The sequence below is a fragment of the Aquila chrysaetos genome, chromosome 15 (genome assembly GCF_900496995.4).
Source record: "Aquila chrysaetos chrysaetos chromosome 15, bAquChr1.4, whole genome shotgun sequence".
In the NCBI taxonomy this organism is placed as follows: Eukaryota; Metazoa; Chordata; class Aves; order Accipitriformes; family Accipitridae; genus Aquila; species Aquila chrysaetos.
Window position 1 is genome coordinate 12,922,400 of NC_044018.1, and position 144,179 is coordinate 13,066,578.

General features: G+C 39.3%; 1 protein-coding gene and 1 long non-coding RNA gene across 12 annotated transcripts; one reads left to right on the forward strand and one right to left on the reverse strand.

Annotated features, from left to right (window-relative positions):
* The first annotated feature begins 22,014 nt into the window (after nt 1–22,014).
* Nucleotides 22,015–81,013, forward strand: CYRIA (CYFIP related Rac1 interactor A). 11 transcript variants are annotated; one of them, XM_030037478.1, is made up of 13 exons: nt 22,015–22,187; nt 39,697–39,746; nt 41,559–41,627; nt 59,822–59,901; nt 69,214–69,335; nt 70,287–70,392; nt 71,437–71,573; nt 71,658–71,735; nt 72,008–72,124; nt 72,220–72,299; nt 74,726–74,852; nt 77,428–77,549; nt 78,815–81,013. In XM_030037478.1, the coding sequence occupies exons 4-13, from the start codon at nt 59,832–59,834 to the stop codon at nt 78,876–78,878; spliced, it is 1,023 nt and encodes a 340-aa protein (XP_029893338.1). In that variant the 5' UTR covers nt 22,015–22,187; nt 39,697–39,746; nt 41,559–41,627; nt 59,822–59,831; the 3' UTR covers nt 78,879–81,013. The 11 variants fall into 11 exon arrangements, 10 of the variants coding, with proteins under 10 accessions (XP_029893338.1, XP_029893335.1, XP_029893343.1 ...); XM_030037475.2 differs by lacking the exon at nt 59,822–59,901 and adding an exon at nt 60,089–60,168; XM_030037482.2 differs by lacking the exon at nt 59,822–59,901 and adding an exon at nt 60,089–60,168 and having other exon boundaries at nt 22,018–22,187; nt 77,479–77,549.
* A 9,839-nt stretch (nt 81,014–90,852) lies between these two features.
* Nucleotides 90,853–97,050, reverse strand: LOC115351401. Its single transcript, XR_003926783.1, has 3 exons — nt 96,973–97,050; nt 96,045–96,229; nt 90,853–91,903 (listed from the first exon to the last, which is right to left on the reverse strand). It is a non-coding gene; the product is annotated as an uncharacterized LOC115351401 (long non-coding RNA).
* Between the last annotated feature and the right edge of the window lie 47,129 nt (nt 97,051–144,179).

Here is a 144,179-nt window from a genome sequence, read left to right on the forward strand (position 1 = left end):
GTTATGCAGAGGGGAGGAACTGAAGCATAAATAAGCAACAGAACTAATTTTAAAGTCCGCAATGATGGCCTAAATGACCTCTTACTGAGTGGGAGTTTTAGGAATGATTTAATTAGAGGAGAACCAGGTCAAGCACAGAACAGAAGTCAAGAGGCGGCCTTCCTTCTAATACTTTAATTTATGTTGAGTGCGTATCATACTCATAAACAGTGAATCAGATTCCCCCTCCCCAGGTGCTAACATTCCCATTAGAAGCAACACAGAGTTAAAAAGGGGAAAATTGGTTAGTTCCACAGTTCTGGGGGAAAAAATAGCCAGCTAGATAGATGGCTGTAATAGTAGATAGATTCTTGAAACCATTTCAGTAATTCAGATATTCAGTGCTTTGTCTACATCTATCAGTGTCCAGGACACCCTTCACCCATTTCAAAAATACTATTTTCCATGAACACAATTTTTATCAAGGCAACCTGTCAAGCTACCCTTTTAACAACAACATATTTTCACAGCATGATTAGACAGTTTGCTTACTGTCAAATCCTGAAATGTCTTTTAGAGAGGTAGGGGGGTTTTGTTTTTATTTAACAGGATGAAATTTTTTGTTAGAAACAAAATAAAAGATCTCAAAAATGTTCCTGGGTGAACAGGGAAATTTTGCTTAATTGTTTTCTTGGACAACATTTCAAGAATAATCTTGAAGACCTTAAAATTAGTGGTGCCTATTATATCACAACAAAAATTAACACTCTTGAAAATGTAACTGAAAAATCAGGAAATGGCTATACAACTAATGAGTGCCACAAGATGGCACTGTTTTATCCCACCTGATATAGTCTAAGCGTCCTAAAACAATAACTAGGTTAACAGAGATTATAAAAACAGCAAAGGATGCATATACAGGCTTATACAAATAAAATGAATAGTAATAAATGAACACAAAATATAAAAAAAAAATTAGCTAAATAGCAGATTCAGTAGAAATAGGGTAGAACTCATCAGCAATGACACATCTGCCCCAATGTTATCAGGAGGCGGACAGGGGCTGGAAGTAAAGACAGCTGGTCTGGTTCAGATTAAGCAAGAATTCATCAGTACAATTACCTAGTATTTAAACTTTCATTCTAAGTCTTCAGGTTCAGGAAATAATACTTAATTGTCCTCACAGCATTTTTCAACCTTTTTCTTTTCTTAGAAAGATAAAATGCATCTACACTGATTTCTATGGTGGGAAAAAGTATTTTGCAAGAGAAAGGAGTTCTATAGCATGGACACTTACACATTTGTGCAGAATGTGTGTATTAACATTATTCACAGCCCTAAGAATAATTTTACCCAAGCTTCCCAGAACAACAGCATAACACAAAGTACTGTGTTTTGATCCTGGGGAACAGGAATTTGTTTCATGTTGGGAGAAAGGAGGATCAAAAGAGCTTCTCAGGCACACCCAATACAATCAGTTTGGTATTGCTGGTTGAAACTTAAGACAGTTGATGCTTGTTCAGACCTAAAATGTGGCTCTTCTATTAGTGGGTTGCTCCATAAAGCTCAGGTAGCTTTCTTCACATTCCTGCATGAATGTCAAGATCAATTTTACCTGGGAGAGCATGTCCTACACCTTCTCTGCATTCCTTGGGGAACAGGTTGTTCCCAAAGGCATATAAAGGAAGGCATTCATTCCCACTGACTTCACTGGGAAAATGTAGGCTATTAAATCTTTGTATGATTGGCAGTCTTAAGTTCAATGTACAAGTCCTGCTGGGGAGCATGTCACACAATTAATATACAGTCTGTCTTTATATCAATACAGGTGAGGGGAAACTGTCTTACTTGTGGGAAAATGTCTAACTACAATATTTTTTTAGGCATATCTTTGAAAGCCAAGCCCAGGACATTTGTCTCTGAGTTTTGAGTTGCCACTCATCACAATTAGTTCTGTGTCTTCACATAAAGCCAAAGATAATAGGAAAGTACCTGATGAATTTCAAGGAATCTCTGAAATTTGTCCCTTTTTGGATTATTTAAATATTACCATTTTTTTTTCTATTTCTGTATTTGGAATATGCAAGAAAAGAAAATGTTTAGATACAAAATGCACATATGCATGAACAGCAATATTATCTCAACAAAGAAACATCAAACTTGATAAGAATTCTAAGAAGCCTTTCTAAAAAGTATTAATTTGTTCATCTAAAACATTTCCCATCCTCATCTTAATAGAATCACAGAATCATAGAATCATTAAGGTTGAAAAAGACCTTTAAGATCATCGACTTCAACCGTTGACCTACCACTGCCAAGTCCACCACTAAACCATGTCCCTAAGCACCACACCTACACGTCTTTCAAATACCTCCAGGGATGGTGACTCAACCACTTCCCTGGGCAGCCTGTTCCAGTGCTTGACAACCCTTTTGGTGAAGAACTTTTTCCTAATATCCAATCTAAACCTCCCCTGGTGCAATTTGAGGCTGTTTCCTCTCATCCTATCACTTGTTACTTGGGAAAAGAGATTGACACCCACACCACCTCCCACCATGGTGAAGTGCACTGGGATAGTCAGTCTTAAAAAACTATGACTCCATTGATCAAAGGTCCGTTCACCCCTACTATAGGAAAAAAGCTTTGCAGTCATTATTTTAGCAGCCTTCATGGAAAAGGAAAGCAGAAAAAAGGGGGAGTAGGATGAGGGATTTGGGGTATTTTAATCTATTCAAGTCAGGAAATGAATAATAAAGGTAAATTTTGGCAAAGGGTTTGGGAGGAGAGACAGGAGGGAGGAAAAAACAGATATAGTGTTTGGAAGATTGGCTCAGGACCCTGAAATATGTGTTTGTAGTGAGTTCCTATTCTGCAGATAGTCCAGTCTTGTCATGTCTCTAAGCGACAAGATCTGTAATATGCACTTGCACTCACACAGAATAAATTGCTTCAAATGTGCATACATTTTAAGCCAGATCCGAATATTTATTTAGTGATTGCTTTATTGTCACAGTAAGTAGGGGAATAAATATTGTCATGGGTTTAAGAACCTCATAAAGCTTATTATTTTTCAGTATTCATATGAGAATAATATCTAGGAATTATTTATATTCAGAGTTCTGACTAATGCTCAAAATTACTGTATGGGCAAGGTCTTCACCTGTAATATTCACCTCTTGATATTTTTTGGAGGTCAGTGATGACAGAATGTAGAAATCTCTGGATTATAGCTTACTCAGTTTTGTTATACTTTTATATAAAATATGCATTCTTTCCAATTCTTGTAATCTGTATGACACTAAAATTTCTAAATAAAATAGTAATAAATGCATGTCTTTCAAACATAAACTAAATCTAGATATAACTTGGGTTGAATTATGCAAAAAAATCTTTTGTCATTCCATTAGAAGCAGACTTCTAAATTGCCACATGCAAACATGAAGTATGTTACCTGTATTCCAAGTGTTATAAAACATGTCACAAATTAGATTTAAATCTTTCTGGTAATTCATGACATTCATCAAAAAATGTACAGGCAACATGAGATATTTTAAAATGGGAAATTAATGTTCTGGAGATTAGAAACAGAAGAGTATTTATGGGACTTGAAAATTGGACTTTTTTGCATTTTTATACTCTGCTCTACAGTCAGTAGAAGCATTTCAAAATGACTGAATAAGTCTACTATAAATGAGCAAATTTTACAGCACAGAAACAACATTCTATAACGCAAACAATAAAGAGAGAATAGTAACAGGCCAAATGCCACATTAAAAAGGTGTGAATTTGGCCATCGTAATAAAGTTGATGCTATTGAAGGTATGGGAGGTTCATTTATTCATTAAACATGCCAAAGTAGATATATAGCAACAATATTCTGACCTGGTAACATTTGAGGTCAATATATAATTGATACAAATTGATATATAAACTTATACACAGAACAATACAGATTAGTTATGTTGGACAGGAACCTGGAGAAAGTACAGTGCATTTACCTTACTAGATAAAGTATCTTTCATTGACAATCTTCTCTGAACCGGATAGTCTTGTTCAATAATTCTAAAAATAAATTTTACTTTAGATGATTGCTTAGACTTTATAAAATATTATTCCTCCTTTACAGTGACTGACTGGCACAATATAGGAATGGGATTCAAATCCAGATTTGGACATCCTCAGCTCAATTCAGGCATTGCAAAAATTGCCATCTGCTGCTATTTAAGAAATTACATAGGACTTGCGGAAGACTTGTGTTTCTGTAGTGGATGTTGGGGGCAAGGTATGATGCTCTGGGGCATCTCATACACCGTTATCTACCTATATGCAGGGAAAAATCAAGTTCTAAGTTTTGTTGACTGTAACAAGATCTTTAGACACCAAGCACACATACAGACTCCTACAGGTAGAAACCTAAGCATAGGTGTCTATCTGGAGCTGAATCCCACCCTAGATATCTTTTTACAAGGACAGTAGAGAGCTGATGTAGTTGACCACACATTGGCATCTAGGATTGTTTGATATGTCTTAGTGTTTGACCGGGTGCCTACCTGCCCCTCCAAAATATCCTGGATCACCTCTGTTGTATTTGGACAAACCTCTTCAATTCTTTCAAATACCTAAGGCATCTCAAAAAGCAGTGGATGCTTATGTGTGAGCAAGTGAATGGAGGATATTTTGTGTTTATGAATCCCTTTACAACACAAAAATGGCTCAGCAAACACCCGACACCTATAATTTTTCCTGGCACTGAGTAGCTTTAAGTTCCAATCCTTTTTTTTTTTTTTTTTTTTCCCCCTTCCTTTGTGGAATGTCTTACATAGTTTGGTCTCTGTTTTCAGATAGTTTAAATGGTATTCATGTGACCTATTTCAGACATCTTCATCTGATCAGGTCTCGTAGACTGATTTCATAGTCAAGGAGACTACGACATATTTCTAGACTGCAATTAAACTTGTCCTAAAGGATGTGGCTAAAATAGGTCAGATGAATCACATGCCCATTTCTCTTCATTGTCTATAAGGTATGGCTAGCTCAGGTGTAAACATCTAAAGTTAGATCAGATGAATCATGTAATGTGGTATCCCTCAAGGACAGAGTTGGAGGGAGGAGTTACATTCTTTCTGAAGTGACTTGTTACCACAATGTCTGTGGTTGTCAGAAGGTGGAAAGATTAATTCTAGTTATATATTTGTATAAAGTATGATTGCCATTTCACATGTTATTATTTATAAGTCTCAACATATCACGAGTGTCACATTGAGAAAATAAATATGTGATTATCAATACTTGACTGAGCATTTTTTGATAACCCAAGAATTTTGAACTGGTTTGGATTAAAACCAGGCAGATAATCATGCTTTCACAAAGTTAATCTTGAACATATGACACAAAATTTATGTTGGCTTTATGTCTTTCTGCCATCTTTATGCTGAACATGGGAGAATGGCAAGCATTTGATGAAGCATAAAGTGGTTCAGATAGACAATGACTTGCTATGCATAAAACCTACCACTAAAAGGTCTGTGCCTCACGTAAAGAAATCACTAAAAGAGACTTGAAATTACACAGCTGGTTTATACTGGAATAATTATTATTATCATGTGTTCATTATATTTTGATCTGGTGCTAGCAGTCCTAAACCTAGATTTACTATATCCTCTAAACAAAGACTGAGAGTTGAATAAGGCCTTGTTAGGATGAATATTTTACTAAATGCTTGGTTCAGCATAGAAAAATCCCCTTCACTTTTGCCCAAATTCATCAAATCTTCAGTTGTGCAAATATAATTCCTTGTGAAACAGGATTGTAAGCAGATCAGTGAAATTGTGGGAGTTAAAAATAACTGGCATAATCTGAAAGTCCAGCAAACAGGAGAAGAAGGAGTAGAAAGCAGGAATAAGGAGGATGAGTAGGCTTCACTGTCAAACTGGCTTCAGTGTCAAGAAAATGCCACATGTTTACTACTAGGCAGCTAATAACTGTATATGGCCATGACAAAAGCACATGATGTTTTTAAAACTGAAGGGGCTGAACAACCATGTAATGACAGAGAAGTCGAAACACCTTCCTGATGGAATTGAGGACCAAGAAATCCACAAAGAAGGAAAAGACATGGAGGACTGAATCTGAATATCCTTCAAAGGCAGTTCTGAAGAGCTGTATCAGAGTTCAGATAAGTAGCAGCTCTTGTGCAGCCTGAAGACTTAATATTTAAGGAGGTACATATCCCTAGCCAGAGGACTGTGAAGCACCTATAAGTTAGAAGTAAGAAGGATGAGAGAAACCTTAAGAATCTAAATATTACATAAATACATGTGTTCCTATATTTACATTAAACAGGTGTTTTATAAGCCTTTATGGCAGTATTGTTTATCTTTGCTCTTATGCCTTCAATACAAGACTGCTCTCTTTGGCAGCTCCCAGTTGGGTGACCTGGTTCTGTTCCCCATTCCCTAAGCCTGGAACTTGCAACAGTTGAACATCATAGTAATGGATCAAAGTTTAGTTATGTTTAACACCTTGCTAGTTCACATGAATTGAAAACAGAGAGACCCAGAAAATGAAGTTTCATAGAAAGGAAAGAAAGTGAGATAGAGAAAATAACCTGCGTTTTGCAGTAGTCAGAGAGGTGTGAATTTTTATTAAAAGTGATTTTATGTGGCTTAGGAGGGTTTTTTTGGCTCTACTTTTAAAGCACATTAGTGATTATTGTAACACGGCTTTTTTGTTGTACCTCCATGCATTCTGTATCATCTATAATATTGTATCTCTGGGAAAGTTATGCATATTGCGATTTTTTTTACCATCTTGAATTTTGCACCCTGGATTTTCCATGAAAAAACAAAGGAACAAAGAAAAAAAACCCAACATTAAACAAGTATTCAAATGAAAGATGGTCTCTATAAAAAAGTTCATCTTGAAATAAGCCAGTAGACCTCCCAGGAATGTTCTTTTACAAATATTGTCACAGTTGGAATGAATACCTCCTGCAGCCTAAGCCTGCTGCCATAACTGGTCTGACTTTGTTACAAGGTGTCGCAATAGGAAGGAAAAAAAAAAAAAAAAAGAAAAAAAAAAGTAGCAACATTTTAAAGACATGCAATGACTCTTAAGAGCTATACTTATTGACTATGACACAAACATCTAATGTTCCTAGTGTCACTTCCTGCAATCAGCACTTTAGTATGTGCAGAAATTATTTTTTTAAAAGAAGATCCTATTTCACTAGAACTTTTGTAAGGGCTTTTTAGAACTGGTTACATAGAAGCTGCCAAGGCCCACGTTTGCCAGTTCTTTGAACAGTTAAGCCTTCTCTCAGGTGACTTCTCTGGTTGCAGTTGGGACACCAGCCCTAAACTTTGTTACTTTTCTTTTAGCATGCTTATAAACAAAAGCTAGCTGAAAGTGTACACCTATAAAGAAGAAAAGCCATACAAGGGTTGATCAAGAACTGACCTGTATGTTTACAAATGCCTACAAACATTGCACTTGTGATAGATCCCATGTTGTATCTGATTGTCTGTAGTGCCACATATGGATCTCTGAGGCAAAAAGCAATTAAATGCCCCGACAGACATTGCAGGGCTGCCAGAAACACCAGCCTCTGATGAAGATTCAGAGCAGACCTGTACTAAAAAGGGTCATTGGATTTTAAAAGAGCTATTAAGAAAAATGATTACTATTTTCTCGCATAACCAGTGAGAAGACGGAATTTAGCAGCTTTGCTTTGCTTAGAAAACTTTTTGCTCCTAGTTTCCATTAAAATTCATATTTCTTACAGACGTAGAGTTGTAAAATAATTATACCAGGACTGAATTTTGCAGGCCTTGGCCCTGCTGCATCATGGCAGGGGCCGTGACTGGCCGTGACTGGTCCCCTCGGGCTCTGGGGAGCTGTGCCGGGGGAGCGAGGGCACCCTCGGCCCTCCACGCTCCCGCCCAGCACCCCGCTGCTCCCTGACGCATCATCTGAAACGAGGAATTTCCCAGCCCTTCCCAGGGCTGCAGGAAATGAGCGGGAGAAGCTCAGTACTCCCTGTCCTCTGCACAGGGCCTGGGTGGGCAGCTTCGGTCACGGGGAGCTCCGCGCTCATGCCTGGCCCGCGGCGCGCGTCACGAGCGTGTTGGCCGTTTGTGCCCCTCGCGTGGCCGGGGCGGAGTACCTGTTTCTGCTTCCTGGGGCGGCCTTAATGTGTGAAATAAGGGTGTAGGTGCTTGCTCTGAAACGGCAGCAATTTTAAGCGACGGCTCAAATCAAGGCCGTAGGAGACAATACTGATGAAATGTTGAGGTACCCGTGAAATAAAGTGGGGATTTTGAGAAGTGCTTTCCAGATTAAGCCAGCAAATTTCAGCCTCAGCCCCAACTACCACAACTTGCATTCACCACTACAGGCATCACCTATATGTTTTGAGATGACAGCTTGTTTGGGGTTTGTGTGGTGGGGTTTTGGTAGCGGGGGAGGGGCTGCAGGGCCGGCTCCTGTGAGAAGCTGCCAGAAGCTTCCCCGGCTCCACGTCGGACCCGCCGCTGGCCCAGGCCGAGCCCGTCAGCGATGGCGGTAGCGCCTCTGGGAGAACAGAGTTAAGAGGGGAACCTGCGGTGAGTAGGGATTGGAGTGTGAGAGGAACCCCTGTGCAGACCCCGAGGGCAGTGAGGGAGGAGGGCAGGAGGTTGATGCCCCCGCAGCCCACGGTGATGGCAGGCTGTCCCCCCCCAGCGCACGGAGGGGAGCGGGGGAGCAGATGCCCACCTGCAGCCCGGGGAGAGAGGAGCCCACGCCGGAGCAGGGGGGTGGATGCCCCCCAAGATGGCCGGGACTCCATGGGGAAGCCCGCGCTGGAGCAGTCTGTGACTGAAGGACTGCAGCCCGCGGGAGGGATCCACACTGGAGAAGTTCATGAAGGACTGTCTCCTGTGGGAGGGACCCCACGGTGGAGCAGGGGAGGAGTGAGGAGTCCTCCCCCTGAGGAGGAAGGAGCGGCAGAGACAGCGTGTGAGGAACTGACCCCGACCCCCATTCCCCGTCCCCCTGCGCCGCCGGGGGGAGGAGGGAGAGAAAACTGGGAGTAAAGTTAAGCCTGGGAAGAAGAGAGGGGTGGGGGGAAGGTGTTTTAAGATTTGGTTTTACTTCTCATCATACTTGTTTTGATATGATTTGTAGTAAATGAAATTGATTTTGTTTTTTCTCCAAGTTGAGTCTGGTTTTTGCTCATGACCGTAAGTGGTGAGTGATCCCTCCCTGTCCATGTCTCGACCCACAAGCATTTCTTTATATTTTCTCCTCCTCATCCCACCAGCGGGGAGATGAGTGATCAAGCAGCCTCATGGTGCTTTGTTGCCAGCTGGACTTAAATGATGACACAGCTGCTATAGAAAGGTAAATTTCTATAATCATGTTGCATTTTTGTCAAATATATTTTAAGATTTCTTCTTTCACTTTCCTTCATAACCCATATCATTGCTATAGCTATGTCAGTATTCCCAGCCCATTACTGCTGTTCTTAGCAACTTATCCAGGTCACCACAGCCATTATGCCTTACTGAAGTGCACACCGTGCAGCACAGTCCTAATGCATCCAGCTGTGAATGGGCAAACAGGGATGAAGAGTCACATTTTTCCTTACTGCGTGCAGGTAGTTTCTCTGTAATTAAAGCCATAAGAGAGTTTCTTCATCAGATTCTCCCTTGGCTCCCTGAAGTTCCACTCCCCAATTCCATTAAAACTCAGTCTGTACAATGTTTTTCTGTGCAAGGTATATAAAGTGTCCCTTGTGAACAACTGTTTGTGAAGTGATGGGTTTTTGTTGCACTGTAAAATAGTCCTGATATTTCTGTATATACACAAACACAGGTTACTTTACACATGCAAGTACTTCACAAGCAGTTTGAGCTGTATCAGCTTGTGCTAACATAAACAGGCCCTTGACAGCTACAAGACTATGTAGAATACAGTATTATAAACTTTGCAAGACTTCAAAGATGAATTCTCATTATTAGAGGTTTTTTAGGTTCTATTATATGCACAAGAAAAGGCTTCAGCCTGAAGGGAAGGAAATCAGAATGCTCAGGTCTATTTAAGAAAATCTAATAAATATCACTGTTCATTTTCAGCTCTTACTTTACAACTTCATGCCTCATGTTTTCTATCTAAAACTCCTCTTGGTATGTTTGTGATTTTTCACAAACATTGCAGTCTAGAAGTTCAGTGCCAGCTAACTTTGCCTTCTATCATTTTTTTCAATGACAAGAACGTGCGCACATGTGTTTCCTGCTCGAGGTGAGGTTCATATTTACAGGATATGGAAAGTTAGCATGACAAAAGTAATGACTGTGTAGAAGGAAATTCACTTTCGTTAACAGGCATCCTATTTACTCTACTGTCACCTCACATAATATGCTGCATACCATTTCAGACACCAAAGTTCTTTTGGTGAAAACTTCCTGCACAGAAAATGGAAACTTTGACAAAAAACAACAATAACCAAAAAAAAAAAAAAAAAAAAAAAGGCTGAATTTACCCTGGAAAAATACATCAGTTAGATCCTTTCCTCAGATACACCCATCCAGCTCCCATTGAGTCCACTGGTCACATATGAAATTGGTCCCAGAAGGCGATATTGAATTATTTGGTTTAATAAAAAATTGTTGGAAAAAATACTTTTTTTTTTACCCACTGCATTCCACTCACTGAGAGGCCTGACTGTCTTCAAAACAGTTTTCCAAAACCTTTTAATTATGTGTGAAGCTTAATTCTTCTGGCAGTGGCTGAGGAAGGATTCCCAGTCAGCAGAAAAATATCCAGGGAGCTTGGACAATGATCCTCAGCAGCTATCTATAGGATTACTGTGGGATGAAGAAGGAAAGGAGTAAGGTTGCATTCATAAATCCTCAAAAAATGGAAGCAGAGACCAAGTCACTGAGTTAGAAATACCACGTTCAAGCCAGTGGCTGGATTTGCAATGATGGGGGAACTGCAGGGCTGACTGATATTCTATCTACAGGCAGGCACCACAAGAACGAGTCATTTAAAGGAAATAATTTTCCATGCACTTAACACTACTAGTAGCCCTCTGCACTTAAAAACTGGGCTCCATGGGATTGCAACTCAAAGCACTGAAGTTGGTATAAAACCAGGAGAAATTCCCATGACTTGGTGCAAAGGTTTTTTTGTTTAAGTTTTTTTAAGGTTTCCTATAACAATAATGGGGAAAAAACTGTTTACTTGAGTGCTGCTAGAAATGGCATGCTTTGCATTATTGTTTTAAAAATGAAATATTTTGGATGCTGATTTCACTCAAGATTATAATCACCTGCAACAGTTCTTTTGCAAAGGCTGTAACACTAAAATTTAAAAGGACGGAATTCACCCTTATGAGAAATTATATTCCGTGCAGCAAGATTTGACCATAAGTCAGCTCATATGAATGACTGAATTGAGAGTCATGGCATAATATTCTTCTCTGCTCTGTGATGCATGGATTTAATTTTGCACAGTGATATGGATCACTGAAAATGACCATTTCCAGGGTTATGGAAGAGCTTGCCGCTGATTAGAAATCATACAATGCAACTGAATTTAGGTACAAAAAGGCTGAGAATCAGTTTAAAGATCTGAATTTTAGCTTTCGAGAAAAAATGTGTGAATGGTTCACTAGTTACTAAAATAGACCGAGTGTTACAACAGCAAGAGCATGCAGACGTTACTTGTGCAATAAAAATATGGGTGGTAACAAATTATATTGCTGTGAAGAGCAGATGAGGAGAGACGCCTACTGAAACCTGATGCTGCCTTTGAACTTTAAAATTTTGACTTAATAAGCTCTGCACTGGTGCTGCTTAGCAAAGAGCTGTCACGAAGGGCAGATTTGTTTCACAGCAGAGTTGCTTTATTAAAAATCCTCAACATTTCCATAAAGTCCTGATTCAGAAACAGAAGGAGGAGTTACACTGAACTTGACTGCTGACCTGACAGTGAGAATGGAGCTATTGTACCCAGAACAGAATATGCATATCTGTGCTGCTTCTCGCTGAGCTTCACACGGCAGCTACCCTCAGAGAGAGAGGAACCCTTTAGACATCTGAAAGTTGCTGACTGCCAGACACTGAAACCCTGAACCAGACCCTAAAGTCAGTAGGTTTCATAGCCGTTAAGAGGTGAAAAGACAACTTTTAACCTTCTCCCTTTTTTCTCCATTTGCTGTAGGGTAATCAGTGGACTGCAAGCCATGTGCAGCAGCATGGCTCATGCCGTCATCTTTGTGCTATTCAGCAAACTGCAAGCTAGATGTGCTCAATTAATAGTAAAGATTGTCAGGGAAGCAGAGCTGGAAATGCTTATTTGGTACTGCATGAATTGAACCTGCTTGTTTGACTAAAACACTAATTGCCTCACCGACTCTTTTGCATTAAGCCTCCTCTTTATACTGTGCTTTACTTGGTGGGAAGGAGTCAGTACAATTCAGTACAAAATGTGATACAAACTAATGCTTGGGAAGGAAAAACTCTAATGGCACATTATGTATTGTTCATTGCATGGCTTTCCCTATTACTGCTGAACTTTCAGGATAAAGAAAATATCATCTGTAATCATTGGTCAAACAAATAAAACACACAGAGAGGAAATTCATTCCCTCATCTTGAACCTCAGCAAAAGGCAGAGCTCCTTTCTGCTCTGCATGCAGTACTAGGAAGACCAGCATCCACCTAAGTCACACATTTTTGTCAGATTTTAACTGAATTTCAAACTGTGATGAAGATAGATCTGCTTATGATTTGATCTAGTAATGATGGCAAGAAAAGGTATTTTAGTTGTTTTCTCCTCTGCTATCTTGGAGACATCTAGGAGACATAGAGGCTGCCTTATCCAGGAAATCCTTTAATTCTTTTTCAGTCTTCATCTATGGTTTTCTTCTGTCTTCATCCTGACGGAAGCTCTGGCACAGTTAAGACATTTTCTTGTTAAGGCTGCTTTGAGACACAGCTCTCAGTTCAGTCCTACAGCTCCTTTTAAAAGTGATAGCAGCAGCAGTAAGCCATATCTTGTAAGCAAAGACATGTAGAAAATGCACTGAAAGACTTAAAGCAGAGAATATGCTTCACTCCTGTTACAAAATCTATAAGGAGCCAATGAAAAGCTTTTTATGAGTTTCATTTGCTTTATGTGAAATTAATTGTGCTACAATTCAATGCTCAGTTCTTCCTTCTAACAACTGAATGAACATAGTTTTTGTCATAGGGGAAATAGCTTTCTGTTGCCACCTGTTAAGGAGCTAGGAAAGACCTTTTGCATATCACATTGTCGGAGAAATACTTTGATTTGCACCACAGTGACAAAGCTGAAATAACTGTACAAGGCAGAACTGCAGGATGTCTAACTAGGACTGTTGCAAGAAGCAATGCCAATGCAATGAGACACTCTTTCTGACTCCTAGAAACTTCTCGTCACTACTGGTAAGTGAGGAGCTCTTCTCCCTAGAATAAAAGCTCAAGGCAACATCATGATGGAAGATGGCTTTGGGGGCTTTGGGGTGAATGAATCCCAAAAGACACAACAGGGAGCGGGACAGGGGATTAGAAGTGACATTATTGGGTACACAGAAAAAAGTGAGATGGAATCAGATATTTACTTCCTATTCATGGCAACTGATGGGAAAAATGAGGCAAAGATCTGCTGTCTATTGTATGTCACTATTAGGGGGGAACTAACAGCAGCTTTTCAATGCCTGTGAGAAGGTTATCAAGAAGACAGGGCCGGGCTCTTCAGAGTGATGTATGGCAGGAGGAGGAGATACAATGCGTGTAAGCTGAAACAAAGGGAGGTTCAGGCTGGATGTAAGGAAAAGCCTTTTCAACATGAGGACAGTCAGCAGTAGAACAGCTTGCCCAGAGAGATGGTGTAGTTTCCATTCTTGGGGGTTTTCAAGACCCGACTGGATAAACACCAGAGTAACATGTACTGATCTCACAGCTGACCCTGCTTTGAGCAGGAGGTTGGACTAGAAACTGCCTGAGGTCCCTTCCAGCATGAATTATTTTATGATCCTTTGATCCTATGATTGTTCAATTTATTGGGGAAACAGGTCTTTTTCCACTCATATAAATGAACTTTCCATTTATGCGTATAATTGACTCGGCATTAATCACTGTTCATTATAAACATCTGCTTGACATGCTGACTATTGACTTTTCATAATTACTGCTGTATTTATCTTTCAGATTAGTAATATTTTATTTCATTTACATAAAGACTCAATGCTTGCAAGAAGAGATGTAAGGTTATTTAGAGAACTCAGGAGGATGTGTTTAGTTTTCCTAGTTTAGATGCCAGAAAAGGCCCAGATAGTTTACTAATAATAAGGACATTTACCTTTTTTTAAGCAGTTTTAACACCATCTGGAAGCAGGAAGATGGTATGTGGGCTACAATTATTCTAACTCTAATAAGAGAGAAAAAGAATAATGCACTTTTGGGAAGTGAAGAAAGCATTATCTCAATGTTCCTAACACTTCTATTGCGATGCTGTTTGTATTACAAACTAGACAAATGATAGTCTATGCTTGGAATGCCTAGACTGTAGAGGACTTAAATTGTTTTCATGTTGGCACCATCTAAGTGGAGTCTTTAACAGTGCTGTTTGTTACACTTAAATTTTCTTTGAATTTTTGACTAAAAGAGAGAAGCACTCCTTTTTAAAGAGGTACCGTTCTTGATTTTTCAGATTTTAGGTGAAAAAAACCAATTAATGGAATGTGGGAATTTTTGTCAGCTGACTAAAACATGTAAGACAATTTTAAACTTCTTTATCTTCCTTGTTCTCAAACAAAAACAGAAAAGAAAATGGAGAGGAGCCAGTCTTCTACTGCCTTGCATGTAGTATAGGTCCTCTACAATTTGTGAAACATGGGTAAAGAGAAAAAAGAACCCTGCAGGAAGAAATCATTAGATTTACACCTAGTGATTTTTATATATCCTGAGATTTGTTTTGACACAGCAAACAACAGATAAATCCGAGTGACTTTAACAAAACTTACAGCATGTGCTTTAAGTTTTTTGCTATATCAGAAGAGCCAAATAACAGTAGAAGGGAGAACAAATTCCAGTTTTGAATTCCTTAAGTTTGCTGGGTGCTAAGCAGATGCGCACTCCAGGAACAACCTGCCCATCTCTCTCCATGTTATGCTGGAAGTTGTCACATTTACTCATGTCTTCTTGAAGAGTTGACAGGGTGAGCATACCATAATATGGTTCAGTCAGAACGAGGTGACCCAGGAAAGACCTACTACTCAGACTGTTTAATCTAGCCTGTGTCATTTTGACTATATTAGCAAATCATCCCAGCAAATCTTTGGAGATGATAAACGCAGGCAAGAAGTTGTCAAACAGCTGGGAGTGGTAATGTCCTTTACGGATACAGTGGAACTGAGAAGATAACATCCATTCACAACTTAATGCTCCTACAAAGGAGAGCCTGGAACCTGCAAATCCTTTCCAAATAGTCTATGCAAGACAGGGTATTAGTTCTCATTTAGTTTGGTGTATTCCTTAAACAATTGTGCTGCATACATAAAGCATGTGTTAAATACAGTATTTAAAGCTGCAAAGTTAAGATTTCAAGAATTAGGAAACATCAGAATCAAGATTTTAATATATCTTTCCTGTAGTCCAGTTGGGCACCTACCCTGCTTTCTGGCTGAGTCAGAGGCTATGTGTGTTGGTTTATAAACATCAGGCATTCGTGTATATGGAGTTTGCAAAAATATCATAATGTATAGGTATTGAGATCCACACTGAGGTTGTATGGGAAATTCAAAGCCTGGCTTTTCCTATTACAAAAGCTAAGAATCTAATTTAGCAACCCAACCATTACTTTAACACGCTTGTGTAATTTCCTGTAACAACTGCTCATCACTTCATACATCATCAAATTGGAGTCCTGACCTTTTAACTCTCTAACAAAGATTTCAGTCAAACCTACATTCGCTGACTGCCATGTAGCAATGGGGCAAAATCAGATGGCTGAAATTTCCATTTTCATCAGCTCTATCCTCCTCACATTTGAGAGAGCCTGTTGTACTCAAGGAAGGCTCTACTGGTTATCTCATGAAGCACGTTCTGAATATTGTGTTGGTCAGTACCATGTACGAAGGTGAATTGGAAAAGGGGTCTTAGGCCACCTGAAAACTTTAGTGGCTCAGGAGTTGCTTCAGAAACTGTTCAACCACTCTTGCTATATGTACACTTAACTCTGATACACAGACAGGAAATGCAACTGAGGACCATTTCAGTTGTCCAGTTTGAATTTCTTCTGGGTATAACTGAGTCCTACTGGTCAGCAGTGGAAAATTATTGTCTTAGAGTGGATCAACGATAGCTATCATGTTGACTGAGGACTAGCTGGTAGGGTTCTGGTTCAGTCTACCAGCTATGCTGCTACAGAAAGTTTCATTTATTGTTGCTGCTTTAGAAGGAACTATATAGGCCTGACTGCTAGAGAATTCAGGTTCAGTGATTTTGATCCAGGCTGAAAGCTCTTGAAGAACACAAGTAAAAAAATGAATTCATTATTTTTATAAATGTTCTGCACTTATGAGGGTATTATATGCAGTGTGTTTCTATAAACAGAGCCTTGTCCCAGCTGAACTCCTTAGACCTTCTCAAAACAAACAAAAAAGGTTTTGATAATAATAGAATGTACTGAAGATACACAGGTTTCTGTAAACCTTCTTCTATAGCAAATGCAAACAAGTCATTCACACGTACCCACCAAAACCAGAAGACAGCTTTCTGAAAAATGTCCTTTTGATGACATTGGCACACAATATGATAGAAACCCCATATATATCACTTAAACTTAGTGTTTGCTGTAGATACTGTGTTAGCTTATCAAATTAGCAAGTCAGCATGCATAGATGTGGTCAATGTTTGGAGCCTCTGCTCTTCTTCTTCCCTCCATAAATTCTATGTGAGTTTGCGCAAAAATGCATCATTTTCAATTCAGAAAATAACAAAGCAGAAGCAGGGCTGTGGTGTGGCATAATCATTACTTCACAGGACACAGCTTGGGTTGCTAGTGCTTTCCATTTTTGAGTAAAAGTATGTGAATCATGTCAGATAAACATTTTAGCCGGGTAGATACACTGAAGGAAATGTTTAATAGATTATTTTTAAAAAAATATGACTCACATAGATTCCTAGTCATCTATCTATAGCTCTGAACGATGGAAGTTATCCATCTTGAATTCTCATGATTCTTGCAGTATTGGTTACCTCATTTGCATAAAATGAATAGAATAAATTGTTACGAATCCAAAAATATACGGTTGCCAGGATACATCTTGCTAGATGCAAATGAAAATGGGTTTGTGCCGACCCGCTTAAAATAGTTTGGCACTTCGACATTTTCTTATTAACATTAATAGTGATAAATGAAACATTACTTATCCAGTGAGCTATTGAAATTATTACTATTTGTGTTGCAATAGGAATATTATTTCAAGCAAATCTGAACTAATTTTTGTACAATGTAATTCCACTAAAATACCCTGCAGTTTCATTGTAGAAGCTGCATACAGAATGAATAAATATTCCATGTTTGCTTCTTGATAAACTTTTGAATTCAAAAGGTAAGTTTCCTGTTAATTGCTTTTATGATTTTCAGTGCTACAGCATTAACAACAAGAATCTATCAGTGTACAGGAACACTATTATTATGCTTTTTCCGTGTATATGTGGATAAGGTAGTTACAGTTGAGAACCATACCCCCAAAAATTCCTAGGATCTAACCACATTCCTATACAATTACATAGCCAGAGTCCCATTATTTAATGTATATTATTCTGACTTGCAAAAAATGACTAAAACATAATTTATTTTTATTTTAAGCAATAAATTTTATACATATTGACTATTTTTAAGCTGTATGCATGCATATCGATATCTTTAAAAACCTATACCAGAAGCTTAATCATGCCACTTTCCTAAGTAGGGTTGTTTAATTTGTGTAAGATTGACAATGAAAATGAGTCAGCATTGAATGCCTAATGAAGACAATTAATGTATGAAATAAATAAATTTTTATTGTGTGCCCTTCAAGGTGTGTACATGTATTTTAAAGAGGATTATATTTCCTGTATATTGACTTCCAAACAGGTAGATAAACACAGGTCAGATTTCCAGCTGTATTCAGTTGAGACTCCTGTATTTTTGGTGAACGATGTAGCTGCTCTAATCTGCCATGGCTGGTCCCTTATCAGCCAAGGGCTGGCTGCCCGTGCTTATTCCAGTGTCATGCATCAGTTGATACAAGAAATAAACTCGGGGTTTACTGCAATAAAGGCTCAATGTATCCTGAGAAAGAAAGCTCTTCAGGCTGAAGATATCTACAACAACCGAGATGCAGAAGTTTTCTCTGCGCCCCCAAAGTTGGTTCTTTGAGAGGACAGAAAAATACTGACAAAACCACAGCAGCACAATTCTCTCATAGGAAACAATTTTAGACACGGTTCAGAGTTGTAAAATGATAGATTAACTCCCTCCTCTCCTCTCATGGTTTGTTATGTCTCAAAAGTTACTGGCTTTACTCCTAATTTTCAGTGGTATAACTGAGAAGAAAATTATGTCCCTAAATTTCAAAATAGCACTGAGGTTCATCTTCACGAGTGATGAACAGCTACAATTCCAAACAATATCAGTGGTACCGTGAATTATGCAAGTGATGACAGGATCACACTGAATATTCATCTAATTTACTCCATGGAATATATTAGCATTATCCTTTTTTTCTGTGTTAACCACAAAAATAAAGTACTTCCAGACTGAAGAGATGATTAAGGGGCTGATTCAACGGCCACTGAAATTGAAGATGCTTTCCTTTGAATTTAGTAATCTCTGAACTGGGCTCTAAACCTCTCTTTTCCTGAGAATGCTCTTTGTACTAACCTTCTTCATTTCAGTCTGCACAGAGCTAAAATGAGCATTAAGAAAGATGCCCTTTTATTCCACAAATCAACTCCTACATGTAAAACTTGAGAAAACTGCTGGATAAATACATTAGTTCTGCTTAGCAAGTTAAACATCAAAAGCTGAAAACTCACGTTCCCATCTGTTCTGAGACTGCTGGTTGCATCCAGATGATTGTTAGTGCAATTCCGCATAAAGCCATGAGTTTCAAGACTTGCAAGGCACCATACTCTATAAAAGACTAGACAACACTGTCCCAGGTAGATAAAAATTCAAGTATTTGCCAACATTGTAGATGACTTTATGAATCATTCCTGCTAAAAAAAAAAGAAAAAAAAAAAAAAGATCTCCATGTCACTATTCAAATTACAACAGATGTTATAAGGCCAGCATCCAAAAAAATTGGGAGATTGCTGCTATGCTGCAATGTCCCTGTTGAGCCCTGGCAACTGGTTGTGTATATATTGTCACAAATGTGAAATACAATGTGTTAAATTCTGCTGAGATTTGAGATTGCAAATCAGTTTGGGCAGGATTCAGTGTGAGCTTCAGACTCCTAAATTTTAGATGATTATATGCCGGTGTCTAAGTTTCCACTGTCATGAAGACAGATTCATTTGTGTAGCAATGGGCATTCTGAGCTACCTCTATGGGTCACAGGACCTACAGGAGATCTGATGCTTCTGAAAGAGCAGTAGAAAACAAGGCAAGATACCCAGGGGCATCTTAAAAAGCCCTGAGTGTTTCTGCTTATCCCACCCATGGATCAGGACCCGGGTCAACAGAGCCTGGGTAGATTGGAGCTGTGATAACACAGACTCTTAGTGGCTGGTCCATTGCATTGCTCACCAGAGAGCTGACTGTGGGCACCTACCTGCTTCTTGTGATATGAGAGACAACCATATGAAAGCACCAGACCTGGTCCCAGCTGCTGACTCTAATGGGAGATTAGACACCTAATTAATGTCTAAGAACTTTCAGGTGTTTGTATACCTAAATTGAGAGGCACAATTCACCTGTGTAAATGCAAGCACATCCTTTCATCTGAGAAGTTTAGGGTGTTTGATGTACTGGGATGGGGCTGGTAGAAATGAGGCAGAACTTTACAGGATGAGAGATGACTTTATTGAGGAATCTGAACCCTACCGACGTGCCTCAAACTGAATTTGTCTCGCATCAGCACTGGGATGACAGTTCTGCACAGAGAGTCACTGCGGCTTGGCTAATACGCAAGTAACCCATTAAACAATTATTTCCTGGTCTCTCACGTCATTGTCCAGAGCTGAGAATCTGAAATCTATCACTCGCCTGCCATTCCCCCTACAGGCTGTTCAACTTCAGTCTTACGGCAGTATGTGACACTAGAGCTATGTAGATGTTCTACAGTTCATTTCATCAATATATAACAGTCCCTTTGTTTTTGGCAGGATTTAAAAGTTGGACTTTTCTAACTCCTAAATACTATCCATATCCAGAATCAAAATATTCTTCTGGCTAAGTCCCTGATGCATTTAGTGCAGACAATCTGCCAGCATAGATGACATGCACTAATAGAGTCAGAATATTTCCAAATTATGGGTAACAGCTGCCTCTTCTTTTGTAAAAGCATCCAGATGAAGACATGTCCATTATTCAGCAGTCAGAAGGCATGCCCCAGAAAAAAAAGTAAAAGGGGACATTAAGCTGCTAGCTGGGACTCTGAGGTTCAGTTCTCCCTCCTGGTTCAAGTTTTCCATGTGACTGTTCTTCCTGCTTGAAAGCGGAGCAATGCTATTTACTTCTTTTATAAGGTACTTTGAGACTTGTGGATAAAAAATGCAAGCCAGCAGCTTAGTGCTCTACTAAGCTGGGTGCTGTAAGGGTAGCTATATTAAATATGTGCTACAGTAACAGACACCAAGCCTTTTAATAGACTAAGTATGTCACTCAAATTATTTTCTAACTAGAAAATTCGGAATTTTCAGGCCAAAGAACAGTTCAAGGACATCTGGATACAGCCTCGGTAAAGGCAAGAAGTTCAAGCGTGTAAGTGATGCCGCTCTGGGATGCCTGCTCAGTGGGAGTGACAGGCCAGAGTGTCAAGTCAGCAGCAGACCCCGCGTGCTCACAGCTCTACCAAAGCACTTGGCTTCACAGCGCTTCAAAACCTGCCTGATTCATGAGAATCACACCTCTCGGTGCGCGCAGGCCCTTTCTTCGAAGCGTCTGCCCCAGGCAGAACGCAGCTGTGAACTCTCAGGTTCATTGGCACAATGCTGTAATGGCTTTGTGGTCAGCATCATGGCTTCTCACATTTAAAGAGCTCGGCAAGCAAAACCCTCGTATGAACAAATAACCAGATATTTCTATGCTGTACTTCCAATATTGTTACTTGTAGGCTTTTTTCTTGGGTTTGTTTTTTTTTTTTTTTTCTTTCTTCCTGTAAATGACTCATAGACTGGCTTTTGGGGAAGGGGGAAACCGAGCGCTGCGTAGCCACTCTTGCAACTTTAGCCTTATTTAACCCTCAAAACAGCAAGAGGAAGTACAAAGTATTTTCACGAGCTGTGAATGGGCTCAGATCTGCTTTTGACGTCTTGAGGAAGTGCTGCCTTCTGCAAAGCCAGAACTGCAAAAACTGTATTTGCAGTCCCGCTGAACTCAAACATTTACACACACACAGTGTCCCGGAAAAAAAAAGAAAAAAAAAAAAAGAGCCCACCCGCTGGGAGGAGAGGGGATGGGATCTCTGCGAAACGGGGCGGATTTGGGTCAGCGCCGATGTCCCCGGGCGCGGCACAGGTAACAGCCGCACGTCTCCCTGCCCTTATTCCTAAGCAGACCCCCCAGGCCCCCCCCGCCACCCGCCGGGCTGAGGAGCCTGAGGGTTCTGTGCGGAGAGGAGGGGAGGGGAGGTGAGGGACCCCGCTCCCCCGCCGCCTCCTCTCCTCGCTCAGAGCCCCGCCGCCGCGCCTCCCCCTCGCCATCCGCCACCGTCCCGGGGACCCCTCCGTCCGCTCCTGCACCCCCCCTCCGTCCCCGTCCCCGTTCCCCCCTCAGCCCGCGGCGGCGGGAGGCGGGTCCGAGGGAGCCGCGCCCGCCCGGGGCCGGCTGCCGGCGGGAGCCGCACGCAGCCACCGCGGGGCGGGTCTGCGAGCGTCGCGCTGGGCCGGGCCGGGCCGCGCCGCGCAGTGCCGCCGGCTGTCTCTGAGGCGCGGGGGATGGACGAGGGTCCCTGCGGCGGCGAGCGGCGACGGGCGGCTGAGGTGAGCGGGGAGAGGAGGAGGGGGGGGGGGGGGGGGGCCGGCGGCTGCGCGGGGGCGGGCGGGCCGAGCCGAGCCGAGCCGCGCCGAGCCGCCTCCGCCGCTCGTTCCCGCAGCGCCCCTCGCAGCAGCCCCCCGGCGGCGGCGGGGCGGGGACGGGGCTCTGCGGCCCCCGCGGCTTTCTCCGCCCGCAGGGCTCCCCTCGCCCCCCTGCCCTCGCGGCCGCCTTTGTGCCCGCTCCTTGGTGCGGGGTCACCCCGCCCGGGCCGGCCCGGGCCGCAGGCGGCGCGGCTTGCCCCTGCCCCTCGCACCGCCGCCGCGGGGGCGGCCTGGCGGCGGGGGCCGGGGGACGCGGCCAACTGTTGCCCGGGAGAGCGCCGGCCCCAGAGCGTTGGCGGCTCCTGTAGCGGCGGGCGCGGGGAGGGCTCGCTTCGCCTCGGCTCGGCTACCGGCTGCGTTTGGAAAGGCGTCGGCTGCGGTGCGAGCCCCCGCTGGGGGAGACGCTTCCCCCGGGCGCGGGCCCTCCGGGGTGGAAATCTGTGGGCTTTCGTTGCCGGCCGGTGGATGCCGGAGCCGCCGCAGCTGCGGGGGAGAGCAGCGGCGGTGCGGGGACCTGCCTCCGCCTGCACCCGGGCCCAGGGGAGCCGGGCTTAGCTCTACGGCTGGCCGAGGACACCGACCGGACAACCCGGCGTAGCGCCTTGCAGGAGTAAGTACGCCTGTGCTGTGGCGGGGGGGGACAGGGGGATTAAGCTCCCAACTTCGGTTATCCCGAAAACTTTGTGTTCCGGCTGCTGGTTGGATGCAGGGTGCTGTGAACGCGGTGCTTCCAGAGGGATGCGCCTAGGCGTGAGATGAAAAACACGAGCTGTAATGCTGCGTTCACCTCGTCGTTTGAATCTCTGTCCACGCTGAGATGCGTTACAGTGAACAGATACCACGCTTGCATCTGTTCTTCCTATTATTATTATTTCCCTAATTTAATTTCAAGACCGGTTAGCTTTAATTTTATTTATCTGGGTTTTGTTATGCTAAGGTCTTAGTAATACGTGACGCCACTGTGTAAAATTGAATGCTCCATAATTCACTGGCAACACAGCAAGACTCTTAACTTCACATGCTTTCAGTGGTGTTGCTAATAACTTGCCGAGGGTGGTGATGCGGCTTGGTTTCCAGCCTGTTCCTGGTAGTCTTTGACTGCCATACAGCTCATCTTTGCACCCTCTGCTTTTTTTTACCAGCTCCTAAAGGCAGTTTATATGTGTGTATGGGGAAAGGGTAAGTTAAGGGGGACAGGGATGTTTTTGCTTTGCTTCTCCTGTTCTCACCATCTGCAAGGTCAGAAAAAAAGAAAAACGACTTTGGCTGTGAACTCTTAGGTGGGGAGATCTGGAATGAAATGCTGTCGTGACATGAGGTTGCCTTGTGGGCAAAGAATTTCACATGCTCAGCACTGCTCTACAAAAATACCCCAACTCATATTACACAGGGAAGAACCAAGCTGATACTTCCCTTTTCTCTGTTATGCTAACTTGTATATTTCTATAACATGTAAGGAAGACTTAGACATCAGCAATGTACTTCATTATTTTTTTTTAAGGAATAAACTTTGTAATTTCTCGTGTTTGATTCTTCTTTCTCCTATAATACCCCTACCCCCCACCTCACCGGGCCCGAGTTAAAAACTAACGATAAAGCCCTACTACTCATGAATTTAGCTTTCCTAGGGTAGACTTAAAAAAAATGTTTTAATGAAATGAAATTACAGATTATGGGAATAGCATGAAGGGTTTGACTTAAATTCATAAAAAGCATGAAGTAGCAACTAAGAATAAAATTATTCAGTTTGAACCACTATAGTATAGTCTATCTGGTCTTTAAGGTTTCACTTAAATGTAAACTATGGCAAGTATAAGCGAGGCTCTCAGGGTTATTTAGATGGTTTCTAATCTTTTATTGGATCCTGCTCTACTTCTTCACTACCCTCCTGTGCTGTTTTTGCAGTGACACTTAGGTTTTTTTCCGTGAACTTCTGTTCTTTATTAAAAACAGAAAGTAAACAAACCACAAGTGATTAAAAAGACAATGTATGCCAGTAATTAGAATAAAAAATACTTGGTTAATTCACAAAGGAAAAATGATGATCGTCTCGCATACTACTGCATAGTTACTGTCAGCAGATGTCATTTCTCCATAATAGTGAGTCTATTAGTGAATTTTACAGTGCTGGGAAGATAATTCTTTGTTAGTGTGCTTAGCTTGTCTTCATGACATCATTTTTTGACACTGTTTTGTCAGGCTGAAATATCTTGTCCTCAGCAGTATGGTAGTCTCACAAAGACATTGAGGATTTGCATGTGCAGTAAGTTGCAGATTTCCACATGTCGTGTGTTATACAAAATGAGAGCTTAAAATGTGTGTCAAAAATACTAGATGTTATTTAGATGACTAACAATTCCCATACTTTAACAGAAATCATATTTAATAGGTGTACAGATACTATAAATAAGACCTCTTTAATTGATCACATTTATATGTATTTCCAAATGCCCTTTTAATTAAAGTTTTCAGAGAAACTGTAAAAGAGTTTTGTAGAATCACTGGCATTCTTTAGCACTAGGTGCCTAATGCATGCAGTAGCACATGAACTTGATCGTTCAGTTCATGTTTCATACAAAACAGAAAAATATTATCCTAGATCCAAAACCCGTATGCAATCCAGACATCATTAGGTCTCCTATTAAATCCCTGGAGACAAACTGAGTATGTCAATGTGACCTATAACATCAGTGGACAGAAGAATATGCATGCTAATAATATACGTTGATTTGAAGGAGCCAAAACCTCTTAGTGTTTCCTCCGTGCTGAATTCAGTATGTATTTGGATCTGTTTCAGTATTATCAATCATTCTTTTAGCAGTGCTTTCTACTCACGTTATCTAGGAATGCAAAACAGTAACGTTAAATCAGAGAAGACAGTTTGAGAGGCATGAATTAAAATATTTAATATATGGGGCAGCTTGAGAGTTGCAAAAAACACAGTCATAAATTTGAATTTTGTTGTTTAAATTAAAATTGTAATAGAAGCTGCTATGCACTCGTGTGAATGATGATGAGAGTGATGTGAATGATGTGAGATGTACAGGTCCTAATTCTTGTGAAGTACTGAATTTACCATTCTTCTACTTTCACAGAATTCCAATTCACTCTTGCAATTAAAATGAAAAACGTGTCTTATTTTCTGTCTTTATATACTGCTTGATACAAGTTCTTGATTTAAACTGGTAGCAGTAGTTGCTTCTGTAGGAAAAATAACAGTAATAGATGTAGGACAAATACTTTTTAAGACAGGTATGACCCAGTGCAGCACTGACATACAGGTGCTTGAAAGGTTTTTATTTAGTATTGTGGATTTTAAGTGTTTAGAAATAATCTCACAGTTGGTATCTTCATGTTGACATTAAGTTAAATATCAGTCAGTCTTACCTTAATTCAGGAATGGTTACTTTTGCATGCCAATGGCTGAAATATTCTTGTCTAATTTATGAACTTGTCAATAGACTACAAAACTAGTGCTCTGTGGGACTTCTTTGTGCATTTTATCCTTTTTTACCTGTCCGTGATAATACTTCTACAGGGCTGTTCGTAGTGGCAATGGACAGGTTGACTTTTAACATCATGGTTTGGATGACTGGCAGTGCAAAAGGTGAAACTAATGTGTAAGTCCGAGGCTTATTTTTGAGTAAATCTGTGTAAGGAATTTGTGAAGTTTGTAAAATGTGAAAAGTTCATTTTGAAGGGTCCAGTAGCAGTGCAACTTGTGGTGTTATGTGTGCCTGTCACAAGTGCTAGTCCAGTTTGGATAAAGTCTTAGGTTAATAAATGTGATCTATAAGCGTGTGTCCCTCAGACCTGTTGAAGAGCATCGATATGGCATGGGAGTTGTCATGTCTAGAATATGGCATGGAGCATACTGGGATCTTGAGTTTGGTCCCCTGTTTGTCTGTGATGAGCAGTGGATGACCGAGTCATATCTGGGCATTGGAGTTCGCACAATTTAATAACACTGTGGAGGTGGTTCGATGTTTTTAAGGGGATGTGTAGATGAACATTTTAGATAAAAGCCATTCTGTACTCTCCTATAGCTCTCTGATGCACATAGGTTTAACTTAAAATTTAAATAGTTGTTAGAAGCTTTTTTTATATATAATTTATGGGATTTAGGGGGGCAATCCTTCTCCCTGTTGTATTACAGCCTGAATTCATAAATTATTTTAGTGGCCTATTTTACAATTAGATGCCTCAAAGCTAAGGTTGATGTTCCTAAAACTCATGTCTGAAAGCACGTTTTTTACTGTGAGGAAAATCAGATGCACAGAGCTTCATTTCTGCGTCCATCCAGAGCTGTTACAGCGTGACTGTTCTGGAGAGTGGCATCTCTCTCCTGCCTAACTGCCTTTGGCATCCTGAGATGGGAATGTTCCCTCAGGATTTGGAAAGCTTGTTTTGCTAAGAAATAAGTAAGTGTAAGCTATTTACTCAAAGTTGAGGAAGAAGCATTTGCAATGATGTTTATCTCTCCCTCTTCTCCTTATATTTGATGGTGCGTTAGTTACATCCCTTACTTATGAAGTATGAAGCTTGATTCTCTGTCCCCTTTTCAGCTTGAAGTAACTTGAGCTCACATCTCCCTCTTCCCAGGAGAGGGCAACAAGCAGCATGTCATAAGCTGTCCTTTATTTCACCTGCAACTGTGTCACTTTGAAAAAAAGAATTAATTAGGCCAGAGGGAGAGTGCCTCCTGCCCTGTCATTAAGGCATTCAGGTGAGGGAAATCTGGTTTCTATGGGTGTTTCATTCTTTCATTCGATAAATATTTTTCCATTTCATAGCTTGAGCGGGAATAGTCTAGGACAGACTGTAGTCTGTGGGTTAGGGCACTACCCTGGCATGCAGAGATGTGGTTGTGAGCCAGCCTCTCAACCTGGAAAGAGCCTACCACCCACTTTTACTTCCTCTGTGGTTGCTTTCCTGATGCTTTTATATTGCTCAATGGTGCTTGGGGGCATGCTCTTACCTTCTCATCTGAAACTTCAAAATTGCATGACTCCTTTCCTCATCAGCTTGTGAAAGGGGTGACTTTGCATCTTGCTCCTGGGGAGGCCTGAAGGTTTTACAACCCTTTTTAATAACATAGGTACCTCTTGAGCTTCCAGGACAGGTGACGTTTAAGGTACAGACTTCACAACTTTGCTTCCTGTTAGGTTAGATGGCTTCCTGCTTACTATCCCAGTTATCGTCATTTCCATTGTATACCCAAATTTATTGTAGCCATGCTCAAAATTCTCCCGTGAGTCCATTTTGTGCTTCTAGTCTCATATGGACTAGTAAATCTAAGAAAAGTATAGATTTTGGGGGGATGAAGGCCAGAATTTGGTAAGACTGAGGTTCCCTTCAGGAGAAAGCCCTAATTTGGGGGTTAGAACACAATTTGAGGCTGGTTGATTCAGTTGTCCAGCATAGGCATCTATCTCATCCTTGCTGAAATGGTTTACAACATCCACTGTGTCTGCGCTTGGCTAGCAGATGCAAGATGGCTGGAAGACCCATGTCCTGATGGACTAGCGCCTACTGGAAAGGTAGGGTATTTTAAGGCAGCTCGGTACTATTTGCCTCTGCAACTGAACTGAGCCCGGTAGAGTCCTAAGACTGTTGCTATCTAGGCTGAATGTGGTTAGACTGGGAAGCAGGAGGAAGGGGTTGTTTTGTTGTTTTTCAAAGACATTTCAAAGAAAACCTGCTTTCTGTTTTATTTTCTTTATTGCAAGTGTATTTGGTATCTAGCCTGATCATTATAATTTTTGTTTTGCAGCTGCCCCGGATTAAGTCTGGAAGGTTAGCTTGAGTTAATGGCTTTCTGGGAAGAGGGGGAGAAAGTTCATCTTCTGGTTTCTCTCATGCATATTAATAGAGATGCGGAGCTGTGGGGCAAAACTTCATTACTGTTGGTTGTTAGCTGGTATGGAAAAGCTGAGTGATGGTGCCACTTACAGAGCTGAATTGGTTTTGGAGAAGGAAAATTCTCTCTGGTAACTGGTCCATATGATCCTATCTCCAGTAAATTGATTCCAGAATTGTGTTTAAATAGCCTCCGTGAGAGATGTGCAGTGGTATTTATTTGGCACAGATGATTTGCTGGTCGCAATTTTTTGGAAGGGGCTCATTTAATGCTGTGGAAATTGAGGGAGGGAGGCAATGGTGAGGGGAAAATTTTGTAATATGCCTCAGAGTTGTTAAAAACTTTAGATATTTTTAGATCTTAGAAATAGATGTTTAGATTTTGGAAGGCTAGATTGTTAAATTTGTTATATTTTATTTCCAGGAACAGTCTAATTTTGTCTCAGTTATACTTTCTGCCACCCACATATACACAGTCTGACTCCTTGTACTCTATTGCTTTGTAATTGCGCAGTGTTTTGCTTCAAGGATCATCTGTAGACTGTTGGTGACTCCTTCAGATAAAGATTTCGTGACAGACATTGGCATCTTTAGAAGCTTCTGGAAATAAGTTTGTAATCATCTCCCTAATAATTGATGGTGGCAGAGGAAATGGGAACTGATATTGTGTAACTGTTTTTCCTATGTTTTTATTATTAAAGCATAAATGCCCTGTAGGACTGGAACACTTCCCTCACCCTCTCAACAAGGCTGTGCTGCAGCAGAGCTCTGTAATACCAATTACTGCGGGGATGGTTTGCTGTTCCAAATGAGATCATGATGGGGATGCTGGAAAACGAGTCTCTCTCAAAATGTGTTTCATGCTCTGAATACTCAAGAGGTTTTGTTAGAGTGAGATACTTAGGTCTACGGGGTTTATGTTTTTAATTAGAGAAGGTGTTAAAAAATCCACTTGCTATTTTGTATCAACATCTCTTGTATTTAAGAGGAAAACAGAAAATATTTCCTGATCTCGAAGTATTCTGGGAATGTGTTGCCTGTAGAACTGATTCGTATTTCTGCAACTAGATAATCTTACTACTTTTATTTATGTTATTTTTTTTCCTGAAAGACAGGGAGAGAGCACACATATTGGAGGCCTTAGAAGTATACATAATCTGCTTGTCCATTTTTATACTGTGAGACAAAAAAATGATTGGGGTCTGACTACTTACGCCTTTGTTTTACTGAGGTTTTGATTCATTATGGCACAGACAGTATCATGTTGTCCTTTACTGAACTAAAAGTAAATCCGCCAAAAAAAATCCCCTTTTGTTCTGCTGCTGAGGAACACTGTGGGCTGCCAAATCCTGGCAGTCTGAGTCACCACAATCGTAATAAAGTGTTTGTACTTTTGCGGTTGCTGTTATTCAGTGTCTTCTAATTTATTCATAAGGCAAAGGGACACCTACAAGTTAAGATACTACTTTTTAAAGAAATATTCCATGTTTATACTGAAGTAACATTTGTCAAAAGAGAATTAAATATGCACTGGTAACACTTCAAAGCTTCCAAGGAGCAAATGGTAGTCTTTAACAGTAAGAAATATATATATACACACATACATTTAACAAATTCCATTTTCTGTGTAAGAGCAATGTTAGACTTCAAAAAATTATGAGATTATTTTAAACTCCTTAGTGAACTCTGCTGTTTTTAGCCATGTGATCTGACGTGATAATGATCTGATAACCAGGGAAACTGTTTCCTTCCTTAAAAAAAAAAAAAAAAAGTTTTAAGGACAGAGACTCTGACCCTGGAAATGCTTATCTGTATTTTAACTTTGATGCGTGGGCTGTGACCCAGCAAGCATAACTCATGTAATTGAATTCAGTTGTTTTCAGGATCAGTCCCAAAGCAAGCTGTCGAATATTAAGTTGCAATACTCAAATAAAACTCAGAATGACTGCACATAAACAGCTGAGGGAAAGCAAGGTGGTTCTGAATCAATGATGGGTACCTGTAAGGCTGACAAATACGTTCCCTGACTGCATGGAAGATGTCTGCTGGTGTCCTGTGGGTGGCTGTGTGTACACTGTGGTGGTCTGGTTGATGCGCCCTGTTGCCTGTGCAGGAGATGGGAGTTCTTAGAAACTGCTGATCCCATCACCCGTGCATGGAGAGGAGATGTGTTTCCTTATAATTTCTCGTTTCTTTAGCTATTTATGGGTGGGAGTCCTCATGATTTAGGCTTTTAACTCTAATATCAGTTATTGAGGCAGAAACAATGATTTCTTTCTTTCTCTTGATAAAAGAACAACAAGGCTTTTATTCCTTTTTTGCCTGATACATAACGAATTCTGTATGTCATTTACCTTTCCCTAGTGTTGAGCTAATGAAATTTCCATAGTTCTCAAAAAAAGCCAAATTTGGTAAGTCAGATCATTAGTAACTTTCCCTGACTCCATCTTGTAGAGCTGCTGAAGAAAAGGAAGGTGAACTGAGCTGGGCATGGGTGGTGGGCTCTGGGGTGGTGTGGGACACGTGCGGAAATTCATGCGGCAAAGTACTATAATTTTAATTGCTGCTTTGCGTCATACTATCACTACAGCTGCTTCCCAAAGAAGAAGTTCGCATGCTATTGACAGGACATTCACACAAAGAAAGGAGATGGTAGATAAGCAAATGCAAATATATTACATGCCCTCTATCCTTTCGTTTTTAATACATTCTCTAGTGACAAGTTCAGCGTGAAACACTTGGTGACATGTAGTTATATATGCACTAAGTAAATGGCAGTTGATTCATGGTATCCCTCTCTCAGGGTATATATTCTTAATGCACTGAGGTAGGGACGAGTGAGTAGTAGTACAGCTCTGAGCTTCTTGATTCATGTGGCAATGCAGTCCCGCTCGGGGTGCTGACTTCCTTTCTCCTTTTTTTTTGCCCATAAAAGGAGAAAAGTGCTGCCATATGACTCGCTTTAGAGAGAATCACAAGATGAGGATCGGGGGGAGGTTATTCAGGTAGGTTTGTTTCTTGTACGTGGTACAAGACATTCTGCTTTCTGTGTTTAATGTGGTATTAAGAGCAGAGTATGTGGTAGTATTCCCTTCAACTGACATTGAAGTAAAACATTTCATTCTTCTAATAACTTTTTTTTTTTTCTATATGGATGAGAGATTCTGAAGGGAAGTTGGATGTAAATGAGCTTGGAAAGAAGATAAAAATCCCAGTTCTCAGGGATTAGGCTGTCCTCCAAACCTGCAGACAGTTTCCTGCTGGTGGTCAAAGAATAACTGTGGGTGGTATTTTCCCATCTTGTGCCAGTGGCTGTAGGTAGGCATGCCTAAGTATATTGCTTAATTTTTCACCGTTAAAAAGTTTCATGTACAGTTTTCCAGAAAACAGACTATTCAGGTGATTCTCTGAAGACTTGCCCAGAAATCAAATCTGGACATCTCAGTGCCTTTCCGTGACTGGAGAAGTCCTTGAGGCCACTTGCTCTGCAGTCTTACAGTGACTTTCAGTGTACAGTAAAGCAAGAATTGCCTGACTTCCTTTGACATATTCTGACAAAAAGCATAGCCCTCCCACTGATGAGGATCACATTTTCTCCATAGAGTGAAGGCAATTAACAGCTCTAAATAAGATCCAACCAGGTTCTGCGGTGGGTTACTAGGTGGTGTTTGATGGGCTCCTGGTTTGGCATCAGAGTGTGCAGCCAGCACCAGGATGGTCTCGAACTGTCAGCTTCAACTGTGCTGCCTGCTGATGTCCTGTATATGCATTCAAAGCTGTCTCCGCGTCAATGATTCACGGGATTGATCGGCTTGGGTTTCGTCAGCCTTGTACATTCCCTTTACTTACTGATGCTGTGAAACGATTTGACATGGGGGCATGTAAATCAGCTGTCTCTCTTCTTGCTCAGTCTAACACAAGACTTTTTAGAAATTACAGCAGAATGGATCTACCTGTGGAAACCAGACTTTTTTCTTTGGCAACTGTGAAAAGTGGAGAACTTAGACCCAAGCATTTACTTTCTTATGAAATTAAGCATTTTGTCAAGGAGTCCAAAGGGAGCTGGAGAAAATGAAGATCTCAGTAATGAGCAGTCATTTCCTAGCATCATCCTTTTCTGGTGTCACCATAGGTATCCCGGGAACAGAGCAAAAGGACCATACTAATTCTGGATCTAAAGTCACTTTTTCTTTCAAGCTGGTTTATTAATTATTTTTTTTCCACATCAGAACTAGGATGTAGGCCAAGATCTGTGAGAAACAGATGTCTGTCGCATGCCAGCAGTGTTACCATCGCTGGGATTTAATAAATTTGTTACTTCACTTATGTGGGAGGGGTTTTGGTGTGTTGTAGGTTTTTGGTTGTTTTTCTTGGAAGATCTGATAGTGAGTTTTCTTGTTAATTGGAGTGATGGTCTTTAGTCGAGTGTTGATGTCACTGTTGGGTGGATTTGTCATCTTTTCATCTTTTTGAAAGACAGAAATTGTACCTGTAGTTCAAGGCACTATGATTAAAGTATTCCCACATAAACTGGGGTGTGGGAGTTCATCATCTGGGACTATTAGGCTGGAACAGATGGTTATTAGGTGGACTCACTGGACTGGATTGGCAGCCAGTACTCCAACAGTTATAAATGGTTTGTCGACGTTTTACAGAAGAATATGCAATTTTGTCAATACTGTGGTGTGTTGACCCTGGCTGGACACCAGGTGCCCACCAAAGCTGCTCTATCACTCCCCTCCTCAACTGGACACGGGAGAGAAAATATAATGAAAGACTTGTGGGTCGAGATAAGGACAGGGAGAGATCACTCGACAATTACTGTCACGGGCAAAACAGGCTTGACTTGGGGAAATTAATTTAATTTATTGCCAATGAAATCAGATTAGGATAATGAGAAATAAAACCGAAATCTTAAAAGACCTTCCCCTCTCTCTTCATGGGCTTAACTCCACCCCTGATTTCTCCACGTCCTCCCCTTGAGCAGCGCAGAGGGACGGGGAATGGGGGTTGTGGTCAGTTCATCACACGTTGTCTCTGCCGCTCCTTCCTCCTCACACCTCTTCCCCTGCTCCAGGGTGGGGTCCCTCACACACCACACAGTTCTTCACGAACTGCTCCAGCGTGGGTCCCTTCCACAGGCTGCAGTCCATCAGGCACAGACTGCTCCAGCGTGGGTCCCCCGCGGGGTCACAAGTCCTGCCAGCAAACCTGCTCCAGCGTGGGCTCCTCTCTCCACGGGGCCACAGGTCCTGCCAGGAGCCTGCTCCAGCGCGGGCTTCCCACGGGGTCACAGCCTCCTTCGGGCATCCCCCTCCTCCGGCGTGGGGTCCTCCCCGGGCTGCAGGTGGAGATCTGCTCCCCCGTGGACCTCCCTGGGCTGCAGGGGGACAGCCTGCCTCACCATGGTCTTCATCACGGGCTGCAGGGGAATCTCTGCTCCGGCGCCTGGAGCACCTCCTCCCCTCCTTCTGCACTGACCTGGGGTCTGCAGGGCTGGTTCTCTCTCATGTTCTCACTTCTCTCTCCGGCTGCAATTGCAGTTGCTGTTGAGAAGTTTTTTCCCCCTTCTTAAACCTGTTCTCCCAGCGGCACTGCCACCGCTGCTGATGGGCTCGGCCTTGGCCAGCGGCGGGTCCGTTTTGGAGCCGGCTGGCATTGGCTCCGTAGGACAAGGAGGGAACTTCTAGCAGCTTCTCACAGAAGCCACCCCTGTAGTCTCCCTGCTACCAGAACCTGGCCACGCAAGCCCAACTCACAATACCATTCATTACATTTTTAAGAATACTCCAAGGTAAGCAGAGCTGGGAATGAAGCAGCACGTAGTGAGATGATCTGTAGGTAAGCGGTTGTGAAAGTGGTGTATGTTTTTGTACTGTCAGTGTAATTTTTCAGCATCCTGTGGTACTGCATAATCACTTAGATCTATACAAAGTTTTAAACACAGTGATTCTTGCTAAGTATAATATTTACATCCACATTTGCACCATGGTAGTTGTGTTTTCCTTTGGAAAATTTTTATATGCCTCTGTTGCATTTACAAAGACTTCTTGCTTGTGTTTCTTTTTGTGCAAAATAAGAGTAAATGTTTTTGATTCAGGTTTGCATGAATTTTTTAAAAGTAAATAAGTTGGGATTTCCGACTTAGAAGAAAGAAACAAATTTGTGAAGACATATATAAGTATGTGAATTATTGAAAAAAACCACAGATTTGTTCCTGAAATGCTAATCTTGTAAAGTGAATTTCTTCCTTGCCCGCTACCCCGATGTGGGTAGAGTTTGGAGAAGCAGTCTCAGCTGCTGTGCACTGGGATGCCATCAGTAGAGCTATGCCTGCTTTATATCAGCTGACAGTCAGGACCAATGTTCTACTGGCAGCAGTCCAGGCTTGCTGAAATGAAGAAGTCAGATGCTCATCTTCAGTCTGTCTGAACACATTAAAAAACTCCAAAACCTAGAGAGTGCAAATTTTCATGTGTGCTGCATATAATACATGTGGAAATAAAAAGGCTCAACTGTTATAAGTTTATTTGGTTCTGTTCTCGTGGTTTGAAGGCAACTATCACCTAGGTGAAGATGTGATATTAAAGGCAGAAGCTATAATGCCTGGAAAAGGTGACCTGTTAATTCTGAAACGCATTGGCTACGTATGGAATTTACTTCTAAAAATGATGTTCTCCAGAAGCAACTGGGTACTATAATTGTGATGCATTTTCATAGTAGGAACTAAATAAGGAATGGATATGGCATGCGACTGTACTGTTACATTTTTAGTACTGTTCGTGACACAGTTTTGTCCTGTGCCACCTAACGATTTCCCAGATAATGCCCAAGCATAGTTCTGGGGTTAGGAGAGACGATGGATTGTTTCCAAAAGGCTCTTTGGATCTGGCCACGCTGTTTTGGAGGGATAGGATTTTAGTTGTACAGCCACGAGCTGTACCATGCTCACTGGTTCCAAGCCCAGAGTGTGGGTATGTGCCCTGATCTGGTTTATTTTCTGACATATATGTGGCCACAGATTCTGCTTTCCAGGAAGCTGGGATTCAGCAGCTTCTTTGGTAAGGCAATGGCAGGATTATCTTTCTCTGTGTGCTTAGAAGGGTAAGAGAAAAAATTCTGTCAAACCTGAAAGTGAGAAGCTGTGTCTGGAAAGCTGGAAAAATAATCCAGAGCAACTTAAAATCATAGAATAATTGAGTTTCGTATTGTTATAAGAAAAGCCCTAGGGAATACACAGGTGTAATTAGCCATTTGGAAAGTGCTCGTTTAAAAAAAAAAATTATGAAGAATTACGGGCTGGCATTTTAAATCAAAATGAATAAATGGAATGTGAGCAGATGGCATCTACAGTGTCCTCAACCAGAGGATGTATATCCTGGCAGTAGTGTAAAATTTATCCCTGTCCTAAGCTTTGCCTTCTGTTAACTAAAGGAGCAGTAGCAACCTGCTTGCGCAAACCTGAGTTGTCATGATCTTTAGGTTTTGTCTGGGGAATCCCTGTCGCAAGCAGATGTTTCAGTCCTCTTCTAATTGTCTGATTGCCTCCTCTCAAGGAGGTGCAAATCTAACTTTATATTTAGCAAAACCTGTAGGGCGTGGGGGGGTTTTTTGTCTGTTTTTTTGTTGGTTGGTTTGTTTTTTTTTTTTTTGTTTTTTTTTTTTGAATCAGTGTTAAAGCTGTTGGCATCCTAATGACTTAGCAGAGTCTGATCCAACAGACAACTTACGGGTTGACTCTAGTCCATGGAGCGCTTCCATCTGTCTCACCACCTCTCTTCTATAGGAGATGAAGAATAGCTGTTGGGATGACGTAGGCTGCCTGGTGAACTGGCCACATATCCCTCCACCTGGAAGTGGTCCAGCGATGAGAAACTGAGCTCCTGGTCCCCACGTGGACAGTGACGGGCCAAGTGGCATTCCTGGTCTGGGAATTCCTGGTGCGGTTTGTGGTTTGAGGGTTGCGTGGGGACAGAATCGAAGCTCGGGTCAGGATGCTTTAAGGATGAACTATCCTGAAGTACCTGTATTGCCATCAACATCTCTTGCATCTTTCTGCATAATATTTAAATTGTATGAGCTTGGTAGTAAAGGCTTTAATGAGCCTGTGCTTTTTCAGTACATACATTGATAAGTGTGCTCTGCTGCTGCTCCTTTTTTATTTTTTATATCTTAAATCAAAATATAGACTTGTTACTTCATTCTGGAACATACACTTTCTACTTGAGAAAGGACTTCTAAAACATGAAGTAATATTGTGGTTGCATAGTTAGGATTTGGAGTCTGGCCTCTGACGCACACGTCATCTTATTTAACTCTTCTGTTTCACCTTTGAACTACAAAATTATGTAGTCCATTCTGTAATGCAACTTCACTTAACTCTTTATTTGCAAGTAGAATTAATTTAGCATCTTTGCTATGTACGCTTTGTTGAATACTGATCATACAGCCTTAATTATTTCTTACACAGCAGGAAACTTTCAAAGTAGCAGCTGTGTTTTGCCTTAAGTCAAATTGGTTGTGGACTACAACTGCTCAAATCCCTGGGTGGATAATAAGCTTTACTCCCAGCAGGTCACCCAGACTACTGTGCTGAGGGTACTGAACTGACTTCTGTGTTTCATTGTATAAATGCATTTTAACTAGGGATAAATTGACTTACTGGATGTTACCAAAACAGTAGAAGAGAATTTTCTCTTCTGCATTAACATGTGATGCTTTGCCTCCTTGTTGACATCCTTCCCTTAAAGCAGCATTAAGGTTTTTGCTAAGGTTTCCAGAGTGTCTATTTATTTCTGTCAATTTTTATCATGCTGGTGTTTTAAGAAATGATCACTTTCCTTTCTTCCAGACTTACAAATTCTCCTGAGGAGAAGAGCAGTTGCTCATAAACATGTTCCTTCACCCCACGTTTAGGTCGGATTGTTGTAAGGAATATCTTGGTACTTAGTTATTTTATAAACAGTATTGTCCCTCTTCATTCCCCCCACTTTCCTATGGAAGACTGTGATATCAATCTTGGACTGTTTATCTCCACTTTTAAAGGAATATTCCTTTTTAAAGACCCAAACCTGGAAATTTGAAGCTCTTTCAGTCAGAGTAGTTTATCCTCTTTCTCTCCCATGGCACTTGCTTTCCCACTCAATGGCATCTCTCTCAGTCCAAATGTCTTACCTCGATGAAATTGCCTTGCAGCCCGTTCCACGGAGTTATTGCTTGTGGAACAAGAAGTGCTTCCTGGCATCTGTTCACAGCCTTTTTTTAATGCACGTTTCATACCTGTTCATTGTATTAACTATGAATTGGACTGACATTGTTTTTACATCTCATTTCAGATTGTTTTAGTTTGATTTTGTTTCAGACTGAAAGAAATTTGGATATCTGGGATAAATTTTTAAAAAGGTTAAAGAACAGACTTCCAGAATGTAATGCGTATTTTGTTAAAAATCTAATTCAGTGCTAGCTACTACTTAAGTTGTGCTTAGAGTAGCTATTCTGTATAAGATGTAAAATTTTTGTAATTTCATGATTCAGCTGAACAGGAGATACTCCTTGATAGTTGCTGGGTTTTTGTTTCCAAAATTTAGGTTTTCTGTATAAAAATGCAGTTCGACTTCCAAAGTAATTGTGCTATTGTCTACTTCCCAGCCACAGTCTGTAAGCTTTTTGTGGGTATATTTTGCACCTGTTACATGAGAGCTTATTGTTGCCAGCACTCTTAATTTTCTCCAAATAAGCCAAGTTACGTAACAGAACAAACTGGTCTAACATAAAAATACGGAAATTATGAATATAACTGAAGAAAATTCTCATTTACCTTTCTTTTGGTCTGTGTTAGATCTCAAGATTTTTAATTAACTCACTAGGCTTATGTGCTCTGATGAACATACAGGGTTTTTTAAACAATCCAATTGTCTTGTTTTGCAATACACAATTCTACAGTATCTATCAAGTATATTTTATCTTCTGCTCTTGCATCTACTTCACAACTTTTATGCTATTTAATTTCTTATAGCAATCTTCTATTTTTATTCCATAGAGTTTTAGGCTGGATTTTTTTCTGTCCCACTTGCAAACAGTTTAAAGGTTTCTGGCAATTTTTTACCATAATTAAACTTGTAAGTCTTGGTCTATAATTAATTAATTTTCCTGAAAAACATTTCTGTTCAAATACTTCTGTAGAATTTGGTGAGATATATCCTGTGCATTTGAAGGGAATTAAGTGGTTGTTCACTCTCAAATTATGATCTTTGAAATTGTATATCCATTTAATACTTCCAGAAAGAAGTAGAAATTTAGTACCTTTTTCCGCTTTTCCCTTTCTTACTTCTGTTTCCTTTCTTGTGATAATGGGTTGTGAATTCAATTAAACTGTATTGCCTGTGGCTTCAGTGACTAAAAACTGATCTTTTCACATTGATGATCTCCTTCTGGAGTGGATGAAATAAATGGATCAGGTCATGGCTCAAATAAGTACAGTTCTGCAGGTATCTGCTTTGGTAGGAGATATTTAATTGATTAATTAATTAATGTATTTAAGGTATTTAGCTAACAAATACTTTCCTCCCCTTTCTCAAACTGACGCAGGGTCTTTTTTTGTGTTGTGATATTCCTCCAAAGCCAGTTTATGTTATGTCAGCATAGTCTGTGCTAGACTTGCCCTTTCAAAGCTTAATTCCACCTTTTTTATTTCTGACAATCATCTAAATTTCACAGTCCTTCTTTACCTGCAGAGTTTCCATTTCTGTTCTTTCCAGTCTCTTCCTCCCACTGGTAATCCTTTCTCCTCATTTTCATCCATTCTGTTCTATCACCTTCACTTTCTCTCATTTCTGGTAGTAAATCTGCTTTGGTTTCTGTTTAACATGAATCTTGCTGCGTTGTTGCTTAACCACTCTTTCCAGTTAACCTTAATTACATGAAGCTTGCAAAATACCTAAACACTTAGTAGCTTGGGAGTTAACATGGGCTGGTAAGTGGAATACCCTCTTTGAAACTTTCTCACAGATGCTCATTTAATTAGTGCTGGTGTTCCTGAGTCCTTCAGACTTGTCATTTTTGTTTTTGTTGGGTCAAGAGGGAAGGGGTCATGTTTTCATATATCTTCAACCAGTAAAATGCTGTAGAAAATGATGGTATCTAGAGCTGGGTTTTGCAACCCGTAGGGCTGGAGGCTCAGAAGTTGTCTCTTACTACATCGCCGCTCCATAGGGAATGGTGGTTTTCTGGGTTCTGTGAGGTGCTTCCAGTTCTTTCCCTGTCCTGAGGTGTTTCTGCTTTGCCCGTTCACTGATGTCTCCTTCTTGGCTTTTTTCCCATGTAAGCTGCATAACTCTCCGTGATGTGCTGTACTATGAGATTAATTGACCTTTTGCTCTGGGCATAAGGCACAGTAGAAGATACCTTGCAGCAATACTCATTGCTTTTTTTTTAAAAAAAAAAAAGGGAAATTACTATGTTTTGAAGGCATTTAAGTAACTTTTCTGATTTTTACTTGTTATTAATGAAACTGTTTTAATTACTAATTCTTTTAAAAAAATTTTTAAATCCACAGATTGCAGCCCCTATCTAATTATCGGAAGGCTCTGGATCATCTTCAACAAGGTAAGAGTCAACTTCGGTACTTTTTGTCTTGCATAGAACAGCTGTCTAGCAGATTTGAATGTCATAAATGATAAATGAATACTCAGCCTCCCTTGAATGGCATCCTGTTATGTAGTTTTACTGTTGCACCTAACTGATGTTTTCAAAATGCTATCTGGGCATAATATTCTCACCTTGAGGTTTTTATTTGTTTGCTTTCCTTATTATAGAACAACAACTGAGAATTCTTCTTCCCATGTACTTTTTCATTTACTCCACTGTTTGTTTTGAATCATTTCACTGTTAAGTGTTCTGGTCTGTGAAAACCCTTGGGACAGAATTGGCTTAGGCAGAGAACGGGATTTGTTCTCATCCCTTTTGAAGTCCTAATTCTGTGATTTTTTTTTTTTTTTTTTTTTTTTTTTACGCCTTCTACTGCCATTTTTTTTTTCTTTCAAATCTTGAACAGGTTCCCATTAAACTTTCTGAAATATAAGTTCTAAAACCCCTCCATCGCTACAGAACTGGAGAGAATGTGCAGCCAGCAGCAAACTAAAGCAATGCTGAAAATAGACTTTTTTCCCCTAGAGAAAGGGAGTTTCCTGACTTGACCAGCTACTAATTGGTACAAAGGTTTGTTTACACAGAGGAGTTATTCCTAATTAGTTCCCTATGTGGGTGCTCTACTTGGGAAATTAGTGTTACATTCTGATTTAATTTAATCTGCTTTTATAATGAATTGTTATAATTGGCAGTAAGGAACGTATTTTTAGAAGGAAAAAAAATCTGCACCATGCCACCTGCGAGTTTTAAAAGATAATTCCTCTTTAGACAGTGATCAAGCACTCATACTATTTTGAAATTAAATGAATAAAAATCCATCATTAGATTAGAACTAGTTTTTAGTCATATCTTTATAAATATAGCTGCAGAAACACAACCACGTGTTTTTCAAAGCCAAAACTTAATTCATCTGATTTATGGACCTCTGTTTTTCCATAGTTGTGAGGACAGTGAACCAGAATATTTGGGAAGAATGTTTATGGAGTTATATTAGCGTTGTTGAGGTTATGGTTGAAATGGAAGTTCACTTCCAAGCTTTTCTGTAGCGGATTTCTTTTTCTTAAGTTGACTTCACCTTTGTTCTGGGAGCAAACTTGTGTCTCTGTAACTTATTTTATTTAAAGAGTTGAAAAAGTAACATAAGAACAGCTGTCCTTATAGATCCTTATGAAGGACCTGGTGCCCTTGGTTTTTCTCTCAGCCTCCCCCCTCAACACTTGCAGAATGAAATGATCACTATTAGGCATCTAAATTACATTCTTTATTTCAGTAGTTTCAAAAGATTGGAAAATTCATTTCTGAACTTAAAACTGCTTTAACCAGACTTCTTTCAATGTAAATATTGTTTCAAATAAATATAGCCTTTATAATAAATTGCTAAATGTTTTGGAAATGTATTCGCATTTTCATTATTTCATTATTATTTCTTTTAATTCTTAATATAATGCATACCAGTACCAATGAACATTATTTTCCTTTGGCTGTACCAGTCTTGGCAACAGCTTATTATAAAATCCAAATTAAATTGAGTCTGTTCTGCAGAATTACATGGGATAAAGTTTAGTTTAAGTACCTGATCATTTCAACCCAACAGCATTTTTGAATGGTATTGCTTCAAAAAAAATTTTGGATGCTACAAATTTCACTTTGCAAAGAAAATTTCCATTTTCCATGGGTGTTTCCTTTTTGAGATAGAAAGTTTCATCTGAAAATTGAGAGAGGTAAAAGCACAGTGATCCTAAGTGTAATCTTGAATGTTTTTTATCACAGACGGCCGTTGAATGTTTAGCATCACCTCTCTGGATTTTTGAATGTGAATTGGAACCATTGTATTTCTAGGTAAGACATAACCAAGTGTTTGTGTTTAGTACCCCCTTTCTTTTATACGTTGTGAGAAAGCTAAGGAGTGCAATATGCTGGACTTCACTTTGTACAGGGTGTTTATGTCTTTGTTGAATGAGTCCAATGTTATTTGAGATTTTAAATAGTAACAGTTCAGTTGTCCTAAATTTTTATATTCCCTGAGAGAAACCACACCGGCAACTCTGCATGGTCTGTCTAAGTACGGGATTTAATTTTATGATTGGGTGCATCGTTGTTTCATTAGCTTGTTGCCATTCAAAGAGGTAGTTCAGTTCTGTCTGCCCCTTCTCTTGCATCAACACCTATATTCATCTGGGATGTGCTGGTTTAGGGAATTTGCTGCTGAAAATCTACAGGATTGAGAAGACTTCTTGGAGGACTACTTTTCTGTCAGTTTAGACCTCTGCATCAGCTCACTGTGGACTCAAACAAGTACTGGTGTCGACACAAGGAAATCGGTGCCAGTACTTGCGTCAACACATTGTTTTACTGCCTTTAAACTTCTCGCTTCTCTCTGCTCCAAGAAAAGGTTTGAAACATGAGGAAGACCACGAAGGGGTTGTGAACAGCTGCAGGCTTCAATATCTGAGGAGGAAGCAGAGGGTGATAGGGAAGAGCGAAAAGGTTTTAATCTGTAGATGTAATTACCGGGAATTTGTCACTGAAGATTACCTTCTTTTTAGTGAAATACTAGAGGTCATGACAATTTGGCTACTCGTGTTCAGCACATAGATTGTAGGGAACAGAAGGCAGATCTCAGTGTCACACTTCACGTGCGGCCTAGTTGCAGTCAGCACTGTGCCAGGACTCTAGGGCTACAAGTTGCGCACACCGGTTCTGGTGGTTCTGACCCAAACGTGCCGCTGTTTGCCAGCCCTTTCTGGACTGCTGGGAAACGTGAAGCAGACGTGACGTTTGAGCTGGGTGGTTGCAGCAAGTAACACTTAAAATCTGAAAGGGAATAATATCTTACCTTATTGTGGGAAATAAGGCCATGCGAGATGGTAACTTTAATCTGGTGGTTTCTTGGAGAGATGGAAACCATGGAGTATGGAGAGGACTTCCTGAGCTAACCCTACTTTAGTAACAGTGAATGCTGTGATTAATTCCACTGCTGTGAGATGCATCCAACAAGCGATGCAGTGGACAAATGACCACAGAAACTTCAATTTGTTGCAGGTAAAAACAAGCCCAACATGGCAGCAGCCTGACTGGCTTTCTATCAAAGCAGGTTTGCAGTACCCAAGTGAACCCAGGGATCTCAGTGGCAGTCTATCAAAGTAAAGGTGTTTGCTAATCATGTGGATGTTTGTTCAAAAGAAATAAAGCTGCCCGCAGAGGAGTTTGGAATGTGTAGAGATTCGTTAATTTAGAGGCCACAAAGGATTCTGGTGAGTGTGGAACTGGCGTAGTTGAAAGACAGCAGTATTCCCGTTTCATTTCACTGGATGGGCAAATAAACCCAGGTCCAAGGGAGGAGGTGGGTGTGAGGGGTGGAAGAAAAGACTTATTAAGATTAAAGGCTATAATCATAGCTTGACAATTTCTGCAGTGTAAGAAATTACTTTTCTCTACCTTGTAAACTAATGATGTGATACTTGTAAGGACTGTATACTTAACCAGTGAAGCTTCTTTGTGTGTTTTGTTTTTACACTTTCTTTTCTCCTTTAAAAGGCCTTCCAGCCTTCTATTACGTTACATCGTATGGAATTTAAAATAGGAGTTATGTATATGACATACCTATTAAATTTTATAAAGATAGCATTTCAACTAAAATTTAAGGCCATTCTACTTTTTAAATGAAGGACGATCTTTCTGAGCTTGAGAGGAAAGGATCTCAAAAATGAGTGCTCCTCATGGGCTTATCCATGCTAGTGGAGGGGACTGAGATGAGCTGAAGGGAGATCTTGGAGACAGGACAAGTAGAGTGAAAAGGAAGAATAAAAGGAAAAATGGTAGGAATGGAGACGGAACACTCTAACATGTTAGAAGAAACAGGAAATTATGAGAAAAGAGTGTGAAATGAAGAAATAGAGATTTGCTAAATTATTGATTCTTTTAAATTTACTCCATAGAAAGTTAATATTACTACAGTGTAGTTCACTGCTTTTATTAATTCCATTGGTAGGAAATAATAAACTGGGAGGAACTACAACTGGTAGGAAAATTTTGTAGTATTTTTTTTACCTGATAAATTTTTGACGTCCTAACTGTTTGCTATTAGAGACCTTTTACAGATATTAAGACAAACTATTTTTGAAAAATGAAGCCCTTTAAACATGCCTTTAACGACCTTAAAGATTGACTCTTTCAGAAGGCTATGACAAAATATGGGCTGTAGAACCATCTAAACAATTTTTTTCTACAAGAAAAGGTTCTGAAAATCAAATCTTAATATGAGAGTGACAAGCCAATAATAATTTCTAAATACTAATGCAGCAGAAGCAATTTTTTGTGCCTTATAGCTGTGAGCTGTCTGAGCTGTGCTGAAAGTCTTACATGATAAGGTTTTTCCTTTCTCTTAGTGCAAAGACAAAGATTGAATCTTGTAGGCTGTTTTTAAAATGACCAGTATCCCTTACAACTGTTTTGAAAAGTATGGCATGAAATATTGTTTTAATTCTCCAGAATTTGAATTTTCGTATCAGATTAAATATTTGTATAACTGTTTGCAGAAATGGTTTTGGGTGTACATATGCACATATACGGTGATCTATTAATGTTGGTTTTTAAATGACCTTAGGGGGCAGGAGAATGTGGAGTGAGAATAAAGTAAACTAGTTTTCATTTTCAATTTCCTGTTTTCCAAGAATACATAGGAAAGTTTCTTAATTAAATAATATGATAGTAAACGTAAGTTGAAAGATGAACTGTGAGGATGATATTCAGGTCTTTGGATGTATATCTGTAAAACAGTAACTGCTTGACAAGAATTAGGCATCATTTTCTACGAAAACTAGTGTGAGCTGTTAAGATTAAGTTAGCAATGCAGTGAGAGAAACATAAAAAATTTAACCTAATTCAGACAATTAAGTTGGATGCCTGGAGTACATTTGGGAAGCTTCACTAACTGCATAAGGAGTCTGGATTGATGCCCAGGTGCTAGAATTAATATCTAATAGCTGAATCTCTGGAGTGAATTTGTGCTTCACACGCAAATGTGTCCTTAGGTATCACCTCAGGCCTTGATAACTTTGACTGTCTTCTCAGCTACCTTGATAAAATGAGGAGCAGTGTGGTCATAGAACTTCAGAATGCATTTTAGACATTTTTTAGAAAGTAATACAAAGTTCAGAAACAAGATGATAATGTTTCACGTCTGTTACTGTGCAGTTTTTGAAAGATTGTTCTTTTTTATGCTAGCAGAATGTCTTGTACATTCATGTTCTGTACTGTCGCAAGGAGTACCATGTAATGAAGTTTTCAACACCAGATTACTAGTTAATTCATTGTCAGGTGTTTTACAGATACAATGCATAAATGTGTTTCAGGGAGAAATGTGAAGAAAGGTACTGTGGAAGCCGTAGCTGGTTGCCTTGTGGTGTTTGCCAGATGTGTTTTCCAAAGAAGTGAGCACATTCTCAATCTGGAATTCAGCTTTAGGCTTGATTTTGGTCTGTAGTGGTAGACTGTGACTCAGTCAGAGCCTAAAATTAGAATGCTTTTCTTGAATTTTTGCATCCTCAAAGGAGGATGGTTTCCCGGCAGGTGTTGATGATGAGGTGTTTGCTAATTCACAGCAGTGAAACTTCATGAAGTTCTTGACACAAGGGTTGAATTTTTCAAAAGTAGCAGAGACAGACTCTGTTGACTTCTGAAACAAAGGCTCTGATTTTTTACCAATAGCGAAAAGTAAAGCTTTATATTATCTTTTTTTAATAAAAAAATTCCAAGTAAATTTTTCTTTCATGAAAAAAATTGCAAACTTTTTTTTTTTTTTTTTTTTTTGCAATGTTCACCTTCATTAACACAACTCGCTGACTTCCTTCCTCAGCTGCAGTTCTTCCTACACTCAAGAGGTCAGAAAAGAGCAAGATCAACAAGCCGCACATCTGGCTGTCTCTCTTTCCAACTGGAACAAAGAAACAATTTTTTTAATGGCTTTTTGAGTTAATTGTAAACAATTTGGTTTTGGAGTCGCTGACTTGCAGCAAATGTTTGTCGTAGGCGGATGTAGGGAAAAAGGACTATGTCCTAATGCAATTCCTCTGTGGCTAGCGAGGGAAAAAAAATCACTTAAAAAAAGGAATGTCTTGATCCTTGTAGCATTGAAGTATGCTCAGAATTTTCAGTTCTATACAATTTTTGTCCTATACATGGACATTTCACAAGCTTAAAATAGGTGCTTTGATGAGGCAGAGAGACAGAAGTAGTTGGTCATTTAATTTTCCTGTACTCTTATATACAGTAATACTGATTTTTTTCCCCTTTATTTTCAGTAGATCTTTATGTATGAACAAATTGACAGTGATAAAAGACCAGAGACAAACAATAGGAATGGGGGGGGGGGGAACCTATTTTAAAATGAGAGTTCTGTTCTGATACTTTTTTCTTGTATTTCTACTATTCCTAAATGCTTTTTTCCAGTAAACATTTCTCAAAAAACTATATTTACAATCATTAATCCTTAAGTAACATTTTGAAAACTAATCCTTAAATAATTAGTGAAACGTAGTACTTTTCTTACCTTCCCAATTACTGTAATTTTTTAATACCTTGTAGCATCAGTCTATCTAATAATTTACTTTTTTTTAAAGTGTTTTCTCTAAAGTAAAGTAAATATCTGGTGTGACTTTTGGTACTTTCACACTTCACAACAGGAAATACTAGAATTGTTGATGTATAGTACTTCTGAAAACCCAGCTACTTTTAAAATACCTTATTATACCTTTATGTGTCTAATTTGAGCTCATATTACTCCAGTATTTTGGTTGCTTTGTTTAATGTGGCTGTCACAATAGTTTTATTTCTAACCTGACCATCCTGCTAAATATTTGCAAATGTCTTGATATGAAAAGTAAATTGGTAATGCTGGTTTACTAATACATTTGACTGTTTGGAACAATGCCTAAATTTATGACAAACTTGAATAAAATGAATCATCCAAAGAAAATGTTTTCCATCAATTTGCTTGTAGGAGGTTAAAATGCACTGTACTATGATTATTTTTTGTCAAATTTAGGTGTTTGAGTTGATAATGCCACTTAGTGGATAACAGCCTTAACTGCAGCCTTTTTTCAAAACCAAATCAGGTGGCAGACCGCTATGTTGATTTATATCCGAGTTTTCCGCCTGGCTAAAATATGCTGATCATAGCATGTGTTCAAGGAACCTTTTATTATCAACCCCATTTTAGGAAGTTTATGATAGCCAGTTTCTGGATGAAATGTATTAAAATGTAGGAATCATTTATTACATAATTTTAACTGTCTTCTAGGAAAATAAGGATCTTATTTGCATATTTGATTTGATTGAAAAGATTAATCTACAGTCTTGGTCTTCCTTGCACTGGTTCTTTAGGTTAATGAAATATAATTGGTAGTATGGTTATAATTTTGGTGTTTCAGGCAATGCTTCGTTTTAGCCCTTATGGTTGGAAGATAGTGACTGGGCAAACTCTGAACTAGAACAAGCCAATTCTTCAGGAATTGAGTTGAAAAGGACCCGACTGAAAGTAGTTAGTGCCTTTTCTTGGATGACAGTGTGGAGAGCATACACAAAAGGGGAGTATAGGACTGGACTGGGTCCTGCATTAGTTGTACTTTTGTAGACCTCAAATAATTCTGCTTTGGAAGATCAGAAAGGTGAGACAGATGCCTGATGTCTATTCCGTCACTGTCATTTACAATTACTACTTCCTGAATATATTCTTTTCATAAAGACTCTTTTTTTGCTATGTAGTTTGGATGGTAGTATTAATATCTTGGTGTATTTGATGTAAAATTTAAATATATAAAAATTCAAACTTTTTATCTGAGACCAATATATATATATACATATATATATAGTTTATATTGTGTATATATGTATATTCTTTTCTAATATCAGTGTGTCAAAAAAATCCATTCTATAATAAAAGAATACTATCCTCTGCAGTTAATGGCTTTTTTTATGGCAAAGGTTTTTTGCACTGTTGAAACAAATATTGATTTAGGTCTTTCCTTTCCATTCCAGTCTTTAAACTGTGTTCTTTGAACTTTTTTTTCCCTAAGTAAATTTCCATTACTTCCCATCAACCCTGATAATCTTCAATCACTGAGCATTTTTTTACTTGATCTCTCAGGCTTTTCTGAAATTTTCAGTTACGCTGTTTCTATTAGTAAGTCAGTTGAATAAATTGCAACTAAAATAAAGATTGGCTCAGAGGAGAAGGAAGAAAGCATAATTCAATTTCCAGACATGTTTCGGTGCTGTATTACAGGCTGGTTGTATCAATGATGAAGATTGAAAGACAATACAAGGACTTTTGTTGGCTGAAGTAACAATATTTTTCAGAAAATCTCTATCTTCCATTTGTTTATCATGAAATTGGGAATAATTGAGGGGTTTTTCTGCCTCATCCTATCCTCCAGAGAATTCACACCATCTAAGTCATGAGCAAAGAGGAACCCGAGTTTTAGGACTCCATTATTGCTGAAATCACACAGGCGTTCTTCCTCCCTGTACCTCTGTACACTGCGCTGTTGTACAACAGCTTGTGTCTCTGGATAGCTAGAGTAGATGCCTTTGAGTCAGCAAACAGAAAGGTTTGGTTAAGTAAATTATTTTAATCTTGATTTTCTTACAGTTTTCATCTTCATGTATCTGTTTTTTTCCTGTAACAGGCAACTAATTCTCAGTTCTTGGTTAAACATGCTCATTTGCAAGTCTCTGTGTATGTACGTACGTTATGTACATTTGTGTGTGTGCATGTGTAGTTTAAGTTTTTCAGCAACGTTCTAAAAATATTTTTAAATTAACTATTTAAATAGTTGTTTAGAATTTGAAATTTTCTTGGAAACTAATGTATGTTGCCTTTACAAGGGTGTATTTCTTTTCCATGTGACTTATGTCACCTGGAAGTGTGAATGGAGAGTTAGTTAAAATTGCAAATGAAACAAGGTTCTTGGATCGTTTTTATGCAAAAATAAAGCTCTAAATGTAGTGTCTTTTCTATACTTTCTAGTTCTAAAAGGCATGATTTGCCTTTCAAACAGGAGTATTCAACAAAGGCAATAAGAAAATCTTGGATGTAACTACCTCCCTCCATTTTTGATTGCAAATAGTTGGCATTTTGAAGTTAGTATATCTCATCCTGTGTATCTGGTTTTTAGTCAGAGACTGCAAAAGGAAAACCAGATTTCTTCCTTCTCAACTTTTAGTCTGCTTCTTAACTTCAAAGGAAATAATGCTAATCGAAACTTCTTGAACAAGTGTAAATAAAAATGGTATTTCTGTTCACATGGAGACAACAGGACTGCTGCCAGGGGCTGATGCAGCATGTGTTAGATGCTGGGCTGGAATGCCCTGCTAAGAACGCTCACCAGCCTTGGGACTTCACTCCCTGCTACACCTGGTCAGCCATATGCTGTTTACCTTTTGAGTAGAAATGTCAGTTTTCATAATTTTAGATGCACTCACAGTTACTTTTAAACTAAATTCTGAGTTTCAGTGGGAGGAAAGGGAAAGCAAGATAATTTTTTTCTAATATCAGTACTTGTTCTGAAATGTGGTTATTAAAATATTGTCCAGATTAGTTTGGCTTCAGTTTGAAAAGCGAGAGTAGAGGAGAAAGTCATCCACTGATAACTGGAGCTGTAGTCCCTGCAGAAACTCAGTTTGGTGTATGCATCTCCTGCAGAAGTGAGGTAGCACCAATGACCGAGTGCAAATACGAACCAACGGTTAGCTCTAGTCGTGGCCTCTTCCTTGGGTGTAACGGCAGTGAGCGTTTCAGGTGAGTCCACCAGGTTCTACTTAGAGCGTGGATTTTCCTGTGCTTTGTGTCAGCACCTCTGGCCTGTCCTTTGGCGGTCCCGCGTGGTGCCAGCCTGGGTGCCCAAATGCCCGGCCCCGCCCTGCCCCGCCCCACCCCGCCCGTGCCGGCCGAGCGCGTGTCCGCAGGCTCCTCTGCCGGCTTCGTGGGTCTCCTTGGCAGGAAATCCACCCAGCAGCATTGTAGGGTTGCAAAACAACTGTACAGTGTCCGCTTTTGTGCATAGGTTTGACTTTGCTCGCATGGTTGAACAATACTCTGTTTTCTTTGTATAATGGGCCTCTATAGGCTTGTGCATCTTGCAGTGGGGAAGGGAGCAAACTGCGTCATCAATGGGCTTGTGATTAATTGCCATCCGAATTTGTCAATTAGCTAAAAATAGATTTATAGCAGAGTAGGAGTAGGATATAAAGTCACTACTGTGCATCAGTTTTATTGTCCTAATAAAAAGTTATTGTGCAAATTTCATTGCTAAACCAGGAATAGCTTCCAGTAGTGATTTGAATTAATTACTGCAGAGCCTGTCAGGGTCAGTACGTTATTTGAATTTTCATGTACGCTGACAAGAAACCTAATTTTTAATTAAAAGGATGGTTGTAATTCAGCACCACCCATAGTACTCCTCCTTATTTGTCATCTTAGGCAGATAGCAGACTTGTTAATATACCAAAAAAAAATTGCAGAGTTTTTTCGCAGCTTGTGTTGGGGCACAAAACCTTGTTTGGCTTTCTGTGTAAGTAAAACACATTGCTTGGAAATAGATTTACTACGGCATGTGCTTCTTAAAGTATTAGGCACAATGCAAAATAATGAATCTCATTTATGTTTACATCATTAAGAGGGCTAATGTGCTTGCCTGTTAACTAAATGCAATTGTCAAGACAAGCTGTTTTGCAGAAAAATGCCATGGACCCAATCTGCCCCTGTACATTTTAATGAATTGAGTGTCTAATGTGAAAGAATAGGAGTTCATTAAATAATATCAGAAGAGATTAAAAAATGACGCAAAGCTAATTAAGAAAAAAGAGGAGTTTTATTGGAATTTATACTTTTCTGTAACTCCTGCATAATTACAGGTTAGACTAGTGTTTTGGAGAAGCTCTGTTCTTGTTCAATATTCAGTCCTCTCGTCCCTTGACTGTGAGAGCAATCTGAAAAATTCTGGAGTTTAACAGCTTTCTAACCTGCTTTATGTTTAATTTATACTCCAGTATAATGATTAAGTATCTTTTCCTCAGTCTTTCTGCTTACCAGTCCATCTGCATTTGTGAGATTGATTTGTTTTTTTCCTTGAGTATTTTACATTTGTATTTACTTAATTTCTTCTGGATAGTATCTGCAGTTTATCAAAGTGATTTTGAATTATGATCCTATTTTCCAGAATATTTTAATTCCCTTCTAGCTTAGTGCATATTTTAAAAGTGTATTTTCTTTTTCTCTGGCTGTCACTAATTAAAAGTATTGAACAAAACCAGATCTATACAACAGATACCAGATACTGTTTAAAAATACCATCCTCTCTTTTGCCAGTAAACTACTGACAACTACTTTTTCAGATTTTCAGTGTTGCAGCAAATTTATGGTACTAAATAGCATTTCCTCTTTTCTCATCTCCAGTCATTTGTCAAAGCTCCCTCCTATATATATTTCTTCACTTCCTTCAATTCTTCCGTATGCTTATACAGGCATATTGATTTCTAAGTCTCTGTTTCATCCATTGGAGTAACCTGTTGTGTATTTTCTTAACTGTCGAGTTTCCTGCACTCCCTTATCCCTTAAATCAACTTTCCAAGAAACCTATTCTTCCAGATATCTGAGATTACTGAAACTGCTTTTTTGAAATCATGATCTTTACTTTTCTGTTTTCTCCTTAAGTAACCTCTGCTGTTTTTAATTAACTTCTGTATTTCCATCCTTATATTCAGTTAATTCTCCCCATAAGTATCAAATAAGTCTAAAATAGCCATTCCTCTGGTAAACTCCTCTATGTTCTAGAAAGAACATTTATCACCCCAGGAGCTTGTACAGATGCATGGTTAATGAACCCTCCTGAAGCTTCTTGCCCAATTCTGTTACTCAGATGCCTCCACAGTTCAGCAAAACCTTCCTTTACAACCTTTTGGGGATTAGGTGATCTCTCAAATTGCTGTCTTGGGATGATACCTGTTCTTTCCTCCTTTACTCTCACCCAGAGACTTCTTTTTTTTTTTTTCTTTTACCTTTTTCTGAAATTTTAAATTTAAAAAAAAAAAAGTATATATTGTCCTTCGGTCTATTTACAGTGGTTTTTTGAATATTTTTTTTTTTTCCTAGTGGAACTCCAATGCAAATTTGTCAGCAAGTTTTCTTATTTTATGTAATAAGATATTTAATGAGACCAGTATTACACAACTGGAAGTATTTTAAACTAATAACAACTAACCCCTACAAAGATCCACATTTAATCTTTAATTCGTCAAATCTTGAGCTATTGATACATATAGTCAGCCACAGCTATCTTAATTCCAGTAATGTCAATATGTTTCTTTGATCAGAACTGTCTGTTTAGTATTTTAAGATAGTTTGACTTCTCTCCGCTTTTCCAGAAAAGAGTACTTGTAAAGACTGCATCAGATCCATATCTTATAGATTATTACCCTCCAAACCAGAAATACAAATTTAGCTGGCAAAATGCATTATGTCCTACATACTGACACATTCAGAGCAGATCACTAGCAAATACGCAGTAAGAAATCCAGTCACTGTAGGATTTATGTCTGGCTTGACGGAGATTAGATGTGCTGTTTTGGCATTTATGTATTAAAAAGAGTAGTAAAATAGATAAAGAACAAAGTTAACATGCAAAGACTTATTCCCATTATCAACTGGCACAAGAAATACCTTGAAAATAAAATCACTCTGAGAAAAGTCTTTACCATAGTTGTACAAAGAACTAGAATATGAGAGTTTTCATCTTGGTTTTTTCAGACACTTGCACTGGATTTTCTGTGAGCATAGTACCAAATATTCTGTATGGCGTAGTCAGAAGGCTGAATAATTGGTAGTCATTCACAGGCAGAAAGGAGCAGCAACATGTTTTTCTGTTTCTGATTTTTTCATCTGAAAGTCCGGTTTCTGACTCTGTATCTGTTTATGATCAGTAATAGATTTTTCACTCGTTATATCCAAAAATGTTGAAACCAGATACCTTATCAAAAGCCCAAATCCAGATTTCCAAAATTAAGTGTATTCTAAGGTGGTTTATTTCCTTTTTCATCATGATTTTGGTGAGAGAAGGCAAGGACAGGGAAATTTTAAGCAGAAGAGGGTGATGTGGTTGCTCTTCTCTTACAGAGTTCAGAAGAACTAAGCCAAACCCCACCTGGAAAAAAATGAAGTGGTTTTGTTTTGAAGGAAGAAACACTTGAACTAGCCAGACCTGTTCTGTTTCTGTTAAAGGCATCTCTCTGCCATGTATCAGTTGGGTAAACATTAGTATCCTGCTTTGCTTACCTAACAGCATCAATTGATAGAGGCTCCATTTATTGTGTACGTGGAAATTCTGTCCCTGTTTTGTGTATAAGCATCTGTACATGCGATGCCATATTCAAGCTAGGTTACTGTAGTTACTATGCACTCAGGTGGAAGGATCAAAGTGCAAGTGTTTTCTTAATTTCAAATATAATTTTATTCTAATTACTTAATTGGCTTCCATTCTACATTTTTTTGTTGGGGTTTGGTTTTGTTTTGGTTTTTTTTATTATGACCTATGAATCAGAATCCAGATATTTTGGTTGCCTGGTTTTCATCCTTTTATAATGGCTCTTCTGACATTATGCACTTTGAAAATATATAGGACTTCTGTTCAAAGTATGTTTAGGTGTGAGGGTTGGCATATAGAAAAATCCCCCCCTTGAATAAGTTATAAGTTCATCTGAGGTAATCCTTTTTTTTTTTTTTTTTTTTTTTTTTTTATTTTTTTTTTTTTACCTTTTGATTTTATTGAAACCATGAGCCAAGCTCTTTAATCCTTGGGGCTACAGGTACTCATATTGTTGGCCAGCTCTTTTAACATTTTATGATTAGTGAAAGATGTATTTGTCATTACAAAACATTTATTGACTCCCTTTGACTTGCCTCCCCTTTTTTGTAGGTTTTGTGTCCTGCAATCTGCGTATCAGTTAACAGCAAAAGTTCTTGGCTTGAAGTGTTGCTTATCTAGGAACTGTAATAAAATAATTGTTCAAAGCAGGAATGATTCTTTTATCTTGGATTACTTTCACCTTGAGCAACTTTCTTCTCTTATTCCACTTTTCACTTCTTTACATCTGTTTTTTGGGTTTCAGTTTTGTTGGGTTTTTTTTTGTCTGTTTATGCTTCACCTGCCTAAGGAATGTGTGGCACTGGTTTTTCTGCGCTTGTGTGCGTAAATTGCTTCTTGGTGCATCTTGTTTTGCAGGTATGTTACTTATAAGAATCTTATAAATACAGTATTTACAGGCCAACATTGGGGATAATTTGATTTTTTTCTGGAAAATTAATATAGTTTGCCCTCTGAAGAAACTTGGCTGTGTTTTTCCCTTATCTGTGCTTTGCTAGACAATACTGTGGGTACTTCACGGTGAAATATCTTTGGGGTTTTTTTGCAATCAGCATCACAAACACAAATGTATGACTATTTTTACATTTTTGTTCTTAATTTTTTTTCTTAGTATAACAATACAGTCTTATGCTTATTTCTGAAATAAAGTCTATAGAGGAATAATACCACTTTTCAGAACTAACATCTATTTGCACAACTGAGACTATTAAACATCAGTTGTTATATTTCTCTTCATCAATGCAACTACAGTTTATAAAATTTAGACATTTACCAGCAAAACAACTGAAGATAATGATACTACCATATCCACGAAAATATTCTTAACTATAAGAAAATCAGAGAGATGATTAAAAAAAAACCCTACTGTGGAGTTTGATGGGGATAGATATAAGATGCTGTATACAAGCACGACTAATGAATTGCCAAAATGCAGAAGGGAAAGCAGTAGGTAAAATAAAACTATGCAGATAATATTTGAGGGATGTGTAAAGCACAGTTTTCTGCAAGACACAATTCCTTCATTATATTTGGCACAATACTTGGATGCATTTGGAGCACCATACCTAGAGTTGAATGACCCACTGAGAAGGGGGAGAGAGAAGGGCAGTGAGACTGGTCAGGTGTAATAAAACATGAACTATCATGATTGAGCTTAAAGAGCTTTTTGAAGAGCTTTAAGAATAGCTTAGACAAACCTCTGTGCAGAATGACAGAGCTGCTGCCATTCCTGGTGTGGGATCTAGATGACCCCACCCCTAACTCCAGTGATTTTATGGCATTGCTGTGAACATAAATCAAAATGCTTCCTTGACTATTCCTGACTTCAGCACTGCACTTTTCACAGCAATAATATTCCCAGTTTCTGACTTACGATAAAACCCGTTCTGTTGCCTGAGCCTTGCAGAACTCCTTCAGGTGCGGATGGTGAAAGGGCAAGGTAGGGGATGTGTGCGTGGGGCACCCATGAGAAAGTGCTCCAGTCTCTGCCTGTACCTTCACTCTGTGCGTGACTCCCAGCACTGCAGCATTCTAGGTTTCTTGGAGCTAGTCTTACACAAATACTTGAAGAGATTAGGTGGGTTTAGTATGTTTATCGCATAGAAAAAAAGCAGAAATATGGGTAGTGGATTTGGCAAATGCAATTAAAAATGATCTTTTATATCTTCCTTCCTCTCCCAAACAAAAAACAGTGATACAGGATTTCCTTCAGAAAACAAAGTAGATTATCATTAAGAAACTTCTGCATTTTTTAATCTTTGTTCATTTTTATTTTATTCCTTAATAGAATAAAACTGTTTTCTGAGTCTTGCACTTCTTCTATTTCCTTACAAGCACCTCAGCAAACTTTATAGGTGAATATCACAACGATTTGGAATCGTGCTTTTGATGCTGGTGTTTTTTTGAAACCACAGTTAATTATTCACATAGTGAGGTCAGTTCCACTGCTTTAATGATGCTAATATGCTTAGTACAATATAGTTCTCTCAGACTGCGGACTGGATGCTGTCTTTACGCATGTAGGTGTGCCATTAGAAGTTACCATTCCTAATTATTCATTGCCGCTCCTGAACTTGGGAGCCTCTTTCTCCTGAAACTCCTAATGGAACTGCTCGTGAGAACACTCCCAGCCCCACTTCGTTTGGGTGATCTAAATGAGTTTAAGCAGTAGCTATTTGCTGATACAGCTCAGTTTGACAAAAGCCTGTTAGACTACGTTTATGTAAGCAGGCAGGTTTAGGAAGTAGTTATCTGGCAAAGGAGTACTGATGAGCAGGAAAGGGTTGAGCTGGTGAATGTGTCCTTTTTCGCTAACATGAGGTTTAAATGCTTTGTCGGTCTGTTCTACCTTCAGTGTGGCTACAGTGATGCTGATGGTTTTGAGCTGGTACTCATTAAGTTAGTCCTGTAAAGGAAGAAAAAATAAATTAGTACTTCTCTAGCAATTTATATAGTACTGTAGCTATCATTTTAAAAACTCCATACTTCAAAATTATGTAATCGCTTAAAACTGTGTAAACAAAGATTTTAAAGAAGAGTTAAATAACATGATACTAGCTTTGGACATGCAACATTTAGTTGATAATACTTGCTAAATTTTCAAAACTGGATTTCAGTATATAATAAATAGATATTTCAGTATATTTTCAGTATATGTGTATAAAATCTATGGCAGATTTGAAGGGCTGCATTTTGATTTGGTTTGGGGGGGTAGTATTTTATTTACCACAATTCAAAAAGAAACTGATTGGTTTAGTGGGGGAGAAGGAATTTATTTTCCCATCCTAGATAATGCCTTTAGAATGTCAAAACTAAATTAATGAAATTTTAGGAACAAAGTGATGTGTTAGAAAACTAGCTTGTGTTATTTTGTTTAAAGCTCAACATTTTTAAGTATGCCACTGGGTAATGGTATATGAAACGCAAAATGTTAAATGTACCTTCTTGTTCATTACTGTTTTTATGGTTTATTTGTGTCTGTGTGCCACTAATTACATGTTGAGCATCAAAGATCGAGTAATGAGCTTTAAACTGTCAACAGTAGCTTAGGAAGTGCTTTCTATATGCTTATGTAATATCTTAGGATAAGCTTTAATGGTTTGGAAAACAGTAGAAAACATGAAAGTGCAAACATCATTGTCATGTCAACATGTCATCATTTTTAAAGCATACTGTTAAAAGTTGGAATTTTAAGGGATTTGGACACTATCATTCAGGAGTGCATCAACAGCAGTATTTTTATATATGCATTGAGTCTCATTTCAACATTTAAACTAACTTTATAGTAAGTAAAATAAAATGCTTTCCAGTTTAATTAAATGGAATTTTATGCTCTTAGGTTAAACCTTTCTGATTTGCTTCTGTGCATCAGCTGTTTATTTGCATTTCTGTTGCAACCACAGTATACATACTGACCTGCTCAGAATTTATGTCATTAGTTACTTTGAAGTCTCGTTAAAAATTCTCCTGGAAGTGGCTTGCAGTTCCTGAGGTTTGGAATACATTATTAGAGTTTTCAGGGAAAGACAGTTTGGAAGATCCAAGTACTGGGAAGCAGCAAGCTATACAGAATAAAATAATTCAGTTTGGGACAAGGAATTATGTTTATTAGCACTTCCATTAAGGTGAAGGTTGGCCTCTTAATAAGGAGGTAAAAACTTAGTGTTGAATGATGAGTTATAGTTTAAAGTGAAAGTTTCTTGGAACTAGGTCTTGCTTTTAGTTTTGTTTTTTTAGGAAACTATAAAGAAATTATTTCCAATCATAAAGAAGTAGAGCGTGTTTAGCAGCTGCCTGAACCATATCTTCTAGATGTTGATGTTGAATATCACTGGGTTTTGGGTTGATGTGTCAAACCAGTGCCTTTGAGAGCATTGGAAAATGCAGGCTGACCATGAAAACGGGTATGAAGTTTGTGGCAGGGTTCTTGTTTCATACTTGTGACCTAAATAGCTGAATCAGTTTCTACACAGGGATTGAAGGAGAGGGGAATGAAATGAAAAACAAGCTAAGAAATATAGTAAAAGTTCAGGAAAAATACTCAGAAATCTCCAGAGCTGTGATGTGCTGTACTTCTGTAAGAAGGATCAGAAACCAGAGCTTAGGCACATGACCTCAAGCTACTCAATGCAAATGAGGGAGCATATCCTCAGGTTTTTGGCAAAAAGGCTCCCTTGCTGTTCGAAGCATGCTCCCAACTAAACCAGTCTCTGGATGCAGTGCTAACTTTGGCAGTAGAAGAAATGGTTGGATACTCTCTGAAGATTGAAGGCAATGAGGTAAGATATGGCTGAAAACTAGTTGAAAGTGAAGAATCTAAACTGAGTCAGTAATTTAGATTGTGATAGTATTTCATAATAATATAAATTGTTTCTTTCAAGGTTATGACAAGGAAAATAAGTATATGCACATTATCTTCTCCCTCTTAACTGATGCTGATAAAATGTATTATACCAGGGTGATGAAAATGTTAAATTATTGAAGATAAAAGTTTTAATGCTGTATAAAATCTATTTTGCTCTGTTTGCATGTTTTTTCCCGTCTGTAGGCTAATCAGAAAGTCAGACTCGGTTCATACAGTGCAGAACTTGTTCTGAAAGTAAAACTATACATTTTTTTTCCTGCATATAAATGAATGTAACTTTATGAATAATGGAGAATGTTTCTTCATGTTTTAATATTGTATATGCAAGATGTTGCTAACTGTAAAGGGCTTGACAGTCTGCTCACTGGATTTGTTCTGGAGAGAAAATTTTGAAGTAGTTAATGCAAAACAAAGCCATTTGTCTAACAAAAACCTGGTTTACATGAAGCTGCATGCTCTGAACGGATTATTGATTAAATTTGTGTCATTTTATGGAATGACTATGGGTGCTTTGAAATCTCCAAGCCTCACATTGCCTTCCTAGGTTTTCCTGCTATAGAATATATCCCTTATATGCATATAGAAATTAGGGTTGGTGATGCTTTTTCTTCTGTAATGCTTGGGGGAGAATTTGAAAAAAACTTTGTCTCCTCATATGGAATATCAGCCATGTACATGCTTAGAATAAGTTTTTTGTGGTCTGATTTCTTAAGTGGGAAGAGAGTTAAACTGAAAAATAGATGAGCATCAGATGTGAGCCCCAAGAGCCGTGGTTTAGAGAACTGAGAATATTTCTCTTTGAGGCAAAAATCACTTTTCAATCTGAGTTCTAAATCTAAAATTACATTTTTCTACATACCTCCAGGCAGACCTCTTTATCCTTATATGTGCTTTTCATGGTTTAATTTTTCTCTCTTCTGAGAAAAAAGTTTTAAGTTTGCCCAAGAAAGCTATACTTTTACATAGTTTTAGAATAATGTATCTTCCTAAGGACTGTACTGGGAAAAAACTTTTCTTCAAATCTTCCTTCCTTTTTGTCTTCTATAGAGACTTGCTTTTTTAAGAATTGGTCACTTTTCGTTTGGGGGGGGGGGTAATAACTTGAAATGCAAAGGCTTCCAAGATGATAAAAGATAGGAATAACAGATAAAAAGATAGAATTTGAACCTCCTCTTTTTTTTTTTTTTTCCAAATGCATCCATACCTTTTTAAAAGTTAAAAAGAACAAGCTTTTTAGCTTTTCTTTCTGATAGATTTTTATAGTAATATTTTATAAACCCTGACTGATTAGAAACAATTAGATTATTTTTTTCATTAAATTGAGTTATTTTCATGAAATAACAGGGATTTATGCTAAAGAATCCAAACCAAGGATTAAGACCTCATTTTTTACTCTGGACTGGTATTCAGTAATACTGAGTCCAACAATTTAGAGGATTTACAAATACAGATATAGCTCTGAGTTTGTTTCTCTTGCTAAATAAATAAACTCATAAATATCTGTTTGTACTCCGTGATGCTATACTGATGTTTAAATTCCAATTTGTTGAATAGAATTATTTCTGTATTTATCCAAGGTCTTACTCTTTCTGTCCCCATGCATAAATATCACACAATTGACCATCAAAATGTTTCTCATGGTCCAGAACTTGCCAAAATGTTTAATACATGATGCAGACTGTGTCAAGCCCTTAGTTGTAGTATTCTAAGTTCACGTATATAACTGTTTACGATTTTGTTGCATTTACTAGGTTTGCTGGGATGGGTAATCTTCTTAAGGTCCTTACCAGGGAAATTGAAAACTATCCACATTTTTTCCTGGATTTTGAAAGTAAGTTCAAACAATTACAAGACAATGAGAGAATCTTTTCCCTGACTTAGCAGCGAACTGAGGAAAAATTTTAAAATCTGATTGCTTGCAGTGTGTATTTTCCAGCACAACCAATCTGTCCAAGTCCTTGTCTCTAAAATCATTTGTTCACTCAGGACTCCTTTTCTCTTCCTTTTCTATTTTTCAGGAACCAAATGGGAAATCTTTTAAAAGTTCTCACTTGCACAGAGCTTGATCAGGGGCCAAATTTTTTCCTTGACTTTGAAAGTGAGCAAAGCTTCTTGCCTGGCTTGCCTTCTTTGCTTATTATTTCCTAATAAACTGCATGTGCTTACGCATCATAAAGCAATTCAAAAGGGATTTGCAAACAAATCAAATTACACTTCAGTTAAATATTGCTTTTTGATATTTATAAAACCATACAAAATTACTTAAATTCATTCTGAGTAGAGGCAGAAAGATGGATATGCAAGTAAAGCCTTACCTTTAATTAATTTCAAAACATTTATGAGCCATAGTTAAATTTACATACAAATGAACTTGGCCTCAGCTTTCTTTAACAAATCAGGGTTAAAAAAAGATTTCTTTATGTTGCTTCCTTGAATGGAAATATGTACTGGAAACAAAAAGCTGAAAAAATAAAAGCAGTGAAGGTGGCACTATTTTTGCCTTGTTCAGTGATGATTTAACTGGGATTATTATAGTTTCTAAAAGGTAGTGAAGTGGTCAAAGTGTATGTGCTTGATTGCATCTCTCTTAATTGCATGGTTATCAGTTTGCAAAACAGTGTTTCACATTCTAATTTCCTTGTCATATCTATATCTGATTCAAAGATATTTCACTTTTGCTGGTTACAGTTTCCCTGCATGTACTTCTAGACATTGTCTTGAAAACTGGTCATCAAATCCTTAAATATGGGTTTAATCTTACTTCACTACTTATGTGAAATGGTTTTTATTTAAAATGCTAACAGTGTGTGATGTTTTGTCTCTTAATACCTTTGTTCTAAAAAAAAAAAAAACAAACCCAAACCCAAAAACAAACCCAGAAAAGTTTTGAGGGAAGCCAGTGTTTTTAAAATAACTTTGAAGCATGGTTTAAAAGAGAATTTCAGGTGACGAGACACACATTTTATCACCTTGAAATAGCTTTCTTGAATCATTTATTCCTGAAGTATTTTTCTGAAAAATGTTAGTGACATGATACGGGACTGTATGTGTGTATGCACTCGGAAGCACTGGTTCAAAAAGTCATTTAAAAACATACTTACATCTACTGAAATTGTTCAAACATGCTTTCTTGGATGAGAGCTAGAGTGTATGACTATAACTTTGCACACATGTTAATCTTCTCATCTATATCTTATTTACCTCATTATGAAGAATCAGTTTTAAATAATGAAAAAAAGTTAATTGGTTAGTTTGGGTTTAGGAGAAGGTACTGCAAGCCGTGTATCCCTTTTTCTCTTCTGTCTGTATCATTTAAGAATTTTATTGTAAACCTGGGATGTCAAACCTTTATCCAAGCCACCACGTAATTTTTTTCTATCAAACTTCCGAAGGCTTCAGTAGCACTCTGTGGCTTTGCCAAGCTATCGTGAAGGTTTTCAGCTGCTCTGAGCCTCCAGGTTTAATCAGCCCCACCATGTCCTGGACGGTGAGAAAGTACTCCTGACCCAGGCTGCAGATTTGACAGGAAACGGGAGGTCTGGCAGTGGGAAGCCTTGGTGGAGTGGAGGTGGTGGTGAGAGGAGAAAATACATGTTTTATTGCCTTGGCAGCGAAGGGGTTTTTTTTACAAAAGTGCATTGCCAAGCACCCGCTCCCACAGGAGGTGACCAGTGGTTAGTGCAAGCACGTGGCCACGCTAGTCAGGCACATCTACCTAGAGAGGACCAAAACTATCATCTCCAAATTTCAGTGAGTTTGATGCTCCTGAGCGAAAGGTTAAGATGTTTTACTTGTGAAATAAAGTCCTGGAGTTTTTATGGCACAAAATCTGTGTTGTGTCAAAGGGATGTGACTGAAGACGCCTGTAGTTATGTGCTTTGGTCTCCTTTAATTAGCCATCGTACAGTGTAAAAAGACGCTCTTAGTGGATATAGGTAAGAGCCTGCTTGCATGCTCACTGGACGTGTGACTTTCTGTGGCCTGAGTTTTCAGTTTGAGTTCATGGATGAAAATGGTCACTACAGTTGGCCATTCAGAGGATGAGGGGTATGTTGAGTTGATGTGTTTGCTGTATTTCATTTGCATCAGCATATTGCTGTCTAGTTTTTGTGCACTTTTTCATTAGCCGTAAGCTGAAATCTCAAATCTGTCGGCACTACTTCTGAAATGTTTACAGAGTTTTTGGATTCTCCTGGCCTGTTTTGTTTTTTTGTTTTTTTTGCTGCTCTTCATTTGGTACGTATTGTACCTGAAAGGAGGGTGTATGCATGCTATGCATACAGTGTGCAACACAAACATTGCTTAAAAAACAGAAACAGCTTTTTTCCTTGTATACAGGAGTAGAACAGATACAATCTGTCTCCATGCTTCAAAAGTCAGAGGCTTTATGGGCTGATGTTGGTCAGAAGTAATACAAGTGTGTATGTAAAGAAAGTGGGAAAAGGACATTAAGGTGTTAACTTCATTTGACAGTCGATTTAATCTGCTGCTCCAAGGAGGTCATCCCATGGGTGATGCTTTGCCACATAGTCTCAGATCCTTATGCTAGAATTGAAATGTACCCGCCATTGCACCCATTGTGAATGATAGCTATGTGGGAAAATGAACTTGCTAAGAACTAGCTGTTCAAAAAAAACCCCACCAAACTACCACCTTACCTCTCTCCCCCACCTACTAACTACTCTGCCAGTCAGGTCAGGGTGATGTGGATGATGGCATGGTTGGAAGAGCCCCAGCAGTGGCACGTGAATGGGAACAGAAAGGCAGGAGAGGATGGTAAGCAGTTGTACAGATTTAGATATCTTAGGTCAGTCATGAAGCTACACAGTAAGGTCACCATAGTAGGGTTTTATTTTATTGTTTTCCCTTATCCTCCTTAATTAATATACATTTTATAGGCAGTGTGTTGTAAAGATGAGTTGTTCCGTGCAACAAAAATAAATTTATTTTCCTGTGAATTATTGTTCTCCAGGGCAGAATTCTGTTTTGATGAAAAATTTGAGGAGGACAATCTTGTATTGCACCTTCTGAAAAATTCCATTATGTTTTTTGTTTGTTTTAAAATACATTTAATTACAAGTTGCTTTTCATCAGTTGCATGCTCACTTTTCTCTTACATATTTTTCACCAACCTGATTTTTTCATATTTAGCCTTAGTCCCTCCAGTGCATCTCTTCTATGCAATTCTTGAAGTCTTGAAAAATGGGCAGGTAGAAACAGAAATGCATAGAAAAATTAAATTTTTTCACCTAATTCAAAGTTGTGTTTTCTTTCAAATTCTGCCCTTGTGCTATATTTGAAAATGGGAAAGAATCATGAAAGGAGAAGAAGACGTAAGTTTCAAAATTTCACCTCCCAGGTGTTTTTTAGATAGCTATTTTAATTTTTCCCTAGAAAAGTTTAGGATACAAAAAAAATTGTTTAAAATCATCTTTTTTCCCCCCCCTCTCCTGCAGCTGTCTATATCATCAGTTGCAGTTTTTAGGACACCTTTTACTGTCATTATTCTTCGTTCCAAACTGGGAACAAAGTTCCGTTACTCCATGCTCATAGTTGAAGAAGCTTGAATCCAGCTTTAATTTCAGTTAATTTTGTATAGCAAAAGCAGTTCTGTATGCTCTCCGGTAATCATTTTAGAGTTAGGCGGTTACTCTGGATCTGTGCAAGGAGAAGCAATCTGAAGAACCATTCAGTCCAGCCTTGAAAGCAAACAGGGACAAATGGGAACTGTGGTAGCTTCAGCGAGTGATACGGAGAATAGTGTTCTCCTATGCAGGTGAAAAAGCCTTTTCTTTGAGGTGAAATGCAAACTATGTGCATTCAGCCAAATTACTCTTTTTTAAGGTCTACTGAAAGGTTTACATAAAGAAAAAGAATCTCTTCATTCCTGGAAAGTGAACCATATTGCTGTTTTACACTTGTATCCTGGTGTGGGTATTCTTAATCAAACTGCTACATATTGGATTTGATTATATACCACTTACTTTAATTCCTTCTTAGCTCTCAACTCGAAAATAATGTTAGGAAGAGTGAGTGCATGGCAAGCCTTGAGAGTCTGTGGATTTCAGGGTTGTACAAGCCCATAGGCCAAATTCTCTTGAAACTGATTTTGTCAGTTCAAGAACTGTTTTGTTCTTTAGATGTTGACCTTGTTTAAATTAGTCAAAGGTAAATGAATTCTGGGCATTTGAGGCTCTTTCCACAGGAGTTTACGAGTGCTCTTTTTTGCAGAAAATCTGTTGTCAAATTACTGCTGCCTGTAGAGGGCCTTGTTCAGGCAAAGTAAACAAATAATTCCACATGAATTCTTGGAAATCATTTGAAGGTTGAGGTAACAATTTGTTTTGAACGTAATAGACTAACACTTATAGGTTATTGGGAGGAGGTGTCCTTAAGTGACACCTTCAGTCCCATCCTCCTCAGATACAAATACCTTTTATGAGACCAAACTCTTGAACCTTAACCTGAGCAGGTTCCCTTTTTTCCTAAATGTTAGGTAGGTGGGCTCGTTACCCAATCCTAATTTAATCCCCCTCATCCCCTGAAGAATCAAGGACACTTGCTTTCTAGGATTTCCCCCCACCATCCCCAGAAAGATTCATGCAATTTTCAGTTATTGTTCATGTATGATTAAAAGTGTCTATTATTAGAACATGTCTGGCAGCAGAGCAACTGCCCACTTTTTGCGTAATAGGATATTAATTAATATGCTCACTCCACAGGCGGCAAGGCTAGAGATGTAATCTGTATCCAGCCTGCAGGAGGTTAAACTCTTGTCTCCAGCACTGCAGAGAGTGCCCTAAGCAAGAAGCTACGGCTCAGTCGGAGAAAGGTTGTCCACTCTGTCCCCGCCACGGAGCTGAAGGCTGGCGCTGATATCCCTGGCACAGCACCATGCACATAGCAAGTATTAGCCATTTAGGGAGCTTCACTTTGTTCTAGCTAGTTTAGAAAGGATGAAGTTAAAAAATCCAGTGTAGACTGGATAGGGTACTGTTTCTACCTCATACTATTATTTTTAATATATGGAGTATAGCAGGTTCTGATACCCTCTAAAACGCATTATTCCCTGTAGCTGTAATGCCTTTTGTGTTTTCTAAGGACATAAACTAGCCTTTCATCTAATTTTGTCCCAGACTGGAATGGGAAAAATCGTTGTCATGGTGACAAACCTGAAATAGGACTTTCGCATTATACAGTAAAATACATGTGCTGCTCTCTAACTTGCTGTCAGTGGCTGGTAGAATTATTGGCCACCTTCAGCAGTGGATAGGACAAGAAAAGCTGAAAGCAGAGCCTGTAAGACAACTTCTATTACTCACTATTCTTTTGCTAGGCAGTCAAGGCCAGGAGGGTATGATGTATTTTTGACAAATGCGATTCCATATCCACTGAAATGCAAGCACTAACCAGCTTCAGTGGCAATCCTCTTAACATGTAGTTTGACTGAAGGTGGAATAAAGTTCTGTGCTTTTGGTCTGCATTTCAGATACAGAAAGGGTGTGTGGGTTGGGAGTACTTCTTTTAGTACTGTCTTGTTATCTCTTCATAAAAATTAATTACTGAGATATTGTTATACTTGATTTTGTATTGGTAAAGGCTTCATATCCTTTTTGTATTTAATCTTGTCATGTGAGTACTAATGTCTTATCTACATAGCAGTTTCTACGGTTTTTCTAATGCACGCTTGGTGAAGAACGAGGTAGACACCTTGCACTGTTAGGGTTTTTTCTGAAACAAATAATAGATATTTTTCTAAGAAAAGAATGATGATTCCACCTTCGCACCCCACCATGCACCTGAAATACTTAATGCATCCACAAATGGATTGTGGTGGGTCCAGCTTTCCCCCTTTTTTTAATGAAGTCTGAAGCCCCATCCAAAACATGGAATAGACCATGTGTAAAGATGAAATAGAGCATTTGTTCATGCAATGAATGAATTTTCATATCCTGGTTATTTCTGATGGAGCCAATGGAATTACATTTCTCTCCAGAGCTAAAATTTTTGCTTTCTAAATGGTAATTTGCTGTATACAGAAGAGTCAAGCCTGGTCTGACTCTTGAATTAATTCGATAGAGGATTCGTTTAGTTGTCAGGTTTAGGGTTCACGTTAGAAACATTTGGGCAAAGGGAGGTGTAAGGGTTTCCTATTTTGTCTTATTAAAGACAGCATACTCTGAATGCTAATCGTGAGTACTCTAAAAACTCAGACTTGAAATGCAGTAAGTCCGGTGATTATGGTAACTTATTATGGAGAGGGCTTGCATTCAACATGGATTAGTCAGTGGCTATGGTTTTATTTATAAATGGGCTCTAAGCTGAAGCATGTGCAGGTTCTCTGGTGGTATGGGGATAAGAGGTGAGCACTGCCAAGCAGTGATTCCTCACTGTGATTCAGGAATGGTTTTTTTTTTTTACTCAGAACAGAGGAACAAGCTTTGGTATTGTTGGAATAGAAAACCAATTTTAAAAGCCCAAATCTGTTATGAACAAGTCTGTATTCCTTTTAGTTGTTGTTGCCATTATTATTATTGTTGTTGACAGCAAGATGAAATCTTTTTCAAAGTGATCGATTAGAGGTATTTTAGCTGACCATTTTTGGCAAGATCTTCATGTAAAATCCCTTTTGAAACATGACCATGGTCTTACCAGAACATCTGTTTGCATAACATATATTTCATAAGCAAGATGCATGTTTTTTAAAAAAAAGCCTGAATCATCCTCCCTACCTTTATTTTTAAGCTAAACACTTTCAGCATAAATATAAACCGCTTCTGCAAATGCAAGCTAAGCCTGTTGCTGTGTAGCCTTTGCAGCCCTCTTCCTCTCCCTTCCCTTTCTTTCCCTTTTCCACCCACCTACCTTCCTCTTACTCCTACTTCCCCAGGTGCTGGGATACTACAGAAAGCTTAATGGGTTTCCAATATTCAACCGTCCACCAACTCCCAAAAGATGAATTGGGAAAATTTGAAAAAGACTAACAATAAAGGGTGTTACTAAAAGCCATTTTTAAGTCCCAACGTGCTGAGCAGTGTATAGTGTTTACATTTCTATTAGGGGCTAATATTTTTTAAAGCGAATAAATTGTAAAAAAGTAACATAGAGGTACCTTGTTAACCAACCCATGCTTCAGGTGAGCTGAACATGCAAATTTTACACTCATTAATTGTACTAATAAATTACTTATTCTCTTTTGTGACTTAATATTTGCTGAAAATTTTATTTTAATTAACTTTTGTTTAACTATTAAAATATAGATATTGATTTATAGGTGACTCCTACCTTGCCCCTACTCCGTTGTTCTGTGGTATGTAACGGTTTAGCAAGATTACCACTTTCTTCATTAAACTCAGAAGCATTTGCTGGTTTTGTTTCTTTATCACAAGGTGACAGACCCCTTATGGTGTATACCTGAGATTTCTTGCAGCTTGGGGAAAGAACCAGTCAGTAACACTGTAAACTTAATGTGACTAATAGGTCAGTTGAACTGAATCCCAGCTGGGATTTTCCTGTTTGGGATAGTTTTTCCCCTTGGTGCTACTTTCCCTTGCTTTTTGAAGGATAGCGGAATCTTTTAGTTACATGAAATATTTTGGATATAAAACCCAGCTGAGTAAGCCCAGCTTAGTTTTACTTTCACTTGTTCTGTCTTTTAAACAAGATTAGGGAAAACTTCCAGAATAAAAGGAAAGTCAAATCAGGGTTGTTTCATGTGCCCAGCCACCAGGAACTTATGGTGATACAGGAATATGCGAAAGATTTTAAGTACTAGTTGCTTCAGAGCTACAGACATGTGAATCTCAGCCATTTGTGTGTCATTCGTGCAAGGCCCATGGATAACTTGACACATTTAAACAAATTATCCCAACCTGAAACGTCATGGAGAGAATGCCTGCTCTTTCCGTACTCTCCAAGGTGAACCCATTCATTTGTTTCTAATGGGGGGGGGGGTAAATGAATCACATACTGGTATATGGGTGGAAAACTGTGTCTCATTTCTTAAGGAGAGTGAGAAGATTAAATAGAAAAAGTATTTTTAATATTTCTTGTCTATTAATGTAGAGATGCATACAGTAGCTCTTCCTAATCAGTGAGTTTTGAACTGAAGGTATTTCATTGCTTTTAATTCAAACAAGTAGTCCTTAAGTCCTAAGATTCACCTTCAAAGTATTTTTTTCTTCCATAAAAATTAAAATTCTATCTTTACAAGATAATACAAATTTAAGCGGGGGGGGGGGGTTGGAAGTTGTGTCTCTGTAGGAATCTGCTGGGACAATGTGATTGTTTCTACAAATACTGACTACAATTCTATATATAGGTCACCAATTCTTTAGTCAGTGCCAGTCGTCCTTATGTTTTAAAGCAAAAGAAGGCAGATCTCCTCTACCTTGTCTAATATGTCAATGTTCTAGGGATAACATCGCTCCCTGGTGTTACACTGCTGTGAAAATCCCATCGGATGGGATTTGAATGGGAGAATTGATCTACTTCCAAATGTCATTTCTCTGAACAATAAAGGTCTACAGGTCACTCCCACTCTGAAAACTGATCATTGACAGCGCTGAATTTATTTTAGTAGCAGGAATGCTCTCTGACGTACATAAGAATAATGTTTATTTTTAACAGTACTGTATCTGTGTTTTACAAAAGGAGAAATAAATTACCCTGGTTAAGGAAGCCTGGAGGAGAGTCAAAGTGGCATAATACCACACTGCTCCATCCACTGAAAGGCCTGATTTTATCCCCAAGCTGCAAGAAAAATGAACAATTCTTTGTAATCGAGCTGTGGAGCTCATGAAAGAGAGGGACATTTTTACTAAAGGACTGATGCATTATCCTGTTTTCTAATAACATTGCTCTATGATACTGCTTCACTTTAAAATGCTGCATTTTGAGAAGAGGCATTATGACTCAGAGCATGCAAAACCTGTACTGTTTTTCCTTCCTTGCTATAGAAAGCAGAAACTTGGATGTTGGCAGAATGGCAGTGCAGTATAATTGCATATTTTAAAAAAGTACATCAGAATAGAGTTACACATAGTCAAGCTGGATATAATGTTGTTAAGTAGAGCTGAGTAATCTTGCCATTTGTACTGCAGCTACCTTTTGACTTTTTGCATTTTGCTTTTCTGTTTCTTAGATGCACAGCCCACAGATGGAGAAAGGGAGGTATGGAATCAGATCAGTGCGGTTTTACAAGACTCAGAAAGTATGCTTGCAGACCTTCAGGCTTACAAAGGAGCTGGACAAGAAATTAGAGATGTATGTTCGTTAAAGTTAATGACAGTTCTTTGGAAGCAAAATCAAGCAAAACTCGATGTGTTCCTTGCTCCTGTTCTGTATCCAAGCACATTCTATGAAATGATACAAAAATCTTCATTAAAATTGTATTTAGAGAATATGTTACAGATTACGTGTAAAGTTGAATATAGAGCTCTAATGTGAAATCATTAAATGATGGCTGTTGGAACTTGTTTTAGGTTTACTATTAGTAATTAGTAATTATTTTCCATTTTAAGAAACAGCATTTCATATACCTCGTTTCATATATCTCATGGTAGAAGTCAAAGTTCAGGACATAGAAGAAATAATACTCAGATGTCAGAAATACACTATAAAAAAGTTGAAAATAGTTGTTCTTTTGTGTAAGTGAAATAATGAACCACAGTAAATTATAACCTTACATCCACTTTACAGGCATGTTATTCCATGAAACTGGTCCCAAAGTACAATTCTGAACTGTAACTTAAAATTTTTCTCAGCTGACCAAACCTTTTCCCGCATCAGCTTCGCAGTTACTGTTAGTGTGACCTGTTGGTTACTTAAGAACCTGAATATGTTGAAGATTTCAAAAGCATCAAAACCTTAAAAAAAGGCTATTTCTGCCATTTCTGCTATTTCGTACAAAAGGTTTTACCTGATGCTTCTACAATAGTTTTGCTCCCCAAAGAATATGTTAAACCGTGTTTCTGTATGTCAGTGGTGCATTGGAATGAGTAATTTTAAATCACTATGTTATAGGGGGAGAGGGAAGGTGGAAAACATGGTGTTTTTGGACTTACTAATTTCCTATTCCTGTGCAATGTAATTTCTCATAATTGTTCTGTGTTTTACAATAGTTACTTTCTAAAATAATGTAGCAGAAAAATTCCAAACCACCTTCTGCTTGTTATTCATGTATCACAGTTTGTTACAGTAATATTTTCATTTCAGGCAATACAAAATCCCAATGATATCCAGTTGCAAGAAAAAGCATGGAATTCAGTATGTCCTCTGGTTGTAAGGCTGAAGCGCTTTTATGAGTTTTCACTCAGATTAGGTGAGCCCTGTTTTAGTATTTCTGTTTATTAGGCTACTTTATATATAAAAAAAAATAGAAAGCTTCTTCTTCCACAGATATTAAAGGGTTATTATTCTTTCTGCTTGATATCAACAGACACTTAACTGCAATTACATTTGTCAAGGCATATTTTTAATCTTAATTTAATTTCAAAATTTTCATGGTTTGTTAGTTTGTCACTTAAAATAGATCTGTATTATCTAAACAGAGTACAAGCAAAGAATGTGGTAAAACTGTATATTCTCTCTGGTGCCTGACACTCTTCAGCACTTCACTGATCCATATTGTATTAATGCAATTTCATTTTTTTTTAATTTGGATCTTTCAGTTTTAAAAGGAATGTAAACCAATAACATTGTGAGACTTTAAAAACAGGGATAACGGGGAGAAGGGTATCAATAAACTCTCTCACAGGGTGAAAATCCAAAGTTGGGCAGGTTTTACACTGACTTTGTCATCCCTACAAACCTCCAAAATGATGTAATTACTCCTTGAATTAGGACTCTGGAAGAGAACCAGTGTGCAAAAATGTATGTATGAAGTGGGAGAGCTCCCAATGCAAGGGAATTCTACAACATCCTGCTTACTAAGTCTTTCACTTTTTGAGTTATGCTAGTAATTATAGCTGCAGGAGCTGAATTACATTGCTATCAGTGCCTAAGAGTACACTTTTAGTAACAGAGATGCCAGAATAATCTCTATACTGAGCTGATGGCTAATTGGGGAAGATGAAAGAGAAAGAGTTGAATATCTGAATGTCAGAAAAATGCTTTCTTTAGAATTTTTGATAGGGAACCCAGATAAAGGGTGATAAAAAGGGGAAACATCTCAGTGATACAAAATGGAGAGAAAATGGCAGAGCGCCTGAAGAGACAGGTGTCTTTGACTAATGTTTCTCACCTTAGAATAGTAAGAAAAAGCATTTCTATTAGGGCTCTGCATGTTCGGAGGTTTCCTTCCCAATACTTAAAACTTTGTTATAAGGTGGACTGAATAGAATTTGTGCTTCTGATTTTTATTCAGAGAAAGCCCTGCAGAGCTTACTGGAGTCCTTGACGTGCCCACCTTACACTCCAACTCAGCACCTGGAACGGGAACAGGCTCTAGCGAAAGAGTTTGCAGAAATCTTACATTTTACTCTTCGTTTTGATGAACTCAAGGTTAACAAAGTCTTTCAATACATGCTGATTTTTTCTGTGTATTTTGAACCGAAACTGATTATTTCCTTTTTATCTTCCTTGAAGATGAGAAACCCAGCAATTCAGAATGACTTCAGTTATTACAGGCGGACAATAAGTCGCAACAGAATAAACAACATGCATGTAAGTAAATGAAATCTGATCTGCTGTTCACACTGAGGTATTTATCAGTACACATTTATACCATTTGTGGTAATGTTTTTTCTTTTGATACGCTAGCTGTCATGTTCTCTCCTTCACACTGAGAGTTAATCAGCAGTCCGGATGAAGTGATTAGAGTGGAACTATTCATGCAACAATCTGCTTGCTGACATGAGCATATTCTGTACCTTTTTCTTGCTGCTGGCAAGATTTTAAAGAGTTTTACTGACTATTTTTTCTCATGTTTTCATCAGCTAGACATTGAGAATGAAGTAAACAATGAAATGGCCAATAGGATGTCCCTGTTTTATGCAGAAGCCACACCAATGCTGAAAACACTCAGTAATGCAACTACACATTTTGTATCAGAAGTAGGTAATGGGGGAGAAAAGGTCTAACACAGACATTCTTGATTTTAATTTTACAAGATGGTTTACTGAACATTGGCTGTTTTTAACCCTTCTAGAACAAAACGTTACCAATTGAAAATACAACGGACTGTCTAAGTACTATGGCTAGTGTATGTAAAGTCATGTTGGAAACACCGTAAGTTTTACCTTAAATCTTGTTTTTCTTGTATGAGAGAATTTGTATTGTATTTTAAGTAGCCATCTGGGATAAACACAGTTTTTTTCCAAATGAATTCCTGTATGTTTGCCTTAAGTTGTTATCACTTTTGTCTACAAAGCATAACCTGGTATTAGAAAGCCTTGCCTCCTATTTTAACCACTTTATGATATTTTTCATGAATTAGCATTGAGTTTTGTTAGGGAGAGTTTACGTGGTCAGCCTGCATTTCATCAGAAAGTTAAAATACAAGTGTAATCTTGTGCTTCAGTGTCTGTGTCTTCTCTAACTAGGGCCATAGGCCAGCTACTGTCTCTTGTTTGCCCATGCTGCTCAGTTATTAGCAAGATTCTGGCTCTTCCAAGTACTGCTTTTGCAAATGATACACAGGGACTATTTTGAGGTTCATATGAGTAGATGTTTTTTGGATGCAGCCACCTTATTCTGGATATGAGAAAGTTCAGCTATATGGAAACTGTACAACTGTGTTCCTATCTACTAGCGTAGATAGAGGCAGTGGGGTTGCTATTGTTTAGGTATGCGTGTAGTTGAGTATTTTTTGGGTTAGAGGTCTCTTTGAGTGGAAAACACATACAAGATGGAGTCAACGTAGTCTTCCCATCTTTGAATTGTTTGTTCATGGTGCCATGTAGGGGGTAGAACTCCTGAGGTTATTGTGTTTGTTTATGAAAATTCTGGAGAAGTGTATGTAGGAGGTGGGACGCATCTCACGATCCCGGGAGATCATAGAAGTAGTTATTGAAAAGTAACCTTATGTGTCAGCTCATTTTTTGGCAAAAGTAGAGAAACAGAAAGTTGTGAGTCATCTACCAGAAGATTATCTGATATTTAGTTCTGGTTTTGGGACAATCAAGTATTTTCACATCAAAATGTCTGTAGCCTTTAAAAATGTTCATGTTACGATGCTGTGTAAGAATAAAAGTTGAAGTTCCTGTAAATTGAGAGGTAGTATAGCACAGATTTTAGAATTTTTAATGATACATTTAGGTGAAAAAATCAAGTTTTATATTGAAAATCAATGAATGACAGTAGACAAATCTACGTATTATCTACTCAAAATAATATTTGTTAGAAAAATTGTGATAATTTCTGGTTTTCTCTGCTGTAGTTCGTTTTTCATTTCCTGATGATGGTTTCAAGGATTACAGCCAATAGGGGCTGTCTTAACTGTGTGTCATGGTTTAACCCCAGCCAGCAACTAAGCACGACGCAGCCGCTCGCTCACTTTCCCCAAACCCAGTGGGATGGGGGAGAGAATTGGGAAAGAAAAAAAAGTAAAACTCGTGGTTTGAGATAAGAACAGTTTAATAGGACAGAAAGGAAAAAGAATTATGATAATAACAATAATAAAAATACAATAATAATAATAAAAGAATTGGAACATACAAAACAAGTGATGCACAATGCAGTTGCTCACGACTCACTGACCAATGCCCAGTTAGTTCCCAAGCAGCTATCCCCCCCAGGCCAACTCCCCCCAGTTTATATACTGGACATGACGTCACATGGTATGGAATACCCCTTTGGCCAGTTTGGGTCAGCTGTCCTGGCTGTGTCCCCTCCCAACTTCTTGTGCGCCTCCAGCCTTCTTGCTGGCTGGGCATCAGAAGCTGAAAAATCCTTGACTTAGTACAAACACTACTTAGCAACAACTGACAACATCAGCGTGTTATCAACATTCTTCTCATACTAAATCCAAAACATAACACTATACCAGCTACTAGGAAGAAAATTAACTCTATCCCAGCCGAAACCAGGACACTGTGCCATCCATATTCTTATTTTGATATTGAAAAGTCAAAGAAAAACTTTTTGTTCAGTCCAGTCCTGTCTAGTAGGCCTCCACATTTTAGATGCTCAGTGAACCTGGGTTGTTGAAGTTGCTTGCCTATGGACTTAGAAGAGGGAGAGAGAGAGAGCAATGACTATGATCCACCTAGGTGAAGCCTTGAACTTACTAGCTGCTGAAATTGGATCCCACTTAAATGTTAACTGTTTCAAAGTAGGAATTTAAGCAAAAAGAGTAGCTTTCCTTTGAGGTCCTGATATGTTGTATTTCTAAGATTAAACAGAAGTATGATCAGTCTCCATCATATTTTATGAACTGTGGAAGTCTTCTGTGAAGCCATCATCATAGACATTTTGCTGAAGTGAGGATCTGAACTGTGAAGGGTTATTAGAAGGGGTTTGCATATCTCTATTTGCTTTCTAACCATTCTTCTAAATTGACAACGACTTATGCAATTCAAAATTCTTTAAAATTTTACTAAGATGCATCTTCAACCTTAAAATACAGTTTTAGATCAGATTTCATGTGCTCATAGTCTAGTTTGTAAAATTGTCCAGTAAAAAGTCAACTTTATTTCTTTTGTTCTGTTTTCCAGAGAGTACAGGAGTAGATTCACCAGTGAAGAGACCCTTATGTTCTGCATGCGAGTAATGGTGGGAGTTATTATTCTGTATGATCATGTTCATCCTGTGGGAGCTTTCTCAAAGACATCAAAGATAGATGTAAGAGTGACTTTTCTTTAATACTCTGTAGGTTTGAGAATACTAGTCTGCAGCTTTTTTTCAGCACAAGCTTACAGCGTTGTATACCTCATTTTAATTACCTTTGAATGGCAACATTTAGAATTTATCTTCACCTGTGTACTTTGTTTGAAATTAAAATAAGGGTCAGTCTTTTGTTCTTTGTATTTTCTTCCAGACACAGATACTATTTTGTCTTGGTTAGCTCTGCTTTCCTGCCAACTGTATGGTTACACTAAAATAATGTTGTATTACACCTACCCTGGAATAAGTTCTATAGTCATAATTGTTTATTAATCATGTACTTTATTTATGCTAAAATGTTCATCTTGGCAGTAGTTCTGTTGTAAATAAGCAGATATTCGACATTCTATCTGCTTTGTCCGAGATCTGAAGTAGCAGAACTGAAATGTTATTATTGTAATGCTGATAATGAGCCTTCAGTTGTAGCTTTGGCATGACCAGTGACAGGGAAATGAACCTTATTTTTTCATCTGAGCTACTGCAAGCACACACAAAAAAGTACTCTTATTTTTGCTATGTGTTTTTATAAACCTAGATGTCATGCGCTACATCTTTCAGTAGAAATCCGTTGTAATTCATGAAAAAAGATGCAGTCTTTCCCTTTACAAGAGAGCCTACATCAAAAGAAAAGAAAAAAATATATATGTATTATTGTGCTCCATGACACTGAGTCTTTGTTAGCATTTTTCATCTGCAGATATCAGTATTTTACCACATCCCCTCTTTGACTCTGTTTTACAGAGGGAAAGATATGTCACAAAGAGGTGAACTGATTCGCTCAAGGTCATGCAGCAGATAGAGCCCGGGAATTGAATGCAGACTTCCTGACTGCTAATTCAGTCTCTTGCCTACAGAGACAATCCACAAGTAAAATTTTGATAGGACCAAACATATGATGTGTGAACTTTGTTTCTCACATTTATCCTAAAGCCCTGTAATCTTACAGGAAAGTTAGCTAGATATAAATGGGAGACAGGAGATGTATGACTCAGTTTTTAAAAATAAGTACATGGTCCCAAATCTTAATTTGCCTAATCAGTTTGATGATTCTTCTCTAATTAAAAAAAAAATAATATTTCAGATAATGAGTTTGTTTTACTGTGAAAAACAGTTCTTTTCTCCAAATTAGTCACTTCTCGGGAGCCATTTCAAGAGAATGTCAGGGACAGTGGAACAAATTAGCCTTTCCTTACTCTTTCAAGACTGGAGACTGTATTTCAAGCTGTTAATTACAGGCTCCTAGCTTGAACATCCTAACAGCTGCTCTTTTTTGACTGTTTTAGGGATTCTGATTCCAAGAAAAATGGAAAAGAATGGTTTGAATTTTTATCCCCTTTGAGTTTGTCTGATCTGATTTCATGGGGCATGTAAACCTGGACTGAGTGACGTGAATATAGTCCTGAGTTTCTCTAGTTCAGGAAATGTAACTGTGTCACTTCAAAACATGGGCTGCTACCCTGAGAATTTCATCTGATCTGCTACTTGCAAAGCTAGTTTTCTCTTCCTGGTAGAAATGAGCCAACTGAGCAATGATTAGTGACTGTTAGGCTGGTCATGGTGCAGGAGGCTGAGCTACATTTTCCGAATAATTTTTATTGGCAAATACATGGACTCTGACTTCAATTTCATCAGCCACTTCCATAATAAGGCAGAGTTGCTCTTTAGCTGCAAAGAAAATACTGGCATGTGGATTTAGCACTGGAATGTGACTTGGAAAATTAGAAGGTTCAAATCTTGACACTACCATATCTTTATCTGTCATTTTAAATAAGATTAAATTAATCTAGACCAATTTCTGGATAGCTATTAGATGTCTTCATAACAATGGGAAGAAATAGGTACTTCTGGAGCACGATTCATTGCATATGAAAGTATATTCTGAATAGGTTAGAGGAATTTCGTATTTCTCTCAATGGACTAGATAGGGAGTGTATAGTGGGTCAAATGAGTTCTACCTGTGCTTTCTGTGCTTCATTTCCCCTTTTGTAAATTTGGGCAGAGTTTCAGTGTGGTTTTTTACAGTCTCCATGAAGGTGTTCGTTCAGTGTGGTGTTTAAAATCAACATCATGGACTTCTTATCTCAGATTAAATTTGTAACCACTAGTTATGAAACAAATCATAAGTCATGACCAGTTAGGTTTACAACTAAAAACTGAATACTGAAAATTACTTCTTTGTATGCAAGCATAAAAATAAAAGTCAAAGTTGAAACATGTCTTCTGATAGTTGCTAACAGCAATGGCATGGAACGCTCTTCCAAAATCTCTTTTTTTAGCTTATATCAGCTGTTCTTGCTATTTTTTTAAGTTGGAATTGGAGAAATCATGTGCAAGTTAAAATACATACACTTGATATATAATTTACTATCTACAAACACTTACTGAAGTAGATGTTTTCTCAAAAGTTAGGTTTTTAACTTAAGATAATTTTTAATAAGCTATAATGCTTTTATTGTGTCATATATAAAGCAGCATTAACACTCAGTAGGAAAAAAACCTGCCTGTCTATGGTGAAATTTCTCCTTGTTTTCAGCTAGTGCAATTCATATATTATTGTTCAATAGTGGCATGCTTCTGTTCCCAGATGAAGGGATGCATAAAAGTTTTAAAGGAACAACCACCTGACACTGTGGAGGGACTTCTGAATGCTCTCAGGTAGGTGTGGAATAATTACTCGATTCAGCCTTAACAAATTCCTCTTTGTTTTTCTCCCAGTCTCTTTATATTTAAGACTTTTCACCTTAGAAGCTTAATTTATTAAGAGAATTGTCCTTTCAGGTTTGCCTTCATCACCTGGGGTTTTCTTAAGTAATATTCATTTCTTTCAATTCCATTTCACTTTGATAAGCAATGACTATTAGTATTGGAAGTCATAATGTCCTTCTTCAGAGACACTTACAGGTTGTTTTATCACCTAAAACTTAGCCATCTAAAAGGTAAACAATACTTCAAAAGAAAACGATATATCTGAGCTAAGATTTGTTATATAAAATACCCCAGCAGCTAGAACATTCTAGAAGCAAAGAGTAGAATTTCTATTTCTCAAACCCTTGATACTTCCCTTCTCTCTTTCCCTTTTAATATGACTTTTTTTTTTTTTTTTAATTTTGCTAAATGATACAACTTCAAGAAAACAGCGACCTAAATCCCAATCTTGTAGCTAAGTGTTTAAGGTGCTGTCTTGGGAAGCAAGACACAATGGTCTGACACTTCTCTGAAGCTGAGAAGGGAGTCTTAGTACCAAGTTTTTCAGAACTGTATTGAAATCTCTAGCTTGGATAGAGTGAGAACTGCAGCCATAACCGCCTCCATATTTGCTTATCATGTCTTTTGAATTAAAATTGCTGTGGAGTTAAATCCTACAGGTATCAGGTGTGTTTTGAGTTTATGTGATAATCAGTCTCCCTATGAACATAAGCAGTGGAGAATGTTTGGGGTTACATGGAAAAAAACACACTAAAGCTCTTCAGTCCTCTCAGGACATTTAAGAAAGCTGCTTAAAATTAGGTTTATAGATTATGCCAAAATTCAATCTAGATTCCTAAGTCCTTTTAGTATCTATCCTATTTCTATGTCTTTCCGTGATTTTTACTTCTTTTGAGGCTTTTAACTGGAAAAAAAGATAATTTTGGCCCAAAATTATGACAATGTCATAGACAGATGGCAAACAGTATTTTAGCCAGGATTTAGCCACAATTCTCCATTATTAACAGGGAATAATTTATTGCAAGGGGTATTTATAAGATAAAGAGCACCAGACTATTAGCATTTAAACTCCAGTGATAAGTGACTAGAGGAATATGTAAGTTCCTCCATTGTGTACTTGAACTGCAGTGATTTCAAAAACAGGCACTGAAGTTTTCAGACTTTTCTAATCCCTGTTCATTTCATAAAGTATTGTTTTAACTTGTAATTTCTAGGTTCACTACAAAACACCTGAATGATGAATCTACTTCAAAACAAATTCGAGCTATGCTGCAGTAGTATCCTGAGACAAGTAGATGTTTGTATTGATCACAGAAGATGTGTATGTTTACATAATTTAATACGGTTTGATGTTAATACTTGTGTGTATTTACATAACCATTTTCTTCACATTGCTAAAATACATGAATCTGTTCATAACCTGACTGACTTTATATAGTGCAGCCTAAGTTTTTATGCTAGCCTTTATCTTTTGACTTTTAAAATACTTTTTTACTTAGATACTTCAGCTATGACAGTTTATCTGTGCATTTTAATCCTTAAACATCTTCTCTATCAGAGAACTAAGTAGTAGTGAAGACAAAATGGAAATCAAATAAACTGAAATGTCAAAGATACCACAGAAAAGGAACTTTAAAGAAGGAGAAAGTTAGTGTAAGAGAAAGTAAAATTCACTGGATATGTTTTAAGAACATGTGCACAGTTTTGTAGTCAGTTAGTTTTAGGATCTCCTCAGACTTGTATGAACAGGAGAATACCTGAAAGTCATCACTCTCATAAAATACGTTGTCTTTCCTGTAATAAGTGGAGATCTACCTAATTTTAAGGATTATGTGCTGGCTGACATCCAAAAAGGTATTGCAAAGAGGTCATTTTACCTTTCTTATTAAGTATAACCTGTACCTTTCAACAATTGAGGAAATTAATGTCCTTTTTCAGATTCAATATAAATAAACAGAAAATGTGTTTTAAGACAATTGCTAGATTTTGAAAATTCTATATAATGTTATTAGATTTAGAAAGGAAAGGGAAAATACTAATGCCTTGACTTAACTAGAAAGGGTTTGTCCATGTAAATACATCATGATGAACATTATCTCTCAGACAGCTCTACCCAGTAAGTAATTTTTTTGCTGATATAAACTGGTATAAAGCAGAACACTCTTCTGTAGCAGCAAACTTCCCTAGTGTCAAACTGGCCTCATCAAACTAGGGATGATATAAATAAGTTTTAAGAGCTGAGCTGTTCTTAGGCACTCCATCAGGTTCCTTGATAGTATTATTCATTAGATGATTCAGAGTCAACACAGAAATATATATCAGCTGACTGCTCTTCATTTGTTTTTGAGATGTGATTGATGCTTCAAGGAGTTGAGTTCCTTGCTGAGTTGTTTGTTCTTACTTTCTAGTAATTTTTCCAGTAAATGGAATAGAAGTACTTTGCCAAAAGCAGCAAAGTGCTCATGCTCTGTTAAGTGTGTCTTCTGGGTGGTCTGCAGTTGCTGTACATATTCTTGCAGAGGTCATGTTCTGAGAATGTGTTCAATTTTGTGTACTTTGCTTGCATGTATGTGTGAAAACTCCAGTGCTTGTGCACAGATTCAGATTTGTATTTGCTTATTCCTGTGTACGTAAATCAGAGTTTGTGTGCTCTCACTGGAATTTTCATGCATATCACTTCTAAAAACATTACCTTAAGACTTTGAAGATGCATTTGGTCTGCTGAAATTTGGCTGCGCTGTGACAAATTGAGTCATTGAACTCAGTCCTTAAACAGTCTTAATATCGTAAGTTCTTTGGAGTAGGGATTGCTTTAGAGTTTATTTCTGAGCAGAACGACCACTGTGAGGTTTCTCAAGCCTGATCAGAACCCACGGGCACCAATGTCACATGTGTCGTGATACTGGACAGCACCGCAACTCCAGTGTTCATGTCACACATCTGCAGTTGTAGCAGCAGATCACTATGTTGTTGTCAGGAACAGAATTAGAAATCACGCTAGTTTTTTTTCTTTTTCTGGAAGCAGTGATCACATTGCTTTTTCACAGTAGTAAATTCACTGTTTACAAGCTCCATTTTTAATGGGCGACATTTAAAAATGTATATTAGGGAAAATCCTGCTGTGTTCAGAGTCACTTCCAGTTAGGTAAATCTAGGTGGATGACAGGTCATTCTGTTGAGCTTTGGTAACTGAAGTTAATACACGCTTACCTGCAATTATTTGTCAAACAATGAAGTCTTATCTTTAAGTAGCCCAGAGGAAAGCTATTTGTCACTTGTATAATAAAAATGTAAACCTTAAAGCATTCCGTGAGTTGTCATGTGCTGTTTGCCGAAGTCACTGAATTTCTTTGCCTGCTTTGATGTTTTTGTACAGAAGTTTGTTTCAAATAATAAAAAGTTTGGTACAGTAAGCATTGGGATTGTCTATATTTAGAGACAACATAAACAGGTTGAGAAATATCTCATTTGAAGTTTTGGATCTGAGATATAGTAGGCTTACCTTTGTATATCTAGTTTATAGTTTATTTAAAAAGCATTTAAAATGTTTCACTTGTATGCCACAACAATGTAACCTCATGTCACTTAAGCAATTCCTGGCTTTTTCTGACAATTCTTGGCACTTGTCTGTCATCTTGACCAGAGGAAATTGTTGATACTTCTTTACAGAGTAGAGGCCATGAATCCCTTCTGTGACTTTTATATCTTCACATTAGTCATCCTAGGCTATGGTGGCCATCTCGGGTTGCATTTATAATCAGTAAGGTCACCAGAGGATGATTCATTTAATCTTAAGATAAGTGCAAATTAATTGCTCTTGGAAGAAGAGCTATATAGACTAATGGTCAAAGTTATTGATCTCTATTTTGTCAGTGTTTCTTCTTATTTTGGCTCATCTTTATGTAAGAATACATGTTTGTATTATGATAAATATTTAAGCCTCATAATGACAGCATTTCAGAATGTGCATAAATAAGTGTGACTAGTTTGGGTCAAAACAGCCCTAAAAAATTTGCTTGTTTTGTGGGAGAAGAAATTATTATTTTAGGGTGGTATAAACTTGAAAGACTAGAATATGCTGCTGCAAACAAATGAATGGGTTGGAAATGTAATTTATGACTTCTAAGCTTTCTGCTCCTACTAAGTGGCTGTCATGAAGGATAGTTACTAAGATTATATTTACTGGTATGTGATAGACCACATCACTCAGATAAATTATGTAATGTTTTCCATGTCTACTAAAATTTACAAAGCAACAAAAAGTCTTCTCTGTGTTGCTTTCTGTGTTGTATTTCAGTTAAATTTAAACTGGAAGACATAAGTAGTATGTAAGATAACTTGTGTTCTTACATTTACTCTGAATTAAACAAAGTAGGATATAAATTCTTGATATCAAATGATCTCTCTTCCCCCTTCCCCATTTACTTCTTGAGAAGTTCAATGGAATCAATATATTCCTACAAAAATACAGTGCCAGTTAGGTGGATGCACATTTGGGAAATACTGCATCATTTTTTCATGCCACATCTGGTTTTGGCCAGAACCGGTACAGATTCTTGTCTGTCCAGTTCTCAGTCTGTCAAGGTCCCTCTGAATGGCAGCACAACCATCTGGTGTATCAACAACTCCTCTCAGTTTTGTATCATCTGCAAAATTCCTGAGGGTGCATTCTGTCCCACCCTCTGGGTCATTAATGAAGATGTTAAACAGTATTGGTCCCAGTATCAGCCACTGGGGTACGCCACTAGTGACTGGCCTTTAGATGGATTTTGTGCTGCTAATCACAAGCCTTTTGAGCCTGGCAGTTCAGCCAGTTCTCAATATACCTCACTGTCTGTTTATCTCATCCATATTTCATCAGGTTGTCTATGAGGATGTTATGGGAGGCAGTGTCAAAAGCCTTGCTAAAGTCAAGATAAATAAGCCTTCAGGGACATCGGCCAGTTCTCTCAGCATTTGTGGTGCATCCCATCAGGTGCCATAGACTTGTGTATGTCCAGTTAGTTTAAATGTTCCCTAACCTGATCCTTCTCCACCAAGAGTAAGTCTTCCTTGCTCCAGCCTTTCTCTCTGGTCTTAGGGGCCTGGGATTCCTTGAAGGCAAATCCTACCGTTAAAGGCTGAGGCGAAGAAGGCACTGAGTTCCTTGACCTTCTCTGCGTTGTCACCAGGTCCTGTACCCCAATTAGCAGCAGGCACACGTTTTCCATAGCTTTCCTGTTGCTGCTGATATACCTGCAGAAGCCTTTTTTATTGGCCTTCACATCCTTCACCAGATTTAACTTCAGAAGGGCTTTGGCTTTCCTAACCCCAACCACGCATGCTCAGACAGCGTCTTTATATTCTTCCCGGGTCTCTTGTCCCTGCTCCCACTTCTGCATGCTGCCTCTTTATGTTCGAGTTGAGTCAGGGGCTCCGTGTTCATCCATGCAGGCCTCCTGCCATCTTTGCTTGGTTTCGTGTTTATCAGAAAGGACCGTTCTTGAGCTTGGAGGAGGTGATCCTTGAAAATGATCCAGCTCTCCTGGGCTCCTCTTCTCCCCAGGGCTGTATCCCATGCAATTCTTCCAACCAGATCCCTGAACAAGTCAAATTAAAATTCCCAAATCTCTCCTGTAAATCATCTTGTGGTTGTATAGTCAGGAATATGCTTTTAAAATTGCATGTGTTCTAGGACTGTTAGAAGTGCATGATTCTATGAACATCAAAAGTTAAGAAATACAGAATCTGGCATATTCAAAAGTTTGTTAATAGTTGCAAATAGTTGGCAGAGGTGGTTTTTTGGTTGGGTTTTTTTTTTTTTTCTTTAAAAAGTAGGACAGTAATTACTATTCTCTTACCTCAGAGGAATTGTCTAATGCAAAATTACAGAATCTGTGAATTCATACTGTGAAGCAGTGGTAGATAACACAATGGAAGCCAGTGAGCTGAAACAGTGACATGAATTTGATTTGCCAGTAGGAGAATAAAACCCATTTTGGTTAAAAATCCAATGTAGCAGATCTAGTATTTTAAGTTAGTAGTCTGTAATGCTTCCTGCTACAGACTAATAAAGGTGAATTCGTGACTGGCACACGATCCAAATTCTACAAACACAGGATTCTCTTTCACACTGATTTGAGACAAATGTAACTCAGTTGATTTCAGTAGAGCTGTTTGTGATTGACAGGCTGTAAGCAATACCCTTTGTCTTTTCTCTGTTGTGGCCTTTGACCTAAGTTGCTTATTACTGAGCAAATTGAGTATTCTGCTGCTGCAGATCAATGACGTAACATGATAATCTTGCAGAGATCTCTTGCACTTGACTGCTTTGAAATTAAAACTGAAATGAACAGTGCAGTAGGTGTTCTAGAAAATCAATAAGTATATAGTTAAAAAGTAGACCAACCAAGTGCTAATCCCTAGTTTAAGAGGAAGATATATCACAATTTTTCAACAGATCTTAATTTGGAGTCCAGCTGGAATTAATACAACTCTCTTGTCTTGGGTATTTGGGCTGTTGACAATTAAATATGTAGGCTTGGGTATTAAGAATTTGACATACCTCTTGACATTTTAAAATTACTAACAGAACTTAAAGGTTAAAATATTTGTATGTGGCTTGGATCAAAATTGCTGTTACAGTGATTGTTCTCATTCTGATTCTGCATCCACTTCAGTGAAATCCTAGGGTTCAAAGAAATTTCCCATGGATTTTAGTGATGTGTCAAACAGCTCTCTCTTACTGCCTTGAAAATTGTGGAAGAGTTTGTCTATCTTCTCTAGACACACAAAGAAGTTGGAAGAGGACAGTGGAAGATGATCAACCTCAACTGGTTTAGATATTCCATAATGACACAAGGATAAAGCAGGAGACTTGACATGGATGCAGTCCCCGTGCAGTTCAGAAACTACCCTGTCCGGTGGGTTGTGAGACGTGGCAATGTCTGAAGGTCAAATCATGTTAGATGGACAGAGAGCTTCCGAAGGGCTTTGACCAGGAAAGGTTTCTACCCAAACTGAAGAATCTTGTCTCTTTACAGACATGATTTTAGGATGCCATGGTAGGAGGAAGCTTAAGGGCTCTCACTAACCTTACGTCCCTCTCTGTGGCAGCAGCACAGCACTGTGCAGAGCCTGTTTCCACTCCAGTGGCTGCTTAAGAGCCCACCTCAGGCTGTAACCTCTGCGCTTTGATGCTTGGCTTTATCGAGTAATGTAAAGCAGCGTGTGAGAGAATGCGAGGTGGCTCACCTTAGCTCACCTGTACGCAGCCTCCATCTGCCTTCTGCTCTTGTAAACAGTCTTCTCAGCGAATTCAGAGAGATGGGAACTGAACCTCATTTTGGTAACATTTATGAGAAGGTTATTGGAAAAAAGTGATCTTACACTGGTTTTTCAACAGTATTAATGTTTGACAATTTCAGATATATTTCTAAATTGAATGCTATGGGTTTATATGATTTTAATTTTTTTCCACAGGAATTTTCTATGTGGTTCCTATTTGTGTCTTTATAAACTCATAATAAAGAAATGTCTGATAGTGAAATATGGTAGTTCTATGGTCTTTTGTGTTTGATTTAGTTTAGGGTGGCTGGGGAAAAAAAAAAGTCAAAATCCTTTTAATGTCTTTTTTTTTTCTTTTTTTTTTTTTGTATTGCATACAAGGCTGTGATTAATTACAGGCACTTTAACTATTAAACTCAGACTTAAATAGCATGCAGCATCAGAGCTCAAAGGCTCTTTAATAGAAACCTTCCCAAACAACATTCCTACAGTGGACTTGAATTAGGTTTCTTGGAGCAACTTCACCGAACAGGGATACATGGTCCTAGTTACTAAGATACTGAATATATCAATATAAGACTGAACCAGGTATTACGTCTCTATGAAAATTTTTAATTTGGAGAAAGAAAAGTTGTGTTATCTAGCCAACCTAATTAAAGGATTTTTGTGGAGGTTTGTTACGTGTATCAGATGAAATGTACATTTGGATTACGCATACTCAGGTATAGGTTCATAATATCTATGATATTTATACAACGAAAGATTATTTGTAACCACTGACTTAGCCAATTCTTTGCAGCTGTGTTTTAAAAGTACAAAGTGAATGCCACATTTGTTTTACACAGCCTGTCAAAGTGACATTTGCCTTATTAAATTTGGAAGCTTAAAAAGCTAATGAAGATTCCTTTTGTTCAGTGGTTTCACATTCACATTGAGACCCGCTATTCTGATTATATGTTGTATAACTGTAATTACTTTAATTGAGATATGCCAATAAGACCATTTTTTTTTCTTTATTTTTGTTATTCATGATTAATGGGCCAGACTTTTAAATAATACAATCCAGTGTAGGTTAAATGAAGTCAGAAGAGTACTCAAATCCATGCTATCTGAAAATTAGTTTAAATTATTTTGTTGAAAAATATTACTTCTGAGACAAGATTATTTTTCAAACAAGTTATCAGTAGTCCTTATTAATATATGTATTTTCCAAATAGAAACTGGGGGTTTACTGTTACAGATATTACGTTACCTGAGTATGCAAGGAGTTTGAATCAAGAGGCACAGTGTAACTAAGCTGAGAAAAGACAGAACAATTTTGGTAGAGTTTGACGCAGGTGTCCAAGCCACTGATCACTGTTCACATTGGAAAGTTTGAGATTCCTCAGTTCTTTCATACTTGTAAAATTACAAAAAAAAAAAAAAAAAAAAAAAAAAAAAAGTCTGTCCTCTTTGACCCCAAGAACAATTTGAAATGCCATGCTTAATAAAAATCAGCCCATAAACACTAACAAGCAAACATTTGTGGTTTTTAGCTCTCAGAGGTACAGGCTTCAATTTAATTCAGATTATTTTCATGCCAGATAGTAGTGGGACCATTTCTGTGTAAAACAAAAGGCCCATGAAATAGCAGGGTTTTGCCATCGTGGAAAGTCAGTCTGGGATTTTGTGTGTATTTGGAAAGTTCATTTCTCCTAGGGTGTTCATTCAATTGTATCATAATTGTATTAGAAACTTCTGCTGGAAGAATTGTCTGAGACATCTTTTATTAACTTCATGGGTCAAGAAGCATAAAAATGAAAGATAGCATTCTAGACTTAGCAGTGATGGGTCATTTACCTCCCTGATCTTGAAAGCAGAATGAAAATAATTCATGGTCAGAGTACTGGCATCAGAGCTGCTAAAAGGACATCCTCTCGCCTTCTTTTTAATGGCATTAAATTTTTAATTTTTTTTATCATCTCTTTTCAAAATTAGAAAATATATTTTTGCCTCCACTTGAAGCAGATGAATTCTTCCACGGTTTTGTTCATTTTGACCTGATACGCTGTTTGAAGCATAGACTTTTGAGTCCTGCCTGCCACAGACATCTTGAAAATACAGGTGGCAGGTGTTATAACCTTAATTTTCATTTGACATTTCAAGAGACACCACTTGCAACAGCCATGGGCTTTGCCTGAGGTAGCAAATTATGTCCTCCTATGTGCAGTCCTCCAAAGACTATGGAGAGACAGAATGCTGAAGACCCTCATTCTTTCTTCGACTTGTATGTTAGGGTGGACTGAATCACCCCCAGAAATGATTCTGTCTCTCCACTGCGGACTATGGAGATCCTGGATTATTACCTTGGACGAAATGCCAACTTCCTACACTGATCCGCAGGACAGGCAGCTAAGCATCTAAAGTGTTCCCAGTATCTGAAAGTTATTGCTTTGAGCAGTGTCTAGTGCTGTGTCTGTGCTGGGGTTTCTGCAACCGCAAAAAACAGGCAACACAAGCAGCAATATAAAATAAATGACTTGGTTTTCATTCTCATTTAGTTTATCTTTGAGGATCTGATTCAAAGCCTGTTCAAGTCATTAGCCTTCAGATTGCCAAGCTGAAAACAAACCAAAAAAAAAACCCAAACAAAACCTCTTCATTCTTACAAGTTGTAACTTTTTCTTCATGCGTGCTAACAAATCATCTTTTCTGTCTAGTAGCGCTCAGGTACCTGACAGCATCACCAGCGATGCTAATTTCCACAACAGGGTTCAGCAGTTCAACCTTACTGGGTTACTAGGAACTCCTCTTGACTTACTCTCTCTGGTCTCTTCCATCTGTATCCACTTTGAATAGACGTCTTCTAAATTCCGTGTTTTAAGACACGTTACCTTACATTTGCCAAAACATGAGTGTCATGCTTTGCCACAGTAGTGGAGATTTACCCAAAATTTCCTTAGTAATGTCTGGGTGTGAATCTGCAAACTCATTGTACGTTGTACAAGAATCTTCACAGTTATCTTTTATTACCATAAATAATTGTTCAACTGGAAATATTTAGCAGATACTCAAAGAAAGCATTTACATCAGCAACACTATGCAAAACCTGATAAAATCACAGAGCTGTTTTTTCACATAGATTCTAAAAAAAGCCTCTACTTACAAACTGCAGCATTTACTAAAATTAAAGAATAAATAAACACTAAATAATTTATATTTATACTATTATATTCTGGGGGTTTGCTTGCATTTTAAAATAAATGGCCTCACCATTTTATACCCATTATTGTGTTTGCTTTCTTTGAGATATAAGGATTGTTTGCTGATAGGATGGGGTCTAAGTGTGGATTCTAGACCACACAGAGGAAAGATCTGCTCCTGAAACCACTCCAGAAGTTTTGGTCATCCAAGCAAAGAAAAATAAACATTCACCTCAGCTGGAGATCTCAGCATCAGAACAAACCACTGTTCAGTAACAGCTTTCAAAGACATGTTGATATTTTGCATTTGAATCCATTGAAGAAAATTAAAAACTACTGATGGGCAAACAACTAACATAAAAGAATTCAAATTTAAGTTGAGCTTCAACTTGAACTACGTTCAGCAGAAAGACTGCACGAATCTTGGCTGACTTTATACCAGGTTTAAACTGACTTATAATGATTTTAATTTATTTCAAAGACAGATCAAAAGCAAGTAAAGTTATAGCTCTTTCTCATTTAAAGTGTATTGTGATGATATGAGTGAGAATTTGTGTGAGTAAAGTTGAGGGACTGGGTCATTTACCAGGACTGAATTTGCTTTCATTGTTTGTATTTTTGCCTGAGTTAGACTTGGTTACTATAAACTGTTTTGACCTGCAAACATTCTAACAATCATGGGCAAAAATGTCTGCTGGCATAACCCTATTAATGTACGTGTTCTAGACATAAAAAATAGCTTTTTATCACAGATATGGTATGTTGCGTGAAGCAGAAGTCTGTAATGTTCTATTTATACATCATGAAATGCAAGACAGCATAGGGAAGGACAGAATTTGGCCCTTAGTTTAATCTTATTAGGCATTTTAATTTTTCTTGGTTTTCATTGTGAGGCAGATTTCTCCTTTATTACCAGAGCTACTCTGGCAACTTTTTTTTCCTGTACTTATATTTCATAGAATTTTTTTTACTCCTAGTCAGATCTGCTTTTGTCTTATAGGGAAAGAAAATTAAAAGACCAGTCTGTTATCTCACATTTCAGTTAAGTCTAACATATATTTGCTTAGGGGTAAAAAAGGTTGAAGAAAAAAGGGAAATGTCAAAAATGAATAATAAATGGCGTATAAACAGAAGCAGATTTTCTGTGATATGTTACCCCTGATAAACTTGATAATGTTTCCCAAATGTGTTGCTTTGGTTCAGATCCAAATCTACTGGTCAGGTTTTATGTGCTATTTTTAATTTTACTGCTTAAGAAACTTTACATCATCTTGTAGGAATTCCCTCCTACTGCATAGCTGTATCTAGTTATTTGTAGGTTAAAATTCATCTTAATATAGATTCATATAAAACATGTGTTACCACAGAGGCAGCAAAAAGACAGATCTGGGTGGGTAAAACAAGCTGGATTTGCAAGGAAACTCTTTTTTCTTTTTAATGAAATATGTTTTCCTTTGAGGTCACTCTGCTGTTTGATATTGTAGACTCCAAGGTCTTTCCATTCAGTAAACTTTCCTTGCCCTTTAAACAGTGAAATAGAACGTGAGAGGCGATTACAAACAACTAGGGACAGGGGGACCTGAAAATATTTAGGATCCACAAAAAGCCTCTAGAACTAGGCAATGAAACCAAGAGGTACTTCAAAGCAATTCAGCCCTTTGGAATACTTAAAACCAGATACTGTCTCCCGTAGGTACTGCTGCACTGACTTAGTGGAGTGACTCTAGATTGATATTAATGGAGATATTTGTAGAGAAAGAATCTTTCTCAACATAAAATATTAAAGATACGGAAGCATTAAAATGGACTGAGAAAAGAAAAGAATGATGCTTCCAATGGCACATAGCACTGACAATACTGATAGGAGAAAACACAGCCCTAGTAATAGAAAAGCTTTGCAGTGTTACTTGCTGATCAGTCCATTAGGTAGTGTTTTTTCACCATTATCCCATAGCAAGTAGTAGATACGCTGCAAGTAATATCAAGTTCATACTTCAGTGCCCCAGCCTTAGCTAAATTCAGTATTTTGGAGTAGGTTGGGCCTGATGAACTTCATCGTAAGGTATTTGATGAACTGGCTTAGTACAGACTGTAGTTGCATGTGGTTACTTCTAAAGGGGAGGTTAGGCAAGTGCCTGCCCTTAAAAATCAGGAAGGGGTGTGAAAATAAGAGCCCAGTCAGGTAACGGGCCACGTCAGACCATGTCAAAGCAGTATAGTTTCCTAAATAGAGAGGAAGAAGTACCAGGGGAGAAGCAGCAATATCAAGTCATTTGCCTCCGTGAGGCTTTTGATACTACCCCACGCTGATTGCCTGTAAGTAGCTGAAGAACTGTGGTCTAGATAAATCTGTTACAGGGTGAATAAAAGCCGTTTCTGGAACGCAGACACTCCAGCTGTACCACTGCATGGGGCCAGGGCACGGGTGTATGCGCCGAGAGTCTCTCGGTGCCTGGCAGGCTTCAGTCCCACCCCATAGCCCAGCAGCCGAGAAGGTCCTCCCGCAGCTCGAGCCTTTGCTCGTCAGTTGTGACAGTGCTGGTTTGGAGGCAGAGAAAGAATAAGGGTATGGTTGTAGCCAGATCATGCCAGTCAGCCCACCAGCCAGAAACTAGACCTGTTCAATTTATTAGTAGCGACGTAGCCTTTTCACGTAGGCACTCTGAATCTCACTCCAGAGAAGTGTGGTTCAAGAAGACAGAGATGTTGGGTGGGGAAAAAAAATGGTTCATCAGACATTTGGTTTGTATTACATTATACCTCTTCTGTAGTTACACCTTTAAACAAACACCAAAATACGTTCATTTGTATCAAGGAAAATGTTCAGTTTTATTAAGTGTTATTACATAAAACTGTAGCCAGCGGATGAAGTACAAACTCTGCCATGCAGTCTAAAATATGAGGGACTTACATGTCACCTCATCCCCTGCTGAAACACCATAATTGATTACAAATGTAAGAATTTATCCAGAATGAAATTTGTGAACGTTAAGGCAAAATACTAACATTCTAACAATAATATTTTTAAAGCTTCAGTGGAAATTAATTGATATGATATCCTCGTGCTGGTTTTCACTAGAAAAGCCACGTTTTTGCCTTTATTTACCAGTTCATATAACAGGGATAATTATGCAAGGCTAGATCATTTAATCAGTGGGTTAACAGGGCTTGCATGAGTACACTGGATTCAGAGAGATTACATTTGTTTTTCTTCCTTATTTGAGTGCCCTTTAAGAGTGGTTTGCTAAAGCCATGAATTATAATTAATATACTCTGAGAAAGGTGAAGTGTAGCATAATTGAATATGGGTAAAATGTTACTCTTGCTCTCTTATTGCTGCTATATAATTATTAACACCAGATAGTCAAAATAAGTAAGAAAAGAACAAAAGACAATCTAATAGTTACAGTGATGGATTTCATAACCATGGGTTCCAAGCAACAGCTGAATTTTGCGAACCGTTCTTTATCTCGGCTCCACCACTCCTTGATCCTCCCTGGCGAAGACCTTTCTCTCTTTTCAGCATGAGCTGCTGAGCACAATGTTTTGGAAGCAAACTTAAATCCAGTATTACACGTTCCGTGTTTTCTTTGTGTTTTTTTTTTTTTTATGTGCCTGTAGAGTAAAACCAGGGGTGTGTGAGTTACTGCTGACATAAGCTAAATGGTGAGCCACGGACTTCCCCACCCTGCGGTTCACGTTGCCGCCAGAAGCCGAGGGTCTCGGGACCTGTTTGGAGAAGCTCCCGGTCCCTGGCCGGGGCTGATGTAAGGGTGCGTTCCTGCGGACTGCAGGCTGGTTTGAGAGAGAGACTGTTCCTCTGCTGAGAGGTGGGAGTCTGAGCTCTGCTACATCCTGCAAAGAGGCCAAAAAAAGAAGCAGGACACAGCAGCAGTAAGGCTAAAACGAGAAAAATGGGCTGTGTATTGGGGCGGGGGGGGGGGGGAGAAGACAGCCAAAACACAAAAAGCCTTCTGAGTGAGTTGGAAGACGGAACAATACAGCCTTATGCAAACCACGCTCCATGGAGAATGATGTGTGTGCAGCTCAGAAAAAGGGTTTCCTCACTCAGACGCCTATGTAAACACGGCTTAGGAGCCTGAGTTTCTTCTTTTGCGCATTGTTTATATTCTAGTGTAATTCCATTAGTTTAAATGACATCAGAAGGTAATTCTTCAAAAAAAGAAATAGCTTTCCTTTAATCTAAATGCTAGGAAAAGAAATTATTATCCCTCTGGTAAAAGCCTAAGAAAAGAAATCTCACGTTAGACACACAATACTGCTTCATTCATAGTGGGAAGGTAACGAGGGCAATGTAGGAAACTATATAGGCCTTGTACCCTGTTGCAGTATAGAAGGGCACAGGTACATCTTTGAGGTGCCTGTCTATAAAAGCAAATTAATATAAAGCCTAAATATAAGCGAGAATGATACCTTGAGAAGGCAGCTGAGAGCTCTGGTGAGCTGAGCCCTTCCACAAGGTTTCCACCTGAGTAAGGACTACTTGAAGACTGAGGGAAGACCTCAGCGTTGGGTTTAACTGTGGAGATGCAACATGAGAGACATGAAGCCTTCTAACCATACTGTTTAGGTTGTGATTTTCGCTTGTGAGAGCAAATTTTTTGTTTGTTTTATCTCCTGCCTTGTTTGAAAAGGCAGAAACTGGAGGCTGTAGGTGAAACAATTGTAGGACACAAGGATTACTACAGATGTTATCTGCAGTAACCATTGGCAGCAGGTTGAGTATCGGCTCACTGACTTGTAGAACAGCCTTCTCTCTGGTTTGCCCTAATACTTAATCATAACCAAACTGGAAAGGCAACCCAAAATTCACATAGGTAGCACAGAGGCACAGGATCAAGATGGTGCACTTGGAAGTCAGCGTGGAAATAAAATAAACTTCAAAGGGGGAACTGCAATCTTGTAATCCACCTACAATGGCCATTTATATTACTTAAGTACAGTACTTTGCTCCTATCCTATTTAATCCTATTTTCAGTGAATTTCCCATTTGTCAAGATTATCTTTAACTCTACTTCTAGCCTTCAGTGTATTATCAGGGTGCAATTGCAGGGTCCCTTTACAATGTCTGTGGCTGAAAAGGGCATCTTCCCCACCCGCCCCCAGCTCTGTTCACGCATGCCCACCCTATTCCTTGTTCTGAGCCAGGTGTCATGTCACTTTGCAGTCTACAACATGCAGTTGAAAACTAATCCTTTCAGAGGATTTTTGGTCACATTAGTTCCAACTGCTGCGTGAATGATTGTGTCTGAGGGAAAGAATGGCCTGGGGAAAATGGGACCATTTTTCAGTAGCAAGCTGTACCTGAGTCTTTTTGTTGCATTTTCAGTCCTTCCCACACTAGTATTATCTACAAATGTAATGAAAGTATTCTCTAGCCCATTGTCCATGACTTTTATAAATATATTGAACAACACTGGGCATTAGGACAGGCCTTTTCAAATCTTCTTTTGATATATACCATCCTTCACGCAATGAACTACTGATGCCTCTAAGTATGTTTTTCCTTTATGAGATTCATTTAAGTGGTTGGATTAGCCTGGATTTGGGGGGTGGTGGTGGTGGTGTCATTTTTATAGGCAGGTTTGTCTATACAACCATGTTCATGCTAAGCTGATGGTCTGTAAGGTGTCTACTAGACAAATGGATTTTAAATAAATACTTCCCCCTGAACATCCAGATGTTAGACTAAAGAGGTAGTTCTTAAGCCTTCACTCCTAACTTGTCCAGCTCCTGATATGGACAAGTATTGGATGTGCAATTTTAAACTGACCATGGACAGGAGTTTTATAGATGCAGAGATTTTTAAATCAAGAAATTGTCTGTACCAAATACAAGGAATATATTCCTTCATCGGGATGCTGTGTCTAAATTTTAGGAACTTTTTCTTCACATCATATCAAACCATCTCCTGGACTGGCGCAAATCAGAATAGCTCTATTTAATGAGCAACTCTAATTTATCCAAGTAGAGGATGTGACTGTACCAAGCACTGCATTCTGAGGCAAAATACTGGCAGTTTACACCTGAACCCTGTTTAACTATGTTGTCTGTGTAGAAATATTTGGTGTTATGTGTACCAAATGTGTACCACCATTTTTGGTGTTATAAAACAAAAAAACCCGTCAAAAACAGCAGAAGACAGAGAAGATTTCAGTGTGAGCTGAGGATAAAAGGCAATTTTTACCTAACAGAGAGACCACAGCACCTACAGAAGTGCCAACACTAGAAGCAATGATGACTGGGGCCCCTGGGCATCAGCAGCATCTTAATGGGTGCCAGGGAAGCAAAGCAATTTGCAAATTACACAGAATCTGCAGGAAGGGCTTGAGTTGTATTAGTTTTGTGCAAAGCGTGGAGGATTTGAGATGCATTGGTCTCTGAGGCCAAGTGTTAGGTGCTGCAGACTTAAGTTGTGCTCGCATGCTCTGTGGTCTGGTCCTCAGAGTAAGAATGCTTAAATAAGGGATGGGTACACCACACTGAGTTCCCAAATAGGAATATCATTTCATCATCATGTCCCATTCCACCAGTCTTTGCCAGGGTGTACAATAAGGCTCTTCTGCTTCTGGAAGTTTTGTCATTCTGATTACAAAAAGCTGTAGTAGCACGGTAGTGCCACTCTTTTGAAGAGAGAAGGAAGAGAGAGGATTTATCTGGCTGTGACGGATGTTTTTATTCAATTCTCAAATTAAAAATGTTAAACAACAGCAAAAAAAGCAGGAAATGGTTAAGAGAGATGTGCAACTTTACTACAAGAAAGCAAGGCTTTTACCTGAGGAGACCCTGGTTTTGGAGGGAAGAGAGCTTACGTGTATGGGTGTGAGCCAAGCTATAATCTGTGGCATGTTTTATTTTCAAGCATAGACATAGCCTGAGGTCATCAGACACACATTTCCCACTTCCTTAATATCCAATCTGCAGATTAAGTCGAGGAAATGTGAGTTGCATTTACCACCCCTTCTTTTGCAAATGAGACATGTGTGCGGTGGGGGCAGGACGGTTGCGGCTTTTTTTGCAAACACAATAGCCCACGGCTGGATCTAAGATGAGGGTGAGTGACACGGCAAAGTTTGCATCCATATACACCAGGCCCCATGGTAGTAATTAAACTATATATTTGGGTGTGTATGCATTAATTTTTTTAATTTAGATCAGGGAAATGGAGTTTTTGAAGCAACTTTCTTGCCCATGTGGTGGAGCTGTCTTGGAGCACATGAAACAACTCCTTTCCTCCGATACTAAGCCAGGAGATGTGCTCCAGAAGTTCACTTCACACCTCTAGGTGCTAATGAGCGTTCAGTCCATGACACCAGAATAGATCTGGCCTTAAGTAAAACCTCCAAAATACATATACAGGGGGCATCACGTCCTCAGCACCAACAGTTTTGCTCTACAGATCCATTTCCTCTTGGGCCACACAACTCCTTAAATTTGGCATAAGCCAAGGATGATCAGTTAATAATTTTTTTACTTCATGCTTTGGCTCTGTTTAGTACAGACATTGTGACTAGGAAAGGGCCAAATTCATTGTTATTTAATGCTAGTCAGAGCTTTAGTATACCCTTCTTTATTGCAACGCTATCTTACCACAGTGAGCGAGACATGGTGGTAAAAGGCTCAGCATCTTCCCTGATTTCCCAGCAATCACAAGAAGATGTAACTTGCATCAACATTCACCATTTCTATCAAGGTGACCAGAGCTGCAGCATCTCAAACAGAAACCAGCAAAAAAAAAAGCCTCCCAGAAAACTAAACCAAAAACTAGAAAAGCCTTCATTCCCTCCAACCAACTGAACTCTTGCCTGGGAACATCAGTTAGTAAAGTACACGTGTGCAGCATCTTACTTCAGAAATAATTTGAGAAAAATAATCTTCTCTTTTAAAACCCTACTGTTTCAGTGTTGCATAATAAAACATAATCCAGAAGTCCCGCAAAAATCAGAATTCATATAAAACCAAACCAACTTTTTACCTGTGTGTTAAAAGGTGCTCCATTGGAGGCGATTTCACCCATATAACTGTGTTGGGATCCAGTTTAGGATGATCATCCCAAGGTGCCAAGAGTAACTGGAGGAAAGAAAATTCTCTCTCCACTTTCTCCCATGTTCATTTTCTTGTTCCTAGCAGTTGCTTGTAATAATTTCCAAGTGTGGGAGCCTGATAGGGTGAAACAATTGAGAAGGTTTTTTGCTGTCAGCAGCAACCTGAACTAATTCTGCTTTATTAGCATTATGCAGGATAATTTCTTGCAGAACTGTGAAGGCTTTCTTGGGAATATTTCTGACAAAACCTGCTGGAAGTTGGTTTCATCATGAGATAAAGATGTTTTCCAAATTCTGTACTGTATATTCTCTGTCAGAAATATTTAACAGAGAATTATAATCTCATTAGGCAATCTCGGTAATCCGAAATTAATATATGTATATAGAAAATTGCTTATAGCAATGTTTTTCGTTAGTAAGGACAGTAGGGAACAAGTTGAAGTTTCAACACATGGACAGGGACTGTATATAGAAAGATCAGATGCTGTAATTTATGGAAACATATTATCAGGGCAATTTAAAATGAATACTGTGACACAGCTAACTTTTGTCAGTGCAGGTAGCCGAACATCAGTGGCACGATGTTATATAATACGGTGGTGTTCCTCGGAAAATGGGAGAAATGTTGCACAATTCCCCTATGTGAATAGTTTCATTAAAATCATCAGAAACACACATATGACAAAGCAAGCAGCTTTTTAATTTAAGATTTTGACTATGCCCAGCAGTGCCTCTCTGTTCAGCTTTATTCACTCATCCAAGCCAAATTCTCTGGACTGAATCCAGCAGCTTTACACAAGTGGAAGTTCCGCCTGCTAGAAATGTCAAGATCTCCTGTGATTTCAAAGCAAAACTTACGTGCTTGCAAACAATTGTGCTCCACCACCCCTACACCCTTATTAAAGCTGGTCTCAGGAATGCAGAAATCACAGCGCCAGAAAGTGAGCAGGTTATGGGGCGGGGCGGGAGGGAACCTGTAAGGTAACAGTTAGAGAACTTTGCCTGGGCCTCAAAATGATCTCTATTCGCTAATCACAGTAAAATACAAAATGTTTAAACCATTTATTAATTAGATTAGAACCACTTCCTGCAAAGTAGCACAGAAAAATTTTCATAAATACCACCACTCCATGCCTTAAACTGACCAGAAGAGAGTGCATCAACCAAATCCATCTAACAGCATGGTGGAAATGCCAGCAATGGTTTGAGGACGGGCACAAACCTTACTGGCAATCTGAAGTCATCTATTGCAAGTTGTAGAAATAAAGGAATTGGGGTTTTTTGTTTTGTTTTGTTTTTTAGGTAAATCCATACAGCTTGCAGCTGGATTGTTCAATGAAAAGGGTAACATTTGGTACGCAATGCCAACCAGAGCTTGAATTTTTTGAAGGTTTCTCTAACATTGTATCAAATCCAGATTTTTGTAATTTAAAATACTAGCATCACTGCCTAAAATGGCTTTACTGCACTGCTTTTTAAATTACCTGTTTATGTGCTGACAAAATCTAAATAAAATCTGTTCATCAACAATACGATGTGCATCATCAAATTAGTAAGAACAGGTCTGTGTGTTTTGTGAGGTGAGGAAATTGCCAGTGTTAAGAAGCAAAACAATCCAAAAGCTGATAATCAGGTTTACCTTTTTACCTTTCAAAGTCGCGGCAGTTCACCTCAACTTTCTATCTTGTTGCTTTTCCAGTCCATCTAGCTGTCATTTATATTCATGCTTTCTCATTCAGCATCATAGTATTATTATTCAGTTTAATGGCACGCATTCTTCATTGCTCACCTGAAGTCTGAATTTATAGAACTGTCAGCTGTATAACACGGTGGACTCAAAGGCCTCTATATTAATCACATTTGCTGTGTTTTGCTGAAGTATTAGTTTTTGTGTATTGACTAGTAAGATAGGGAATACTGGGCACATCAATCAAGGTCTATCAGGAGCAAGCTCAGATGGTTTCTCATTGCTTCCCCAAGCTGCTTCCTACGTCTCCGAATCCTCATCTACAGGTTCAATGACTCCACTGTATGTGCACATCGAAGACAAACATTAAGTCCTCTCTGTGATTTATTCCCGAAGCACAAAAACCCACCCAAATTAGCTATGCTCAACAACTCCTGTTTGCAGGGAACGCACACCCTTATGCCGATACATAAAAAAGGCCATGGATGTGGTTATTTCTATACCTGTGTTAACAATGACAGATATAAATATTCTAAATTTTGTACACATAACCCTCCATTAAATTCAGCTCTTTTTAAAGGTCACTCATTCTTCATTCATTCCTCACCCCCTCCCAAGCCCAATTAATTACACTATTATCTCTTTTACAATATTTGTACTTAGTCCTTCTTGTCTCATTATCTGAAATAGAATAAAAAATGAGTGAAAAAACCCAGGTTAAACTGCAGGGAATTTCCTGCTTGCTAATCAGAGATCCCTTTTTATCTTCCAAAGTGGCACTACTGCTGTGCTACCAGAATTTTTAAAGCTTAGGGTTTTTTTCTTAGTAAGTATGAGTTTGGAGCACACATCCAAGAGGACTTTAGGTACTTTAGAGCATCTTAGACTTCAGCCAATTTTGAAGGAAGTGATTGAATCACAGAGTGAAATGTTTGTATCACTGGAAATCTAACCAAGCTGCTGTAAAGATGCTTCATGGGTATGTCCTCATATAGAAGCAACCAGACCGAGAAGTCTTGACCTGCCAAGCAGGTTAGGTAGTTTTTGTCTTTTTGGACAAGCACCACGTGCACAGGCTAAAATCTTCCGGAGCTGAGACTTGTGAAGGGCTGAATTCAGCCGTCCAGGGAAGGATGGAGCAGGAGGAACCCCCTCTCGTGCTCCTGTTCCTCTCTAAACATAGTCTCCCTCCGGGAGCCTCGAGGGGTCCGTTCCATAGCATTTGCGCGACGGTCACTTCTGACGGCGATTGCGACCCCACAGCGCGGAGTACCACAAGCGACAGAGGAACCGACCGGGCCGTTCTGTGCCCGAAAGCCCGATGGGCCCGATGGGCCCGAAAGCCGATTTGGCGGCAAAGACCCCGGAGGACGGATGGCTGAAAGGTCCGGCGCCGTGGGTGCCCTCGTCACGCTGGCACACGGCGCGCGGCGGCACCCGGGCGGCAGCGTCACACGCACGCACACGCAGACACCCCCCCCCGAGACAGACACCCACACGCAGACACAGACAGACACACAGACACCCACACGCAGACACCCCCCCCGAGACAGACACCCACACGCAGACACAGACAGACACACAGACACCCACACGCAGACACCCCCCCCGAGACAGACACCCACACGCAGACACCCACACGCACAGACAGACACACAGACACCCACACACGGACCCCCCCCCCCCCCCGACGCTCACCCCCCCCAGAGCCGGGCCCAGACGCGCCCGCCCGCCCCGCAGCTCGGCCCGCCGCCCGCCGCAGGTGCCCGCCCGCCGTTCCCGCCGCCGTTCCCGCCGGGCTGTCCCCGCCGGGCGCCTGCCGGCTCCGGCCGCCCCCCCCTGCTCCGGCCCGGGGGCTCGGCCAGGCGGGCGGAGGGCGCAGCCGCCCCCCCCCCCGCCCCGGGGAGGAGGAGGAGGAGGGCCGGGGGGAGCCGGGGGCTCAGGGCGGGATAATGGGCGCAGTGTGTCGGGCCATAAAGCGCGGCGTGCTGGGGAGGACGTGGGGAAGTCGTGTGGGTTTCTGCTCATCCATCACCTGTCAGGGCTCCGCTCCGGCAGCCCCCGGATGAAAGAGCCCGGCTTTGTCTATTGTCTCTCTCGCCGGTCAGTCTGGAACCGTTCCCGCGCCGGAGCCTCCGTGCTAATCCCAGAGAAGCGGGGGGGCCGGCGGGCCAACACGCCGGCAACCGAGCAAAAAAATCACGTCGGGGTGGACGCTGCGCTGAGTTGTCTTCCCTGTCGTGTCGCTCCGTGTCTTTGCAAGCCGCGCCGACCTTTTTCCCATCGGCGACGGGGCTCCGGCCGCTCGCTCATGTGAGCCCGCAGCCCCCCCCCCCCCCCCCCCGCGGGAGCACTGCAATCACGGACTGCGGAAAGCTGCACATCACTTCTGCGAGGTTGGGGGGGGGGGGCGACTTTCGAGTCCCTAAACCTACAGCAAACGGTCCCTTTCTGAGCAGGCACAGCTGAGAAACGAGCGTCGTGTCCTCGCTACAGGACCCACGTAGTTTCCCTCTTCGTGTTTATTATTTTCCTCTTTACATTTGTTACTTTTGCTAAACGCTTTTATCGTGGTTATTTGAAAAAAGAAAAACCCCCCTCTGCCTCACAGCATCTTTTTTTCCTAGGGCATGCAATTCCCCTCTCTACCTGATGTTTAACACTAAAAGCTTGGCAACTTTGTCATTATCTTTATCTTGAGAATCTTAATTAAAAAATAGAAATAATCTCTCAACCTTGGAGAATCAAAGCTCAGTGTTATGGAGAAGCGGTAGTTGCATAAATGCTAACCTCCGTCTTGGTAACCAGTTTAGGGCTTTTTCTCATCTCCTTCTTAGCAGGTGAAGACATTTACCACAGCTGTGTTACAGATAAATACCAAAGTGCTAGTTTTTTGTTATTTGTCAAGCAGATAATGAACTTGAAAATTTTCTATTAGGTGTATACTAGTAAAGTGTCAGGAGCTGCATCTGAACACTGAAGTCTGGTTAGACCTGAGTCTGTCAGAGGCATCTTCGATTTTGCAGGAACATCTTGTCCCAGTTGCAATTTGAACACAGGCAACCTGTTTTGGAAGCACCAATAGTGGTGACAAGTGGTGTCCCTCAGGGGACCGTATTGGGACCAGTACTGTTTAATAACTTCATCAATGACATGGACAGTGGGATCGAGCGCACCCTCAGCAAGTTTGCAGATGACACCAAGCTGTGTGGTGCGGTTGACACACCTGAGGGTTGGGATGCCATCCAGGGGGACCTGGACAAGCCCAGAACTGGGCCCATGTGAACCTCATGAGGTTCAACAAGGCCAAGTGCAAGGTCCTGCACCTGGGTCAGGGCAACCCCCAGTATCAATACAGGCTGGGGGATGGAGGGATTGAGAGCAGCCCTGCAGAGAAGGACTTGGGCGTACTGGTGGATGAGCCCGGCTGGACATGAGCTGGCAATGTGCATTTGCAGCCCAGAAAGCCAACCGTATCCTGGGCTGCATCAGAAGCAGCGTGGCCAGCAGGTCGAGGGAGGGGATTCTGCCCCTCTGCTCCGCTCGGGTGAGACCCCCCCTGCAGTCCTGCGTTCAGCTCTGGGGTCCTCAGCACAGGAGGGACAGGGACCTGTTGGAGCAGGTCCAGAGGAGGGGCACAAAAACGATCAGAGGGCTGGAACACCTCTCCTATGAGGAAAGCATGAGAGAGTTGGGGTTGTTCAGCCTGGAGAAAAGAAGGCTCTGGGGAGACCTTACTGCAGCCTTCCAGTACCTAAAGGGGGCTTATAAGAAAGATGGGGACAAACTTTTTAGCAGGACCTGTAGCAATAGGACAAGGGGTAATGGTTTTAAACTAAAGGAGGGTAGATTCAGACTAGATGTAAGGAAGAAATTTTTTACAATGAGGGTGGTGAAGCACTGGCACAGGTTGCCCAGAGAGGTGGTCGATGCCCCATCCCTGGAAACATCCAAGGTCAGGTTGGACGGGGCTCTGAGCAACCTGTGACCTGTGAGCCCAAGCAACAGGCTTTGGTATGGTTTAATTTCTAAGTATAGATACTCTCTAGTGCAACAGAGGGAAAAAAAAAAAAAGGCAGAGGATTTTAGGCCCTCTGATCTCAGGAAAACCATGCATTTCTATTCCACATGTAGTTCACGGAGGGAGCTAGACATCCCTGATGAGATGTAAGGGCAGTGGGCATGACACCATGTGCTGTGGGCATGGTCAGTGTTTCTGCCTAGAAGCAGCCACCAGAGACGGGTCCTCAAAACTGCCTGTCAGGCGTGACCATTGCGCAGCCATTGCGGGGTTCCCTTGTGCTCCTGGGATCCACAGCTCCAAGAAATGCGTGTGAGCAGGGGACAGAAAGTGAGGCTGCAAAAAGTCCTTTGATATAACAATGTACAAAGAGTGAAGGCTATTTGCAAAAATCATGCTTTCATATAAGGTCTTGAACTATCTTAAATGGAAAGGCATGAAGTTCTCAGAGGGCTAAGAGTTCTGGAAGTAAAATAAAATAATGTTTTCAATAGATATTACTCCTGCATATCATCAGTATGGTATGGTAACAGAACTGGAATTTAAATGGTATGAAAAGAAGCAAATGTATTTTTCACATTGACATTAGCCTCTCAATATTCTTTCTTCACCAGTCAAAGCAGAGTGGTCCTGTCTACTTGGTGAAGTCATTTTGCAGTGACAATGGCAAAGGAGTTCTTGGTTAGTGATTCTTTGGCTTGATTTTTTTGTTGTTGTTGATCTGAAAACCTGCTAGCTTTGCTGTTAACTCTTTCTGCAATTTTCTCAGTGACTTTGGTTTGTGCAAAACTCACTTAATGATATGTTTTGTGAAATCCCACCTTAGAATGTCTATTTAGAAGGTATTGGAGAATTCAGATTTTAATGGGAAGCTATCAGTAAGGTTGACAGAATGCTAATAATGCATATATAATAAGGGAATATGATTTTTTTTTTAAATCAGTTTTTACAGGAAGTAGGGGTGAATGGACTTGCAAAGAGATTTCTAAACCGTGAATTATCTCAGCGTAAACTAACCCTACCAAAGGAAATTTTGGGGATTAGTGCAGAGGAGGTCTAGATGCACAGATGTCACAGACACCCATGCACTGTACTGTTGTATTTGCATGCTGCTAGCTTGAATTAAGCTCAAGATGAGATTTTCTCTCTCTTCGGTGCAGGCCCGTAAGAATACTCAGTTCCCTTAGAATACTGAGGCTGAACTGCATTAAATAAGCTGCACAATATCAAACTAGGAACAAATATAAAGAACTCTAAGTCATGTTGAAGTGCCACACTTGAAGCATATATTTCAGGGAAGGAATTTTGAAAGCAACAATCCAGCGTGTCTTACACTGGTAGCCCATAGAAACTTCTCCTATCCTAGCATTTGTGTTCATAAACTGGCAATGATCATTGTACCATAGTGTATTTACCTGATTTCCTTAGCATCACCATTTTAAGAGTGTTCAGTGGCTTCTGCCCCCTGAGATCACCCAAATACCAATAGCCTACTAGTGTTCTTACACCCCGCCCCACTGGCTGGTATTATCTCAAAGCAAAACATTTCTTGTGGATAGACCCCATGGGCCATTTTCTGCAGTAGCAAAACCAAAAAAATACCAACGAAAAAACCCACCTCCAAAATCCAGAAAGGCCACTTTTCTCAGTAACCTACAAGGCTTGTTTATGTGCATAAACTTAAAAAAATATTATTTAAAAGCTAAGCTGTGCCGCATACTGAGTAGGAGAGGACCAGATTGAGACATCTTACTGAGATGGGGCTGCACTGGTCTGCAAACCATCTCTTCATCCTCTTGTCAAGACCATGGTGGCCATGCAAAGGAGTTCTGGTGAGAAACAAGGTCTTTTGGGGTGAGGTGCAAGCTCCTAAGGTAGAGGGAGAGTTTAGGAGCAGAGCCACTGTAGAGGAAAAGTCAAAGTAGTGCTCAGCGTGTCATTGCGGCTGTTCTCCTGACAGTTGAAGGATGTCTTTTTTAAGTCAGGAGATATTTGCTGGTGCTTTTTCTACAGTACTGACATTTGACATGGCATTTCAGAAGTGCATGAGCAACTTTCATGAACCTGACTACCGATTGCCCTATATCCCCTGTGACCGTAGCTTCATGAGTTGCCACATGTCAGCTGAGTGGCAGTAGCTGGCTCTGTGTGTGTGCTTTTAGTTTGTAGCAAATGTAGATAAAATGAGTCACACCAGACTTCAGTGAAAAAGGTAATGCTTTTATGTTATCCTTGGCGGTAGCAATGGGCTACAATTAAGTATGCAGGAGCTGCTGTGGTTCAGCTGATGCATGGTAGCTCATTAATATTCAATGACTTGATCATGTGTCAGAGCCCTCAGTTTTCTTTAGCTCCTTTAAAAAGTCTTAGGCAGGGATTATGCCTTGGGAAGGACCTTCCGCCTCGGACAGGTATGATTTTCCCAGGAGTTTAAGCATGCAGCAGCTGGGGGATGTTCTGCCCTTGAGACTCTGCTGTGAATCACATTAGGTAAGAAAAAAAATTCAAATCCTACCCTGGCCTCTGGCTGGTACAGTAAATCTGTAAAATTCACTCCTGCTGAGAGGTATGGATCCACACAGACCTATGTGGAATGTAAATCACATAATCCTGAGAAAACTGCCTGGGCTGCATGGGAGAGAAACTGTAGCATGCACAGAATACCTAAGAGGGACATGTGCAAAGGCAGACTCTTCCCCCCGCCAGGTGATTTGTGAGAGTTAACATTCGGTTTACGAGAGATTTAACCGCTGCCTTCTCCCCCCTCAGACTGTTTGCTAATGGCTGGAGGGGAAGATGCAAGCTGCTCCTTGCAGCATAAAAGAACAATGGAGCTGGGTGGCCCAGGCAAAAATCAGTTTTACGAAGCAGATTTTAGAAAGTCAACACTTAAAACCAGGGTATTGTACCCTTTCTGTCAGCTGAAGTGGCTTTTTATGGATATCAGCTCCTGGGGCTTGACTGAAGGTATGCCAGGAATGCCGGATAGGTCAGCTGGGTGCTGAACTGACATGTCCTAAAGGAGTGAGACATGATCCAAGAGCAATACCAACATTAAAACATGTGTTAGGGTGTGTCAGGACAGAAAATGATCAATACCTACTACTTTTAATAGTCCTCAGTTCTGTGCAGCAGCAGTGAGCAGTCCATGAGGTGTTTTATTGATGACACCACGGGCTGTGAGACAAACTCCTTGGATAAAGATTTTCAGGTTTGCTTTATGGCCTTTCCAATAAGGAGTAATCTTTTTTTCAATAAGATAAGAATTATCAGCAATCCTTTAAATTATAACAAATGCCTGAAATATACCTTAGCTAATTTAGCTTTAATAGGAAGGTAATTACAAAGCCAATACATACCTATTGATTGCTACAATTACATTTGGTGGACTTCATCATCTACCTACTGTTAGATGCACACAGTCTGTGAAATCTTTCAATTCATATTTTAAAGTCTCAGAGGGGGACCTGTATCTTATCAAGGTTAAAGGCATTGCTGCATACAGGAATCCATTTTCAGTTGTTCAGAATTTTTCCTATTTTCTGGGCTGCTATTTTTAAGCCAAGCATTGGCTTTGTGTGGAGTTCTGTGCATGTGCATAGAAAATTTTGTCCAAAATTCTTCAGCTGTTTCAGAAAACTAATACATCAGTTTTAAGAAAAGTATATGATTTTGTTGGTATTGCAGAGGTGATTTACTTTAAGTAATCCAATTATCCACGTGCCATGAGGCTTTAAATTTGGCAGGGGAGGACTGTGCCTTTTACAGCATCTCAGTCCTCATCTTCCCGCAGCAGCAGCATAACATGTCACCCCATTCTCTCTGTAAAGTCATTCCTTTTTCTCATTTCATTGTCTGCACTTTTACAGACCCACCAGTTCTCAGGCCAAGTTTCTTTCCCATGCACGAGCCGGAGGTTTGGCCAGAGACCTCCCAAAGCCCCCTCCCAGGCAGCTGGTTTGAGCTCCGATTCTCCGTCCAGCCTCAGCTCCTCGCCGGCACTGCTCTTCACGTCCTGCTCACATTTTCCTCCCAGTCTCCTGCCGCGAGCTGCTTTTTTTTTTCCCACAGAAACCCAGTGTCAAGTTCAAACCCTTGTTTCATAGTTCTAGAGCTTTGCTGTTCCTGAACTTTACTGTGAATTCCTTTTCCCTACATTTTTTTCTTGTTTTTCCTGGGATGTTTTCCTTTTCTGAAGCACATTTAACCCTGTCTGGATGCTACTAAATTCCTTAGTACCACACTAAAAATACAGCCTTTTCCCTACAGGAGACCAAAAAGATTACAGAGACTGAAGAAGCTCCTTGCAACTTCACCCACACACCTGCGCAAGGGTGAGGCTCCGTTTGCTTCCTCGAGGCTCACTCCTCATGACCTCATTCAAAATCCTGACTCAGATAAAACTCCCCTTGAAATCGATGGCTATATAGACTAATTAAGAACTTCTGGACTGGAACCAAACATCTTGTTGGAAGCCTAATTAGGGATGATTATAAGTTGATTGTCTACAGTAAATAAAATAGGCCTTCTTAATTTTCTTTTCTGCTCTTCTTGGGAAGTTGAGACTGACTACAGGAAAAACGGTTGTGTTGATGTTGTGTTCTGTGCAGGGCTGTATGCAGGTGGCCACTCTTTGTGAGTGATCAACACTGTACAAATCTTCTTGCTAAAAAAAAAAAGAAAAAAATAATAATAAAAAAAAATAACCATGTGCTAAAATTCACAGCATTCTTTCAATGAATGTGCCTGGGCTCATTTCTCAGGAGACAGGGTAGAAACACCATTGCTTTACCCAGCTGTAACTTAAAAGTTCTTTTGAAAGGATTGGTAGAAAAATTATTATATTAAACCTTCATGAGATTGTAAGTCTGGTCATATGCTTCATTTCCATTACTATTTCAATTCTCTGAATTCTGTAACATGCTGTTGGCTTTAACTTCCCAGTGGGATCTAACCAAGCTACAGTCCAAGCATCACCAAAGTAACACTGAAAATCTCATAGGGAGTTTCAATGAGGAAAGAGTTTATGGATATTGTTCTTTTTATTAGATTCTGTAAAATAAGATTTAACTGTGAATTAAAAGATGGCAACATAAACAGCCATATGTAAAGAATTCAGTAATAAATGTGTACAGTATGCTATAGTCCCTGTGAGCACAGGAATTCCATATCTAGCACTTGGATTATTACGTAAGAAAACTAGTCTTCCTCAGTAACAACAAATGAAACTAGTTTGTACTTACGCTGATGGTGCAGAGGCCTGACTGCTGATGCCAGACAAGCTAGCTTGAGTATTTACACTACAATCTGAAATACAAGGATTGTGTGACAAATTTTCAATGGACAATACCAAAACACTAAAAATTGTCATTATAACTTTATTTTCTCTCTGCATGACCTGTAGAATTTTATTCATGCTGACATTCATGAAACAGCAGTTTTCCAAAAATAAGCACAGAATAGTAGGGTTTTGTGCAATATATTTCGGATGTGGTAATCTTTCTCTGACTCCATTTCTTTCCTTGACCAGGTGGGGGTGTTCTTGGCATAACATTTCTCAAGAGTAAGATCCACAAATACATGGTAATTCTCTGCTGACATCTGAGAAGAGTTGGTTTTAGTCTATGTTCCAGCTCCGACAGCAAGCAGATGGGATCACCATTTTGACTGGATCATAGAAATGGTCTTATTCTGAGAGTCCTATTACACCAAAGTTCACAGCAATAAGTCTGGGCCAATAGTTCTGGAGCAATGCATTATAATTAATACAATCACTGGACACAATGTGGAATAATTGCCTTAACAAAAGTGTTCTATTTAGTGTTTAAATCCTAGCTGGGGGAAGATCTGGGGGGAAAAAAAAGTAGTATGGTTGGGTTTTTTTGTTGTTTTTGTTAAAATTATGGAACAAAATAAGAATTCTGCAGATAGTTTTCTGTAGTCTATAAAAAGTTAGCCTTTTTTATGAATTCAGTTATTTATCCTATCTCTGTGAGTTACTAGGTAGCTCTGGAACTGTATGAATCTTAACTTAATGTTTATATGGATGTTTATAGACTTTTATGATTTAGTACCTTTATACCTAAAAAGAGGAAGGAGTAGTAGTTTACGATGACCCTGTTAGACAGTGAAGAATTTTACAGGGTGGAAAAGGGTACAAGATTTCAAGTCACACAGAAAGACTGCAACCAAGCCAGGAAATTAAGCCAGGGTAGTGCCGAATATAAGACCATCTTTCCTATTTTATTCTCACTCTTAAAGTTTACTAAAAATAGGAGTTAAGTAAGTAGCTCAGGGAACCGGTTCACTTGTTCCAGTGCCAAGAAGTGAGCGTCAAGAAAATTCATTCAAATTTTGCAGACCTTTACATTAGAGCTGTGGACTTTCTCTTGACAGTGACTTCTGCTTCCCGAAAATGAAAGTGCTGTCACCTGAAATAGCCGCTCCCTGGTCACACAAATGGGATAACCAACTGTAACTGTGGTCACCATCATCATCGTAAGTGGTGAGCATTCCTCAGCTTAAGGGGTATCAGTCCATGAAAATGTGATGGGAAATTAATGAAGAGGATAACAATGTGGATGGAAGGGATCACTATTTTCCTCTTACAAACAGGAGTTGTAGCTGAAGTTGCTTCTCCAAGTAAAGCATAAAGTTAGATTTCATGTTTCCTTTGTCCCACACAGTGATCTACCCACTAGCCTGTACTGACCCTTATTAAGCCAAAAGGCATGTGTCTTCAAGAACACTTCTGTATTCACTGTTGCCTTAGTAAACATTATCACCTTGACAGAAGGCATGTTTCAGCTTTTATTATTTAAATCACAAGCCAGCATTACCCAGGGGATAATATCATAGGTCCATATACATACATTTGCAGCATATGATGCTCCCTGCAGAGTGAGCAATATGAGATTATGCTCCGTTTGTGCATATGCAGGAATCTGTGCACTTAGGTCTGCCATCATGTCCATCTACATCCCAGTAATTCTGAATCACTTAACTAATTTCAACCAAATATAACAGAAGTTAGCAGGAATTAAATACCCAATTTTGTAGGAATAGGTGGCTGAGCAGGAAAGAGATGTCGTTAGTGGTCTAATTGAGTCAGACCTTCTCTGATCACAAGGTTGCAGCATGCTCTCCACCCACTGGAGAATTCACACAGACGACAACTATTATGGCTGCCCCAACCACAGGAAAAGTTTTAATTGGTATTCACACCAAAGAATCCAACCACAAGACACAAAAAAATGATGAAAAAACCTCAATCTTCATTAGCTCTGCTGCAGATGGAGCTGCTTGTCTCTCCAGGAACCACTCTTTATTTGTGGCAATTTTACCAGACTTTTCGTCTTCCATTTCATTTGAGCTAATCTCTCTCCATCTCAGCTGGCCTGCTGAGCACTGAGGAACCGAGGTGTGACATCCCTGACTGCGGCTTGGTGAGCTCGGCTTGCGCCATTTCAGTGCTAGTGCTGTGCCATTCCTCCGCATCCACTCCTTTCCAATCTCTGAGTTCTTTGAGCTATTGCAATGCAGCTGTGGATCAGTGAAGGTTTTGCAGGGAGCCCTTTTACATTTATGAAGGGGAAAAGTGTCTGCAACTCCCTTATTTGTCATCTTTTCCCAAAAAAGATCACCTCCAGTTTCCCAATGTTGGCTCATGGAGCCAGTGAGTTGGTTTTGGAACAAACATGTTTCATCCCTAAACTAACTCCAGTCATCTGAACAAGCTTGGTACAACCTCCTTTTACCAGTAAGGTGCTTTTCCCATCTCTATAAACCCCAGATTTTCCTGTCTTTATGAATGGCCTAAGGGATCACCCTCTACAGAGAAAGGCAGATATCTCTGAAGAGAGATGTTCATGCCTCTATTTTTTAGGACATTTTGTAGGCACTCTTTGGCAGTTCCTGTATGTTTTACCAATACGGGGGCGGCTCTAAATAAGTAGATTAGATTGGATATCTAAACTTGAACATAGTTGAAAATGTGTTAACAAAATCTTATTCAAAATATATGGACTATAGCCTATCATGAACATAACATAAAGCAGAACATAATATCCAATTGAGAAGGAGATTTGGAAGTTAGGTGATTTTTTTATGATAACCCAATCCTCATTGAAGTAAACTGGCATCAGCAGCCATCAGAACCAATAAGATCATGTTATCGAAACACCAGCTAAGGATGTGGACTTAAAATAACATTATTTTATTTTCACTAAGTAGAAAATGCTGGGGAGGCAGTTGTGCTCTTGAGAAGAGCCAAGCAAGCTGCCATACTTTCTCTATGCCCATCTCCTCTACCAGCAGGGGAAGAAATGCTGACACACAAAAGTCTTGTGAATCTTAGCAACTAGAGAGGAAAAAATTTCTAAAAAGAAAATCTCTGTTTTGTCCATTAAGGGCTGTTCTAACACCAGGGCGAGATGCCAGTGAAGACAGCCTGTTTCCACCCCAGACGGGAACTCTGTATTCTCTTTGCTAAGAGTGGGCAACAAGATACAGTCCCACATGATGACCATGGGCTCACAGAGATGTTAGCTGGCCCTTCACATTTAATTTGTAGTCGTCTTTACCTCTGGAAGAAGGGAAACCTTTAAGCTGTCATCCTTAGGTTCAAATCAGATGTGCTACTTTAACTAGTAGGTTCTTAAAATCCTCCAAACGCTCAGGTACTTTACATAAGTTACAAGGAAATGGAAACACAACAGTTAATGTTTTTTCAAAGTTATATCTTACCTTTACGGGATCTAAGCAATCCTTTACATCTCTAATTGCAATAAAACCTATCTTATGTTAACATATACAGCTTTTTGTTTCAGATTACTTTCCTAATTATTATGAAAATTATGGACCTCTTTACACATCTTTAATATAAAATTCTGCAGTATATCACAAGTGCATGACAGTACCACTCTAGATTTTGAGGCAGGCTATAGGAGAAAAGCTATAACATACTGAGATTGCTGAGAAATTTCAGAAGACTGCCTATCCCCAAACAAGTTTGGCTGCAGATTAATATCCTTTTGCTTTTGAAAATATGCCTTGGGATATGCAAAGGCCTCAGTCACACTTTTATATGTCACCCAAGGGGAACAGCGTGGAGGGCTTTAACACAATTTAGGGGAAGCATCATCAGCCTTTTCTGAAAGATTTCTCCTCTAGGTACAGTTCTAGAAGTCCTTGATTTAATTTATAGATCTGACAGGGTTGGTGAATATAGTGGAAGATATTCCATTGTGTGTGATGCATGGTCTTCTTTCATAAAGTCAGCTAAATGGAAAGATGGAACCACAGTAGTCCACCAGGAATCCTTCATGAGCTATCCAGGGAGATACCTATTAACTTTTAATTTTCTAAAAATCTCAGAATACCAGAATTTCTCCTTTTAACATCTTCATGTGAATGTCAGGAAGGAAAGGACCACTACTGACAGATAAACGATAATATTTTATTACCTCCAATGGCTACTTGTGTACCTCCCAAAATCATGTGCACGGTCTTGGCAAAATGCCAGGCATTTCTGTTCTGTTACATCGCAGCTGGCAAAAAGCCAAGGAATCAGCAGTTTTGGTTTCCATGAGGAGAAAATTCTTCCCAGAGAGTTCAGATGTGATGGGATTTTAATGTGATCCAGGATGTTTCTTAGGTCAGCGAGTCTTTTCTAGGTGGCGAAAGGAAGCGTTACGAAGAGGAAGGCCCTAAAACCTGGCATTCAGGGTGTTTTTCGAGGTAACTCTACCCCTGCTCTTGGCGTGTTGCCCCTGAATGCAGGGAAACTGTATTCAGTTAACAATATCCATAACTAAGGACTTCATAGAGTTGTGACGAATGCAGCTGATTGATTGATTGCTTTTCTCAGGCTTTACTTGCTCTGTTTTTCAAGTGCAGACCAGCTGCTGGAAAATGGTATATCAATTCTTGCTGTAAGCCACAGTTCTTAGTACCGAGGTGCTACTTCAGCCTTTTCTGAGAACATCAGTTCCCCCAAACTGAAACCATGGACACTGTACAGGGGCATTTGATTCATTTTCCTTTTGTATTTTAGGCAGTAGCTGTTAACATCCAAATTATTCTCTGCTTCCTGCAATGCTCCCTAAGATAAGAGTGGTTCAAGAATGTCTGTTTGTGGTAATTAAACCATCACGAAAGTTGCAATGTCAGGAAATATATGGTTCTCCACTCTTTTTTCCCCTTCTCTTTTTTTTTTTCCTCTCTTGCCAGCTACTTCTCTATTTATAGAAATATGCCTCACCATCTACTTCAGAGGGAGTGACATGGAGAAGCAGATATTTAGAGGAAGTCCATTTGCTTGACAATAACATCCATTACCTTTATCACCAGTGGAGACCAAAAAAGAATCGATTACAGTACTTCACTTGGGAATGACTAATTGAATTGTGAAATATACTGACACTCTGAAGTCACTGTGGTAAGCTAAATACCGGCACTTGTAAAAGGCAGGAAATGTAGATCAGATGCTGATTCACATGATTTGAGACTAGAATGCATTTTCAGTTTGTGTTGATGCTCTAAGCTTGTCTAATTTCCACCAAGTCTTATTAATCAAGGGTCATGGAATTAGCTCAGAAGAGAGAACTGCAGAGGATTTGCACCTGCTTGGTTCAACTATGAAATTAGCTCTAAGTGCTGAATACACCGTGTCCCATCCTACAGTCAGAGATGAGCTGTCAACTCCTTATTCAATCATAGAACCACTGAAATTAGTCATTTGACTGGCTTTAGTGGTACCTCTATCATAGGTGCTCTATTATCCTCCTCCACATGTGCTAGCACCTTCAAATCCTGCAGGTGATGGCAGAGAACATAGGTAAGAGTATTGCTGGATGGGCTCACTGGGGGTGTGCTCCGAGTCCTCATCCTGCAGCAGTTCAACCGTGTCGTATATTACTGTACATTGAATAGCTCCACTGAACATCCCCCGGGGACTGGAACTTCATCATCTATGCTGCTAAATTGTTAGGAAGATCTTTGGCACGTCTTTAGCTGGGGCCAACCTCCCTATTCCAAGTGCCTCAGAAATGGTTCAGAAGCTGTCACAGAGCAAATAGGCAGGAGGCACTTTGGGTGAATATCCTCCATTTGGGCATTCACGCTGAGTGCAATGATCTCGATGCAGGTTTTATTGCGTCATTTGACCTTGGTGACAGAGAACAGTACGACCCTCATTTAATTTACTGGTGCAGACGTTGTTTCCATGTTGCAACAAATAACTGTTCAACATAAAATACTGGAACTCAGGAAGTCTAGCCCAAGAAATTGAAATTTTATATATATACTACAAAAATAATCAAATAATATGTTAATATTATTCAGTTAATTCAGATATAAAAAGCTGCACATGGATATAATATAATTATTATGCTTACTTAGCAACAAGCATGTGGTTCATTACTGAAGGAGACTTGCATGTGCTCAGGGGATCCTCTTTTTCCCATTCCCCCTGAGCTCCAGGAAGGAAGAAGGGGTGACCTTCCTGCCCTGGTGGAAACCACCCTACAGACACATCCAAATCAAAAGGTAGCTTTTATTTCTAGGGCTTTCTGAAAAGCTTCTGAAGAGGAAAATGCTTTGGTCTTTGAGATGTCCTAGGGGCCTGATCCAAGCACTTTGCGAGCAAAGAGAATTGCTGAGTTTGCTACAGAAGGTGAAATCTCAGTGCCATTGAAATAAATGCCACCATCCGCTTGATCCACTGCAGTTAGGATTTCAGTCCATAATATTGAAGAAATCTACTTCCATATCGCTCAGCTTTAACTCTTTGAAATAACAATAGTTCAGCAGCATACTTCAGTGGTAATGTACTCAAAGCTGCTTTTTTTTTTTCCACAAAGGAAAGAAAAACACACTCTACAGGTATACTTAATTGAAAGTGGTTACTAATTTTTCTAATATATTTCATTTAAATCCTAAAAGGACTGGCCTTGCTTACAAAATGAAATAAACTATTAGATTCACTGGATTCTCCCCTCCTAAATTGACTCAGTCTCATTTGTATCTGAGCAATTTGTGACTGATCATGGTGTCAGGAAGGAATGTCCCTGTTAGAACTGGTCAGGTTATTCACTATAGCAGAAGCAAAAAAAAATTCAGGAAAGAAATGTGTGTTTATAACCTGTGATCTGAAAAAGAGAAAGTTTGAGGAGTAGAAAGTAAGAGACTGTTTCTACTACTAAGCTCAAGGTGGAGGCGGGGGGAAGGGAGGAGGAAGAGGAGAGGTAAAAAGGGTAATTTGCTGCATATTTTTAGTCCATATTTACATTGCTAGATGCTTTGATGCTGGGCATCTCATGAGAAATGGTATTTTAGGTACAATCTAACTGGCACAAGTACCTTTCCTTTTTCAGGCAGGATCAAGGAGTAATTTTACATACTGAACATTAAATAATATGTACATGACCTACTGGATGTCATGATGCTATTGAGTGGGACTCGGCACTAATTCTATGTCAAACGCTGCTGAAGAGAGTAGTGTCCATAACTTAGATGGACAAATAACAGGGGAAGAAACCGCTGAAGCTGAAGTAACTTGCCAATGGGCGGACAACACCAAGTTGGCAGCACTGGGGATGAAACCTGGTTTTCGGACTCTTAATCCCATGCCCTGCTTGTTCAGTGATAACAGGCAGAAGTGTAAAATGAAACAAGAAATTGCAACAAACTTCTATATCTCTTTTCCCTCCTCTTTCCCTTTTCTTGCCTCCCTATTGGCTTAAGGTAAAGTTTTTATTTAAAAAATTACTTCCTACCCAAACTGATTCCATAAACCTCATTAAAATAAGCTTTGAATCAACCATTATATGATTTTGTGTTAGATAATTTATTTTGAGTAGTTATTTCTGCTTGTGTGTAAGATGCAATGTATTTATTAATATATGGACAAAGCTAAGAGGACAAAAGTAGCTTCAGAAAAATAACTTAAAGAATACAGACTTGTTAAATAGAGATGCCAGGTCATTTATGCATACAAACGTAGGGGACATAGCAACTCTGTATTTTAGAAACAGGTTTTCACATATGGTTTGGATGCCTAAATACACGTGTCTTAAATCTCTTGAAATTCAGCGAGTTTAGAAAACTTTGATGTCAACCTGAAAAATCAGATTTTTTTTACAAGTTCTTGAAGTGTATACAAGAACAAGTACACATTTTTTCAGTCATGTCACACACAAAAAATGACATGCACTCCAATCTCATTTCCAAGGGTTTACACCACATATTTTCAGTGCACCTGTTACACAAATAAAAATTGCACTTCCAACTGAAATTTTGTCTGACTATGTCCACATCTGTAGTAAAAGTTGGCTTGCTACTGAAAAGGCAAATGCTAGAGCCTGAGGATGGTATTGAAGAAATGCTAACATAGATACTCACTTTTCCCATATTTTCAATTAAGTAGAGGATGAGCTTCTCAGATGAACTTAATTTTGTACAAAAAGGCAGTCATGAATATAGATGCACTGTGGGAAAAGGAGCCTGGCCAATGAACTGGAATGAGATGGCCAGGAATGCAAACTGTAATTCCTGCAAACTCCTTTGGCAGCATCTAGTTGTAAGTTTATCACAATACAAGAATGATATTTGCCACAGGAAAGTCTGTCTGTTTGTGTTTTCTTCCTGTAAATCTTTATGCTAGCATCAATTTGCAGCACTTCCATTTCCTGAAAAATTACCTTTAGTAATCTCATCTGGGAATTAAACCCGTGTTGCTGTCAATATGTTTTACATTGTCCATAAGTGATGGCAAATGTGCAGCGTGCAGAGACCCCAACAACTGCTTAGAGCCTTGACAACTGCAAAACAAAGATGTTCTGTGCTGGCCTAAGCTTGCGAGAATGAGAGAAGTGCTGGAGCCAACCACATACTTTGGGACTTTTCCAACTCTGGCAGGAAACCCTTTTTTTTTTTCTTTTTTGGTAACAAATGGCACTAATGAGAACAATGAATTTCAGTAATTAGGTTAAGAGGCTTAAACAAACAACCTCACTAGAACAATGAAAGATGAAGATGAGAATATAGATTATTGTAAGCTTATTGTCATTGTAGACTGATAATGGTTTAGTGGGCTATCTGGCATTATTATAATTCATTTTGTCACAAGTTTTGTTCCAGAGCTGCCCATTTCTCTATCTGCTGTTCAGATTTAGAAGCAAATAAGCTGTATAACAGAACTGGAAGAAAGTAAATCTGAGAGCTACTGGGGGGTGAATTGACTGCACAGGAAGTAAATTCCTTGTTCAGTCAAAGAACAGCTGTAGTTTTTACAGAAAGGGAGCTCAGTCCATGAGTTAATGTCTCTAAGCTTTTGGAGAACAGTGTTCAAATCCCTGCTCTGCTGCACATTTTGTGTATGATCTTCAACAATTCACAAACCTCAGTTTCCCGTTAGCTAAAAACTACAGTAAAAGAAAAAATTCCGTCTTGCAGGAGTTTTGCAAAGCTTCTGGCATGCTCAGAGAAGACATAATGAGTTCATTTAAATGTCTTATGAACCACTGTAATATTTGAAAATTACCCTACTAATTGGCTTCAGCTGAAACCTGAAGGATGCTCAGTGGAAAGCCTGCCTTTGCATACAGGCTGGTGTTTTCAATGAGGAATCAGGTTTTTCTTTCTCTGGTGACGTTCAATGGTTCTTTACAGGTGAAGTTGCTATACCTTTTCCAAATTGGCCCTTTTTTTGCTGTACAGTCAGTCATGGCAAACAAGTTTGCAAAGAGGTTTCATTTTTAGAACAGTTAGTGAGAAACCAAGAGGCACACTTCCACTGAAGTGGGGACAACTTCATTTTATTCTTCAGGACAGAGACTGCTGTAATCGTAAAAGTCAGCTTTGCTGATAAATTTCTTCAGGAACAAGTGGAGCTTCTTTCCATGCTTTCAAGCTTCCACAGCAGTGTAACAGGATGGGTTAAGTGATGGATAAAGGTAAGAGTGGTGTTGGACTGGAAATGTGCTGCTTAAAGACCATTGATTGCAATTTGTCTATATTTAAGGTGAGAAAACAGCAGATGTATCTCAAATATTAATTATTTTATATTTATTAATTACTTCAAAGTGTCTTCCAAAGGGTTCAATTTCCTAAGGCAAAAACAATTTGGGGAACCTGATGGAGAGGAGGGATTGGACAGGAAATTTAGGCTGATAATGGGTTTTGCTTTAACATATATTTGCTACATACCTAAACCTTCCAATGATTGACATGTGAGTCTCTAAATTTAAAAAAAAAACAAGTCTGGTTACATTAAGAAGTAAGGCAACCATTAGGAAAAACAACCCACAATGATATATAATATGTAGGAATACCTATGCATGTAACTTGGAGGTTAAAAAAATACTGAAAAGAAGATGTGAGAAGCTAAAAATATTGAGGGGAAATGTCAGCATAATAAAATGTAGGTTTTAAATACATATTGGAAGAAAAGTATGTCTTAACATAGAATTGTCTCGATGTTGGAAACAAATCATCAAATTCTTATTAGAAGACATAGACTAGTTAAAATTCATAAAATAGCTGGATTCCTAGAAACAAAATACAGATTATGTATTTCTACCAGATAAGAACAGCAAACTTCTTTCTGGCTTATGGTCTGAGGGAAATATAAAGCAACTTTAAGTAGAATTAAACACTTTTAATTCAGTGGACACAGGCGGTTTGCACATAAATTGCTCTGGGAAATCTTTAATCCTGATTTTAACAAATTCTGGAATACCAGGAAAATTCCAGAAGACTGAAAGTGAACTTATGGTGTGCCAATATTCCAAAAAGCCTGACAAGATGACTGGAGTAAGTGTAGGTCAATTAGTCTGACATCTGTTCCAGAAAATATAACAGAAAAGCTGGGAAGAGAATCAGCTGAGAAATAATTAAAGGATAGAAATAAAATTAATTCCAGACAACATGGTTTTATGAAAAGCAGATCATGTCAAAGAAATCTCACTTTATTCTTTGATGAAACTGCAAGCTTGTTTGAGTAATCTGATTTTTGTAAAATATTTGAATTTAGCAGCACAGGATGTTCTGATTTAAACATTGGCATCATATACTATTAATAAAGCAAATGTTTTATGAATTAAGAACTGGTTAAGTGATAGATCTTAAAAAGAGATTGTCTCCAGGAAATTATCAACAGCTGAACATACTTATAATAGAGTTTCATGGGGATCAGTAGCAGACCTGATACCATTCAAAGACTTCACTGATTATTTTTGAAAGTAAACAATAAATCACTTATGATAACATTTGTAATTAAAATGGAAAAAAAAAAAAAACCAATTTGGTAAAATAGTAAATAAGGATAAAGCAATGAGACAAGATGATGTGGATCTTTTAATAAACAGGACTCTGAAAAAGACCTAGGGATCAAAGTGAAGGAGCAACCTAATGTGAGGTCTCAGCGTGGTAAAAGTGCTGATAATTAGCTCTAATTGTAGCCTGTTTGCGAATGCAACTATGCTGTTCGCTGGATTCAGGCTCTTCAGCGTGCAATCAGCTCTGGTGTCTCTGTACTGCACTTCTCTACGCTTCCTCTTCTCCTGGTTAGTATAAACTGAGACAGCTCAGATGCCTTGGATGCCTCTGCCAGCGTGATGCCCTTGATCACAATCACAGTACTTTCACAGGGAGAACGTAATGGGTATTAAATAACCCTTCAATCTAGGAGGAAGGAAGTAACAAGAACCAATGTCTGAAGTTGAAGACATGCACATTTGTGTTAAAATCTATTATAGTTAGTGTATGCACATCACTGGAAGAAATTATCAAGGGAACGGCCAGCTTAAGTGCCTTTGGAAGCATATAATTTTGTGAAAGGGGGTGGCAATTTCCATGAGACGTGGGTGAAAAACACCATATAACTTTCTCAGTGTTGCTTTTAAGAACAGTGACCTGGTAGCAATTTTTGTTTACTGCTCAGAACAATCAGCTTGCTAACACTGATTTTGGACTGGAACAAGTTGAAATCTCATACTCACGGACAGAAGAATATAATATGTACAGAAGAATCTGTAAAACAAAAGTTCATAATAGAAAGTACTAACAAGTCAAATCTGCAACTCTGCTCTCGGGCAACAGGCCTGCTGGTTGGAAAAAAAAAGTCCTAGAATGGCCCGTGGTTAATGCTTTTCAGATGACAGAAAGGGTATGACCTTGAGAGGTCATCCCCTATCTTAAGTCAAGATCAACTCCCCTGAAAGCTGATTAAGAGAAAAATGAAATGCCAGCAATGTTAAGCTCACAGGTATAAAAAAATGTCCTTGCTGTAACAACATAAATGGCTTCTAATCCAACTGAACTCCCTCCTAACCCAGGCATCTCAGAGAAATAATAGCAGCTTCTCGTACAAACTGTGAAAGTGTGACCCTTCCAGAAGAATCCTTAAAATTCTCCAAATGTGCTGTTTTCTCAGAGACTGCAGACTACAAAACCAGAAGACACTGCAGCTAAATCTGTGTGTTTGTAAGATAGTTTGGGTGAAGGATTAAAGAGTGTCCTGATCCTGATTCAGCCCGGCTAGTGTGGAAGTGCTGAACAGGTTGTATTTCAAGAGCAGAAGAACAATGAGATCAACTACAAGTGACTGAACTTCTCAACATAGACAAGGCTCCTTATTGGGAATATGCTCTTTTAAATTCAGATTTACAGGGGGTTCTGTAGTCAGTACCGTAACCTGCCTATAACCCTCCTTCTGCCCACTGCTGAAACAATAAACCTTCCAGACTCCAGTTCCTGTAGAAACACTTATCCCATCTGACAATAGTATGCTTAAGGATCCTTAAATTAAAGGTTATTGATTTGGAGAACCACAAAGTAGTTTGCAATTAAAGAGTGATATTGAAATATTTTCTTGGTAAAATGACTTTAACACCCCACCTTTTTCAGTATTTTTTAGCTGGTGTATGTTTGTACTATACACATCTTCAGTACAATTTCATTTAGGGAATATTGCCATAAGTTGGGCTAACTAGGGGAGCATGCCACAGGCAGTGTTCATTTTCTGTTATGAATTATTTTGGGATGTAGACTAATGCTCTCCCATTAATGATTTGAATACAAGAAATATTGGAAGAGATATCCTCCGTCTTTCTAGACAAAATAATGTAAGAATTAAAAGAGTTCTGATATAGCTGCTTTGGGAAATATCTGAACTGTTACTTGTGTAAGACAATGATTTACAGTCTACTCAAATTATATCTTACAAACTCCAGCCAAAGACCCTGAAGCTGCACAAACTAAAGAAATGTAGAATTTGAGCACATTAGATCAATTTAAATAAGCACGACTTGACCTAAAAATAGTAATACCATCGGCCCTTTCTGCTCCCACTCGCTATCAACCATAGTGGTGGTCAGTCGAGAATAATGTATTTGGCTCCATGGGTTTGAATTTACAAAGACTAAGAAATTGAAATGACTTTTTTACATTTTATATTTATTGTAAGTGAGAACAAATTTTGAAACAAGGAATGTAGTTCTATCATAAAGGCACTTGCACCGGCACAAGGGATTAGGTGGGAAGAAGAAGTCGGGGTAGGGAGCGAGCAAGATTAGCCCGTCAGCACAAGGGTAGATTAGCTCAAAGCAGCTGCGAAACCTCACCTGGAGTCTCTCTGGTCAGGTTAGTCTGCGGTGGGGCCCAAACTCCCTGATGGCCTGGCTTGTGTCCCGAGCGAGGGGAGCAGGTCTCCGGGCAGGGGCCCTGTCTTACGTAGGAGCTTTAGCCACACGGCTGGTATAGGCACAGTTGGCTCAAGCCCAGGGTTGATCTCAGACTGCTCCAGCAAGCAGTGCAGACATCACGGTGCTTCACGGATGCTCTTCTTATGCTGTACGTGATGCAAACGCACAATGAAAAGATTGTGCCTGACCCAGTTTTAAAGATCTTAAAAGACAAGTCTAAAGTGAAAGACGGGAGGTGGTAGAAACCAACAGATTCAGCACAAACAGTGAGATGCGTGGGAATTGCCACAGGAACGCCAGATCACTCGTCCTTCCATTAACAGCTATTTATACACAAGGTGAGAATCTACCTTCAACAGTTAACATACAGCATGCAAATCACTTTTCAAACTCAGCTCACACAGATGATGTTGTCATTTTCTCCCGAGACCGAAGGCAGTACAACAGCAGCTTGTGTCTCCATAGTGCTTTCTCTAATGGACATCACAAGCATTCTCCTTTGGGATAGTGTCCGCTTTGCAGTGCCAACCCCACTAATGGAGCTCAATAAACAACTCTGTGGCGACAGGCTGGAAGCAGTTTATAATAAACTATGGGCACTGCTTGATGAGAAATGTTAAGAAGGTTATACGTTTACTATCAAAATTCCATAGCTGGATGATCAGGAGGATGGACAGCAGCCGAAATAGCCACTTCCCAGCAACTGTGGTGGTTACTTCTGCTCCTTTGTGGGCTCACCAGACTGTCTTCCCCAGGGTAATAAAAGCAGGTGGAGGAGACAAAATTGAAAAAGATGGAAGAGAAGAATTTAAATAGTCTCTCAGAAGGGAGACATGCATTGCTTTTGCTCGGTAAAGCAAAACCTCAAGCCTAAAGTATCAAAAGAGAGGAATATGCAAAAGACCTCATGTAGAAGATGGAAGCATTCTTGTAGACTTATGTTGTATTAACCCTTTCCCTTGTTACACTGTGTTACTTACGTGGAGATTAAATTACTCTTTGCTTTAAGAAAACTGTGTTGGCTCATCGATGACAGGCCCTGAAGGGAAGCCTTTAAGCTGACTCAGGATGTGTTCAGTAAATGTATTTCTCAGTCCTCTGCAGTGTGGATTGAATTTACCGCTCTGCTCCTCTTCACAGAGGTTACCTAAAATATAGCCCTTAATAATTCTATTGGAACACTACTAATGTTTTACTATAAGCACATATTTATGTTGCTGTAACTTTCTGATGAGTTATTCTGGCAAAAACTCACATGCATATTCAGTTACATGAGTGCACAATTATCAGCATAGTCTTGTGTCTACACTAGCTATCCTCATCTAAACACCTCTATACCAGCACTTCTTCATTGCCTTGAATTGTAGCCATAATGTGCTGAATACAACACTGTGTGCTATGCTGCTGTCTTTCTTGCCTGAGGAAAGAATTAACCCCGAATTTTTAACTTGAACCATTAAAAGCCAACGGTGTTGAAACTGCAGAATGACAGCTTTTCCTCTATTCCTCCAACTTTCTGCATCTCACTTAGCTTTATAGAAGTCTTTGAACTTAAGAGTTCCCTTTAGTGTAATGCTCAATAGAAAGAGAAGAGGCTTCAGCTGTGAGTTTTCTTATGTCTGCAGACTTCAACAATCCTGAACGTTTAAACTTCACTAAAAGTTATGCTGTCGATTCATTTAATATTTATTTAAGCACTGTAGTAAGATTTTGTCATAGAACATTTGCATTTTTGCTGTAGGCTTAGGGCTTTAGTACTCAGATGTAACCATTGCGAAATGAAAAGATAACTACCAGCTCAGAAGATGAAGGAGTGGACATCAAGTAAAAGGCCATTGGCCAGCAGAACATGAGAACAGAATTAACACATTTCGAGAGGAGAGCTGCCGGCCTCTGGGGAATGATACACAGTTCAGTGTTTCTGTCACTGCTCCAACTGGCTGACCTAGATTGGCTCCAGACCTGGGAACAGCTTGCCCGGTTATCAGCCCAGAAATGAATGCTTCAGCAACTGAGCATGTGAAATAGAGAAGAAAGAAAGAAATGTGCTAATGAGGTTTTATAGAGAATTTTGTGAGTAGGATTTAGAAATAATGAAATAATGCATCAAAATTGGTAGGACCGGGGGTGGGGGGGGGAATTTGGCTGGGTTTGGAAAGTGCTAAAGTTAAGACTTTAGAAAGGAGCAGTCATTAAATAAATAAATAAATAATGAGGCCCACATAAATCTGTGGTCCCAGAGATGAAAAATTAACAAACTTTCCAGACTTACATCATCAAGGGTACTAAAATGAGTGTTAGTAGTTATTAAATATACTTGCTGATTAATTGGTGGCCTGTTTAGATCTGTTTATTTGGGAAATGCAGTGTCTCATTCTAAATCTGAATAAGGTGGCATATCCACTCGGGGAATGTGCAGCCCATGTAGAGGGGTTGCCTCAGTCTACAGCTGTATAATTACATCAGTTCATGATGTAGCTAAGCAATTTAGTTCCTCACAGGAGGAGTAATTAGCCAGTGAATAGAGGTAGAGCATCAGTTCATGTATTGTGTGCTCAAAGACTGAGAGAAAAGGCATATAGCCTCGCTTATTTCTACACATAGTGTGTAAGTCTTTATTAGTTATGTAAAAAATGCATGGAAGCTCTTTTTTCCTCCATTGCCTGAGTCACCAGAAAAAGTATTGAGAAATACAATAATGCAGAAAGTTTCCTAGCTATGTGGAGAAGTGAAGAACCCAGGAGAAAAACGGAGTGTAGCCTCATGAATGAATAATGCTGAAAGGCAGAATATGGCAGGAATATATGAAAGGTAGAATATGCCGGTTCTGTTGGCAGAGGAAGGACTAAAGACCCGTTTCCTGAGTGAGTGGAGGGTGCTGCAGTAGATGTCTCATGAATGTAGGTTGGTCATTGCTACATCTTCAGGGCTTCATTCAGTAGCAACCTGCAGCATTGAGGTACTCAGTAAGTGGATCCTGGATGATGCTTTCCTCAGCCTTTTGGGGGCTGCATTACTGTCTTCAGGTCGTCTTTTCTGTCACCCCAGCTTCTCCTGAAGTTATGACAGCATTTGCTGCCTTAAGTGCTGCAGTCACCTCTGCCATGGCCTGGTGCGGTGCCCAGGGAGTCCTAGCTAGAGGACTGAGCGTAAACCTGCTTTACCTGTGAGTAATGACACAACAGGCCAAGCCATATCCAGGGCAGCAGAGCAAGAAGTTGGATCGCATGTTTGGGACCTTATTCTCCTCTCCTCCCTGCATTTAGAGTAGAGACTCAGCTTTAGAGAGAGGGACTCACTAGCTTGGCTTTAGGCAGTCTTTTCCCCCTGGGTTTCTGCAATACCGCAATAAACGTAGGCAGAAATAAGGAGAGGGAAATATGAAAATTTTGAGCACATCCAGAAACGAGGCAGTTCTTATATAGGATGCATAAAATATGAATGTGTAAGCAAAGCGAAAGAACTCAAACACCTGCAGTGACAAAGGCTCTTTTGCAAAAATACTTTTCAATATTTAAATAACCATTTCTGGTAGCCTTTGGGGTAACAATACAGCTTGATTGCTGGCCATTCCCTACAATGGAAAGTTAAGGGGCATCCAGTATAATTTTACTGTAATAAATAGAATCTGAAAAAAACAAACTGTAAGGCTGCAAAAGCAGACTGTTTTCCTGAACTGCTTTGCCCTCTGAAATATTTTGATGGCATGACATACAATGTTTATTGTTTAATATGTCTTTATAGCCTTCAGCCTCTCTCTCTGTCAGCACATTACTCTTCAGCTTCATTGTGCTCTTCTCTCTTCTCTGGTGCCGTGGGAACATAAAGCAAATGATTCTACTGGTCTCAGCTAGAAATTGTTTTTCATTATAATTTCAAGAGGGGCTTTGAAGTATCTACTTAGGCTCTCATAGCTAATAAGAGACAAGGCAGTTGCTATGCTACTTGTTGATTAAATGAAAAACAGACCTGATAAGATGTGAAATCTTCCTAGGGAGGTGTTTCTCTTATGGAGATGAGTACCGAACAGTTAAGACCTGAATTGCAAAGTTGTATGTCTAAGGTTAAATGCCTAAATGGTCACTTTAAGTTCCCAAAGCAATGAGCTGGCTATCTGGAGCCAGAGTGTCAGCTGATGTAAATCACCATTGACACTAGCTAAGCATTTGGGCACTAGGGGCTTTGAGGCCAAAATGTTCGTTTTGTATTCCAATCTGTTAAAATCCTAAATTTTCAATTAAGAACTAAATGAAAAAAAGATGTATTTTTCTGAGGTGCAATGTGACAGAAAATTCTAATGACACCCAGGAGAAGAGAAGATCCTCAGCTCTGCCAAAACCAGTATAGTATATTTAAGCCCATAAATAACATGTAGTTTCATACCTATAAGTCACAGTTTGAAAATTAGTTTCTAGGAAAAGCTCCAAAATACAATTTATGTTTCTGAAATAGAATATACACCTCTAAATTCAGGACAGCAGTCTAATCTAAAGCCCTGAATCTGTTTAGACATTGGAAGTCTCTTAAGTATGTTGTACCCCTTAAGTCAGACTTAACACATTCTGAGGGCACGGAGTTCAGAATAAAATGTAAGTCACACTGACTTCCACTGTGAAACACAATAAAAAGAGGTGCCAGAGCAGTTTATTCATTAACCATTTTGCACAGTGAATAGAATATGTATAATTTAAAATTTCATACTGAAAACTGTGACTCTTTTTTTTTCCCTTACTCTTGAAAATTGGCAACTCTGCAGCAAAGGATGTAAGAGCCATGAGACCAGAGAAAGAACAAGTAAAAGAAAGCATGATTTTGTAGTCCAGTGATTTAAACACTGTTGGGAGAGAACAGAAATGGTTCTGCTCTGTACATCATTTCCTTTTATGTGTGTTTGTCTGTTTAAATTGAAATGGAGAAACAATCCACAGCAGCAGAACAGAAAATGCTATTACACCTTGTCTTACTTTCTGTATTTTTGGTCTCACACTTGTTAGCCGGACTGTGGTTACCATGTGAACTGCTTGAGGAGTGGTGAACATCCCTATAAGCTTATGGTTATCCTCTTAGAGTAGCGGAGATCTGAGTTTAGTTCCCTTAAGCTAAGAAGGGCTTTCTTCTGTTCCAGTTATCAGCAGCAAAACACCTGATTTTGTAGCTGCTCACAAATCAACAGAGTTAGCAAAGGTCTGCATTCTGGCTTGACTGAGGAGCAAACATCAACTATACATGTACATTGGATATCAAAGCTCAAGACAGAGAGAGATGCACATTTTCAGATACATTTCTGTCTATCTCCAGCTGGAAGAAGAAGCTGGCTGCTGTCAGCACCCTTCTCTCCCATGTGTGAGCGGCTGATGTGTTTTTCACCCATACTCCAAGGAGCCTTGATTTTAGGTGACACGTTACTGTCTGTTGCAACATATGTCTTTCTGTGAATGGGGTTCTACACAGAGGACATCAAGATGTATTATCTACCATACTTATTTCATCCATATGGTGTGTCAACATTTCAGTGATTGCCTTAATAATATATACTAGGTGAAGAAGTAACAGCTCACTATCAATGTGTTGTTAGACAGTAACATTGGACTTTTTCTGAACAGACAAGTTTCTGAAGGCAAAGATACTTAAGATGTTAGAATAATAGGAAACTTACTCTATTAACTCATGCTTTCTGGAGAGGAGGTGAAAGTAAGGAGATTCTCCTAGGGCAGCAGTGTCTGCAAGTGTTTCCATTTTATACCTTTTCTTCACCTTTCTTTTCATTTTCTATTTCATATTATGCTATGGGGTTGTTGTTTTATTTTGGGTTTGTTTTTTTTTTCTTTGAATAGCTTCCTTTATTTAAAACATGCACATCCTTTAACAGTTAGATACAGAGAAATAGAACAGTAATTTCAACCTCATAAAAGGAAATTATGTGCAGGGATAATTTTTTGTTTATTGTTTGAGATTTTCTTTATTGCACTTGGCAATTTCATCTAATCTGTGCACTGAAAAAAAGAAATCTTGTATTCCCCAAACAAACAAAAATTCCAGTTGCATGGTAACCAGCCCACATACTAAGCCCTAGAAATATCAGATCCAGAGGGCTCAGGACTTTGCCAAAGATTCAAAGTGCTATTAACTGATTTCTTCATATGATAATAACTGCAACGGGGATTTTAACCACTACACTATACAAAAATGATCCTGTAGCCAAATTCTTTGCTGTCACTGAAGTCAAGGGAGTTACACCATTGGAGAAGAGGATTCTAGCTCTTCCCAAGCAGTTTGTCCTTGCGCAGCCTGCAGAGGGGAGTTTGCCTCCATCAGAGAGGGGAAGTCTCACCAGGCAGCATGCTCTTTCTGTCAAAAAGGAACTTTACCTTAAAGACACTGTGGACTTTAGAACCACAAAGTAAGAGGGCATAAGAATGAAAGGCATGGGGGGAGCCAAGAAGGCCCCTCAATGTTTGCCATCCTTCTAATGTTACGGAAGAAAAAAGACAGACACAGCTGCATGATTTTCCTCTGGGCATTTCACATTAACCTGATAGTTTCAAAGGTTGTAGTTACTTTGGCTTCCCTGATGATGTGGATCCACTGGAGAGAGATTTCAAGAAGCTGGAAGTCCTGAAACTGGTATAAATGCCTTGCTAAGGATCACAATATAGGGAACTATGATCAGAAAGTTCTTCATTCCTCTCTTGAGTAAGGAGAAAAGAAGGTCCCAAACAAAAAATGTCTTCAGTTTGTAATGCGTTCTCATGGATAACAAACTAACAAAGTTTCTTGTTCATAGCGTGTGGTTTCTCCACAATCATGAACTTAAGCAAAAGTGAGATGACATCAAAGTAGTCATTGAGATATTCTTGATTTTCTGCCTAACATTGAATACACCTTAGACTGTGGCTTTCACCTCGATGTTTCATCCAATTATAGTTTTTGATTCACTTAAATCCTCAAACTTTAATCCACGGACACTGGCTGGTAAGACACTGGGGTAACAAGAGTAGTGTCTATGGCAATGTAGATATTGTGTATTGAAATCAGTATTGTGTGTTCAACAGATGCAGCTGGAAATACCTGCCATAATACAAAATTTCAAATAAGGTAAAGATCATTGCTGAATTCACATTTGAGTGGGAAGGGAACACCTGACTTTCAATGACAAAGTTCTGAGACTGTTCTGGTTCCAAAGTTGTTTCATTTTGAACAATGGAGTCCAACCACTGTTTTTCAGCTGTGTGCTCAGCCTGAACACACACACAGTATTCAAGGGGTACGTTTCTTCACAAGGGTATGAACTCCAGAAAAGAACTGTTAATCTTTGGGAAGACTGGCAATTCAGTAGAATGACAGTGGTGAACCTTTGCTGAAATAAGCCATATTTCATTCACGCATGTTGGTTTGCTCTCTACATGCCCCCGGTTCTGTGAGCAACACTCAGTCCTCAGATTTGCCACAGTTCAGTCTGACACAGCTGCTTGCTGCAGTGCAACCCATGTGGTGTTTCTCGTTGCCCCTCCATCTCTCCTTCCTGTGCCAAGTCCTTTCCTCACTGTATTTTTGACTATGTGGGCGTGACAGAAAACATCTCTTTTCACATCTTCAGGTCTGTAAATTTGTCTCTTGATTTAGGTCTCCTCTCTCTTTCTAGCCACAAAAGCACCAACCAGCCCTAGTCCCAGTAATACAGCTAGGCTTGCCCAATCTGTCTGGACCCAAATCTGGATGGCACAAGGGCAATCATCTCCTGCTCTGTGGATTTCACTGAAGGATCTATCCTACCTGTGCTCTCGAGGGTAGACTGTCAGACTCCTAATGGTCTAGTTTCAACTGGTATGGTTGCTTGACCTGAAAAATAAATGGATGAAACACAGACTCTTTGGTACTCTTGGAGCAGATCTGCTGCTGGAATGAGACAGGATTCAAGAGAAGCAGCTGGAGTCTGGTATGTAGGATTTGCTGGAGTAAAGCCAAGGAGCTTAGTTAAATAACTCAGCAAGACAGACTGCTCCATCTTCTAATTGGCTGACAACTTCAGGCCCTAAGTGCCCAGTTAGTCATACAAGGACCACCACAACTGGAAAAGATCTGTATTGGTTACAACCTTCATAGCTGGTTTATTCTGTCAAAAGTGGTTGAATTGATCTGTCTCTTTGCAGACAAAACACAGGTTGCAAGTGGCTTGTGGGCTGCAGAACCTCTGAATCAAACCATGCATCTGTCTCAGTCTGAGCGGCTCCATCTTTATAAACAGCCGGTGTGAATTTCTGTATTGCTTTCTCAAGATAATATCAGATTTGAGGTCCGGAAAGCCTACAACCTTCTGTATTGTCTGTCTTTAAACCTGAGTTGGAGATAAAACAGCATATGTGATACTAGGCAAGACTATCCTGTTCCACAACAGTGTCTATACTCAGAAATTGTGGGTGTCCAACCCGTTGTAATGGATAACTGTATCTGATTATAAGGGGTCCTTCTCTAAGACTTATCTTACTTGAACCTTTGCCTTTGACCATTTTGTTTCAGAATTATGGTCTGAGTTGAACCTCACTTAAAACCAGCAGCCTATAAGATCTGTTAGATAATAGGAAGTTAAACACTTTGCAGCCAGATGGCCAAATCTGTAGAAAACCTCCTGCAAAGGACATGTGTCAAAACCAATGCCCTTGTGATGTTCATGTTGACAAAGGATTTGGGGGAATGCTGCCTTAGGAAAGATGTATGTGTGTGCAGGGCACTGAGGTGGGAAAAACAACACTGAAGAAAGAAACACTAGTCACTCTTCAAACAAGCATTGAGAGCCTGACCCTCAAAACAAACAAACAAACAAACAGAGCTTATCAAGAATTATTTTTTTGGGTAAAGTGCTGGCTGAAAGAGTCACGAAACTGTTCTAACAGGAAGAAGTCTCCTCTTGTTTGCTTCCTCCTAGGTTCAGTTAAACTGGGCTTTGTATAGTCTTTGTAAATAAAAGAGACTGGAGAAACACCTGATTTTAGCACTCATATCTCCTCCAAACTGAAAAAAGCTTCAAGGCTCATTTGTTTTGCTAACCAGGAAGGTCAAAGGAGGGACTGTAGAGAGTCCATTATGGAAGTGAATTGAGAAGAGACACAAAATCCTTGAGTGTCAAACAGAAAAGGATATATCTGAATGTTCCCTGTGGAAACTTCTGGCACTGGGGAACACAGCAATGAAAGAGCAGGAAAGCCACTAAGGCAGAGGGAGGACAGGCAGAGAGTGTCTGCAGCTGTATATGAAATTATGTGGAAAATAAGGGAAGAAGGGAGGTCGTGGTACTCTAGAAGAGAAATTATGCCAAACAGGCAATAGGTCTGGGCAGCAGGGATGAAGAGGAAGAGACTAATTTTGTAAGTATTGTAGAGAAAGAAGCAGCAGGACATTAGGGTGGGAAAAGGGGCAAAAGAAATGAAAGGTGACATGAAGGTTGAGAGCCTGAAAAGAGAAAGAAAATGTTTCAACCTCCAAAGATCCAACTGTGATTATGCAGCTGTCAGCCCTGCCCCTTTAATTAAGTAATTGATTAATTAAAATAAAGCACTTAATCTCTCCATTTACATATTATGCCTCCCACTAACCAGCGCTGACTGTGGGGCCCTCATCAGAAAGCTCCTTCCTATTTGAATTCATGTTGGTTCCCAAACATATTACTTTGTAAATAGGAAATGACAACATTGGCTCAGTGCCCCAGTATCGTCACAGCATTGCCATATGTCAGTATCATGCTAAACATAGTAAGCAGAAGACCCAACAATATAATTATTGAGGACATCTGTCAGCAGCACAAGCTACATCTGGGATTAGTAGCTGTAATACTGGAAAGACCTATAAGAAGCAGAGAGGAAAGTCCTTTTGTGTTGGCTTGGATTTTCAAGAATACGAGCCAGATCCTCAGCTGGTGTAAATTTAAGCCATTCAAAGAAGCTAATGAATCCAGCATCAGCTGATACTAGCTAAGAATCTGACACTGAAAACGAGGCCAATGTCATTAAGTACGAGATTTAATATTTTCTGTGTAAAGGTAGAATGCCTCAAAACAATCTGAGTTTACAACATGAAAGATCATTTACTAGTGGAGCCAGCAGGTACAGACTGTCTTTTATCTCAGATCTGAAGGATTTTGGACAAGTTCGGAAAGCTCGTGAAGATCATTAAAAATTCTCTTTAATGTTCTCTGTACATCAAGCACGTAGTAGTGTAATTTTATCTTTCAAATAAATTATAGGTAGAAAAAAAGAATCTTTTGAGCACATTTAACACTCACTAAAGATTCTTCAACCACAGCAGCGTTTATCTTGTAGTCTGCCCAGGCAGACTCTCTGGTGAAACCAGTGACACATACAGATTATACCTATTTATTAATCTGAGGGCAAGCTCCTGTTGGGAAGCCAAGTAGCTGCATTAGTGAAATGCTGCATTTGAGTTAATATCCCCTGTAGAAATCATATAGCCATGTTTGTGCCATGCTGTGCTCATTCTAACATACCATAGCTCTCAGCAAGACTTAATATTTCAAACACCAGGTTGTTCTAATATTGGTTATATGGCATCTGGGCTGGAGGTTTTCCATGTTTAAATACATGGCAGAAAGGCTTCACTCCATGTGTCTGTATACAAGCCCTGAGGATTTCCAGTCAGTTCACAGCCCTATCATTTAAGCACCACGTATATGATGGTGAGTTGCATCACTGTCTTCCACAGAGAAGCCAAAGGGATTATGCCTAAGAAATGTTGACAAGCAGATTTTGAGCAATCACAAGAAAAGTTGCTTTCCAAAGAAAGTGCCTTGTGATGTATTAGATGAGAAATACAGGAGAAGAAAGGTTAATCTCCCCCGATAGAAACTTTTCCTGCATGTGTCACATAAAACTTTTCACTCATGTACACTGCAGATTAACGAACAAGGGCATCTTTGCCCTTCAGCCAGGTTTGTAGTCAAGAGAAAATGAGCTCCTATACTGATCTCTCTCCCTACTTTTAAAAATTATTTGCTTTGAAAGATTTGTTTGAGCCTTAAATCCACAATCTGTATGTAACGAAGGATTACAATAAATGCAGTAGATTACAGAACAGACAGAATGTGGATGGTTTTTTTTTCCCTAAACCTGAGAAAAAACCTTCCTAATGTCAATACGCTGAGAGTTTTGGGGGATCTAAGAGAGGTATGCCTCTTAACCTCACTCATTCAGCAGGAGGTTCACCAAGACACTTACGCTTATGGGTGTATATATGTGTGCCTATATATGAGCTAAGTGTTTAAACTCTTCCTGTAGTCAGTGAAGATACGGTCCATAAAGCCTGCAGGTCTAGAGAGTGATTCAGCTGACTAAAGGGTCTACTTTAACTTTGATGCTTTGAATTGCCTTCCTGAGGTGTTTATTGCTCTCCCCTGACTGTAGAGGAAGCATATGGAGCCTAACGCCCTAACTGAATGCCTCTACACATTCCCACTTCCCCCCAACAACATACCCTTTCCAGGCTGGCAAACAAGATAGCAAATTAACTGAGGTTAAAAATATTGGTTATTATGATGAGAGATGAAGAAATCAATTCAGAAGAAAAATAATCTGATACAAACCTGTGACTGCACCCAAACCATCAAAATATTTTCATTTACATAACATGTATAGAGCATTTTCTTTCCAAGATTCCATTGTGCCTTTTCAAGACAGGACAGGAGGGAAAAGAAGCACGAGCACTGAAATGAAGAGGGGCAGGAGAACTGAATGTACATTTGCAGTGTCTTGCTGCTGTTGGTGCTCTTCAGTGGTGTGAACACCGCTTGAACCTTGTGTGAGTGTGATGTATGAAAGCACATGATTATTCATTGACTGCATGTACCCTTCTGTCAAAGGCAGGGTCTGAATGAGCAGTTGGTTTGTTTAATTCCATTTTCTGCATAAAACAGAAAAAAAAGTCCTCTAAAATAATTTCAGGCCTCTGACCTCACATCAGTTCATCCTTTCCTCTTCAAATGACAAAGGAGCTGAGAAAAATTTTCTTTCAGGTTGAAAAATAACAAAATAAACCCCCAAACCTGACACTTTATTTAGATAGCAATAGAAAATTTCAAAAAATTAAAAATGGAAATTTCATATTGTTTCATTTTTCAGGAATTGTTTTCCTCAGATAACTGAGAATAGCTGGTTTTATTTTGGTATTAAAATGTGAGGCAATACAAATGGCTCAAGCCAATGGCCTGACCCTGAAAACACAAATTTATCTGCATCAGTAAACCTATCCACCTCACTGACATTACTTAATTTTGGAAAATCTCTGTCTTGAATAACAGTTTGTAGGATCTGTTTCCAAGTGGGGCTGAAGTGAGACTCAGGTACACACCCTTAGCTTGGGGGTAGATTTCACTATTACTGTTGAGGGAAAACACCCAGTTTAGAAAACTATTCTATTTCACTATTACTGTTGAGGGAAAACACCCAGTTTAGAAAACTATTCTATTTCTTTCTAAAAAAAAGAGACAGTTTAAGAAACACAGACATACAGAATGAATAACTTATTCTTGGCTGATTGCAGCTCTGTAGTGAATTTTGATGATCGAGTTGAAAATAGTGCTCGGATGAAAAGGAGTCCATAATGGAAACCATGCAGGAACTTTAACACTACCAGCAGTGCCAGTGAGTTAGTGCTTTGCCCAGAGAGCTCGTAAGAATATCAGTCATATGGGGAGCTATGCACCTATTGGACTTGTTCACCAAAATATTAACTTCAAAATCTATAGCCTCAGTTTTGTGAGTTTAACTATGTTTGAATGATCTGTGAATTTTAGGGTAATGTATATTTAACATGCATTTCTATAGGAACTATTGGACCCATACAGCTTGTCTTTATTTGCAACGCTATAGACCTTATGAGCATTCACTTAGGTGTAGCATATTTAATTTTTTTAATGGGCTAATGCTTGTTCTTTCAGGAGACTTTCTCTATATACAAAGCAATTATTTAAACCAATGCTTGTTTAGCTCACCTAACCAGAGCAGTCACGTAATCTTTAGGCCTTTTCATATCTTGCCAACATTTTTATTAATGGAATAGGGTTGTTCCTGTCTTAAATATTCTTTTACAAATGTTTCCAGGCAGAACAAGAATGTGAATAACATAGTGTTCAGCAATGAGTTTTGAACAGATTCGTATTCTCCTGTCTGATTTTTGATAAGGGAAATACAGGAGCCACTATATAAACCACATTTATACCATTGCACTTGTTTTTTGTTTAAGGCAGTTAGCTAATATTTGTGTTCTCGCAGGGAGGATTTGAGGGAGAAAGGGAGGATGGAGCCAGGGGTTTTCTATGTTCACATTTCCAAAGCACTCTTCTTATTTTTACTTTGGGATCATACTGCAAGGCCCAGCTGAAATTTTTACTTCCATCTTACCTTCTCAATGTCCTGCTATAATGTTTTGCTGCTTGGCTTTCTTCCTCTTTCCCACCTCATGAGTGCGCATGCATACACACACATTCACACAACTATATCAAACAACAAAGAGCACTTAGATTCCAACCTTTGTTAAACCCCAAACTGTACATCCTAATTCACACTTAGAGTCTCACATGCAACAGCTGGTTTTCAGCTACCAGTTTCACAGAGGCATTTCATGACTCCTTATGGCAGCTCTTTCTTTATGGAATTAATTCAGTTTCACACAACCCTCAGGATAATGACATTTACTAAAAATAAATGAATAAATAGCATCATTATTCTATTTCTGTATTTGTAAAAACCAGGGACTGACTCTCATTTTGGTCAAACCCATCTAAAATCATAACAATTCTCCTGACATCAAAGGAGCTACCTTCAGGTCAAAGTGCTGTAAGCTAATAAAGAATTTGGCCAGACCGTTTCATATTGTACGGGAAACATGTTATTTGTGATTAAGCTTGTAAAAATGAAGCAGTCACAACCCCTTTTCTACTGTACATTCAGTAATCAGACTCATGCCTGCTGCATCTAAGTCCCTGCCAGGGCACACTAGGACATGACTAACACCTATTATATATTTGTTTATTCCTCACCTTCCCAGGCAATAATCATGTGCGATGACCAATGGAGTATTTAGAATACACCCTATATACTTATATTAGTAAGGTCAAAGATGTGCAGATTGCTTTTGCAACAGGAGGTGGTGAGGTTTGTTGTAACTCTTGGTTCCCGTGGGAATTTATTTCCCACTTTGGGTCAACTCCGAGGGAACTCTGTCTCTTGCACTGACACAATTACAAATGTTTTACCAAAGCAGCTGCTCTGGCTGGGAAAATTTTAATGTGCCAGTTTTATGTGTGTTTTCCTCTCAGGACGCTACCAGTGGGCTCCCTTTGCCTTTACTTTTTTCTCCTTCACACAAAATGAGGACTTGCTTAATTTTGCACTTCCCTCTTTTAATGTAAACTTAAATCCTTCAAGTTTTACCAGTGGAAATGTCTTTATTTAATACTGCACCATACTGAAAGCAGCCCCTCCAAAGTACTGCTGTTTTCTACCTCATTAATAGAGATGATAATCTCAGAAAGAAAGCACCACTTGGAGTTTTACAATTGTTGTAAACTAACCATCCAGAGGCATTAAATGCAGAGGAACTTAAAAATATTTCACAGCAGAAAAGCAGGGAGAAGGAAAGCAAACAATGCAGAAAAGCTAAATATATAGGGGAAATTTATCATAATGGAAGAAACACAGTGAAAAAAAGGGTACTTGAAAATAGAATAACATTCCACATTTGAAAAGTACAGCAATTGTGATAAAAGCTCATAAAAAGTAAAACGTAATTACAAGGTACAGAATTTGAACAAAAGAGATGCTTGAATGATTAACATGCTGGCTTTGCTCACTGCTAGTATTGTTATTTCAAAGTGGTGTTGAACAGTGCTACAGTCAAGTCTATGAGGAAGATTACAAACTCTTAGCGCACTACCTGCAACACAGAACATTATTTGCCAGCAGACTGGTCCCAGGGTCTGATTTTAAAAAGAGCATTTGCATAGCTCTGAACATGCTTAATTTTTATAGCAACACATTGCCTTCAAATTGGATTAATTATCACAGTGTTTTACGTTAAAACTTGTGAACTGATTCTGCAATTAAAAAAAATTTATATATTGCTGCTTAGGTACAGCAGATTCCTTTCATTTTCTTCTACAATGAAACATTTCAGTACAATGGGGTCTGAAAACAATTTTTAATGCTGACTCCTCTGCATTCTAGCTTCATTTGTGGAGGTACACAAGCAGCCATAATAACAGCCTCAAACGTAACTTTCAAAATACACTGCTTTTGTACTTCAAAAGACATATGTCCCCATTTCTTTCTTATATGTCTTTTCTCAAGCTTTTTATTCTTCACAAAGCAATACAGAGCTGACCTGACAAAAACACTTTTCTTGACAGAGTAATCAAAATTATGCTGCCTGAGTAAATCTGAGAGCTCTTTTCCTGATAGTGCTACCTGGGAGCATAAAGGCATATATTTTGTTTGTATCTCTTGGAAAAAAATGTGGACTAGGGTGTAAAAGAAGATAATTATATTTAGACCTAGAGTCTTACCAGTTTTTTGATCTTCAAGGTAGCTCTCATCTCAGATGGAGACCCACTGAATTCATTAAATGTACATAAGGGCCTTGAGGACTATAATTGTAATGGGGACCAAGATGCTCACCTGCTTTACCCAAAACATCCCAACACATGCTACCCTGGAAGGCAATGCAGTCCTGGGTTTTGACACCCTCCAGGTGTCCATACTGCTTGAAGAGTAAAAGCTGGTAAGTGTGCTGTGAACTTATTTCCCAGAGTATCCCCAGAAAGAAAGAAAAACTGGTATAGCTCCTTTTTTTCACTTATTCACCCAGAATGAAGAACATGCTCTGTGATGTAGAGGGCTCACTCTCATCTGCTTTATTGCATTCCTGTTATTAGATAAAGGCACAAAAAGCAGTTCTTTAGAACAGCCTCCTTCCACCAGCCCACAGCTGAGGGAAGTGGAACTCAGCACAAGAGACATTTCTGAGGGAATGTAACTACTATAAGTCTTTATACTAAAAAAAACCCCCAACCCCAACCCAACCAAGTAAAATCCCCCTTACCAAGAAAAGCAGCTTACCTGTCTTCGCAGCACCTTGTCAGAATTTATGTTGCATCCTTACCCCTCATGCTGGTTCATCCATGTGATGCTCAGGTCATCCAGACCTGTCTGGAGTGGCATACCTGTGTTTTCTTTGCGTGGAAACAAAGGATGGGAGGGAAGAGCAATTGAGTTTCAGCAAGGCCAAGGCACACACTTGAGATGAGGATCAGACAAAGTCTAGACAGATTCCTTAGCTGGTTTTGGTTTTTTTTTTAAGATTCTTTAATACTAACCATTTGGTCTTTATAAAACATCCAAAATGTTCTATGTATTAATATCCTTTGGGTGAAGCTTCAAAAAAATCTCTGCTTCAGATTCTGCTGTTCTGTTCTGAGTCTGTTATTGTAATACATGCAACATCTTCTCCTGTTTCTTATATTATTTAAATACAAACATTAAAAACATTCAAAAAGACTAATTGGAAAAATACATGTCTGAAAAAATGTTTATAACTCATTTGAAGGAGGACTGAGAGTAATGCTATGTGTACTTATTTATGAGACTTTAGTAAATGAAGGACCTTCAGATGGTGACTCTCTCTTTCACATCTTTCATTGCCTTGTATAAACTATCTTGCACTTTAGGAGGGACAGAAGTTCCAAGAGTTGGACTCATGCATGGGTGAGTGGGGGGTGATGGGAGTCTCTGTGCCATACACAGCGTGCCATACTCAACCGCTGCTGGCCACCTTCCCCACACAAATCAGATGACAGCCCCACAGTAATGTGGAAAGCAGTAAAGCTGATCAGTAGGACTTTGGTCAGCTGGTTTAACAATGCTGCCTTTAAATCCTGTATTGTTAAACCAGTTATGTATTAAAAAAGGCTCTATGAAGACAAGCCTGAAAGATAATGGCTTGGATAATGGGTCAATAGTTCCCGAGATTTTGAGAGACATGAGTCTATGTCTGGAATTTATACACATTCCTGGTATTTTCCCATCTCAATGGCACAGTAAAGCTGCTTAAATAAAAAGGAGTGGGGGAAATCAGCCACACCAGATGATTCATGTATGCTTCTGCCTCCACTCAACTCATATTTTAAACAACATCTCATTGAAGTTTATAATCAAATGCTTATATATTTTTCTTTATGGTATTGGTAAGCAATGGTCCCTTTGTCTACAGCCTGTCTCATAAATATAAAGTCAACTGTTATTTCAAGTTGTATTAGATCTAGGTATAGGAGACCTTTGTTAACCTAAATAGTTTAAAATTCTCCTAGTTATTACTAATTTTCTTAGAACCCTGCAGTGAAATTTACATTGGCAAGTTCATAGATTGCTCTTTGCCAAGAGAAAACTCATATGGAAAAAGACGTTTCACATCCACATAACTGATGAATATGTCTGATAAAGCAACTGAATAATATATTATCTTTAAAATATGTATGTTTTCACTCTGTGAGCGATAGTAAAGTTTAGGTAGTTTTAGCAGCAAATCTCCTTAGGAAATTGGAGGTGCAGAATCAAAATGTTTTCTACTGTTATTCATTCTATATTCTTGTCCTCTCTTCGAACAACCTGGATACCAAAATGCAGCTGTGTTGGTCTTTGTTCTCTTTTGAATTTTCCCACTTAAAATGTATATCACACTTACCACAATCGTGCTTTTTGTTTGGGAAAACATTTTCCCAATGCTTTTTATATTTTGTTAGAATCATGCAGAACTGTATGATTGTGGAAATTGTGTTATTGTAGAAATTCAAAAGGATACGCACGAGAGACTTCAATGAATGCCCCACATACTCATATAGAAAACAGCAAAAATGAAGGACTATCAATTCAATCCGTGCCACGCCCCAGGTGAGAGCTGAGTGATCATACCATCATCCTCTATGTGTATATTTTCTTTTTATTCAGGTTTTATGATAAAATAGAAGAATCAATAGAATAATTGCCCAGAGGGCTTCACACTCTAAAAGACAGTTAGAAAGATGTGGATCTAGTAAACCCTCTGAATCTCTAGTTTTTAAAAGGGTTCTTTACAGCTGAAGTGTAGATCAGTAGTAAGCCTGATTCAAAAATGGGATCTGAAAACAGTTGTAAACTTGTAATGTGATGAGGGACCTCATCTGGAGACAACCTCAGACAAACTGTGCACAGGACATCTGGCATAGATGTGATGAACCCACCTTGTTGGGCACTTGCAACATCTCTTGTACATTTGAGCCCAGCAAGCTCGACTTACTTAACCAAAATGCAGCACACTGACCAGTGATCCACAGGGTGACTACGTTTTGTGCTTTCAATAGGCCTGGCAACCACCACCAGAACATGTGAGATGCCCACCTCTGCGATTTTTGAATGTCAAACAGTCTAATCAGAGTCATTATTTTGAGTGGTGCATCAAGTATTTATCTTGAACAAACATATTTAATCTAGCAGGAGTGGTAAGAGGCTAGCATACCATTAGTCCCTACAATAAACCAGACTGCAGACTGATGTGTCCCAGTCTTGAGCTGGAGATGGTTCTGACTTTCAAGTGCTTTAACTTTCATTCTCAGACTTCTTCTGCATGTCATTCCACAACGACTTGCTGTGAAAGTAGGGCAGTTGCCACATTATCAAGGAATTCACCAAATACATCTCATTGTCAACGAGTTTTTCTCGCTATCACCCTCTTGAATTGCTCCAGTTTTATCTCCATGTAGACACAGGAATAGCTCCCCACTTCTTTGATATTTACATTATAAGGTTATTTGTGAGCTGTAGAACTGTCTACCATTGTTCAAATACATATAGTTTAATCAGCATTTCAAGAAATGGGCTCATTGTTTCCACAGAACAAGCATTACTTTTTACAGTCAGTTATAGTACTGATAGAAATTGTTCAAATATCAGTGACTAATTCCATCATCAGTTCACATTCTGGCAAAAACATTATAAAGTTTATTTATATATATATATACTTATTTTTCAGTCAGTTCTTGCAGACCAGATATCACATTCCTTTGTTAGTTGCTACCTGGCCAGAGCATAATTTTTTTCTTTTTAATCACTTTTCATTAGCAGATTCCTTTGGTCCCTTTAAGATATATTGGAGGATATTAGAAATGTGCGTAATAGTTATATATACCATTATGCCTGAATAACTGAAGGGTACTGTTAATTCTCCTGTTAAAATATTCACAGCTTTAACTGAAATACAGTTTGTATAACAGATGCAGCTCACTTACCCACCTTAGTCAACTGTTTGCAGTATACTTCTGTGATTTCTCATTAGCTAGCATGTCTGCCTTCTGCCACAAACTGACTTACATTCCTCCCATCTGTTGCAAACCCAATTTAATTACCAGTCACTACTATGAACACAACAACAAATACTTTTCTGTATGGAGGGCCTGCCCTTTTCCCCATTGTAAGAATTTTTGTGAGGTAATGTTTTCAAGTAAGGTTTTCCTAACAGAGTAGTTCAAAAGATCTATTTCCTAATACATCATTTTTTTGTTAATGTTAGGTTCTAGATCCAGTAAGATCAATCAGTAATTCAAATGAAACTGTATTTTCATACAGATTTATACGATTAATTTTTTATTTGAATGTTTGCAAAATGGAACATTTCTTTGGACTATTTCTACAACTGTAATTAAGTTAGAGATTTTGCAATAACTCAATACTGATGTATTGCATGCATCACAACATTGTCAATTATTAGAATTATCTGAACTAGAAAAGCAAACAGAAATGGGAGATCATTAAAAAATTAATTATTATTAAACTAAAAGGAAATTAACTAAAACCCAACAATCAAGACATAATGGAAAAATGAAAGAGAACACTTTTTAACAACATTCTAATCTCTGTTAACTGATTATCACTCCTAAGAATCAAGAAGAAAAATCTGAGCTGTGTAGAAAGAATCGTCATAGTTCATTTGTAGACTAGTCAATTTATATGATAATGGTCTTTAAAATTATTTTTACATATACTAGCAACAATTTACAAAACCAACAAAGCCAGTTTTTTTTCCCATTTAAAATGGAAGTTTTGAAATTAGCTGTGAAAATATTAAAACTGTTTTAAAGTTGTCAGGCTTTTTTTGTGAACATCTGATGCTTGTTGGCCAGCTGGATTAATTTTGGGTTTTTCACATATCAACCTATACTATCTGTATTGGGTTTATGCGGTAAGGTTTTGGTAGTGGGGAGGTGGCTGCAGAAGCTACCCCTATGTCAGACAAAACCAGTTCCAGCCAGGTCCAAGATGGTCCCACTGCTGCCCAAAGCTGAACCCATCAGTGATTTTGGCAGCACCTCTGTGCTAACGTATTTAAGAAAGGGTAAAAAAACCTGTGCAGTGGTTGTGAAAGGAGTGAGTCATGAGAGAGCACCAGCCCTGCAGACCCCAGGTCAGTGCAGAAGGAGGGGAGGAGGTGCTCCAGGCGCCGGAGCAGAGATTCCCCTGCAGCCCGTGGGGAAGACCATGGTGAGGCAGGCTGTCCCCCTGCAGCCCAGGGAGGTCCACGGGGGAGCAGATCTCCACCTGCAGCCCGGGGAGGACCCCACGCCGGAGCAGATCTCCACCTGCAGCCCACAGAGGACCCCACGCCAAGGAAGGCTTCTGGTCAGAGCTGCAGTCCATGGAGAGGAGCCCATGAAAGAGCAGGTTTTCTGGCAGAACCTGTGGCCCATGGGAGACCCACACTGGAGTTATCTGTTCCTGAAGGACTCCACCCTGTGGAGAGGACTCACGCTGGAGCAGTTCTTGAAGAACTGCAGCCCGTGGGAAGAACTGATGTTGGAGAAGGTCATGAAGGACTGTACCCCACGGGAGGGCCCCCAGGCTGGGGAAGAGCGTGAGGAGGAAAGAGTGGCAGAGATGAAGCATTATGGACTGATGGCAACCCCCATTCCCCATCCCCCTGCTCTATCTGGGGGAGGAGGTAGAAGAGTTAGGAGGGAAGTTGAGCCTGGGAAGAAGGGAGGGGTGGGGAGAAGGTGTTTTTAGTTTTATTCTTATTTCTTACTATCCTGCTCTGTGATTAATTGCCAATAAATTAAATTAATTTCACTAAGTGGAGTCTGGTTTGCCTGTGATGTTAACTGCTAAATGATCTGCCTGTCCTTATCTTGACCCATGAGCTTTTCCATTGTGTTTTCTCCTCCTGTCCTGTTGAGGAGGGGAATGGCGGCTTGGTGGGCATCTGGCAGCACCAAGGTGAACCCACCACACTACATCTGAGCAGTATTTTTTGAAAATAATTCCCCTAATTGATTTGAGTGTTATGCTTGATTTCACAAAATGCATCCTTGTATCTGTTTGCTATTACTGAGAACAAAGTCCTTCAATCTTACTTCCCCTAACTGTTCTTAATATACAGCAGGACATTAGTGACATCCCTAATTGGTAAAGTTGCCTGACATTGTTTTTTAGACCCTGCTTTGCTTTATCATTTGACCAAACTTCATTTGGTATGAGATGTCCCCTGTTAGCTCTCTTTACACACCCAGTCTTTTCCTTCTGGAAAATTTCACCTAACATGGTCCAAACTTTGGCCAGGCAAATGTATTGGCTTGGCCTCGTTAAACATTCTGGCAGCCCTTCCTCTGCAATGCTCATAATCCTGCATTTTGCGGTCCCTGAGCTGGGTCAGATATGAGCGCTAGCAATGATTGTAGGGTAACATGTGATATGTTGGACAAAAACCGAAAGAAGGAGGTAGGTGAACTCAACATAAAGATGGAAGATGGAGGTTGGAGAATGTGGCTGGATATCAGTGGTTGAGGGAAGAGAGAAGCAGATCAGATGGGGAGCCAGGACTGGTGCTAGGATAACAAGAGGCAGAAGTAGCTAGACAGGGCTAGGAACGATGACTGTTTTGGAGGAGTCTGCTAATGGCCAAGCAAGAGGCCTGGGGCTGAAGATTGTTGTAAGAGGAAAAGGATGCATCTGAGTATTTTAGCTTGAATATTAGCACTGGCAACCAGTTTAGCACTGGATCAAGAGTGTACTTTTGAAAGAAATCTCCTGGTGGTCCCTGCTACTGTGTTCTGGTTCACATGGTACAACACACATTGCAGATTCCTTTCAGATTAAACTGAGAAATGCGCTACAGAACTTCAGTTACTGTACTTCTGCCTATGCACTGCTGAGACTTTTGGCCCAGTAGGCTGTCTGTGGCCTTCAAGCCTAAGGAGCAAGGTGGCTTGCACTTCTGCTCTTAGGCTTAGCCTGAAGACTGTGTACTCACTATGCGTAACCCTTGGCCTGCATCTTCTCTGGACTCCAGGTGACTTTAAGTCCTAGAAATTACTTTTGGGTGAGAGCATGAAATGATGTGAGAGTTTGCCAGAAATATGTTTTTATAGCACCCCTGTGAGAACGTGTGATGCATATACTAAGACATGGCGCTGGGAGGGTCTTGGGAGTGCAAGGCCTGCAGAGATAGGAGGATGGTCCTGGGCAGAGGAAGCTAAACCTGGTGTAATTAATGTTCATGTTAACTGGCTGGAACATGCTTTGCTCTATCACTTGTAGCTGGGTTTCCCTGGGGAGAAAGCTGCTTGGATCATTTCAGCAAAAGACAGGAGAAATGAGCTGGCACATATCCAGTGTAGATAAATGGGGGACCAGGTGCCAAATCTGGAAGACAACTGTTTGATAAATGCAGGTGCATCCCAAAGCCAGGATGTGAAGAGGCTGAGTACATGACAGGGGACCAAGAAGGACAGTAAAGGAGTGAGGGGATTGAGAGGACTGGGACAGCATCTGTAATGAATGGACAAAGAAGAGGCAACCACTCTTTGGGGAAAAGTCAGGGAATCTGAAACATTAATGAAGTTTTTGTAATGCCTTTCTTCATTTTCATGTTATTTTATTATTCCCCGTCTAATTTATTTGCCTTCTTTATGGTCTGAACTACTGCAGCCCTTTCAGTTTCTGTGTCTATGAAGTGTTTTCCAGGTCCCTTTGTTTGAACATGCTCAAACACAACAGACACATGAATGGCTTAGTCTGAAGAAAGTCTGTTTGGCTTGCTACTAAATGATTTTTGCATTACCTCCAAGAGTCAAATCTATCCCTGGATTTTCAGTGCTTACCTTTCAAAGAAAAAGCTTTCCATCTTCTCTGCTTTAAAATGCAAAGTCTAATTTTTTTTTTCCCTTTTGAAGGGAAACTTGTCCACATTTATGCCTCAGGCTTCACCTCTCCGTTCATTTATTGGCAACCTGATCTTTTAATATTTTAGATTGCCTTTACTGGCAAGCTCAAGAGAGGAACAAAAAAGACGTAGCGTCCACTGAGAATGAACTGCTTTCCTACTGCTGATCCAGAGTAGGGCAAAAACACACTAGTGGTATGCTTGCTGCTATGAAAAGCTTACTCAACCTAGGACATCCTCAGATAAGTCTGTCAGAATATAAGCCTTAGTAGCAACTTAATATTAACAGATTGTTGAACAAAACTTCAGTTGAAAGAAACACTTCTATGATCAGCATTTCAGCAAATAATACCCTTTAAGCTACATCTGATGTGATGCTGAAGTTTGCAAACTCATCCCTCATTAC

Coding starts and splice junctions, on each gene's coding strand:
- CYRIA (XM_030037474.2), top strand. Junction 71,574..71,657: donor TTCGTTTTGATGAACTCAAG/GTTAACAAAGTC, acceptor TCTTCCTTGAAG/ATGAGAAACCCAGCAATTCA. Junction 72,125..72,219: donor CTACACATTTTGTATCAGAA/GTAGGTAATGGG, acceptor TAACCCTTCTAG/AACAAAACGTTACCAATTGA.